General features: G+C 46.8%; 1 long non-coding RNA gene across 1 annotated transcript; it reads left to right on the forward strand.

Moving 5' to 3' along the window:
• Positions 1-3,576: 3,576 nt before the first annotated feature.
• Positions 3,577-64,461, forward strand: LOC309361321. The gene is made up of 3 exons (XR_014164419.1): positions 3,577-3,674; positions 4,536-4,655; positions 64,295-64,461. It is a non-coding gene; the product is annotated as an uncharacterized lncRNA (long non-coding RNA).
• The last annotated feature ends 79,718 nt before the right edge of the window (positions 64,462-144,179 follow it).

Here is a 144,179-nt window from a genome sequence, read left to right on the forward strand (position 1 = left end):
ATTAAGTGGTGGGGGCGGACCATCCAAATTGGTCCCACCTCCCTGCAGAGGGGAAGGGTCGCGGAGAAGTCCAGTTGTACCAGGAAGTGATCTGACCATTGGCACAAAATAAAAGTGTGGTGTAGCTTTTTCTGGGGGTGATGCACTTGCTCACTTAAACTTAATGGAGGGGGAAACACAGGGATTTGGACCAGGGAACAGCAATGTGAAAGGAGGGCAGGGATCTGTGAGTGGACAGAAATCTGTTAATGTTAATACAAAACATAGCATACATTTAATATTGTTTCAGTTGTGTGTCACAAGAACATTAGCTATATAGCTTGCTGGGTTCTAGGTAGACCCATTGAAATATATATCTGCCTAAATTAGTCATGCCCATTAATCTAAATCGGACTTCAGTTCAGAGAACACTAGATACAATCAACTGCATTTTTTAAAAGTTGCACTCATAAGCTGGCTGCAGCAATTATGAAAGTAAGTTTTCTGCATTTAACTCACTTTGTAAATAAGTCTTTCCTTGTGTGAAAAATAAAATTGCCTGCAAGTCCTGCAAGTCCTTTTCTTCCCCTTGCAACCCTAATGTTTCTCTGTCTCTGTCTGTCTGTCTGTTTGTCTGTCTCTCTCTTCCTCTCTCCCTCTCCTTAAAAAGAAACGCCTGAGTTCCTCTTTGCTTTGAAAACAGAGCTCAAATTAACTGTTGCTGTTTAGACTTTCAAGTGGGAGCAGCTGCTTAGTTTTGTTTTGTCCCAGTCACCCTTGGTGTAACTCAAAATCTGAACTGCACGAAGCATGATCTAACTAATTAAGTCTGCTTAAGTGTACTATACAAAAAGCTATTACCAGCTGCAAACTTTGGAGGAGTTTTTTCACCATGCCCAGCTTTTTCCTCTCCTCTGTCTCATTCTTCTGGCATACACATTTTAATACTTATCTAACCCTGAAAAAGAGTTCCGGGGAGTGCCAAGACTTGCTGACTACATTTTGACATTTCAGCTTCTTCTAACAACAAGAAAAAAACTAATTAAAGTTGTAATGAATATAAGAAGAGCCTGATGAATCAAGCCAAACCTAGTCCAACAGCAGACAATATTACAGTTCTGGACAGTGCTATATACATACAGCTTGTAGGCTTTCCAGATACTATTGATGTCTGGCAACTTTAACCTGTTGCAGGATCTTAGCCAGACCCAGTTGAATATAGCAGAGCATATGCAGACTTCCAGAAGCAATCAGTTGCAGGCAGGTAGGATCCTCTTCATGGATCACTGCCTTTCTGTGGCGAAGGGGCTTGAATAACTCAGGGAAGCTATGAGCTATGCCGTGCAAGGCCACCCAAGATGGACAGGTCATAGTGGAGAGGTTTGGCCAAACGTGATCCACCTGGAGCAGGAACCGGCAAGCCACTCCAGTATCCCTGCCAAGAAAACTTCATGGACAAAGACAACAGGCACATAAAAGTTATGATGCTGGAAGATGAGCCCCTCAGGTCGGAAGGCGTCCAACATGCTACTGAGGAAGAGCGGAGGACAAGTACAAGTAGATTCAGAGCTGATGTAGCAGCTGGGCCAAAGCTGAAAGGACGCTCAGTTGCGGATATGCCTGGAAGCGAAAGGAAAGTCCAATGCTTTCTTTTCCAAAGAGAAATATTGCATAGGAACCTGGAATGTAAGAACCATGAACCTGGGTAAGTTGGATGTGGTCAAAAATGAGATGGCAAGAATAAATATTGACATCCTGGGCATCAGTGAACTAAAATGGACAGGAATGGGAGAATTCAGTTCGGATGACCATCATATCTACTACTGTGGGCAAGAAACACGTAAAAGAAATGGAGTGGCCCTCATAGTCAACAAAAGAGTGGCGAAAGCTGTACTGGGATGCAATCTCAAAAATGATAGAATGATCTCGATATGAATCCAAGGCAGACCTTTTAACATCACAGTCATCCAAGTTTATGCACCAACTACTGGTGCTGAAGAATCTGAAATTGAGCAATTCTATGAAGATTTACAACAACTTATAGAATTGACTGTTGGGATTCGCAGGATACTGAGTATGTCTGCAGGCTTCAACAGGATGATGCAATACTCTGTTGAAGTGCTGGGTCAGAGTGACTCAGCAGGAGTGTGATTAATGTGATTGGTTATCACCTGTTTTAAAAAGGAAAGCCTGTTTAACAGTAAGTGTGGTGGTTGTGCTGTGGTGGAGAGTATTCATTTGCCTCAAGGAGTAGGTACTCTGTATGGACTGTTTTTGTAAATACCTGTATATAGCTCACATTAAAAAGACTGCACTGGGAAAAACCTGGGACTCTGAGCGTTTCTGCTAAAAGCGCCGCGAGGAATTCGTGACAGTGACACCAAAGAAGAATGTTCTTCTCATTATAGGGGATTGGAATGCTAAAGTAGGGAATCAAGAGATAAAAGGAACAACTGGCAAGTTTGACCTTGGAGATCAAAACGAAGCAGGGCAAAGGCTAATAGAGTTCTGCCAAGAGAACAAGTTGGTCATCACAAACACGCTTTTCCAACAACACAAGAGACGACTCTACACGTGGACACCACCAGATGGGCAGCATCAAAATCAGATTGATTACATTCTCTGCAGCCAAAGATGGAGAAGCTCTATAGAGTCAGCAAAAACAAGACCTGGAGCTGACTGTGGCTCAGATCATCAGCTTCTTATAGCAAAATTCAAGCTTAAACTGAAGAAAGTAGGAAAAACCACTGGGCCTGTTAAGATACAATCTATGAATACACAGTGGAAGTGAGGAACAGGTTTAAGGATTTAGATTTGGTGGACAGAGTGCCTGAAGAACTATGGATGGAGGCTCGTAACATTATACAGGAGGCAGCAACTAAAACAATCCCAATGAAAAGGAAATGCAAGAAAGCAAAGTGGCTGTCCAACGAGGCCTTACAAATAGCGGGGGAGAGAAGGCAAGCAAAATGAGAGGGAGATAGTGAAAGATACAGGAAATTGAATGCAGATTTCCAAAAAATAGCAAGGAGAGACAAGAAGGCCTTCTTAAACGAGCAATGCAAAGAAATAGAGGAAAACAATAGAATGGGAAGAACCAGAGATCTGTTCAAGAAAATTGGAGATATGAAAGGAACATTTCGTACAAAGATTGCCATAATAAAAGACAAAAGTGGAAAGGACCTAACAGAAGCAGAAGACATCAAGAAGAGGTAGCAAGAATACACAGAGGAATTATACCAGAAAGATATGGATGTCTCGTACACCCCAGGTAGTGTGGTTGCTGACCTTGAGCCAGACATCCTGGAAAGTGAAGTCAAATGGGCCTTAGAAAGCACTGCTAATAACAAGGGCAGTGGAAGTGATGATATTCCAGCTGAACTATTTAAAATTTTAAACAATGATGCTGTTAAGGTGCTACACTCAATATGCCAGCAAATTTTGAAAACTCAGCAGTGGCCAGAGGATTGGAGAAGATCAGTCTACATCCCAATCCCAAAGAAGGGCAGTGCCAAAGAATGCTCCAACTACCGCAAAATTGCACTCATTTCACACGCTAGCAAGGTTATGCTTAAAATTCTTCAAGGAAGGCTTAAACTCTGATACTTATAACCTTGCAACAGTTGAGAAGGGGAATCTTATCTTGTTGCCTCGCCATCTGTATGATACCACCAGTTACAAAAACTACTGGCTAGGTGAGTAGAAGCAAGCTGAGATGTTAGGCATGAACCATTCTATAGAGAGTGGTAGCATTGTAGTACAGCAGAGATGGCTAAACCTTTTTGTCTTTTGGCGCATGGGCAACATTGGCTCATAACAAAACCTCTGAGGGCTTCATGCCAGCACTGTGTGTGCCCCCAAAATGGGCATGGGGTGAGCATGGGTACAACCACCCCACACTCAGTCTGTGTGTCTTCCCCTCCAGTGCATGCGTGCACGCACACACACACACACACACACACGGAAAACTACCTTACACTGAATTTGACCATTGGTCCATATAGCTAAAAGCTTACTAACCTGTGGTCTTAGATGTTGCTGGAATATGTTTCTCATAATCTTGGACTATTAGCTTGCCAGTTGGGGCTGATGGGAATTGTAGTCTAATAGAATTTAGAGGGCTGCAGGCTTGCGCCCTGAGGCTCCTTTTCTCCTGTTCCTTGTAGAATGAAAACTTTCCTTCCTTTACCTGTATCAGACATTTTTTTGTGGCATTTAACTGTTGCATATATCATTTTTAAAAATTACACCATCTCAACTATGTTTGTGCAACCTGTTCAAAGAAATGTGTAATGAAAAACAGGGGAAGCTAACATGATGCCCTCCAGATGTTGTTGGACTCCCAACTCCCATCAGCCCTAGTCAGTATGGTCTGCTGCCAGGGATGATGGGAGTAGTATTCCCAAACTCTAGAGGGCTCCAGAAATTAAAAGTTTGAGTGGCATGCTAGCAGGTGCAATTACAAAAGTAGGTTTTGTTTTGGTTGTGGATTAAGATCGGGAGTTAAGCCAACACCCAGTGATAGCTTCTGAACTTTCTCATTTTCATTGTTGTAGGTATCTGTATGTTGTTGATGGTGCTGGAAGAACAAGCCATGGATTTGTTGTTGTTTGGCCCAGAAAAGCAGATTGACTTCATGCCGTGCATAATGAAGGCCATGAAGAAACCAACGGAGGGTAAGTAAGAGAGCCAGTGTGGTGTAGTGGTTAAGAGTGGTGGACTCGTAATCTGGGGAACCGGGTTCGCATCTCCACTCCTCCACCTGCAGCTGCTGGGTGACCTTGGGCCAGTCACGCTTCTCTGAAGTCTCTCAGCCTCACTCACCCCACAGAGTGTTTGTTGTGGGGGAGGAAGGGAAAGGAGAATGTGAGCCGCTTTGAGACTCCTTCGGGTAGTGATAAAGCAGGATATCAAATCCAAATCCAAACTAATAATCATTGGGGGCAGTGATACAAGCAAATTAAAAACAGTCTGAGTGTCCACTTTCTTAAGGTAAAATTATTCCTTTCACAGAACTTGTACACCAAGTAACTTACTTAATGTGGAAATGTTATAGTATAGGATATGATGGCTGACAGCTAGTTTCTTTTTAAAAAAAACTTTTTTATTTATTCAAAATGAAAAAGTAAAAGAAAAATCATTATTCCATTTTGCATATCATACTTTGGAAAAAAACAAAACCCATATACACAAAAATTAAGAAATACTAAAACTTTCACCCGTGTAGCTTCCCTCCACCACAACTCGACATCCTTTATACTATAAATAGTTTAACATTGTGTCTTGTATTATCCAATATATATCTGTAATGGCATAAGGGGTTGCTTGTGCGTAAGCGCTAAAACGCTCCCAGTTTTGTGGTTAGTTTTAAACTCTCTCTAGCCGGACAGCCATGAGTGCGTGGCTGCCTTAATCACTGGCAGAATCCGTCAGTGGGCGTTTCCTGAATTTCTTCCAACATAAAAGTTCTTTGACAGAAAGTCTCCTCCTTGATTCTCTGCGCGACAGCTTTCTGCGCAGAGTGGGCGTCCCAAGGGGAGGCCCCGAGCTCTCACCACTGGTCTCGCTTGAAGCGTCTCTGTGCCTCACCTCCAACACTGTCTCCTCCTCCCCTCCTTCTTCAGCGGAAACTCTCCCTCTCCTCCTGCTGGTTCTCTCCTCAGCATCCGAGGGTCTCCCAGCATCCGAGAGCCTCTCCACCACCCTGCGCTCCGATGGCAGTTCCCTGACAATATCCATTATTAATTTTACCTTAGTTTGATTCATCTTTACATACTTATTCTACGCATAGCAATATATTATCCTTAGAGCAGTGTTTTTTCATATAGTCCTCAAAACATTGCCATTCCTTCCTTAGATTTTGGTTGGACTGATTTCTTATGGCTGCCGTTAATTTGGCCAATCTTATAAATTCACATAATTTAATTATCCAATCTTATTTAGTGGGAATGATGTCTCCTTTCCAATTTCTAGCAGGTAGCAATCTGGCTGTGACTGTGGCATATAAAAACACCCTTTTCTTATCCTGTGAGATGTCATTTCCTAAAATACCCAATAGGAACGCCTCCAGTTTCTTCTCTCTAGAAATTTCAAACTTTTTTTTCTTTAATTCTTCATGGATACATCCCCAGAAGTTCTTAACTTTCTCACATGCCCACCATACATGGAACATTGTCCCCTCAATTTTATTACATTTCCAACACAGGTTGGATTTTAGTTTATATACCTTGACTAATTTAGAGGGTGTCATATACCACCTATATAACATTTTTACCAGATTTTCCTTAATGGTGTAACAGGCGGTAAATCTGATGTCTGGTCTCCAAAGTTTTTCCCACTGCTCCATCTGCATTGTGTGGCTGATGTCCTGGGCCCATTTTACCATAACATCTTTTACTTGCTCATCTTTCAGGTCCCATTCAAGTAATAGATCTTACATTTTAGATAATAATTTCTTATTGTTCTTTGTAATGGTTATATGGGGTTGCTCGTGCATAAGTTGCCGCCACTCCTGGCTAGGTAGCCTGGTTAAACCTTTTCTGGCTGGACAGCCCTTCACTTCGTGGCTGTTCAGTCGCTAGCAGAATCCGTCAGTGGGCGTTTCTTGAACTTCTTCCAGCAAAGAAGTTCTTTGACGCCAAGTCTACGCCTACTTTCCTTGCTCGGAAGTCTTCTGCGCAGGGTGGGTGTGGGTAGCGGAGGACCCGTGCTCTCCCTGCTGGTCTCCGGCGAGGAGTCCTGGAGCCCCCTCACCGATTCCCCCATCTGCCCCCCTTTATCCCTGGTGTTATGCTGTCCTGGGCTTTGAAGACACTCAAACTCAGGATGCAAGGGAGAAACGTGCTAAGAGGAAGACACGCTTGGCAAATCCACACCATGATCAACTCCTCCCCGGAAATCAATGTCCCCACTGTGGAAGGACGTGTGGGTCCAGAATTGGCCTCCACAGTCACTTACGGACTCATTGTTAAAACCGTGTCTATGGAAGACAATCTTACTCGGCTACGAGTGATCGCCAAAGAAGAAAAAGAAGAAGCCACCCATATCTGTTGTTGTAACTCTCCAAGTCCAGTAAATCTGTCTTCTCTAACAAGATCCAATCCTTAATACACGTCAGGAACGCTGCCTCGTAATACTTTCTTAAATTTAGAAGTGCAAAGCCCCCTCTCTTTTTTACCCATCAGTAATTTGTTATTTATACGAGCCTATTTTGGAGCCATTATATGCTTTATATACATCTGCATTTTAGATTCCCGGTGCCGGCAACTAAATCTTTACATTATTGTCTTAGTGTAATTTAAATGTCATAACGCCAGGGTCAGAGCTGCCCAAAGTCCCAGCTCACAGAGGACCAACGCCAATTCTTGTTATATACAAAAGTCTTTATTAAGGTTCAGTTTCGATTCCAAAGCCGCGGCGCGCAGCTCTACGTCTCAACCCTAGACCGCTGAAGCTCCGTCTGAATCTCCTCCCCCCAGACACCAGTTCAAGACCCTAGCCTTGCTCCACCTCTTCCTTTGCTCCTTTCTCCTCTGGGTCCGTCTGCCCGCTGGGGTGTTGCCCTTTCTGGACTCTTCTGATGCTGAGTCCCCGGATTCTTCCCCCTCCCTCCGGCGTGCTTTAGGACCTGGCTCCCAATCGTCGCTCCCAGCTGTCCCGCGCGCCTGTGCATTTGAACTTGGCGCACGCGCCCAGCCTGTAACTTTCCTCCTGACCATTACGCTGCTTCTGTCACTGCTTCCCCCTTCGGGGGGGCTCGCTGGATCTGACTTCCCCTCTATTTCCTCACTCAGCGACAGGGGCGTGGTCAGCCCTGCCTCATCTTCTCTTTCCCCTGGAGTGGAAACCGGTCCTGACACCTGGGACTCTTCCCCCCCCCCCGCTACGCTCTGGTGGGGAAACTGGTCCCGATCTCCAGCTGCTGCTTTGGGAGTCACCGCTGGTTCCTTGCTCCTGGTGCCTCCCTCCCGGGAACCCCCTTGCTCTGGCTATGGGTGCCCCCTTCTGTGAATCTTCCGACTCACTGGACAGACTCATGGAATCTCTTGCCCCACTGTCTTCCTCACCTACACTGCCCTCGGATTGTTCCCCTTCGCTCTCCGCTTCCTCCTTCTCCTGTGCCTCCACTCCTGAACCCCTGACAGCCAGTAATATCGCTTTGAATCTTGTTTGGTTGCTTGTCTCTAGAATTTTTGTCTTATCCTGCTATGGCTGTATGCTAATGCAATAAAGGTTTGATTGATTGATTGGTTATTTATACGGGATTTCTTACTCAGCCAGATAAACATTGTCAAATCTTTTCTCCACCTATCTAAACATTCAATTTTCCCTATAATCGGGATCATTTTGGGGAGCACATTCATTTTTATTACCAAGATTTTCCCCCAAAATGAAAGTTTTAGTCTGGTCCAAATTTCCAATTTTTAAAAAAATTCTTTCCAAAATTTATTATAATTATCATCAAAAAAGGTTAATATTTTACATTGTTATTTCAATTCTTTCACTAGCATCAAACCCGTTTTATCCTTTTTCTCCTAACCCCTTAAATTTTTAATCATTAGTTTTGTTTTTGATCTGTTGAGTTTAAATCCAGTACAATCCAGAAACCTCACCAAATGCTGATATTTTTTCCAACGCTTTAGGTATACTCGATTCTGGGTCTTCTACTGTAATGATTAAATCATCTGTAAAGGTTTTCACTTTGAAAGCCTTTTGGCCCAGGGTAATTCCTTTAATTTCTTCTTCATTCCTCAATACTCTTCCAATAGATTTATTGCTTTATTGTATGGCGCCCAGCCACGCTCCCCTGTGAGTCTCTGCAGCTTCTGTTTACGCAGTGTGGCTTTGGAGCGGTCGTAAAGCAATTAGCAGAATTACACAGCGTCTGTGTGTGAAAGGGCAGTAAAAAAAAAGTCCAGACGTTTCTTCTATCCTAATACCTCTCTATTGGAAAACAAAATAGCGTATTTACAATCCATAACAGCCATCAGTCTGTAGCTGCATTTTCTCTGCGTCCTTCTCTCTCAACTTGCAGCGACGCAACAAAACTGCTTTCGCTTTCCACTCAGCTCACAGCATTCCAAGCTGCTTTCGTCACATCCTGGCGTACTTCCCTTGTTGTCTCCTCCTCTCAGGCTCGAGGCACAGAAGGTTAACCCTTCACTACACCCAACACCCCCTCTTGTCTCGCGTCTGAGGGGAGAATCGACCCTTGGTTGTCCCAAACCTAGACCTTCGCAAAACTCCCCATTTCTTTGGAAGGAGAGTGGCTTCGTGAACCCATCAGCCAGGTTCTTAGGTTCTTGGCAGAGGGACAATACTTCAGCGCAACTAATCCCTCCTGAACACTCTGGCACACATTCCGAAAGCGAATGTCTAGGTGTTTAGTTCTAGCCTTGAACTGACCTGACTCTGCCAAACGCAGGTATGGTTGATTGTCCTCAAAAACACGTATCGGTTGACAATCCACTTCGCAGAGTTCCTGCACCAAGCAAGCATAGAACTCTACTTCTCTGCACACCTCTGAAAGAGCACTAAACTCAGCCTCAGTGGATGAGAGCGCTATAAGACTTTGCTTCTTGGACCTCCATCCAACCACTGAGTTCCCAAACTTCACCACTAGGCCAGACACAGACTTGCAATTCTCAAGATTAGCCCAATCTGAGTCCACAAAACAAGTCAGTTTGACTTCTCCTTGTGCTGGCAACCTAAGACAAAAGTCTTTGGTTTCCTGCAAATACCTCAGAACTCTCTTGATGCCACTCCAGGCTTGCACACTAGGGTTTGAAGCTTCCCTGCTGAGCAGATTGACAGCAAACGCTATATCAGGTCTGCTCCACTGGGACAAGTACAACAAACTCCCTAGGGCTGACTGAAACACTTCAGTATTTTCGAACGCAGCGCGTTCTACTTGCTGGTTGTCCTTCACAAAACTACAACAACAACAATATTTATTACGGCCATAGGCCCATACAGGTAAAAACAACACATAAATAACAGCTTGTGCACATGGGGAAAAAAAAAACAGTTGCTAAAACACCACAATAACAATAAAATACTATAAAATGGAATGGCATACTTCGCCTTAGTTAGCTTGTAGTGCTCCTTGGCGTCGCTTTTGGGTAAGGACAGCGACCAGGAACCTAGCCACATTCAGGGTCGTATGGGTATCCTTATCCTGCAAAATTTGAGCAAGGTGGAATTTTGGTGGGGTACCCTCTAGTTTCTGTATGATTGATCCCAACAGATTTACCCGTGGCACATTGAACAGGGGGCAAGTGAACATGATGTGCTGGAGCGACTCCGGCGTCTCCTTATCACATTCACACGTGGCGGGGGCTTGGCCCTTTGAGAATCTATGTCTCAGGACGTTGGAGGGAAAAACGTTGAACCTCGCTTTGGTGAAGGCCAGTCTATGGGCAACAGTCGAGAGGGAGGAGAGGTATGATGGAACGCAGTAAGTTAAAGTGATACCAATGTTCTGGGGCGAACAAACACCTCCCCCCAGCATATAATTTCGCTGTAGATCGATGTCATCCAGTCTTTGGCGGATCAGTCTTTGAGCAGTAATTTGGTCTAGTTTTAGGGAATCTGAAGGAGAGATTCCATAGCTCAGGAGTTTGGCATGAATTCTACTAGTCCAAAGGCTAGCGAATTCATCTCGCCATAAGCACTGGACAAGGTAGTGGTTTGGTAATCTATGCCACAATGATAACCAATAATTGAAGACTTGCTTCCACAGGCAAGTTTCTAAGGATGCGATCTTCAGTTCTAGTCGCATGGCTGCGTTGCTTACGCACAGGGGGAGCATTAGGAGCCGCCGCAGGAATTGATTTTGCAGTGTCTCAAGAGGAGCAAGATCTGTCATCACGGCCCAAAGCGGGGCAGCATAAGCTAGCACGGTGACCACTTTTGCCTTGAACACCTTTAGGGCCGAGGGAACATGCAAAGCTCCATCCGAAAAAAAGAATCGGAGGAGCGCATATGACAAAGTTTTGGCCTTGTTAAGTAGGTGTTGAATTTGAGCTTTCCACCCCAAGTTGTGTTGAAAAATAACTCCTAGGTATTGAAATTTTAGGACTTGCTCTATTTTTGCTCCACCAAGCTTCCATTCGTATAATCTCCGGCTTCTGGAGAAAATCAGAATCTTGGATTTAGCATGGTTGATGGTTAATTGGTTGAGTTGACAATACGTGGCAAAGATCTTCAAAGCTCTGGTTAGTCCAACACGTGTATAGGATAGAATTACCGCGTCGTCCGCATATAAAAGGAGTGGGCAGCGATAGTCCGCAAGTCTAGGCGCGTGTGTACTTGGAGATGAGTTAACTAGGGGTGCTCGCATGTCGCTGATGAATAGGTTGAATAGACAGGGAGCCAATATGCATCCTTGGCGCACTCCCTTGTTTATTGGTATCGAATTTGTGAGATCGCCCGCAGGGGTAAGTCTCACTCTAGCAAGGGTGCCTTCATGGAGCTGACTTATAAGCCATAGGAGTCTTCTATCGATGCCCTGTTTCGCAAGTTTCTCCCATAGAATATTTCTAGGAACGCTGTCAAAGGCTGCCTTTAGGTCTATGAAGGCAGCACAGAGGTAGCCCCGGGGGGGAGAGGAGTACTTTCGTGCCAGATGGTAAAGAACTATCGCATGATCGGTTGTAGAGCGTTTAATTCTGAACCCTGCTTGTTCGTGGCCAATCTGATTAGTCTCATCTACCCATCGCAATAGTTTAGTCAGCAAAAAGCTGGCATAAATTTTCCCTATGATCGAAAGGAGGCTGATGTTACGGTAGTTTTCCGGCTCCATTGGAGAACCTTTTTTATGAATTGGTACTATAATGGCCTCCTTCCATATTTTGGGGATGAGGCCAGAAGCGTTGATTGCATCAAAGGTTTTGGCCAAGATGCCAGCCCACCATTTTGGGTGTAGTTTAATGGCTTCAGCAGGGATCAGATCGGGCCCTGGGGCTTTACCCGGTTTCAGCTGCGCTATTAGCTTGGCTATTTCGTCCGGATCGGTGGGAGGCCAAATAGGTAGGTGGGTAAACAGTTGCGTCAGGTGGTCGGAGGGAGCATCTGCCTGTGAGAAGCATTTCTTCAGGAACAATTCCCATGTCGGTGCAGGGATGACTGCCCTTGGGTAATTCCTCACCCTTCTGTTGATCAAAGACCAGAATTCCCTGGATCTGTGTGATTTTGAAGCAGTAATCAAAGCCTGCCAGCGATTGTGTTGCCACTCACGTTTGGCAGTTTTCTGCGTGCGTTTGTAAACTAGCTTGGCTTGTGCATAACTAGCTGGCAGAGTAGCTGCATCGGAGGTCTTATATACATTATATATAGCACGGAGGCGCTGTCTTGCTTGTTTACACTGAGAATTATACCAGGGGGCACCGTAAGTATATTCATTTCGATTTAATATTTTGGGTGGTAACCTGAAGAAGGACGTAAGATCAGTCGTATGATGGTGGAAGCGTTTCAGCACTATGCTATGCTCGTCTGAGGCAGAGCCTATGTTAGGATGGGGCCCGAGGATTACTTTTTGAAAGAATTCTTGGTACCTTTGAGCCTGGGTCTCCGACCATTTGATTCCTCTTACTCGGAGAGATTCGTTGGTTACCATCTGGGTCGCATGTCTATGGGCCTTCGACTGCCAGTTCAGGGAGAGCTTGGCTACAAGGGGAAGATGATCACTAGATTGTATATTCTCGATCTTAAAGGTGGAAATGCACTTAAGTAGATCCCTGGAGACCAACAGGTAATCGAGGACGCTGTTTGATTTAACGCTCAGGTGGGTAAAATCCCCAGGAATGTCAGGGAGACATGTGCCATTTAAGGGGACCAGATTTAAACGGATGGCCATTTGATAGAGGAGTACTCCAGCCTCATTTGCTCTGTGGTCTTTAGAAGTTCTCCTCATGATATGATCCAGATCATAATTATCAAGGTTTGGAGTAACCCACCATTTGGCTTTGGTCAGCGCGTCCCAGTTTGCTGCTGTGCGGGCGTTAAAATCGCCACCTATTATGGCCGGGGTATTAGGAAACTTAACATAGCATGAGAGCAGATGCTCTTCTAGCGAGCCCCATTTAGAGCCAAGTTCGGGGGAAGAACCCCCAGGTGGTAAGTAGACATTTGTAACTAGAAGTGAGATCTTTTCCCCCACAATCAGCCCGGTAAGGGCGTAAGGAGGCAAGGCCTGTACTAGGGTAAGTTTAGAATGTAGGTTGAGGGAGATGCCTATTATTAGGCCCCCTTTAGGGCGGCCTCCTTTCAGGGAGGGGCAGGCAGGGAGTTCTAGAAGCTCAAAGCCATTTAGGACAATTTTCTCTACTTCCCACGATTCTTGAAACAAGATGATATGAAACTGGTTAATATACTCCAAGAATTCTGGATCAAGTTTTTTTCCTCTCCAGCCCGCAATGTTCCAGCTGAGGACTGATAGGGGGGAGTTCCTGTTGTGTCCAATTCGCTGTCATTTCAGGGAGAGATGTGTATCCTTAGGGGGCAGGGCAGACCCCACAAAAAAGTCAGTTATTTTACTTTGCATGGCTGGCACCTGCTGAGGGTACCTAGTCTTGAAGTTGGTAGTGAGGTGTTCTGACTGGTGTAACAGGACGGGTCTCCTGCTGGCTGACCCAAGGGCGGACACTTCAGTGGGAAACTCCACAGGATTTGCTGAGACTGCCCCACCGCGAGGTCTAAAGATCGCCGATGAAACCATTTGATTTATATGTCCAGCTGGGTCTTCAATCAAATCCGGGCCATTTTTGGATGTAGGTGGAACACTCCCCTGGCCTGGTGCTAGCGAGGATACTGGGGATGCTTGGCGTACTGGTACTGTTTGTATGTCGGGTCTATGCCGCTCAGGGGAATATGAGGACTCCAGTTCCGGCATTGATGGATTAGTTGGTAAGGAATTGTTTTGGTGGAAGGAACTCTGGGCTGCACTCTTCAGCGGGATCACAAAACTAGTCTCCATAGGACTTCTCACTCCTGCACAATCACTCACCCTCATTTTCTGAAGCAATTGCTCGATTTTGCCTTTCTGGCTGAGCAAGAAACTTCCATCCTGTGCACGCTCAACACTGACACCTAGATAGGTTTTGACAGCACCAAGCTGTTTAAGCTTGAACCATTTACCTAGCTCTTTGGCAAACTTCTCTGCCTGTTCACCCGTCTCTGAGAAGAATAACAAGTCATCAACCCAAATCTGCAAATACTCTTGTGTTGCACCGGAACCTCTCAAATAAAAGCAACTATCAGCAACACTTCTCCTGAAACCTAGCTCTTCTAAGGCTTCATTCAGGCACATGTTCCAGTTTCTAGCAGATTGACGTAATCCGTAGATGGATTTGTGGAATCTCCACACAACATCCTGCCTGAAGTTCTCAAACCCTGGAGGAGGAATCATGTATAGCTCCTCCTGGAGATCTGAGTTAAGGTAGGCAACATCCACATCAAAGTGGTTTACCTTCCAGCCTCTCTGTTCTGCACAAGCTAAAAGCGTTCTCAGAGTCTCCACTCGTGACGTTGGTGAATACACCTCCGTGAAGTGTATTCCCTTTCTCTGAGTGAATCCTCAAGCAACTAACCTGGCTTTATACTGTGGCTCTCCAGCGTCAGTGGGTTTCAAGTGGTAAACCCACCTGCAACTCACAGCCTGCTTGCCCGGTGGCAACTCTGTGAGTGAGAACACACCTAGATCTTCCTTGGACTTCATCTCTTTGTCCATTGCCCTGTGCCACTTATCTGCTTCTTCCTCAGGTAAACTCTGAATATCCTCGAAGGATTCAGGTTCACATCTGGCTGAACCTACCCAGACGCTTGAAGCGTTGTACCGATCAGGAGGCCTCCTTGTCCTCGCTGAGCTCCTCAGTGTGAATCCTGGTGACCCTGCTGCTTCACTGGGTCCAGCTAAATCTTCCTCAACTTCAGTGTCTTCCCCCTCTGACCTGCTGCGCCTCTTGGGCCTTACAGCTGGTCCAGCAGGTGAAGAAGGCTCACTCTTTGGCTCAAACTTGACACTTGCCTGAGGAGGTGTTCTAGGTTCCCCCCTCTGAGGGATTCTGAGCTGTCCCTGCCTTGGACTCTGTTGCTCTGGACCATGGTCCCCAGCAACAAGTTCCTCTTCCTCCTCAACGTCTGAGTCATAGAACGGCTGTGGAATTACGTCTGGATTAGCGTGCAGACGCTTCCAACCAGCTTGTTCACAGAACTCAGCGCTATTGCTGATAACCAATCTTGACTGGTCTCCACTTGGGTATGCAAACCGCCAGGCCTTTGAGCCAGGCTCATACCCTACAAAGATCATTCTTTTAGATCTTGGCTCACCTTTCTTGATTAGAGCCTTTGGAATAAGCACCCAAGCCTCACAACCAAACACACAAAGGTAGTGTACCTTGGGTTTCTTTCCATGCAACAAGAAATACGGGGTATTTCCTACACTAGAGTTGTACACTCTATTCTGGGTATGGACCACAAATCTTGAAGCTTCAGACTAATATTTCTGGGGTAGCCCTGCGTCCCACAGGATCGCAGACACGGCTTCCTGCACCGTCCTGTTCTTTCTCTCTGCGACCCCATTCTGTTGCGGAGAGTAAGGAGCAGTCAGTCTGTGACTAATCCCCTTCTCCCTAAAGAAATCCTGTAATGCAGAACCAGTGAACTCGGAACCTCTATCACTTTGAAAACCACGAACTTTGGTGGAAAAGGTTACCTCAACTGCGGTGATCCAATCCCTGATCATTTTAGCCGCCTCCCCTTTAGTTTTCAGGGCAAAGGTCCAAGCAGATCTCGAGAAATCATCAATCAGTAGCAGAGAATACTTTGATCCTCCCAGTGACTCAACTGACATGGGGCCACACAGATCTGCATGAATTAATTCAAAGGGTTGTGTGGTCTGCCTCTCTGACTTTGGATAGGAGCATGTCACAATTTTTGCCTGTTTACATGCATTGCAATCTAAAAATTTGTCACAAACATTAAATTTGCACCCTTGTGTCAGCTCTGGTACTTCCTGAAGATATCTCCAATTCAAATGGGCGAAGCGTCGTTGCCAAATATGTGAACAAACATGGTGAGGCGCTACATTCACACATTGGCCCTTCGCTTCTTCGGTGTCATCCTCTCCTGTAGAAAAAGGCACATTTACAGCAAACAAATTGCCTTTAGACTGCACTGTGTACACGTGTTTCCCATCCTTGGAAAACTCACATTTTGTACTTGCAAAAGAGACATGATAACCATCAGTGAGTAAATCATGCACACTTAATAAACATTTGATTAAACCGGGCACTGCATAAGCTTTGACTTCATGCTTAAGAAAGGGACAGAAGAAAAAGCCTGTCTCTATTAGTCTTTTTCTGCTTCCATCTGCAATTGTCACAAATTTCTCAGTTTTTACTGTCCTGCAATTTCTCAAAAGACTGCTAGATCGCACTAGCGTATTTGTCACTCCTGAGTCGATTATTACAGGGAGAAAGTCCTGTTGTTGACATTCCTGGGTCGCCATGGCAACAGTCTTCTCGCTGCCCCCCTCCTTGGGGCCTCTGCATATGTCCTCTCTGGTTGCCACGGCAACAGACTCCCCCTGGCAGGTAGACTTGCCCACGACCTTCACCGCTTCCGTAGATGCAACTCTCTCAGTTGCCTTGGAGACCGGACTTGTCTCAGCGTTCCCACACAACTGCACAGCTCTTATCTCTACTTGCTGCAGGTGGCCGGCCTTGAAGCCTCCAGCACGGCTAGCCTTCAGCTCTTGGCGTAAACAACTCTTGGCAGCTTTTGGAGAAAGTGGTGTCTCTGAGCTTTCACTGCTCACTGCCCCCCCACTACTCACGGGGTCTCCAGGACGTTTTCCTGCACCCCCTCTGGTGGGTAAAGGGCTCCCAACACTTGGCCTCTCTCCAGGCTCCTCACATAGACACGTTGCAGCATCCATACAGCTCCCAGGCTCAGCAAAAGCACCAGCAGCATTGCCAGCAACAGTCCCTTCACCCCCCTGTGGGGGCTCACAGCTCTTCCCAGCTGTGTGTTGACTCTCAAGAATGTGGCCGGCGCCATCTTGCCTTTCCCTTTCGGATGCAGCCACATCTCTGCCCTTGCTTCCCACCCCAGCTCCACAAGCTTCTCGGAGTGCTAGCCAAGCGGCCTCTGGCCTTTTAGCATCCAGGACAACTGGCACTAGATGAACATCCACATTTTCTGCCAAAAAAGCAAGCACCCGCTTCTGCGCTTCACTTTGCTCTGCAGCCCTTTCAGCCTCTGCTTTCCCAGCTGCCTTCTGTGGGGGCTGGACTACGTCCCAGAGCTGCTCCCCCACCAGCAAAAGCTCCACTTGAAATCTCCACTGCAGCCAATTTTGGCTACCCAGTTTCTGACATGGAAGTTTAAACTCAAAGCCATGTTCTTGGGGCTGAGCCATTGCCTCCCTCCTGCTGGCCTTTCCAAAAGTACTCACTATGCAGCCAAACCGGGCACTCCGGACAACGTGGCTCTCAGCTCCCTCTCCGTCAGCCTCCTCCGATCTGCCCTCTGCTCTCTTTGAAGCCTTGGCAGTCTCTCAAACTAACGTTCAGTCTTTTAAAGTCTTCCAAAGCCCTTTCTCGCACGCTTCGCGTCGACCCATAACCTCTTCCGATAGATTTATTGCTTTATTGTTTGGCGCCCAGCCACGCTCCCCTGCGAGTCTCTGCAGCTTCTGTTTACGCAGTGTGGCTTTGGAGCGGTCGTAAAGCAATTAGCAGAATTACACAGCGTCTGTGTGTGAAAGGGCAGTAAAAAAAAAGTCCAGACGTTTCTTCTATCCTAATACCTCTCTATTGGAAAACAAAATAGCGTATTTACAATCCATAACAGCCATCAGTCTGTAGCTGCATTTTCTCTGCGTTCTCTCTCAGCTTGCAGCTATGCAACAAAACTGCTTTCGCTTTCCACTCAGCTCACAGCATTCCAAGCTGCTTTCGTCACATCCTGGCGTACTTCCCTTGTACGCGCCTCCTCTCAGGCTCGAGGCACAGAAGGTTAACCCTTCACTACACCCAACAAATACCGAGTTTAGTATTTCCAAAGTCAATAGGAATAATAAAGGAAAGTGTGGCATGGCTGTCAACTTTTCCCTTTTCTTTCGAGGAATCCTATTCGGAATAAGGGAATTTCCCTTTAAAAAAGGGAAATGTTGACAGGGAGAGAGGGGAAAATAGTGGAAGTGAACAACTGGCTTCGCAAATGGTGTAAACAGGAACGGTTTGGATTCTTAGATCACGGACTGCAGTTTCTTGAAGATGGACTTCTGGCAAGCGATGGGCTGCATCTCACAACGGTTGGGAGGAATGTTTTTGCAAAAAATCCCAGAAACCTCATCAGGAGGGCTTTAAACTGACTAATGTGGGGGAGGGAGACAGTGCTCCTGAAGGTAGGAGTCTATCAATTAATGAAGATGATCATCCAAATGTCATAGACCGAATGGAGCAAACATGCTCTTCTGAAGTTTACTATACAGCGGAAAGGAGCAGCCAAGCATACTAGGACTCAATTTCTTGACTTTAAGAAATCTGACTTCATAAAACTTAGGGAAGTGCTGGGTGAGATCCCATGGACAGTAATACTAAAAGAAAAGGGAGTTCATGATGGCTGGGAGTTTGTTAAGAGGGAGATAGTAAAAGCACAACTTCAGGCAATACCAATGAGACGGAAACATGGAAGATGCCTAAAGAAGCCAGGGTGGCTATCTAAATAAATTTTAACTGAGTTAAGATTAAAAAAGGATGTGTATAAAAAATGGAAAAGGGGGGAAAGCACCAAAGAGGAATTCAAACAAATAGCCAGCACGTGTAGACACAAAGTCAGAAAAGCTAAAGCACAGAATGAACTCAGGCTTGCTAGAGAGGTTAAAAGCAACAAAAAAGGCTTTTATGGGTATGTCCTAGCAAAAGGAAGAACAAAGAAACAGTGGGGTCTGTGATGGCCTGGGATTCCGATTCAGAGGCTGAACCAGAGGAATCCCAGCCTGCACAGGAGTCCCCGCCTCCAGGGCCGGCTGAACTGGGGCAAGGCCTAGATTCTGAGGAGTCTGCACCTGTGTCAGATCCTCAGGAGCAGGCACCAGGTGAAACCATTCTGGCCCCAGATGTGCTTGAGGACTCAGTGTCTACAGGTGAGCCCCCTCCGGGGCCCAGTAACCCTTCGGCCTCTCCTGAACTGCAGAGGCTTAGGGCAGAGAGGCGAAGGGAACTGGTTGCTCCCAGGAGGAGTGCTCGCCTTAAGGCCAAGGGAGGCGGGGCTCCTGGGGGCCGGGACCACCCCTGGCCTTAGAAGAAGATAAAGGTCAGTCAGCCCGGTCCCAGGTTGCGGGAGCAACGTCGTTGTTGGCTTCAGACCTTCCAGTGTTCCTGTTCCCTGCCCGGCCTCCTGCTCCTGACCTTCTAGCGTTCCTGTTCCCTGCCCGGCCTCCTGCTCCTGACCTTCCAGCATTCCTGTTCCCTGCCCGGCCTCCTGCTCCTGACCTTCCAGCGTTCCTGTTCCCTGCCCGGCCTCCTGCTTCTGACCTTCCAGCGTTCCTGTTCCCCGCCCGGCTCCCTGTTTCGGACCTCGCCTCTCATCTTGTGAACTCGGACTACGGTACCGGTACCTTCCCCCCGGGACCAGCACAGGGTCACTCAGAGGAGAAGATGGTGAAATGCAAACAGGGGACACAGAAAGGGCTGAACTCCTCAATGCCTTCTTTGCCTCAGTCTTCTCCGATAAAGAAAACAATGCCCGACCTGAAGAATTTGGAGCAAATGATTCAGCAGAGGAAACACAGCCCAGAATAACTAAGGAGATAGTACAAGAATACTTGGCTAGTTTAGATGTATTCAAGTCTCCAGGGCCAGATGAACTGCATCCAAGAGTATTAAAAGAACTGGCAGATGTGATCTCAGAACCACTGGCAGTCATCTTTGAGAATTCCTGGAGAACAGGCGAAGTCCCGGCAGACTGGAGGAGGGCAAATGTTGTCCCTATTTTCAAAAAGGGGAAAAGAGAGGACCCAAATAATTACCGCCCAGTCAGTCTGACATCAATACCAGGGAAGATTCTGGAGCAGATCATTAAGCAAACAGTCTGTGAGCACCTAGAAAGGAATGCTGTGATCACCAATAGTCAGCATGGATTTCTGAAAAATAAGTCATGTCAGACTAACCTGATCTCGTTTTTTGACAGAATTACAAGCCTGGTAGATGAAGGGAATGCAGTGGATGTAGCCTACCTTGATTTCAGCAAGGCATTTGACAAGGTGCCCCATGATATTCTTGTAAAGAAGCTGATAAAATGCGGTCTTGACTATGCTACCATTCAGTGGATTTGTAACTGGCTGACTGACCGAACCCAAAGGGTGCTCATCAATGATTCCTCTTCAACCTGGAGAAGAGTGACTAGTGGGGTGCCACAGGGTTCTGTCTTGGGCCCGGTCTTATTCAACATCTTTATCAACGACTTGGATGATGGACTCAAGGGCATCCTGATCAAATTTGCAGATGACACCAACCTGGCAGGGGTGGCTAACACCCCAGAGGACAGGATCACACTTCAAAACGACCTTGACAGATTAGAGAACTGGGCCAAAACAAACAAGATGAATTTTAACAGGGAGAAATGTAAAGTATTGCACTTGGGCAAAAAAAATGAGAGGCACAAATACAAGATGGGTGACACCTGGCTTGAGAGCAGTACATGTGAAAAGGATCTAGGAGTCTTGGTTGACCACAAACTTGACATGAGCCAACAGTGTGACGCGGCAGCTAAAAAAGCCAATGCAATTCTGGGCTGCATCAATAGGAGTATAGCATCTAGATCAAGGGAAGTAATAGTGCCACTGTATTCTGCTCTGGTGAGACCTCACCTGGAGTACTGTGTCCAGTTCTGGGCACCACAGTTCAAGAAGGACCCTGACAAACTGGAACGTGTCCAGAGGAGGGCAACCAAAATGGTCAAAGGCCTGGAAACGATGCCTTATGAGGAACGGCTAAGGGAGCTGGGCATGTTTAGCCTGGAGAAGAGGAGGTTAAGGGGTGATATGATAGCCATGTTCAAATATATAAAAGGATGTCACATAGAGGAGGGAGAAAGGTTGTTTTCTGCTGCTCCAGAGAAGCGGACACGGAGCAATGGATCCAAACTACAAGAAAGAAGATTCCACCTAAACATTAGGAAGAACTTCCTGACAGTAAGAGCTGTTCGACAGTGGAATTTGCTGCCAAGGAGTGTGGTGGAGTCTCCTTCTTTGGAGGTCTTTAAGCAGAGGCTTGACAACCATATGTCAGGAGTGCTCTGATGGTGTTTCCTGCTTGGCAGGGGGTTGGACTCCATGGCCCTTGTGGTCTCTTCCAACTCTATGATTCTATGATAGCTATGGAGAGTGGGCAGCCCGGTCCTGTGCCTTTTTCTATTGATATATATTCTGTTTCTGCATTATTGATTATTAGGTTGGCTTTTTGTTTTTCATAAATAGCTTTTATGCCTTTGGTAAATTGTTCTCCCATTATAGCTAGGTCAATAGCTTTCTTTAAAAATTTCCATGATAAATTATTGAAAGCCTTCTTGGCATCCAGTAACATGAAAGCAGCTTTCTTATTTGGCTTTAGGTCTAAATACTCAATTAAAACTATCAGTACTCTCACGTTAGTTTTCATGTGATGGTCTGGGAGGAATTCGGCCTGATCTTGATTAATTACATCCTTTAGTTCCGATTTCAGTCTGTTGGCCAGAATTCCTGCGTACAGTTTGTAATCGTCATTTAAAAGTGAGATAGGCCGATAATTGGTAACAGATTCACAAGGCGATCCTTGTTTATGGATTAGAATTATGTTCGCTTCTTGCCATGAATCTGGGATTTTACCATCTTAGATTATTTTGTTCATAAGTGATTTCATTGGTATGGCTAATGTCTCTTCCAATTTCTTATAATGGATTGCTGGTAGCCTGTCTGGATCAGGTGATTTGCCCAACTTTGAATGCGAAATAATCTGGTGTATCTCCATCATGGTAATTGGTGAATTTAGTTGGTCCATCTTCTCTTCTGGTATTTTGGGAATTTCTTTCCCTTGGAAATACTTTATTATGTCCTGTTCTTCCGCTATTCCTGCCTTATATAAATTTCAAAAGTATCCTAAAAAAGAATTGGTTATTCCTTCTTGGTTGTCAAGGTAAGTGTGGATAAGCCCCAAGGAGCAGAAATCAATTTGGTTGCACCTTCTTCAGATTGCTGTTCTATGAATTAATTTCTGCAACTCTCATTCATTTATCCATAGTACATTTGTTGTAGCTGCTCCATGAGAAAAGCATCCAGTTCAGCAACATTAACCCCCCCCCCATTATAACATTGCCTCATATATATTTACTTCTGCTTAAAATCTTCTGTCAGCACAGTTAATTCTTAAAATCATTAGGTTTTCAGACTTTCTTCATTTCTTACTGTTTGTTAAGCAGTGCTGTTGTATTGCATTCACCACTTGGGAGCACCATAACCATTCAAATGCAGTCATAAAAGTGAAAACTTTCCTATTATCTTTTACTTTGTCAGTTTGCCAGCTCTGTGGGAGGAGGCCGTTACATATTAAAACACAGAGATAAGGAAGCCAGCCAAGCAAAGGCAAGACATATAGCAACATCCAGTTAAGGAGAGTGTTAAAATTGATTGATTGATTATATTTCTATCCTGCTTTTCACTCAAATGAATCCCAAAGCGGCTTACAAACACTAAATAATAACAACACGATAGAACATAAAAGAACATCACAGATGCAGGATAAATCATACAGAATAATTAACAAATTGTCAGTGAAACATCACAATTAAAGCAAAAGTCATATTATATGCTTAACAAATCAATGCAGCATTTATAATAAAAAACACTATTAAGAATAAAAATATCGCAGTCAAAAGATAAACTAAGCACTGTTAAATTCATACAAACACTCTCCCCACCTCCATGACTCATAATCATGACTCAATGCAGCTCACTAAAATACAAGTGCCTTGCACCACCCTCCAGCCCAATAAACCTTCAGAATGGAGGTTTATTGGACACTAGGTGGATGTTCAAGGCAGGTGGAAAAAGCCATTACTTACTGGACAAAATACCATATTGGCCCAAATATAAGCCACACTCCCCCCCCCCCCAATTCTGACAGTGAAAAGTTAAAGTGTGGCTTATATTCACGGCTTTACATCGTCGACAAAGCAGCGTGGTCCCCCCCCCCCAGGAAGCAGCCTGGGTATTGTCTTTTTTTCTCTCCCCCCACCCTTCAATTTTAAAGGTGCAGCTTATTTGTGGGTGCGGCTTATATTCGGGACAATACGGTACAGCTCTGAATCTCAAGTGAGTTCTTTTCAAGCTTTCTACCTTCAACTTTCCCCATTGACCTGGCGCCAGATTCACCCTTCATGTCCTGTTAAATACTGTATGGTCCATTATGGAAAATTCTGTGGCATCTTCTAGAATGCATGTGTGTATGTGTACACACACACACACACACACACACACACACACACATGGCTACCACCCCTTTGCCTTTCCCATACACCTGACCACCACCCCTCCCTTCACCCTCCCTCCCTTATCCCCCTCACAGAGCAGTTTGCTAAACCGCTGTGTGAAATAAATATGGATACTGTTTGGCAGAAATTTGCTGGTGATTAGAAATCCTATCAAGTCAAAAGTTGGATGTGTTTTGGCAGCCTTCACCTTTTCAAAATTAATTAAACCAAAGTTCAGTTCTCCCCAATTTCCAAAACAAGATGGGCATTGTTCTGGAATGAAAACGGCTAACATGAAAAGTAAAGTTGAAAACCACTTAAGAGTGGCACTGCGGCAAAACAATCACTGTAAAAGCATAAGACAAATGGGAAAAAAGCAGAAAGCTGGCGCTGTAAAACATCATCCGGTTAATACTCCTGCTCTACACACCCGGACACTTCTCCTCCACAGGCAGCAAATTTTTGCAGTCAGGCAAAATCACCTGCAGTAGGCAGCATGGAAGACTTGCAGGGGTTACAAGTTGCCCATGAATTCAGCATCAAGTCAGTTCTCCACCCCATTATATGTATTGTAATTACCGTATTTTTCGCACCATAGGACGCACCGGACAATAGGACGCACCTTGTTTTAGAGGGGGGAGAACAAGAAAAAAAATTCTTCCACTCTCTGCCCAGCGCCCCTTCAGCAAAGCGGCAGGAGGCTCTGCGCAGAGAGTGGGAGAATTTTCCCCCTTTTGTTTTCCCATTCTAAAACAAGGTGCCGTTTAAGGTGCGTTCAGGCGGCTACCTTGGAAGCCTGGAGAGCGAGAGGGGTCGGTGCGCACCGACCCCTCTCGCTCTCCAGGCTTCAGGTTCCTTTCGACCTGCTCTTTGGGGCTGGCGGGGGAAGCCCACCACCAGCCCCAAAGAGCAGGTCAGGGAGCAGCGGCCATAGGCGCGCGTCACCTCTCCAGCCGGGAGAGGGTTGCGGGGGGCTGCTTTAGCCCCGTGCGTGCTCTCCCGGCTGGAGAGGTGACGCGCACCTATGGAGGCTCCTGCCATAGGCGCGCGTCACCTCTCCAGCCGGGAGAGCGCGCGCGGGGCTAAAGCAGCCCCCCGCAACCCTCTCCCGGCTGGAGACGCGGGGCTGGGGCGGGGGAAGCCCGAGCTTCCCCCTCCCCCAGAACGGGACCCAGAGCCATGCCAAAGCTGCGCGCAGCTTTGGCATCGCTCTGGGAGCTTTCGGGGCTGGGGGAGGAGGAAGCCCTCCACCAGCCTCCAAACCATGTCGGGAGACAGCGGGAGGGCGCGCTGCGCCTCTCCCGCTGTCTCCCGAGTTTGCGGGGCTGGCGACGGGGAGGAGCAGGCTTCTCCCCCCGCCAGCCTTCTAACCAAGTCGGGGGACAGCGGGATGGCGGCGTTCCGCCTCCCCGCTGTCCCCCGAGCTTGTGGGGCTGGTGGTGGGGCTCTCCTGAAGCCTGGAGAGCGAGAGGGTCGGTGCGCACCGACCCCTCTCGCTCTCCAGCTTCAGCGAAAGCCTGCATTCGCACCATAGGACGCACACACATTTCCCCTTCATTTTTGGAGGGGAAAAAGTGCGTCCTATGGTGCGAAAAATACGGTATATTATACCTTATATGGAAAGGAAATATTTATTACAATTTATCCGTCCAATCTCTGTGATGGTTCAGAATTTATCTGGTTAAATTCCCCTGGTGTGTGTCACCTGCTAACGTCAGCTTACAGCTGGGCGGAGATAGAAGCTTTCGAAGCTGGGGAGGAGCTAAGGAGAGACAATCCCTGTATTGTTCACTTCTCTCTGTGTATCTGAGAGAGAAAGACGTGCCTTTGGACATGGCTGAAAGAAGCCCTGGACTTTAATGCTGTAATGTTTGAATAAAGAGCTGTAAATAGACGAACCTGTCTATGTGTGTGCTTGCCTGGAAACTAGGCTGCTTTACACGCTGTTCAACTCTGCTAAGCCGTGACCTGAAGGGAGCAACAGTGGCGCAGCTGTGAAGAAGTGTGCCGGACCCGTTATAAACTGCTGATTGGGATCGTAAACCTGTCCCCGGTCGCGGCCCCATCGATCAAGGGAAGATCGATATCTCTGCACAGGTTATGGTGGTAGCAGAGGATGGTTCCGATCCATCGACCTCTGGGAAGCAAGCCAATGGGAGCCAAAATCACCACCCCTTGGCCGGCCAGCAGCTGGAGCAGGTGAAGCAAGCTGTGGGGCTGTGTTGGCTGAAGATAGCCAGAGGCTGCAGCAAGAGCTAGAGATGCTCAAAGCATGCGTTGATGCATCACTGAGGCCTCATTTGGAGGGCGTAACGACAGCGTGGGCTGCCTGGAATTTGCTGAAGGGCTTGTGTGAGGCGTCAGCGAAAGGCCAGAGTCCTGGAGGAAGCCCTGGAGAGGCTGAAGGATGCCCAGAAAGCCCAATGGGGGCTGGGACAGTGTTGGGGAGCTGTTGTAATGCTTCTACACGTCTGTGTGATGGACTGAGTCCTGGAGAGGCTGGACTGGCAGGCCCTGTTCCCGATGTCTTAGCCTCTAGGAGTGCTAGTGAGCAGATCGGGGGGGGCGAAGAGTTCCAAAGGCAAGTTTAAAGAGCTTTCCCTTTGTGCTGAAGCAGAGAGGAGCTTCAGGGGGGGCCAGTCTGGTGGGAGGAGCCGTTCCAGAAGGAGGAAGGCCAGGCCAGCTGGGAGGAGCCCCGGGCAGTGTTTTTCCACTGGAGTTCAACGTCGGCGTGGCAGTTGCCCCCACCGGAGCAGAGAGCCGATGCAGGATGTTTTCAAGGACTTTTCCCATGGGAATCAGGCAGGTTTCCATGGCAACAGGCCTGGGAAGACAGGCAGGCGTGGAGCTGAGCCAGGTGGTCGTGGTAAACAACAGGAAGAGTCTTATCAGGTTTCTGCGAATATGGCAGTGTTTGAAGACGGCGGAGTGGAAAATTTCCAGCTCAGCCTTGTAATTGACTCTGCAGCTAACCGCAACATGGTTCCAGAGACCCCTGCAGTCGAGAGGTGGAATTGCACAGCAGTTCCGAAGGGACAAACTATTAAGTTCGCGAATGGACAGAAAACTAGAGTTCGCAAATGCACTAATGTCTATCTTTCTATTTTACAGGAGACGGTGGATTTTTGTATTGTTCCAGAGATTCATCACTGTTTGCTATCTGTGCCTTATTTGTTGAATAAGGGGTTCAAAGTTTGTTTTGAAAATGATGTCTGCACAATCTCCAGAGAGGGGAGGTTACTAGCCAAAGTGCGGAAGGGACAGAATGATCTTTTCATTCTTAAAACGTCTCTTGGAGGTGAGGGGAAGGTTGAGAAAGCACAAGCGTTGCGTGCTACAGTTCCCAACCAACGTGCTACAATTCCCGCTCATAATGTTACATGTGCATGCGTATGGCATCAGAGAACAATTCATGGGTCGGTAGAGGACTTGCAGACTCTGCCCGAGGTTGCCACGGGGTGTAGGATTCAGAATTGTGGAAGTGCCATTGATTGTGACACTTGCAAGCAAGCAAAGGTGAGAGGGTGCAGTTACCCAAAGGTGGAACGTGTGGCCACTAAACCTTTTGAGTTGGTACACATAGATTTGGCCGGTCCTGTCAAGGAACCAAGTCTAGGGGGGGCCAGGTTTCTCCTAACTTTTTTGGATAATTTCTCGCAGAGTTCCTGGGCTCACGGTCTCAAATCCAGGGAGGATGCAGCACAGCTGATCAAGAGCTGGATTGAGGGGGTGGAACAGAGGTTCTCCACCAGGGTTCAAGAGATCATCAGTGACAGAAATGCTGAGTACACTGGTTCGGCGTTGCAGAAGTTCTTGCAGAAGAGAGGGATACGCCACACAGTTACTTCACCCCAGAAAGGGGGGGTGGCAGAGCTGAGGAGTGGAGCTCTGGTTAAGGCTGCACAGGTGATGCTGAAAGAAGCCAGGTTGCCTCCTGAGTTTTGGCTGGAGGCTACTAGGGCTGTGTCATTCACCTGGAATCGTGTCTACAACTCACTGGTAGGTGACACACCGTTCTCTTTGTTAAATGGCCGCAAACCCCAGATTCACTTTCTGCGGACTTTTGGAACTCCTGCGCTTGTCTCTTTGCCTAAGGCTTTGCAAGGGCCAGATGGAGCCAAAGTCCAGAAAATGATCTTCTGTGGGTATGAGCCAGATGCCCGTGCATGGCGTTTTGCTTACCCGTCAGGTGATCAGAGTAAGGTGCTGATCAGTAAACACGCTGAGTTCTTAGAGGAGGAGGTAAAGTCAAAGACTCCTGTCAGGCGTGATGTTCTCTCAGATTGTCTCTCTGACCCAGAAGACAGTTCTGATGAGGCGGAAGCAGAGGCTGAGACTGCTGATGACGACCAGGTCACTGACCAGGGTCAAGAGCAGGATGTGGCATCTTCACAAGCTGTTAAGAGACAGCCCAAAAGTCAGCCTAGTTCTCCTGTGAGTGTAATGGAGAGGATTCGAAGACGCTTTAAGTCAGAGAGTGAATCCCATGATGCAGAGGATACACCTGCTGATCAAAGTGAGTCAGGGGGAACACCTGAGTTTGTGCCTAGGAGGTCCAGTCGCACAACTAAAGGTATCCCACCAGAAAGGTACCAGGCCACAGGTGCGTGGGTAAGTTTCGCACAGTGCGATTCTGAGAGTTGTGAGGTGGTTCCACAAATGCCAAACAGGGACGCCAAGAGAGGGCGCAAGGCATTGGGGAAGGGATCGATCTCACAAGGTGTTACTGAAGATGTTGCACAGGTATCACGCAGGGACACAAGGGGGGGTGTGATGGTTCAGAATTTATCTGGTTAAATTCCCCTGGTGTGTGTCACCTGCTAACGTCAGCTTACAGCTGGGCGGAGATAGAAGCTTTCGAAGCTGGGGAGGAGCTAAGGAGAGACAATCCCTGTATTGTTCACGTCTCTCTGTGTATCTGAGAGAGAAAGACGTGCCTTTGGACATGGCTGAAAGAAGCCCTGGACTTTAATGCTGTAATGTTTGAATAAAGAGCTGTAAATAGACGAACCTGTCTATGTGTGTGCTTGCCTGGAAACTAGGCTGCTTTACACGCTGTTCAACTCTGCTAAGCCGTGACCTGAAGGGAGCAACAGTGGCGCAGCTGTGAAGAAGTGTGCCGGACCCGTTATAAACTGCTGATTGGGATCGTAAACCTGTCCCCGGTCGCGGCCCCATCGATCAAGGGAAGATCGATATCTCTGCACAATCTCCTGTGTGTGGGTTAAGCAGAATATTAAAACCCCGTATTTGGCAGCAAAATGTAGAAGCTTTGGAACTAGGCTGCAAAACCTTATCTCTTCTGAGCAATTCCAGCTTATAAACTGTCTTCCCTTTGGTTTCCCTCTTAAAAAAAGAATAGGGTAACAACTTATAATCTTATAAAGTAAACTTAAAATATAGTGTTTACTTACTTAACAGTCTTGCATTGGATCACAGGAATGAGTGAGTCTTTTTGTTGTTGTTTTTGCTGACTGTATAGAGCTTCTCCATCTTTGGCTGCAGAGAATATAATCAATCTGATTTTGATGCTGCCCATCTGGTGATGTCCATGTGTAGAGTCGTCTCTTGTGTTGTTGGAAAAGAGTGTTTGTGATGACCAGCTTGTTCTCTTGACAGAACTCTATTAGCCTTTGCCCTGCTTCATTTTGATCTCCAAGGCCAAACTTGCCAGTTGTTCCTTTTATCTCTTGATTCCCTACTTTAGCATTCCAATCCCCTATAATGAGAAGAACATCCTTCTTTGGTGTCACTTCTATAAGGTGTTGTAAGTCTTCATAAAGGTAAAGGTAAAGGTACCCCTGCCCGTACGGGCCAGTCTTGACAGACTCTGGGGTTGTGCGCCCATCTCACTTAAGAGGCCAGGGGCCAGCGCTGTCCGGAGACACTTCCGGGTCACATGGCCAGTGTGACATCGCTGCTCTGGCGAGCCAGAGCTGCACACGGAAACGCCGTTTACCTTCCCGCTGGTAAGCGGTCCCTATTTATCTACTTGCACCCAGAGGTGCTTTCGAACTGCTAGGTTGGCAGGCGCTGGGACCAAGCAGCGGGAGCGCACCCCGCAGCAGGGATTCGAACCGCCGACCTTTCGATCAGCAAGTCCTAGGCGCTGAGGCTTTAACCCACAGCGCCACCTGTGTCCCGGTAAGTCTTCATAGAATTGCTCAATTTCAGTTTCTTCAGCACCAGTAAGGTAAAGTAAAGGTACCCCTGCCCGTACGGGCCAGTCGTGTCCGACTCTGGGGTTGCGCGCCCATCTCGCTTAAGAGGCCGGGGGCCAGCGCTGTCCGAAGACACTTCCGGGTCACGTGGCCAGCGTGACAAGCTGCATCTGGCGAGCCAGCGCAGCACACGGAAACGCTGTTTACCTTCCCGCTAGTAAGCGGTCCCTATTTATCTACTTGCACCCGGGGGTGCTTTCGAACTGCTAGGTTGGCCGGCGCTGGGACCGAGCAACGGGAGCGCACCCCGCCGCGGGGATTCGAACCGCCGACCTGACGATCGGCAAGTCCTAGGCGCTTAGGATTTACCCACAGCGCCACCCGCATCCCTCAGCACCAGTAGTTGGATGACTGTGATGTTAAAAGGTCTGCCTTGGATTCATATCGAGATCATTCTATCATTTTTGAGATTGCATCCCAGTACAGCTTTCGCCACTCTTTTGTTGACTATGAGGGCCACTCCATTTCTTTTACGTGTTTCTTGCCCACAGTAGTAGATATGATGGTCATCCGAACTGAATTCTCCCATTCCTGTCCATTTTAGTTCACTGATGCCCAGGATGTCAATATTTATTCTTGCCATCTCATTTTTGACCACATCCAACTTACCCAGGTTCATGGTTCTTACATTCCAGGTTCCTATGCAATATTTTTCTTTACAGCATTGGACTTTCCTTTTGCTTCCAGGCATATCCGCAACTGAGCGTCCTTTCGGCTTTGGCCCAGCTGCTTCATCAGCTCTGAATCTACTTGTACTTGTCCTCCGCTCTTCCTCAGTAGCATGTTGGACGCCTTCCGACCTGAGGGGCTCATCTTCCAGCATCATAACTTTTATGTGCCTGTTGTCTTTGTCCATGAAGTTTTCTTGGCAGGGATACTGGAGTGGCTTGCCGGTTCCTGCTCCAGGTGGATCACGTTTGGTCAAACCTCTCCACTATGACCTGTCCATCTTGGGTGGCCCTGCTCGGCATAGCTCATAGCTTCTCTGAGTTATTCAAGCCCCTTCACCACGGCAAGGCAGTGATCCATGAAGGGAGAAAAAATATATATACACAAATAAAGCTGTATCCGACAGATGAAAGGATATATGATTTCTGACATGACTGAGAATCGCAGAGCCAGGGATAGAGAACTTTAAAGCGTTAAGATCAGAAGGCAGAAAATATGAAAACAACGAGAAGAGGCAGGAACAAAGATTCGGAGACATGCTTCAAAGGTCCAGACTATGGAGAGCCCGGGAAAATTAATAATTACAATTTGGACTATAATCGGTCATTTTTTAAAATTTTAGTTTATTGTTTTTAATTGGATTATGATCCGGATATGTTGATTGGCTGTTTTTATTGGAAAACCAATAAAAATGATTTTTAAAAAACCAAAACCTGCCGCATCAAGTGATACAAGGTTTTATGCTGTCCGAAGCGGCCCGCCAGCGAGCTGTCGTGGCACTGACGTAGAACTTGGCTATAGAAATAAGTTATTTTGAAAGGAACATTGTTGCCAAGGAGCTCCCCTAGAGGAGGCTTGTGATATAACTGGGGACTTTCCATTACAGCCGGCCAGGAAATTTTCCCACCACTAAAGCATCTGAATCGTGAGAGTGACCTTGAGTTGCAAAGATTAAGTAATGGATCAACTTCAACCACAGGAAAAATCCCAGGAAAAATCCTCAAAGATAAAAAGCATGCTGCAGCAACGAAGACAATCAGTAGCAGCCCCACCTGTTTTAGAAAAGGAAGAATTTGGACAGTCTGGAGCAAAAGGTGGGGGCTCTGAAGAGACATTGAATGCATCATTAGACAAAATATTTGGAGCTTTGGAAAAACTGTCAGCTAAAATCGATGTAAACACTACAACTATTAGCTCCAACACACAGGCCATTGACCGTTTGCTGCAGGAATCTAAATTGACAAGAAAAATTGCTGAGGAAGCAAAAGAGAAGGCGCAGGCGGTAGAAGAAAGGATACAGCCAATTAATAAACAACTTGAGGATCATAAGGCGCAATTGTCCTTGATTGAATTGAGACACAAACAGACTAATCTAAGGATCAGGTCGGTACCAGAACAGGGACAAGAAAACTTAAGTGAATTTTTGACACAGGAATTTGAAGAATTCTGGGGACTTGAACAGGATAAAGATTTTAAAATAGAGACTGCCTTCAGACTGGGGAAAGGCAGAGGGGGAAGAAAAAATAGGGCAAGAGACTGCTTGATCACACTTAGATCCAAAGAAGAGGGAGATAAAATATTGGGCCTCCATTATCAGAAATCATTGGAGATAGAAGACGCAAGGATCGAGATTTTTAAAGATATCCCAAAACATCTTTTAGACCTTAGAGCAAAATACAGAGACCTAGTGTATCTGCTAAGAAGAAACAGCATCATTTTTAGGTGGGAGTTTCCACAAGGCGTGTCTTTTACCTACAAAGGGAGAAAGGTGAAGATAAGATCAGAGGAAGATAAAGTGAGATTTTTGAAAGATCAAGAGGAAAACTTACAAAAGGAGGCAGAGGAAAGAGAACCGAAGATACCAAGACCAGGAGTTTTGGACCTAGGGAAGACACCATTGGGACTGGATAAAGCAGAAAAAGTGATACCACCCACAGACCAAGAACAACTGTTGGGAGCAGTTGGAGGGAATACAGAATAACTTTCACAATGTCTCTGCGGGCACTAAGTTGGAACATTTGTGGTTTGAACTCCCCTGATAAAAGGAAAAGAATCTTTCATTTATTAAAAAAGGAAAAATTGGACTTGATTTGTCTGCAAGAAACTCATGTGACCAGAACACACAGGAAGGTATTAATTAATAAAAGATTAGGCCAAGAATTTATTTCATCAGATAAAGTCAAAAAAAGAGGAGTTGTGATCTATGCAAAAGAAAGTTTATCACCAAAATTTATTTTTAAAGATGACCAAGGAAGATTTGTCGCAATTGAGATACAATTTCAAGGAGAGAGACTCTTGATAGTAGGGGTCTATGCACCAAATGAGGGGAAATCAGAATTCTTTAAGAAACTGCACGAGACATTGTTGGACTTTATGGATTATAACATTATCATGCTAGGAGATATGAATGGGGTGGTATCAACAAATATGGATAAGTCAGAAAGACAGGTGGTGACAAAAGATGGAAGACTACCAAAAACTTTCTTTGAAATGACAGACAATATGGACTTGATTGACTCTTGGAGAACTAAGAACCCCCTAGGTAGAGAGGGGACTTTCTTTTCTGAAGCCCAAAAGACTTGGACAAGAATTGACCAAATCTGGATAACCAGAGGAATGGCTCCTAAGATCCGAAAAGTGGAAATCTGCCCAAAGATCTGCTCCGACCATAATCCTGTGAAAATGGAAATGAAATTAACACCATCTGGTTCCTTCAGATGGAGGATGAATGACACCTTGTTTAGAGATTCAGAATTTATTAAAAAGGCCCAAAAAACTATAAAGGACTATTTTGAGATAAATCTGAAGACATCGGTTGAAAAAAGAGTAATCTGGGACACAAGTAAAGCTGTAATGAGAGGGTTTCTGATACAGCAGAATGCAATAAAAAGAAGAGCTCAAGAGGAGAAAAAAGGAAAGATTTTGGAGAAGATAAGAGAAGGAGAGAAGAGACTCAGAGCTAAACCAAAGTCACAAGAGATTCAGAGAGAAATTAAATTATACCAAGTACAATATATGAAAATGATCAATCAAGATATTGAATGGAAAATTAAACAGATGAGACAAAAGACCTTTGAATCAGCTAATAAATGTGGGAAGCTGCTAGCATGGCAGTTGAAGAAGAGACAAAAGTTAAATACAGTTACAAATCTTGAGGTGGAAGGAAAGAACATACAGAACCCACAGGAGATTAGAAGTTGCTTCCAGAGATACTTTAAACAACTTTATACACAAGGGCCACAGATTGAGACAAAAATTGACCAATTTTTGAAAGTTAACGGATTACAAAAAATTTCTCAAGAAAACAAATTGTTACTGAACCAGAAAATAACTGAACAGGAGGTGGAAGGTGCGATTCAGAACATGCAATTGGGCAAATCTCCAGGGCCCGATGGACTAACCTGTAAATATTACAGAATTTTGAAAGATTACTTAATTCAACCATTAAAAGAGGTGTGCAATGACATTATGGAGGGGGAAAAGGCGCCTGAGACGTGGAAAGAAGCTTATATCACACTTATATCGAAAACTGAGTCTGAAAAGACACAACTTAAGAACTACCGCCCCATATCCCTGCTTAACGTGGATTATAAAATTTTTGCTGACATTTTGGCTAAAAGACTGAAAAGAGTATTGGCAGAGGTTATACATAAAGATCAGGCAGGCTTCCTCCCTGGCAGACATTTATCAGACAACATGAGGAATATAATTAATATTCTAGAAAAACTGCAGGTGAATATCAACACTAGAGCAGTGTTGATATTTGTAGATGCAGAGAAAGCCTTTGACAATATTTCTTGGAGTTTTATGAAGAAGAATTTTCAGGGGATGGGGGTCGGACAAAACTTTGAAAATGGTATAGGTGCGATTTATTCTGAACAAAAAGCTAAACTGATAGTTAATAACGTGGTGACAGAGGAATTTAAAATAGAAAAAGGGACACGACAAGGCTGCCCAATTTCCCCACTGCTTTTTATTTCGGTTCTGGAGGTTTTGCTGAATATGATTAGAAGGGACCAGCTGATTCAGGGTATTCAGGTCGGAGCTAAACAATATAAACTTAAGGCCTTTGCAGATGACTTAGTATTGACATTACAAGAGCCAGAAACTAGCACCAAGAGGGCCCTAGAAGTAATCCAGGAATTTGGCCAAGTAGCAGGTTTTAAGTTGAATAAGTCAAAAACTAAGGTTTTGGGGGGGGAAATGACACCAATAGAGAGGGAGAGGTTTCAGAAGGAGACAGATTTAACGTTGGTAAAAAAGGTAAAATACCTGGGGGTGAATATGACTGCTAAGAATGTGAACCTATTTATTTTTTTTAATATAATTTTTTATTAAGTTTATAAAATGCAAAATCCAACTTCAAATTACAAATTTCAATAGATCTAGTGGACTTCCCCCATCTTCCGAACCCTGCATTCTCTGTAAATTCAAAACATCAGCAATTTGTTAACTTATTTCAAACACAATAATGTATCTTTCATTTTATCGTGATGTCTAATCTCTAAAACGTTGTGTGATGGGACGATGAGCTGCTTGTGCGTAAAATGCAAGTCCCTCAGAGTTTGATCAGGTTTTCAAACCTCTGCCTGTGACGGAGCCCCTCCAGCATGGCTGCGTCAATCACTAGTAGAATCCGAAAGTGGCTGCTTTCGGAATCGTTTCCAACATAAAAGCTCTTTAACGGAAACACGTCGTCTGGCCTCTCGGCGTGACAGTTTCCGGCGAGGTGTGGGTGTCCCTATAGGAGGTCCTGAGACCTCCCCACTGTTTTCGCTGGAAGCGTCTCTGAGCCATCCCTCCGACTCACTTTCCCTTGGAGTTCTTGCTCGCCCTCTACTGGTTCCCTCTTCCGCTGCTACTCCTCTCTCAACCTCAGTGAGCCTTTGCGCCCCCGGCGCTTTAGATGGCAGTTCCCTGACATCCACCTCCCCTCCAGGGCCCCCTTCACCCCCTCCCGTCTCCTCCCCTACTGGCGGTGAGGAGGTAAAACCCCTGAAAGAACCTCCTTCGTCTTCCGACGTCGCGAACACTTCCCTCCACTTGTTGCTGTTCCTACTCTCTCGGTAATCTTCGTCATCGGAGTCCACTCCCTCTTCCAACTCCGACTCCGCGAACCCTTCCATTTCCTCTTCCTCATCGGTGGTGCCGAAATACTCCCTCCTAAACCTTGCTATCGGCTGAGGTTTCCTCGGGAACCTTTGGTGGAACGTTTCTGTTAAAACCTCGTCATTGACTTCCTCTGCATTCACCCAGGTGTTTTCTGACTCCGGTTCCCCTTCCCACGCCACCAAATACTCCACCTGATTTCCCTTCCACCTGGAATCGAGGATTTCCGCTACATGGTTGCGGCGTTCCCTCTCTTCCAAGGCTGGTCCCCTGACGTACTCCCCTTCACGTCCCCCCCTGTATGGTGACAGTAACGACCTGTGGAACACTGGGTGCAATTTCATGTGGTTGGGTAATCGGAGTTTGAAAGCTACCGGGTTGACCTGCTGAATGACCTCAAAGGGTCCCAATCTTCTGGGCCTCAATTTCTTACAACCCCCTTTGAACGGCAACCCTTGGGTTGACAACCACACTTGATCCCCCACCCTTATGGTTTCACCTTCCCTTCTGTTCTTGTCTGCCTGCTTCTTATATTGTGCCTTAGCCCTTTCTAAGTTGAGCTGGAGCTGATGATGGATCGCTTCCATCTCTTCTACAAAATGTTCAGCCGCTGGGACGCTCCATCTCTCCCCTCCTTCCCCTGGAAATGCCCTGGGGTGACACCCGTAATTAGCCAAAAAGGGACTCATCCCTGTGGACACATTCTCCGCATTATTGTAGGCAAATTCTGCCAACGCCAACTTTTCGACCCAATCGTTCTCTCTGTCATTGACATAACACCTCAGATATTGTTGAAGAATGCCATTTGCTCTTTCCGCCTGCCCGTTGGTTTCAGGGTGCCGGGCAGTTGAAAAATTGACTTCCACGTGCAGCAAGCTCATGAGCTTCCTCCAGAACCTGGAAGTAAATTGTTTGCCGCGATCTGAGATCACCCTCAAGGGAGCCCCGTGCAACCTAAAGATGTGTTCTACAAACAACTTCGCTGTTTCTTCCGCTGTGACTGCATGCGAGCATGCTACAAAGTGGCACATCTTAGTTAACAGGTCTACTACTACCATGATGGCTGTTTTCCCCTTGGACTTTGGCAGATCCGTCATAAAATCTATTGATATCGCTTCCCAAGGCCGTTCTGGTGTGGGTAATGGTTCTAATAACCCTGCCGGCGCCCTTCTTTCCCCTTTGGCTCGCTGACATTGGTCACACCCTCTTACATACTCCCTTACATCTTCCCTCACCTTAGGCCACCAAAATTCCCTGGTAACCAACCACATGGTCTTGTGTTGTCCAAAATGTCCCGCCGTGGGGCTATCATGCAACTGCTTGAGTACTCTCCCCCTCAATTCACCTTCGGGTATATACAGTGCCCCTTTGTAATACAATGCCCCATTTCTTTCCTCAAAACCTCCGGGGCTCTCGCCCTCCCCCCTGAGACCTCTGAGCTTATCCTGGGCATATTCATCATTTTCCGTTTCCTCTACCAGTTCTCGTTGCCCCACCAGTGCCGCCCCACACACCCAGCGGTCCTCAGGGATGACATGTCTCTCTTCGATCACCCCCTCCCCTTCCCAATACTCTGGTTTGCGTGAGAGCGCGTCCGCCCTGACGTTTTCTGGGCCTGGCACATAACAAATTTCAAAGTTGAATTTGGAGAATTCCTGTGCCCATCTCACTTGTCGTTGGTTGAGCACTCGAGCTGTTCTCCAATACTCTAAATTCTTGTGGTCGGTGCACACTTGCACCTTGTGTTGTGCCCCAATTAATAAATGTCTCCACCTCCGGAATGCTTCGTGAATGGCAAGTAGTTCCCTGTCATACACCGTGTAATTCCTCTCGGATTTATTCAGCTTCCGCGAGAAGAAGGCACACGGTCTCCACTCCGACGCACTCCTCCCCGGTTGAAGAAGGACCGCCCCTACCGCCCGGTCGGATGCATCGGTTTCCACTCTCATGGGTTTTCGTAAATCCACATGCAGAAGTTGTTCTTCCGAGGCGAAAGCCCTTTTCAGTTCTTCAAAGGCTCGATCCGCCTCTACCGTCCAAACAAATTTCTTCTTGCTGCTGAGGCAGTCGGTGATGGGCGCCGTCAAGTGGGCAAAGTTCTTGATGAACTTCCGATAAAAGTTCCCAAACCCCAAGAATCTTTGCACGTCCTTCTTGGTCTTCGGTGTCTTCCATTCCAGTACCGCTTGGACCTTGCCTGGATCCATGGCCAATCCCTTGTCTGACAAGCGGTACCCCAGGAATTCCACCTCCTTGGTATGAAACTGGCACTTCTCCAGTTTCACCCACAGCTGGTTGGCTTGCAGCCTGCCCAACACTTCTCGAACGTCCCTCACATGCTGTTCCTCATCTTCCGAATACACCAACACGTCGTCTAAAAAGGCCACACAATTCTTGTAGAGCAAAGGTCCCAGAACGTGGTTTATAAAAGCTTGAAAACACGCGGAGCCCCCTTGTAGACCGAAGGGCATAACGAGGTATTCAAAGGCTCCCAAAGGGGTAAACATGGTGGTCTTCCATTCATCTCCCTTCCTTATGCGTATCAGATTGTACGCCCCCCGCAGGTCCAGCTTTGTAAAAATCTTTCCCTTCCTTACTCTGGTCAAAATGTCATCAATTCGGGGCATAGGGAAAGCCAGGGGCTCCGACACTGCATTGAGGGCCCTAAAGTCACACACCAGTCTCGGTTTGTCTGTGTTCTTTTTGTCCACAAAAAACACTGGGCTGCCCCCCACCGCTCGGGACTCTCTGATGAAACCTCGCTTCAGGTTTTTGTCAATGAACTCCCTCAGCTCCTGCATCTCCCTGTCTGACATGGCGTACAGCTTGCCTACTGGGAGTTGGGCCCCAGGGAGTAGGTTGATTTGACAGTCAAAGGGTCTATGCGGTGGCAGTTTGTCTGCTTCCCTTTCGCTGAATACGTTGCTCAGATCTGCGTATTGCGGGGGCACCTTCCCTTTGTCCATTACTTCCATCCCGGCTAGGGTGACTCTGTCTCCTCCCGAAACCTTCCCCTCCTTGCAGTGTTCTAGGCAATGCGCTGACCCAAAGGAGACCACCCTCTGATGCCAGCCCACTAGCGGATCGTGTAGCGCCAGCCAGCTCATCCCCAAAATGATGGGCGCTCCTCCCAGGATGGCCACATTAAACGCTATCTGTTCGGTGTGCCTTGCCACCCTCATTATCATCGGGACAGTCTGTTGGCTAACTTCTCCCCCCAACAGCTCTCTGCCGTCAATCGTAGTCACCTGCAAGGGGTTACTTAAAGGGATGGTCTGTATCTGGTGCTCAGCTGCAAACTCCTTACTCATGAAATTACAGGAGCTGCCTGAATCCAAAAGCGCCTTGATCTTTAGTGGGTGTCCGTTTGGCAGTTCTAGTAACACCTCTATCACTAAAGCGGGTCTGGGAGGTTCCGGCATGGGCACTTTCACTGCTCTTTGGCCTGGCTGCTGTGCCCCGACGGTGGCAGCCAGGCGTTGGCTTTTACTTGCTCCTTGCCTTCCTCTTCCTTTCCCCCAACAGCTCCTGCCATCCCTTGCCATTCCTTTCTTTGTGGGCAGACTCTGGCAAAGTGCCCTGGCTGTTGGCAGAGATAACATCTCTTGGCGCTCCTTCCCTCCTTCTTCCGCCCTTCACTGGGATTTGAAACTGCGCGCGCCCGCGCTGTTCCAACTTCCATCGGCTCTGCCGGCGGGAAAGGTGGCTCTGGAATGTCTGGAATGCGGAACTCCCTCCAACGGTCTCCTTTCCCTTCCCGCTTTTCCAAAGCCCTCGCCTCCTGGCGCGCTCCTATGCACAGCGCAGATTTGGTTAACTGATCCATAGACTCCGCCCTGGGCCCCCGGGAAAGCTCATCTTTGACGGTTGAAGAAAGCCCCTCTTCGAAAAGCATTTGGATGGGCTCCGCCGATAGGTCCCACCCCAATTTATGAATCAGCATAGTAAACTCAGTCCAGTACTCACGGACAGATCTGCTTCCTTGCTGGCAAGCCATTAACTGCCTTCGCACCACCCCCTGCTCAATATCGCTGGAAAACATCAGGTCCATGGCACGAAAAAACTTCCTCGTGTCCTTTAGGATCTCATTATTCGCTGCCATCAGGGGTCTAACCCAATCCTTCGCCCCGGATTCGAGATGGCCAATCACAAAAGCCACTCGCGATTCCTCGTCGGGGAAGTCATCAAACTGCAAGTTTAGAGCGTATTGCATCTCTGTTCTAAAGGCATGATAGTTCCTGGGATCCCCCCCGAATTTCTGCACCAATCCTGGCACCTTTCTGGCGAGCGGGGTGGTTTTCTCCTTTCCCTTTTCTGCATCCTGAGCCCTCCTCTCCTCAAGCCTCGCCGTTTGCAGCGCCAACTGGATCTCCAACGCCCTGTACCTTTCTTCCAGGCTTGGACCCCCTCCAGCTGCTCCTGCTCCTCCGGTTCCGGCTGGGTTGCTCATGATGCTTCTCCCTGCACAAGCTGGCTTTCGGTGACTTTCGGATTGCTGTGATGGGACGATGAGCTGCTTGTGCGTAAAATGCAAGTCCCTCAGAGTTTGATCAGGTTTTCAAACCTCTGCCTGTGACGGAGCCCCTCCAGCATGGCTGCGTCAATCACTAGTAGAATCCGAAAGTGGCTGCTTTCGGAATCGTTTCCAACATAAAAGCTCTTTAACGGAAACACGTCGTCTGGCCTCTCGGCGTGACAGTTTCCGGCGAGGTGTGGGTGTCCCTATAGGAGGTCCTGAGACCTCCCCACTGTTTTCGCTGGAAGCGTCTCTGAGCCATCCCTCCGACTCACTTTCCCTTGGAGTTCTTGCTCGCCCTCTACTGGTTCCCTCTTCCGCTGCTACTCCTCTCTCAACCTCAGTGAGCCTTTGCGCCCCCGGCGCTTTAGATGGCAGTTCCCTGACACGTTGTAACCCAAGTCCTTAAGCTTTTAGTTTCAACACAATAAAGTTATTTCATTGCACCACCTCTAGTTTCTTGTACCTTATTTTCCATTTCAATAATTTACAAATGCTGAAGCTATAATTTCCAAAAAAGAGCATTTTTTTAACATTCATACAGCTTATAGTGCTTTTTCAGATAGTCCTTAAATTTTTCCCAGACTTCCTCCGTTGTTTCTTCTCCCAAGTCTCGGATTCTGCCAGTCATTTCGGCCAATTCCATATAGTCCATCAACTGCGTCTGCCATTCTTCCAGCGTGGGTAGATCTTGTGTCTTCCAATACTTTGCAATCAGGATCCTTGCTGCTGTGGTAGCGTACATAAAGAAAATTCTATCTTTCTTGACCACTCTCTGGTCTACCATGCCCAGGAGGAAGGCCTCCGGTTTCTTAGGTAAGGTAAATCTGAGTACCTTTTTTAATTCATTATGTATCATCTCCCAGAAGGCCTTCACTTTCGGGCAGGTCCACCAGAGGTGTAAGAATGTCCCTTCCTCCTCCTTACATTTCCAACATTTGTTGTCCGACAGGTGGTATATCTTTGCAAGCTTGACTGGGGTCATGTACCACCGGTATATCATTTTCATAATATTTTCCTTCAAGGCACTACATGCCGTAAATTTCATTCCGGTGTTCCATAACCTTTCCCAGTCTTCAAACATAATGTTATGCCCCAGATCCTGCGCCCACTTTATCATGGAAGATTTAACTGTCTCATCCTGTGTATTCCATTTAAGCAGCAAGTTGTACATTCTCGAAAGTAACTTAGATTTTGGCTCTAGCAACTCTGTCTCTAATTTCGATTTTTCCACCTGGAAACCCACTTTTTTATCCGCTTTAAAAACTTCCTGAATTTGAGCATAGTGCAACCAATCTCGCACCTTGTTTTTTAACTTTTCCATACTCTGCAACCTCCAATTATCTCCGATTTTTTCAATTATTTCCCAATATTTAGGCCAGTAGGCCTCCATATTAAGTCTTTTACGTGCTTTGGCCTCCATCGGCGAGAGCCACCTCGGAGTCTTACTCTCCAATAAGTCTTTGTATTTTGTCCAGACCATAAAAATTGCTCTTCTGACAATATGGTTTTTGAACGATTTGTGAGCTTTAACCTTGTCGTACCACAAATATGCATGCCACCCAAAAGCGTTACCAAACCCTTCCAGATCAAGGACATCGGTGTCCTCCAATAAAATCCAATCTTTCAACCAGCAGAAGGCTGCAGATTCATAATATAACCTCAAGTCTGGCAGGGCAAACCCCCCTCTTTCTTTCGCATCAGTTAGTATTTTAAACTTTATTCGGGGCTTTTTGCCCTGCCAAACAAATTTAGAGATGTCCCTCTGCCATCTTCCAAAACATTCCACCTTGTCCACGATCTGAAGGGCCTGAAACAAAAATAACATTTTCGGCAATACATTCATCTTTATAGCTGCTATTCTACCCAACAAGGAAAGTTTCAATCTTGACCATTGTCACGGCCACCCAGGTCTGGTCCCAGCTCACAAGAGACCTCACTCCGTTGCAGCTTATTTACAGGAAAAGTTTATTGAAGATTTCTGCTTCTCATACAGTTCAGCATTGTGGCCGTACGTCTGCCACGTTAGACCGCTGAAGTCCCCTCTGACTCCTCCCCTCTTCCGCACCAACTTAATAGCCTGGCTCTAGACCACCTCTTCCTCTCCTTTCTTTTCCGCAGGGTCTTCCTGCCCCCCTGGGTTCCCTCTCTCCGTGACTCGCCTGAGGCTGAATCCTCTGCCGCCTCTTCCCCCCTCTTTCTGGCTTTAGGGCCGGGCTCCTCCCCTGAGCTCTCTCCACTTCCGCGCGCCTCTACGTTTGAACTTGGCGCGCGTACGTTGCTGCTGACCTTTCTTTCGACCGCTACACCACCCTCTGTTCTGCTCTCCACCCTTTCCGGCTGAACACCCTGCTCCAACCCCCTCTCTCTGTTCTCTCCTAATCCTGCTCCCTCCGAGAGGCTGACGACTCCACCCCCTTTACTCCGTTCCGGCTGAGACGTCTCTTGCTTCCTCTGTCTTCCACTGGGCTCCTCTCCGCTTCTCCCTTCTCCTCCCCTTTGCTTGATTAAGGTAACCCCCTTTTGAGAATCCTCTGACTCGCTGCTCAGACTCGTGGATTCCCTCAGAATTCCGTCATCTTCTTCCTCATCCTTCTGCCCCTCCTCCCACTCGCTCTCCGTCTCCTCTGTCATCTCCTCCTCTCTCCCAGAAACCCTGACATCCATCCCCCCCTCGAAGCCCCCCCTTCCCCCCTCCCGCTCGCCGGGGACCGGTTGTGGAAACTGCGGCTCTTCGGGGGTAGGCTCAGGATACAGGTCGTCTACGTCAATGTTCTCTGCTGGCAGTTCTGTGTATGTGTATTCGAAATCGGGTTCTTCCCCCAAATGCTTCTCAGTCTCTGCTTCCATCGCTACTTCCTCCGGTGCTGCCCGCCAAGGACCTATCAGCCACCTCTTACGCCATTCCTCCTCTGGCTGCTCCTCCCACCAATAAGGGGTTTCCGTGTCCACCCCCGAGCACGATCCCCTGGGCGGGCTTGATTCTGGTGTTCTTTCCTCGGGGGAAGAGAAACCCCTGAACGTGCTATCTGACAATGTGGGTGTGAAAAGCCAGTCATCAAAGTACTCAGCTGGCATGGGTCTATGTGGGAAAAGTGCATGGAACTCTTCTTTCAAAAGGGGTTCGTCTAACTCGTAGCCTGGCACCCAACTATTAGCAGCGGCTGGTGTGCCCTCCCTGGCGAGAAAATATTCAACTCCCTCCTCCCCCCATCTCGAGTCCAGTATCTCTGTGACCTCGTTAAGAGGTTCTGGTCTTGGCGATTCCCCCCTCTCAGGCGCCCCCCTACGTGGCTCTGGGGGTGCTCCTGACTCTTGAAACCTGTGTGGGGTTTTGTAGGGAGTGAGCACCGACCTATGAAAGACCGGGTGCACCCTGGAACCTTCCGGAAGGGCTAGACGAAAAGCCACCGGATTGATCTTAGCCTCAACTTGATATGGCCCTAGCTGCCTGTGTCCTAACTTCTTCTTGGCCAATGACCTGGCCGGCATCGCGTGGGCTGCTAACCACACCCAGTCCCCAACCTGGATGTCCTCTCCCGCCCTCCTGTGCTTATCGGCCTGCACCTTATACGCCTGTTTTGCCAGCTCCAAATGTCTCCGCAGCTCCTCGTGCACCTCTTGCAACTCCGCTGCAAACTGGTCGGCATCTTGAGGCCCCCCCCCTCCTGGTGCCGCAAATCTCGGGAAGGTCCTGGGATGACGGCCATTGTTCGCGAAGAAAGGCGTCACCCCGGTGGAAGCGTGTTTCGTGTTGTTGTAGGCGAATTCAGCCATCGGCAGATAGTCCACCCACGCCGCAGGTCGCTGGTTGGCGTAGCACCGCAGGTACTGCTGCATGATCGCGTTGACCCTCTCCGCTTGACCGTTGGTTTGTGGATGCCTCGCCGATGTCAGGTTGATTTTGACGTGCAAGATGCCCAGAAGCTTTCGCCAGAAAGTGGAAACAAACTGGCGCCCCCTGTCGGACAAGACGGACTGCGGAAGTCCATGCACTCTGAAGACGTGATCGATGAAGAGCTTTGCGGTCTGTTCTGCCGTCGCCACCTTGGCACAAGGGATGAAATGCGCCATCTTGGTGAACAAGTCCACCACCACTAACACCGCCGTCTTACCTCTGGAGCTGGGCAGGTCTGTAACAAAGTCCAACGCTACCCTCTCCCATGGTTGCTGCGGTGTCTCCAGCGGTTCTAGCAATCCCGCCTGCTTCTGGTGCACTGGTTTGGACCTCTGGCAGATATCACACCTGGCGACGTAGTCCGCCACCTCTCCTCTCATCTGGGGCCACCAAAAGTCTCTAGCCACCAACTCCATCGTCTTTTCTTTGCCGAAATGGCCTGCACTAGGGGCGTCATGCAACTGTTGCAGAACCTTGGCTCGAAGATCGTCGGTGGGCACGTAAAGGGCACCCTTACGAGTCAAAAGTCCATCTTGTAATTGAAACTCATCGTTGTGTCGCGACCCTCCGCGTAGCTCCTCCATCTTAGACTGTGCAAACTGATCCCTTTGCAACGCGCGTCGCACCGCGTCCAGGTCGACTGCGATGGTAGCGCACGTCCACGCCTGCGGTGCGAAAATGTGCTTTGCTGCGATTGGAGCTGCTTCCTCCAAGTATTGCGGCTTTCGGGACAGCGCGTCTGCAATAACATTGAAGTCTCCTGGGATGTATTCTATTTTGAAGTCGAAGTCCGCAAAGAACTCCGCCCAGCGCATGTGTCGCTGGGTCTGCAACTTAGCCGTCCGCCAATACTCTAAGTTCTTGTGATCCGTGCGGACCTGCACCGTGTGCTTGGCTCCTATTAAGAAGTGTCGCCACGCTTTGAAAGCTGCATGAATGGCCAACAACTCCCTGTCCCATATGGTATAATTGCGCTCCGTCTTGCTGAGCTTCCGGGAGTAGAACGCACCCGGTCGCCAGTTGCCTTGTGAATCCTCTTGCAAAAGAACGGCCCCAACCGCTCTATCTGACGCATCGGTCTCTACCCGCATGGGTCTGCCGGGATTCACGTGGAGCAGCTGCTCTTCGGAGGCGAAAAGACCCTTAAGCGTCCGGAAGGACCGCTCCGCTTGTTCGGTCCAGACGAACTTCTTCTTCTTGGAACTGAGGGTGTCAGTGATCGCCGCCGTCGCGTTCGCAAAACCTTTAATAAACTTGCGGTAAAAATTGGCAAAGCCGATGAACCTCTGGACCTCTTTCCGATTTCGAGGGCTTTTCCAGTCCAACAGCGCTTGAACCTTAGCCCTGTCCATGGCCAGTCCCTCGTCGGACAACTTGTAGCCAAGGAAATCAACCTCTCTGACATCAAACTGGCACTTTTCCAACTTGGCGTACAGCCTGTGTTCCTTCAGCCTCTGCAGGACCTCCCTCACGTCCTTATCGTGATCCTCCGGCGATTCCGAGAAAATCAGGATATCGTCGAGAAAGCAGACACACTTTTTGTAGAGGAGACCTGCTAGCACGTGGTGCATAAATGCTTGAAAAACGTGGCTGCCATTTTGGAGGCCGAAAGGCATGACTCTGTATTCGTATGTGCCCAGAGGGGTGAACATGGCGGTCTTCCACTCATCTCCTTTCCGGATGCGGATGAGATTGTAAGCTCCACGTAGGTCCAGCTTGGTGAAAATCTTGCCCCTCCTGACGGTCGCTAAAAGGTCGTCAATCTTGGGCATGGGGAAAGCTTTGGGCTTAGTCAAGCTGTTGATGAACCTGTAATCCACTATAAGCCTTTTTTGGGGCGTGTCCTTCTTCTTCACAAAGAAAACAGGGCTGCCTCCCGCTGCTTTAGATTCCTGGATGAAACCGCGCTTGAGGTTATGGTCTATGAACTCCCGAAGCTCTTGCATTTCGTCCTCCGACATGGAGTACAGCTTGGCAGCAGGCAATTGCGCCCCTGGCACTAAATCAATCGCGCAGTCGTAAGGTCTATGAGGCGGCAACTTGTCAGCTTCCTTCTCACAGAAAACCTCCAAGAATTCCTGGTACTTGTGAGGCACTGTTTGCACCATACCCAGATGCAATGGCTGCTCAGCTTCTCCTCCCTGATCGGTCTGAAAGCAATGCTGAGCACAATACGATGAACAAAAGTTGATCTGCCTCTGGTACCACGCAACCGCGGGACTGTGCCTCTCCAGCCAACTCATGCCTAACACGATTGGTGTGTCCGATAAGTGGGTGACATTGAAACTAATAAGCTCTCGATGGTTGCCAATCTGCATCATCATGGGAGGGGTTTGCTGCACCACTTGCCCCCCCAGCAACTTCCTGCCGTCCACCGTGACCACGTTCAGAGGCGTCGTTGCAGGCAGGAGCGCCATGTTGTGCTGCTTAACGAACTGCAGTCCCATGAAGTCGGCGTTGCTTCCCGAATCGATCGTTATTGGAACCTCGAGGAGTCTCCCATCAGGCAACTGGAGTGTTGCTGTGAGCAGAACTGCCGGTTTGGGAGGCAAAGGGTCCACGCTCTGCAGTGATGCTGGGGGCTTGTCTACAGATCCGCCTGGCTGAGCCCCAGTAGCTCTGCTTCCAGCCAGGCACTGTCGTTTCCCTGAAGCTGCTCCCCTGGTTGCACCTCTGCTGTTACAGTTGCCAGCGCTGCAGTGTGCTTCTGGAGCCTCTGGGGGCACTCTTTCGCCATATGGTGCGCACTGTCACAGATGTAACACTTCCTGGTTCCTCTAGGAGGCTTCGCTTTGGCTGCACCAGGGACAGGGCTCTGGGATGGCTTCTGAGCCCTAGCACCACCAATCTCCATTGGCTCCTCTCTGTCCTTCCCCATTGGCGAGGGGTGCGCACGGCTGAAGTCCCTGTGCACAAAAGGGAGAGTCCTTGCTTGCGCACGCGCTTGGGGCCCGTCCTCCTCATGCCACGGACGCCCCTCATGTCGAATTCCAAGAGCTAAAGCCCGTTGCACCACGTCTTCTAGGGTCTGGGGTCTGTCCCCCCTAGCGATCTCATCCTTGATGGGGGGGCTCAATCCCTCCCAAAAAAGATCTCTGACCGGTTTACTGTCCTTTGGCCAATCTAAGGCGGTGAGCAATGCAAAAAATTTAGAGTGGTATTGGCGCACAGTCGCTTTCCCCTGCCTCAGCCCGTGCATTTGACGGCGCGCAATGTCCACATCCACAGAGGATTGAAAACAAGAATCCATCGCTTTGATGAATGCAGTTGAATCGCGACGGGCCGGTCCATCTTCGCGCCACAAATTGCGTAGCCAAGCCCTGGCCTCCCCATGCAGGTGCGAAACAATGAACCCCACTCTCTCCTCCTCATCTTTAAAATCGTGACGGAGTAAGTGCAGTGCATATACAACGTCCGCTCTGAAATTGGGATAGTCTTGCAAGTTGCCATTAAAATGCGGAACTAGGGCACCCCCCCTCCGTCCAAGCGCAATGCCCTCCGCTCTGGATCCTGGGGCCCCCGCCTTGTCCGCGCGCTCCCACCTTGCCTGCAAATCCTGGCACGTCTTCTCCAAGTCGTCATTCTTCTTCTGCGAAGCAATGACTGCCGATGTGAGAGCGGTAACCTGATTCCGCAATGCAACCAGCTGCTCCTCAGCGCTCATGGCTGCTCCCGTTCGTGAGCTTCGCAAAAAAAAATTTTTGCTTTGAGAGAGGGGACTTACTGTCACGGCCACCCAGGTCTGGTCCCAGCTCACAAGAGACCTCACTCCGTTGCAGCTTATTTACAGGAAAAGTTTATTGAAGATTTCTGCTTCTCATACAGTTCAGCATTGTGGCCGTACGTCTGCCACGTTAGACCGCTGAAGTCCCCTCTGACTCCTCCCCTCTTCCGCACCAACTTAATAGCCTGGCTCTAGACCACCTCTTCCTCTCCTTTCTTTTCCGCAGGGTCTTCCTGCCCCCCTGGGTTCCCTCTCTCCGTGACTCGCCTGAGGCTGAATCCTCTGCCGCCTCTTCCCCCCTCTTTCTGGCTTTAGGGCCGGGCTCCTCCCCTGAGCTCTCTCCACTTCCGCGCGCCTCTACGTTTGAACTTGGCGCGCGTACGTTGCTGCTGACCTTTCTTTCGACCGCTACACCACCCTCTGTTCTGCTCTCCACCCTTTCCGGCTGAACACCCTGCTCCAACCCCCTCTCTCTGTTCTCTCCTAATCCTGCTCCCTCCGAGAGGCTGACGACTCCACCCCCTTTACTCCGTTCCGGCTGAGACGTCTCTTGCTTCCTCTGTCTTCCACTGGGCTCCTCTCCGCTTCTCCCTTCTCCTCCCCTTTGCTTGATTAAGGTAACCCCCTTTTGAGAATCCTCTGACTCGCTGCTCAGACTCGTGGATTCCCTCAGAATTCCGTCATCTTCTTCCTCATCCTTCTGCCCCTCCTCCCACTCGCTCTCCGTCTCCTCTGTCATCTCCTCCTCTCTCCCAGAAACCCTGACAACCATGTTTCCAAATCTCTTTTAATCTCTGACCAACATTTCTCGTAATTATCTTTAAACAAGTTCAAGTTTTTGGAGGTCAGGTACACCCCTAGGTACTTTACTTTTTAACCACATTTAATTCTGTTTCTTTCATAAACTCCTCTATTTCTGTAGTTGTCAAGTTTTTTGCTAAAACCTTAGTTTTTTGTTTGTTCAACTTAAATCCCGCTACCCGACCAAAGTCAGAAATTAATTCTAACACTCTTTTAGTACTAGGGACTGGCTCCTGTAGTGTTAATACCAAGTCATCTGCAAATGCTTTCAATTTATATTGTTTCTCTCCGACCACAATTCCCTGTGCCAACCGGTCATTTCTAATCATGTTCAATAGCACCTCCAGGACTGAGATAAACAACAGAGGAGACAGAGGGCACCCCTGTCGTGTCCCTTTTTCAATTTTAAACTCCTCTGTCACCACGTTGTTTACTATCAATTTAGCTTTTTGTTCTAAATAAATTGCTTCTATTCCATTTTCAAACCCCCGCCCCACTCCCATCCTTTCCAAATTTTTCTTCATAAACATCCAAGAGATATTGTCAAAGGCTTTCTCCGCATCAATAAAGATCAACACTGCTCTTGTATTTGAGTTTGTTTGTAAAAATTCCAAAATGTCAATGATGTTTCTTGTATTGTCAAACAAATGCCTGCCAGGGAGAAAGCCTGCTTGGTCCTTATGAATCACTTCATTTAATACTTTTTTAAACCTACTTGCCAAAATGTCTGCAAAAATTTTGTAATCCACATTTAGGAGTGAGATGGGACGGTAGTTCTTAAGTTGGGTTTTTTCAGTTTCTAATTTTGGTATCAACGTGATGAAAGCTTCTTTCCACGTTTCCGGTGCCTTCCTCCCCTCCATAATCTGGTTGCAGACCTCCAACAGTGGTTGTATCAAAGAGTCCTTCAACACCTTATAATATTTGGAAGTAAGTCCATCAGGGCCTGGAGACTTGCCTAGTTGAAGGTTCTGAATGGCACATTCAATTTCTTGATGCGTAATGTTACAATTCAAGGTTGTTCTCATTTCCGGGGGTATTTTTTGTAATCCGTTAGTTGTAAGAAATTGATCCACCTCGGAATCTTTTTGCGGCCCTTGAGAATAAAGTTCTTTGAAATATCTCTGGAAACATTTTCTAATTTCCTCGGGTTTCTGAACCATTCTCCCTTTGATCTCTAGATTTGTAACTGTATTAAGTTTTTGTCTCTTTTTCAACTGCCATGCTAGCAGTTTCCCACACTTATTAGCTGATTCAAAAGATCTTTGTTTCATTTGTTTAATTTTCCATTCCACCTCTTGATTTATCAGTTTCGAATATTGTGCCTGGAAAAACTTCACTTCTCTCAACACTTCCTTCGACTTAGGCCTAGATCTCAATTTTTTCTCTCCTTCTCTTATTTTCTCCAAGATCTTCTCCTTCTTTTCATTCCAGAGCCTTTTTTTAATCGTGTTCTGCTGTATTAGAAACCCTCGCATAACTGCTTTACTTGCGTCCCAGATTATTCTTTTTTCCACAGCCGTCTTTAAATTTATTTCAAAATAGTCCTTTAAGGCTTTTTGGGCCTTCTTGACAATCTCCTGATCTCTTAGTAAAGTGTCATTCATTTTCCATCTGAAAGATCCGGTTGTATTTAATCTCAATTCCATTCTCAAAGCGTTGTGGTCGGAGCAAGTTTTTGGGCAGATTTCCACTTTTCTAGTCTTAGGTGCCAGTCCTCTAGTTATCCATATTTGGTCGATTCGCGTCCATGTCATGTGAGCTTCAGAAAAGAAAGTTCCTTCTTTCCCTAGAGGGTTCTTGACCCTCCATATATCAATCAAATCCATATTGTCAGTCATTTCAAAAAAGGTTTTTGGTAGTCTGCCATCTTTCGTTATGTTAGCACTTTGCGACTTGTCCATATTCACAGAGACAACCCCATTCATGTCTCCCAACATAATGATGTTGTTGTAATCCAAATAGTCCAGCATAATCTCATGCAGCTTCCTGAAAAATTCCGATTTTCCTTCATTTGGGGCGTATATTCCTAAAATTAAAAACTTTTCTCCTTGTGTCTGAATTTCAATCGCCAAAATTCTGCCCTGTTCATCTTTAAATAAAAATTTTGGTGACAAGCTCTCCTTTGCATATATCACCACTCCTCTTTTCTTGACTTTGTCCGATGAGATAAATTCTTGGCCTAATCTTTTATTAATTAACACTTTTCTATGAAGCCTTGTCACATGTGTTTCTTGTAAGCAGATAATGTCCAATTGTTCTTTTTTCAAAATATGGAATACTTTTTTCCTTTTTTCTGGAGAATTCCCGCCGTGTATATTCCAGCTAAGAAGCTGCAGAGACATCCTGGTCTAGTTCTTAGATATTACAATTGGGTGTCTAAGTTTCCCTCCGTTCCCAGAGGTAGTGGTGCTGGTCCAGATCCAGGTGGTACACGTCCTGGTGGTAGTCCCGGTGGTGGTGGCCAAGAAGCTGCAGCTCCCTTTTGGAGGTCCTCCTCGTTGTCGTGTAGGAACTTCTGCTGGTCCTCAGGTGCTTTAATTCTTACCTTCCTTCCTTTGTAGGTAAATGATAGTCCTTGAGGAAATTCCCACCTATAAGGAATTGCGTTGTACCTCAGCAATTTGGTCAAGTCTATATATGAGGCCCTAAGGTCCAACAGATATTTAGGGATGTCTCTATAGATTTCTGCCTTTTTGCCTTCTATTTCCAAAGATTTTTTTAAATGTAGGCCTAATATCTTATCTCTTTCCTCTCTTGTTCTCAAGACAACCAAACAGTCTCTGGCCTTGTCTTTCTTAACCGATCTTCCCAGTCTGAAGGCCGTCACAATTTTAAAGTCTTTGTCTTCCTCAACCCCCCAAAATTTAGAGAATAGAAGCGTCAGAAATCCCTCTAGGTTGCCCTGTTCCAGTTCTGGAACGGCCCTCAGCCTGAGATTACTTTCCTTACTTTTCAGTTCCACCAGTGACAGGTAGGCTTGCTGTTCTCCTACCTGTCTTTTCAGAGGTCTTACTTCCCCCTTGATCTCTTCAACCTTTTTACACGCCTGCTCAGCTTTTTGGTTGGCTTCCGCAGCTAATTTATAATTCTCTGCCGTAGCTCCTTGCAGTTTCTCAATGGCCTGAGTATGCTGGGAAACCTGGTCCGATAACTTACTGATAGTGGATGTAGCTCGGTCAATTTTAGATGACTGATCGTCCACCTTCTTGTTCAAAAGTGCCAATTGTTCCAAAATTTGTCTCAGGACTGGGTCAGATCCTCCAGTTGCCATGTCTTCTGTGACAGGCGGTTCAACTTCCACCTCCTGTGCTGTCAGCACAGCTGGGACAGATGATCTGCGTTGGTGGGTTAACGTTGTTTGAACAAGTTGCGCAGATTTCTTTTCTTTTTCTTTGGCTTTAGCTGCTCTTGTTTTCCCTGAGCCACTCATTCCACAGCTGCCTCTGTTTAAGGTCAGATAGTCTTTCAATCCATGAGAAAGGCAGGTCCAGAATGTAAACAATTTAACCACAAAAAATCTCCATATGGTACAGTTCCCAGACCTCTATATCTCCGCAAATCCTCTAGGGGGAGTGTTTCAAAGTTTCATAAGAAGGAAAAGCTCTTTTCCGCCATTGAAGTTCCTATTAAACCTTTGTAATCCTCAAGTTCAAAAAGGAGGCTTCCAGAGGTTTCTGTTTCAAAATAATGCCACAAGATGACAGAAAGGTCCCAGCAAGGATGTTAAAGCGCTAGTGTATCAACCAATGTAACAGTTTATACTCCAAGAAAAGTTTCAGCAGTTTGACAGTTCTCCTTTTGCACACTGGCAGCCCGGCAACTTGGTTATCACCTTTAACTCCGCATAGCTCAAAAGTAGGAAGAAAGTTCCGTAATAAAAAAACCAGAAAGTTTAGCCAATATATCCTTTTGTCTTCTAAATACACAGTCTGTTAATGCCCCTTTGTCCTGCTTTTACAGTCTCTTTTAAGCGCTTCAGCCCACTTCAAATTCTTTGCTTTGATCTAGCTAGCAGGATCGGGAGACGGACTTCCTGTTACTCGCCTCCCGTTTTCAGCCCAATCAATCAGATTAAAGCCAGCCTTTGGTACCTCTTACTCACGGGTAAATTGCAGCCAATTCCGATATTTTCAAGAAGAAAGGTCAGCGCTCATCGGCAGCAGCAGCGCGGCTTCACTTCCGCGAAAAGAGCGATGAACTCACAGCGCCGCTCCCCCTTTCACGTTCCAGAGCCTCTTACGAGGTCCCTTCTTCGTTTCTGGGGGGGCTTCTGGCGCCCGCCGAGTCCCACGGCCGCAGGCTCGCTCTGCCTGCGGTTTTTCTTAATGGGTCTCCACTTTGCCGCAGCGGACGACCCTTTTTCGCGGAGCCCCTCTTCACACAGTAAAGAGGACCGCCATTGCCGTTTTGCGCCGCCTCCGGAAGTCAGAATGTGAACCTATTTAAAGACAATTATGAGAAATGTTGGTCAGAAGTCAAAAAAGATTTAGAAATTTGGTCAAATTTGAAGCTTTCCTTGCTGGGTCGTATTGCTGTTATCAAAATGAATGTATTGCCGAGAATGTTATTTTTATTTCAATCATTGCAAATTATTGACAAGATGGACTGTTTTAAGAAGTGGCAGAGAGATATATCTAGATTTGTCTGGCAGGGCAAAAAGCCCAGAATAAAATATAAGACACTTACTGATGCTAAAGATAGAGGGGGGTTTGCCCTGCCAGACTTGAAACTCTACTATGAATCAGCAGCTTTTTGCTGGTTGAAGGAATGGCTACTTCTTGAAAACACAGACGTTTTAGATCTTGAGGGGTATGATAATCTATTTGGATGGCATGCATATTTGTGGTATGGCAAGGTAAAGGCGCATAAGGCATTCAAAAACCATATTGTCAGGAAAGCATTGTTTAATGTCTGGATTAGATATAAAGACTTTTTGGAGAGTAAAACCCCAAGGTGGCTTTCACCTATGGAAGCGAAAGCTTTGAAAAAACTCAATATGGAGGCCAAGTGGCCAAAATATTGGGAAATTTTACAACAGGAAGGTGACGAATTGAAATTGCAGAGCTATGAGAAGCTTAAAGAGAAGGTGCGAGACCGGTTACACTATTTTCAAATAAGAGGTCTTTAACCAGGATAAAAAAGTGGGTTTCCAGGTGGAAAAATCAAAGTTAGAGATAGAACTGTTAGAACCCAATGCTAAGATTCTATCAAGAATGTATAACTTGCTGCTGAAATGGAACACTGAGGAAGAGACTGTAAAATCGGCAATGATAAAATGGGCACAAGACATAGGTTATAACATTATGTTTGCTGACTGGGAGAAGTTGTGGACCACCGGGATTAAATTTACGGCATGTAATGCCCTAAGAGAGAATATTATGAAAATGATGTACAGGTGGTACATGACCCCAGTCAAGCTTGCAAAAATTTATCATTTGCCCGATAATAAATGATGGAAATGTAAAGAAACTGGAGGTACATTCTTTCACCTTTGGTGGACGTGCCCAAAGATCAAGGCTTTCTGGGAGATGATCTATAATGAATTGAAGAAGGTACTTAAGTACACTTTCCCTAAGAAAGCAGAGGCCTTTCTCCTGGGCATAGTCAGCCAATTGGTGTCAAAGAAAGACAGAACTTTCTTTATGTACGCTACAGCAGCAGCAAGAATACTCATCGCAAAGCATTGGAAGACACAAGACCTACCCACTTTGGAAGAATGGCAGATGCAAGTAATGGACTATATGGAAATGGCGGGAATGACTGGCAGAATCCGAGACCAGGGAGAAGAGTTGGTGGAAGAAGATTGGAGGAAATTTAAAATTTATTTACAGAAACATTGTAAAATTTTTGAACGTTGATGACATTGAAATGAACTGAAGGGGTTCTAGCAACAAGGCAAAAAATAAGATTGGTTTGATAACGGATAAATTAATTGGATATGAATTTGCTGAACAATTTTTTAAAAGGGATACAAAAAATGGAGGCGTGAGGAAGTCAGGAAAATAGGTGAATCAAAGATGTGAATTTAGAAAGAGGGATTTTTGTTTTTTGTTTTTGTGTATTTTTTGTGTTTTTCTTGTGTTTTTTGTTTTTTCTGTATGTTGGTATTCTTAAAACTTAATAAAATATTATATTAAAAAAATAAATAAATAAAATTGGGGGACCATCCTGCCACATTCCATGATTGATTTGATTCCCCAACTTTGTCCACAAACACAGACCCGCCTCCTATCAAAGGGTTAGAGAACTCCTTTTTAGTAGTTAGAATTTGGGTTGTTGATTTCAGGTCAGGGAGAGCTAATTCTTCCAGATTAAGAAATCTTCTTTGGAGCCATTCAACAGAGGTTATAGAATAACTTGAAGGGACAGCATAGTTATACTCTCTGATAGGAGGGTGTTCCTTATCAATTTGATTATCTTTGTTTATTGGGGGGGGGGTTCTCCACCTCTTCCCTTTGTTTACCTCTGTGTTGGTTAGACATTATTTCCATAATTTGATCCGTGATTGTATTAGCTTTCTCTGGAGGCCGAAAGTGAATAAGGGTGTATTGTAAGGAAGTCATTCTGCTAATTATTTCTTCCTGTGACTGGTAAGGGAGGGCTAAAAAAGAGTTTAAGTCTCTTTTTGTCAAAGGCAAGGGAATCGTCAAACTCAATTTTGGAATGGTGTTCTTCTTGGCTTTTAGCAGGTGCTGAAAAGAGTACAGTAATGTTAGTAGGCAGGGAGCCCCAAAGTGTAGGTGCTGCCATGCTAAAAGATTGATTTCCTTCAACGGCAGAACGAGTATTATGTGACACCTGTATCGGTGTCAGTTCTGCAGATTGAAGCAGTCAAATGGGCATATATGGAGTAAGGCCATCTCTCAAATAAACTGGTTGCAAGCTGTTCAGTGTTTTATATACCAAATGGGCAACCAATGCAGGTATGTGAGCATAGGTATTATATGCTGACACGGTCTCATTCCTGTCAGCAACCATGATGCACCATTCTGCACTAACTTCAGCTTCTGGATCAAGCGCAAGGAATGTCACACACATAGAGTGCATTGTAGTAATGCAATCTTGAAGCAACCATCCTTTTGCAGGAAGCGTGTTCTAACAGGCCCATCTATCTACTCCAGTATGGAGGACTTGACCTGGCATGTGTAACCTGACTTGGTTGGATGAAGCAGATGGGCCTGTCCTTGCCGCTGCTTGTCCACCAGGTTTCTCTTACCCACAGCAACCCAGGTCATATGGGTGGGGAGGGGGGGTTGCAGTGATTTTTAGGAAGTCATTAGCTTACACTGAGCGTCCTATTGGGAAGACCCAGTTTACTGAGTGCATGTTCTGGAAGTTGGGAAATAGGGGCAGTACAGGATTTCTTTTGGTGTACCGACTTCCCCGCTGCACCAAGGATTCCCTGCCCAAGCTGCTTCAAGTTGTAGCAGATGTTCTCCTGGAGACACCTAGTTTGGTTATCCTAGGGCAGGCATGTCTATCTTCAAGTAGGCTGTGATCTACGATCCAATATAAAAAACTGGCAGTAATCTAGCACCCTGGGATGGGTTCAGGGTGGGCGGGCAGGCGCTGGCTGCTTCCCCCAAAGGCACAGGGCAAACTTTGATACCATCAACCAAGACATTCTTCTGGGCCGTCTAGAGGGGCTGGGAGCTGGGGGCACTGTCATACAGTGGTTCCGCTCCTTCCTCCTGGGCTGTGTTCAGAAAGTGGTGTTGGGGGATGAGTGTTCAGAAACCTGGGCTCTCACTTGTGGGGTGCCTCAGGGCTCTGTCCTCTCCCCCATGTTTTTTAACATCTATATGACGCCTCTGGGAGAGATCATCAGGGGGTTTGGGCTATGTGTTCATCAGTATGCAAATGTTACCTAGCTCTACCTCTCTCAAATCAGAACCAGTGAAGGCAGTGAAGGTCCTGTGTAAGTGTCTGGAGGCGGTTGAGGGATGGGTGGCGGCTAACAGATTGAGGTTGAATCCTGACAAGACAGAAGTACGGTTTTGTGGGGACTGGGGGTGGGTGGGTGTGGAGGACTCCCTGGTCCTGAATGGGGCAACTGTGCCCCTGCAGGACCAGGGGCACAGCCTGGGAGTCATTTTGGACTCACAGCTGTCCATGGAGGCGCAGGTCATTTCTGTGTCCAGGGCAGCTGCCTACCATCTGGTATGCAGGATGAGACCCTACCTGCCCATGGACTGTCTTGCAAGAGTGATGCATGCTCTAGTTATCTCCTGCTTGGACTACTGCAATATGCTCTATGTGGGGCTACCTTTGATGGTGACCCGGAAACTACAACTAATCCAGAATGCGGCAGCTAGACTGGTGACTGGGAGTGGCCGCCGAGACCATATAACACTGGTCTTGAAAGACCTACATTGGCTCCCAGTACGTTTCCGAGCACAATTCAAAGAGCTGGTGCTGACCTTTAAAGCCCTAAACGGCCTCGGTCCAGTATATCTGAAGGAGCGTCTCCTCCCCTATTGTTCTGCCCGGACACTGAGGTCCAGCTCCGAGGGCCTTCTGGCGGTTCCCTCACTGCGAGAGGCCAAGTTACAGGGAACCAGGCAGAGGGCCTTCTCGGTAGTGGCGCCCACCCTGTGGAACGCCCTCCCATCAGATGTCAAAGCGATAAACATCTACCTGACATTCAGAAGACATCTGAAGGCAGCCCTGTTCAGGGAAGTTTTTAATATGTGACATTTTACTGTATCTTTCATCTTTGTTGGAAGCCGCCCAGAGTGGCTGGGGAAACCCAGCCAGATGGGCAGGGTACAAATAAATTTTTTATTATTATTATTATTATTATTATTATTATTATTATTATTATTATTATTATTATTATTATTATTAATATTATTAATCAGGGTCCAATCCTTCCTTTACTTTGCTGTGATGGCCTGGGAATCCGATTCAGAGGCTGAACCGGAGGAATCCCAGCCTGCACAGGAGTCCCCGCCTCCAGGGCCGGCTGAACTGGGGCAGGGCCTTGATTCTGAAGCGCCTGCACCTGTGCTGGATCTTCAGGTGCAGGCACCAGGTGAATCCACTCTGGCCCCGGAGGTGGTTGAGGACTCAGTGCCTACAGGTGAGTCTCCCCCTGGGTCCAGTAACCCTTCGGCCTCTCCTGAACTGCAGAGGCTCAGGGCAGAGAGGCGGAGGGAACTGGTTTCTCCCAGGAGGAGTGCTTGCCTTAAGGCCAGGAGAGGCGGGTCTCCTGGGGGCCAGGACCGCCCCTGGCCTCAGAGAAGATAAAGGCCAGTCAGTCCGGTCCCAGGTTGTGGGAGCAACATTGTTGAAGAGCTGTTTCGGCCAGCACCCAGTCCGGTTCCCCCAGAGTTCCTGTCCTTGCCCGGCTCCTCACTGTGGACCCCGCTTCGCCCGTGGAGGACTGTCTGCCTGCCCTCGACTCAGGTCCTGGACCTCGCCCCACGGTAACCTCCCCCCTGGACCAGCACATTTGCGAACGCAACAGGAGGGATTTAAGAGGACAAAACAAGAAATGAAGGAAGTGAGGCGAGAGGAAGAGAGGATCAGAGTCGAGATGTGGGAATTAAATAAATCACAAGAAGAGATTAAAGACGTGATTGCCATGAATGAATTGAGACAGAGGGAAGTTAACCTGAGGTTGAGAGCCGTCCCGGAGATACAGAATGAAAATATTAAAGAGAGACTGATTTCGGAATTGGCCCAATGGATAGAAGAGGTAGCTAATCAGTACAAAACACATTTAGGATGAGAGTAAGAACAACTAAAACAAGAAAATTTCCAGGAGATTGTTTAATTGCCTTCAAGGATAGGGAAATGAGAAATTTGATATTACAGAAGAACAGAGAGAAAAGACTTTACATAGATGGAAGTTACATAATCATCTTTAAAGACATACCAATAAGACTATTGAAACGAAGAGCCCCATACAAACCATTGGTGCAGGTCCTTAAGAAAAACAACGTTTTTGCAGACTGACGAGTCCAGAAGAAACAGGGAAGTTTCTGAGGTATAAGGAATTAAAGGTATAAGGAATTAAAAGCAGATGATGGAGATGTTGAAGAGGTTAAAGGAGCAGAAAAAGGAGCAGGAGCCAAGGAAGAATCAGAATCGGGGGAAGAAGAAGAGGAGAATTGGGAAAAGGCAGAAGAAGAAGAGGAAGAAGAAGAGACAGATAAAGTATAAAAAAATAAAAAGAAAACCAAATTTATTTAATTGGAAATCATCATGGCCCTAAAATTATGGAATTGAAATATTAATGGGATGAATGAGGGGGGGGAAACGGAATAAAATCGAACAATTCTTAAAAAAGAAAAATCTGGACATTATATGTTTACAAGAGACACATGTTGCAAGGAAACACAGGAAAATTTTGATTAATAAAAGACTAGGAAATGAATTTGTATCTTCAGACAAAGAGAAAAAAAGAGGGGTAGTTCTATATATTAAAAGTAAAATTGAATCACAACAAATCTTCAAAGATGAAGAAGGAAGGATTATAGCAGTACGGATCAAATGGCAAGGCAAAAGTTTGATAATTGTCGGGATCTAACGGAAATAAGACTAATTTCTATAAAATCCTAGAAGAAAAACTATTTGAATTTATGGACCAGAAAATGATAGTAATGGGAGACATGAACGGCATAGTTTCATTGGAAATGGACAGACTAAGAGACGGACTAAGTAAAGAAGGAAAATTACCTAAGACTTTTTTTCCTATGGTTAAGAATTACAATTTGATCAATATTTGGAGACTTAGATATCCGCTCGAGAAACAATTTACTTTTTTTTCTGAACCGAATCAGTTAATGTCAAGAATAGACCAAATATGGGTCTCGAATGAATTGACTCCAAGAATTTTACAAATTGAGATTCAACCAAGAATAATCTCGGATCACAATCCAATAAAAATGGAACTGAAAGGACTTGAGGAAAGAACTTTTAGATGGAGAATTAATGATTATCTCTTCGATGATCAAAAAATTATAGAAAAAGCACAAAAGAAACTAACTGAGTATTTGGCGGACAACAGTAATAAAGGTACGAAGATGAGCGTAGTATGGGACGCAAGCAAGGCAGTGATGAGAGGTTTCTTCATTCAACAGAATTCATTAAAGAATAAGAACAGAGAAAAAGGGAGAAAAGAAATCTTAAAGCAAATAATGGACAATGAACAAAGATTAATTAAAAACCTAATAATGTAAAAATAAAACAAGAGACTAAGACCCTACAAACACAATTTGCAATGATCATAAATAAAGAAATAGAACTGAATATTAAAAGGTTAAGACAAAAAAACTTTGAATTCGCGAACAAATCAGGTAAATGGCTTGCGTGGCAAATCAAAAAGAGAAAGGAGCAAAATACAATTAACAAAATTACTGTAAATGGAGAAGAGATTGATAATCCGAAAGGAATCAGAAAGGGATTCTTGGACTTTTATAGACAATTATATAAAAACAGAGAAAGAAATAATATGAGGAAAATAGAACGATTTTTGAAAGAAAAAAAGGTGCAGAAGATCCCGGCAGAAAAGAAAGGCCAACTGAATGCCCCAATAGGAAACGAGGAGATAAAAGAGGTTATAAAGGAACTGAAAAGGGGGAAAGCCCCAGGACCTGATGGATTTACATCAGGTTACTATAAAGAACTGAGAAATGTTTTGATGACTCCATTGAAAGAAGTTATGAATAACATTTTAAAAGAAAGAGACATCCCGGAAACATGGAAAGAAGCATTCATTACATTTATCCCTAAACAGGACTCAGACTTAACATAAGTTAAAAATTACAGGCCTATTTCACTGCTCAATACAGACTGCAAAATATTTGCAGGGATTTTAGCGAATAGACCGAAAAAGATATTGCAATAAATTATTCATAAAGATCAAGCGGGTTTCCTTCCAGGCAGGCAGATGAAAGATAATATAAGAAACGTAATTAATATTTTGAAGTATCTGACTGCCAGGAATGAGAAACAAGCTATATTAATGTTTGTAGATGCAGAAAAGGCCTTTGACAATATTGCTTGGGACTTTATGCTAAAGAATCTGGAGTATATGGATGTGGGGATTGAGTTCTTCAGTGGGATAAAGGCAATTTATACAGAGCAGAAAGCAAAGTTGATTGTTAATAATGTGACTACAGAAGACATAAAAATAACAAAAGGAACTAGACAGGGATGTTCACTCTCACCACTGCTATTTATAATGGTCCTAGAGGTTTTTCTAAAGACGATGAGACAAAATGAACAAATAAAAGGGGTGACAGTTGGTCAAAATGAATATAAAGTGAAAGCCTTTGCGGATGATCTGGTAATAATGATTGAAGAACCATTAGAAAGTGTAAAAGAAGTATTGGACGAGATTGAGAAATTTGGAAATGTGGCAGGGTTTAGATTAAATAAGAAAACTAAAATGATTGCAAAAAATATGGATCAAAGTATGATAGAAATAATGCAACAAAGAACAGAGATAGAGGTGGTGAAAAAGGTAAAATATTTAGGAATTTGGTTAACTCCTAAAAATATTGATTTGTTTAAGAATAATTATATACCAGTCTGGAATGGAATAAGGAAAGATCTGGAGGTGTGGGGCAGAATGAAGCTATCTTACTGGGGCAGAATTTCTACGATAAAAATGAGTGTCCTTCCAAAGATGTTATTCTTGTTTCAGACTATCCCCATAATAAAGGGGGTAGTAATCTTTAAAGAGTGGCAAAAAGTGCTCTCAAGGTATATCTGGCAGGGCAAGAAGCCGAGAATTAAATTTAAGTTATTAACGGATGTAAAGGAAAGAGGAGGCTTCGCCCTGCCGGATTTGAAACTATACTATGAAGCACCATGTCTCTGCTGGTTAAAAGAATGGATAAAATTAGAGAATAAGGAGTTACTAGATTTAGAAGGATTTGATAACAGATTTGGATGGCACACGTATTTATGGTGTGAAAAGAAGAAAATTCATAAAGGCTTTGGGAACCACATATTCCGGAGTTCACTAATAGAAATATGGGATAGGTATAAAAACCTACTAGAACCAAGAGTTCCACACTGGTTGTCCCCATTAGAAGTTATGAGTGTAAAGAAATTAAATATGAGAGGTAATTGGATTACATACGGTGAATTGATAACCAAAGAAGGAGGAAAATGGAAACTAAAGCCATACGAACAAGTTAGAGAACATGTTTATGATTGGTTGCATTATTTTCAGGTTAATGAAATTTTTAAAAAAGACATTAAAGAACGTGGTTATGCAAAAAAAGACTCAAAGTTTCAGACAGATGTGATAAATAATGATTGTAAAATTTTGTCAAAAATGTATAAAATATTGTTGGAATGGAATATGAAAGATGAAGAAGTTAAATCGGTAATGGTACAATGGGCCAGAGATTTTGGTTACAATATACAATTTGAGGATTGGGAAAAACTATGGAAGGAAAATCTAAGATTTACGGCTTGTACGGCATTGAAAGAAAATGTTATGAAAATGTTTTACAGATGGTATATTACATCGGTAAAATTAGCAAAAATGTATAAGACATGTAATAAGTGTTGGAAATGTAAGGAAAAAGAAGGAACATTTTATCATATGTGGTGGGATTGTAAGAAAGTGAAGGGTTTCTGGGAGATGATATATGATGAAATGAAAAAGATGTTAAAATATACATTTGTAAAGAAACCAGAGACCTTCCTGTTAGGGATTACAGGAATGGAAATAAAAAGAAAGGACTATAAACTTTTCCAATATGCAGTTACAGCAGCAAGAATTCTACTGGCCCAGAAATGGAAATGAGGAAATACCAACGATAGAAGAATGGAGATTGAAACTGACGGACTATGCAGAATTGGACAGACTAACTGGGAAAATTAGATATCTTCAAGACCAAAAGTTCATTGAGGACTGGGGGAAATTTGTTGAATATCTGAAAAGTATATGTGATGTGCAAACAACGCTAGTGGGGTTTCAAGAAGCACTGTGAAAGTTGAGATATATTGTTAAAAAGAAATAGAAGTGGGAGGGAAGTTTAACGGCAATATAAATAGAAGAAATGCGTAATTGAGAGGTAAATATGGATGATTGTCAGAGAAGCTGAAGGAAGTCCAAACAGAGTCAAATTTGTGGAAATTTCGATAAGACTGTATATTTGCCTTGAAAAATTAATAAAAATTATTTTTTAAAAAAATAAACCTGTCCAAAAAAGTAATATTTTTTTTGTAAAAAAAACCCTTCAAAATCAATTTATTTTATAACCACAAAAAACACCCTCCTTATTTTTACAGCATAATAAGTACAGTGGTGCCCTGCAAGACGAATGCCTCGCAAGACGGAAAACCTGCAAGACGAAAGGGTTTTCCGTTTGCGAGTTGCTTCGCAAGACGAATTTCCCTATGGGCTTGCTTCGAAAGAAGAAAGCCCATAGGGAAATCTCCGGGGACCTCTTTTAAATGCTGGCGGTGGGGAGCAAAGCCTTTCCCCCCCTCCGGCCTTCAGAAGAGGTCCAGGAAGGCCGGCGGGGGCCGAAAGGCTTTGCTCCCCACCGCCAGCATTTTAAAAGCAGTCTGGGGTAGCAGGGAAGCGCTTCCCGCTGTCCCGGACGGCTTTTGAAGGCAGGCGGGGGGCAAAAGTCTTTGCTCCCCCTGCCTGCCTTCCCGGGAGAGCGGAGAAACGCGCTGCGTTTCTCTGCTGTCCCGGACGGCTTTTGAAGGCAGGCAGGGGGGGGGGAGCAAAGACTTTCGCCCCCCGCCCGCCTTCAGAAGAGGTCCAGGACCTCTTTTGAAGGCTGGCGGGGGGCAAAAGTCTTTGTCCCCCCTGCCTGCCTTCCCGGGGGCTTTTAAATCGCCCCGGGACAGCGGAGAAGTCCCGGGGCGATTTAAAAGCCCTTGTCCCCCCCCCCCATCCTTCAGAAGAGGTCGGGGGACAGACTGTCCCCGGACCTGGTCTGAAGGCAGTTTCCATAGGAACGCATTGATTGATTTTCAATGCATTCCTATGGGAAACCATGCTTCGCAAGACGAAAAAACTTGCGGAACGAATTAATTTCGTCTTGCGAGGCACCACTGTACATGGTTAGCCCATTCTACAACAAAAGTATGATACACGTGTTAGTTGTGGTTTGTGCGCTATGGTTTATTGAACATACTGGGAATAAAATGACAAAAATTCACTTTGAATGGTTGGTGACCTTTTTCTGTGGCACCTAATACCATTTTTATACCTTATTTTGAAAGAGACCACAATTAGCTTTATTTTGATACCAAAATAAGCCCAATCGGTTGAAAAATAAGCGAAACAGGAGGTTTTTTCTAAACTGACACAGAAATTGCATTAGCCTAAATTGCACAAAAATTGAAATTTTCAAAAAATTCTCCTGTGCCCAATTTTGGACCAAAAAATCTTTAAAAATTTATTTGAGGTTATCTCATAGTGGTGATGGCTTGTGAATGCTCTTCGCAGTAAGTACCTCTGATCACTCAAGGATCAGATCACTCTGATCACTCAATCGCCACTTCCTGCCCACCTCCCTCTGCCTGTTCCTGCTCCTCTCTGGCATTCTCCGGCAGTACCATGACACACACAAAAAACTGAAGAAAATCTGAGTCGTGAGAGCACGGTCAAATATTAAAATCAGGTGATTTGTGATTTGGCGTGGAATGATCCTCGGTTGAAATTCAACCTGATGGAGCCTTCCAAAGAACTTGTTCACTTATTTTTTGGAAGTTTTGGTTGGTCTGGATAAAAGGTGTTGCCTGATACTGGATTTTTACATTTTTTCTCTTGTACCCAACAAGTTTTTCTTTACTGTTTTTAAATTTACATGTTTTTATTGTCTTCTAAGTGCTATTTCCCATCTAAGCATGTTTTGATTTGTTTTGGTTTTTTTTAGATGAAAGCATCAATCCTTTCTGGCCTGCGCTCAACTGTTTCATGGTGATCCTGGATAAGCTTGGGTCTAAAGTATGGGGACAGGTCATTGATCCAATCCAGGCATTTCAAACTATTGTCAACAATGCGAGCTATCAGAAAGCAAGAGAGACTATTCGCCAAAGTTGCATCAGGTTGGTCCTTTATCCTTTTATTATTATTTTTAAAATACAGCAGTGTGCACATTTTCTTTTCACAGAGGTTAAAAATTCAGGTAAAATCCCAATTAGCTGGAAGTATACAATTGTGGTCCCAATTTACAAGAAAGGACAACCTATAGATCTTGGCAACTATAGGCCAATTAGTTTGCTTTCCATAATGGGGAAATTATATGCCCATTTCCTTTGCTTTAAATTAGCAACATTTCTTGAGGATAATAACATAACCTCTGAAGCCAAGGCTGCTTTCCGTACGAAGTACTCAACATCTGACCACTGTCTTGTGCTGTCACACCTAGCAGAGAAATATACTAGGACCACTCCAAGGCCATTTATATATGGCCTTTATGGACCTAAAATCTGCCTTTGCCTCCATCCCTAGATCCAAATTATGGTCAAAGTTGTATTCAGTGATGGAGGACAAGAGACTCCTATACCTTATAAAAGCCTTATATAGTGATAGCAACATGTAGGTTGCTGGGGCAACTCTCTAACAAAATCACAATGTTAAGAGGGGTCAGATAGGATTGTATTCTGCCCCCCCCCCATTGTTTAATCTTTTTTATTATTATTTTTTTAAAGAATTTTTATTAAAGTTTCAACAAATTTTATCATAACAAAACAAAACAACACAATAACAGACAAAAAACAGTATAAAACATAAAAAACAAAAAGAAATATATAAATTCAAATCTTAATTTCTTGTAGCTTACTTTCCCGACTTCCTCACACCTCCCCTTTCTGTATTCCAATTTCTAATTTATTTTCAGCAAATCCTTCCTCTATTTTGACTAATTTTAATATTGCTTATTTTCTTTTAAATTAACCATTACCGCTACTCGCTACTAACCACTTATCTTCTAATCCCCCATGATTTTAACATTGATTAATTTTGCTATATTTCTTTACTTATTACTCATAAAACATCTTTGCATATTCCTTTCAACTATGTCACTAATGCCGCACTATCTTTATATCCTGCATCACATTTAACATTCAGATAGTTTGCAATGTTTTTGCAGATAGTCTTTAAATTTCTTCCAATCCTCTTCCGTTTGTTCTTCTCCCGTGTCTCGGATTCTGCCAGTCATTTCTGCCAGTTCCATGTAGTCTATCAATTGCATCTGCCATTCTTCCAAGGTGGGCAAATCTTGTGTCTTCCAGTACTTTGCGATGAGTATTCTTGCTGCTGTTGTTGCACACATAAAGAAAGTTCTATCCTTCTTTAACACCATCTGGCCGACAATGCCCAAGAGAAAGGCCTCTGGTTTCTTAAGGAAGGTATACTTAAATACCTTTTTCAGTTCATTATAGATCATTTCCCAGAAAGCCTTAACCTTTGGGCACGTCCACCAGAGGTGAAAGAATGTTCCCTCAGTTTCCTTACATTTCCAACACTTATTGTCAGGCAAATGGTATATTTTTGCAAGCTTGACTGGTGTCATGTACCACCTATAAATCATTTTCATAATATTTTCTTTCAAGGCATTACATGCCGTGAATTTCACACCAGTGGTCCATAACCGTTCCCAGTCAGCAAACATAATATTATAACCAATGTCTTGTGCCCACTTAATCATAGCTGATTTGACCGTTTCATCCTGAGTATTCCACTTTAACAGCAAGTTATACATTCTTGACAGTACCTTGGTTTTAGGTTCTAACAATTCCGTTTCTAATTTCGATTTTTCCACCTGGAAACCTATTTTTTTATCCATATTAAAAACCTCTCTAATTTGGTAATAGTGTAGCCAATCTCGCACTTTATCTTTTAATTTCTCAAAACTCTGCAATCTCCATGTATCTCCATTTTGTTCTAGTATCTCCCAATATTTCGGCCATTTGGCCTCCATATTGTGTCTTTTCAGAGCCTTAGCTTCCATAGGTGACAACCACCTTGGGGTCTTGTTTTCTAATAAATCTTTGTATCTTGTCCAGACATTAAAAACTGCTTTCCTGACAATATGGTTCTTGAATGCTTTATGAGCTCTAACCTTGTCATACCACAAATATGCATGCCACCCAAACGCATTGTTAAACCCTTCCAAATCCAGTATATCGGTGTTTTCAAGAAGTAGCCAGTCTTTCATCCAGCAGAATGCTGCTGATTCATAATATAGCTTCATGTCCGGCAGGGCAAACCCCCCTCTTTCTTTAGCATCAGTCAATATTTTAAATTTTATTCTGGGCTTTTTGCCCTGCCAGACAAACTTAGAAATGTCTCTCTGCCACCTCTTGAAACAGTCCATCTTGTCCACAATCTGCAAGGTTTGAAACAAAAACAACATTTTTGGCAATACATTCATCTTTATAGTAGCAATTCGACCCAACAAGGAGAGCTTCAATTTTGACCAGATTTCTAAATCTTTTTTAACCTCTGACCAACATTTTTCATAATTATCTTTAAATAAATTCAGATTTTTGGCTGTCATATTTATCCCTAGGTATTTCACTTTCTTCACCACATTTAAATCTGTCTCTTTCTGAAGCCTTTCTATTTCCATTAACGTCATATTTTTCTCCAATACCCTAGTTTTTTGCTTATTTAGTTTAAATCCTGCCACCTGACCAAATTCCTGAATCAGTTCTAAAACTCTTTTCGTACTAGATTCTGGCTCCTGTAACGTCAAAACCAGGTCATCTGCGAGGAGAGGGAGGATCCAACATGGCGGCGAAGGTAGTTTCCGGGTAATTTCGCTTACCCTTATCAAAGTTTTAAGTGGTTTTAAGCGGTTTTTATCCTCCCTTGTTTTTATCCGTGAGTTTTAATGATCTGCTGGCTGTGCTGGCTGTCTTTTAGTATCTTTTAGTACCCCGCTACTTGTGTTATCTTTGTTTTCTTTTTATCTGGGTTGCTCCGACGCCCGGACTTGCCGCCGCCTCCCTAACTGGGAAAGATAAGTGAAAGGTTCTCCTGGGCATAAATCCTCTGCCCTGTCGACCAGCTCTTTCCTTTAGCTTTTAGTTTATTGCATTGCGTGGCTATTCCCTCCCCCCCCACAGGAGTAAAGAATAAAGACACAGGACACAAGAATTTAAGTTAATGGGCGAAAATGGCCACAACTTTATTGATTACAGGTAAGAGTGGTATTGGCTTTAGGCATTGGCCCCTAACCGACTATCCGGTCTAACCGGGAAGGGTTAAACACCAACAGGGGGAGCTACCTGAGATGCGTATCCCTAGGCGCTCCCCGAGGGGTTACCGCTCGGGGGCGCGCTTTAGGCCCTAGCCTCCATAGGTTTCGGACGAGGCGTCGCCCCTCGGAGTCCTTTAACGAACTACCCTTCAATCATTGGGGGAGGTGATGGCGCTCCTCCCCCCCGACCCCATTTGCATGACAATACCCCGGCCAATGCCTACCGCTAAAACCGGGAAAGTTGTGACGAATTTGCTACGAGGTAGGCGAAAAACCAAGTGGCTCACGAACCAGCCAATTAGCCAAATGGGAAAAATTCCTACCTGGCCCCAAATGGCAACCGGCCGAAGCCCATAGCAAGGTCGATGGCAGAACCTAAAGGGTGGGTGGGTGGGAATTCGCGCTCGCTGCCAGGGAGAAAAGGGGCGAGCCGGTGGCTGCCCCGACCTTATGTGGCCTCTAGGAAGCCCGCCCCTGCCGCCAGCCGATTGGCTGGCGCGCGGGGGTGTGACTGGGGAATCCCTGACTCGCGCGAGGCTGACCTCAGCCTCGCCGGAACGTGGGGGATGACTGGGGAAACCCTGAAATCCCGCGAGGCTGACCTCAGCCCCGCGGGAGTGTGGGAGGGGTCGTGAGCCCGCAACTCCACCCCCTCCTGAGGATCGGTAGTGGCATTGCGTGGCTATTCCCTCCCCCCCCACAGGAGTAAAGAATAAAGACACAGGACACAAGAATTTAAGTTAATGGGCGAAAATGGCCACAACTTTATTGATTACAGGTAAGAGTGGTATTGGCTTTAGGCATTGGCCCCTAACCGACTATCCGGTCTAACCGGGAAGGGTTAAACACCAACAGGGGGAGCTACCTGAGATGCGTATCCCTAGGCGCTCCCCGAGGGGTTACCGCTCGGGGGCGCGCTTTAGGCCCTAGCCTCCGTAGGTTTCGGACGAGGCGTCGCCCCTCGGAGTCCTTTAACGAACTACCCTTCAATCATTGGGGGAGGTGATGGCGCTCCTCACCCCCGACCCCATTTGCATGACAATACCCCGGCCAATGCCTACCGCCACACGAGCCGCATTGAGCAGGCTCGCCGCCAATACCCTCAGACCTGTAACCAATCCCTAATTCCCCTAAAAATGTCCGCAAGCCAGATATCGTTGCCGGCATCAGATAAATGCACGCCATCCCAGCGATAAAGCGTATCTTTGCAATATTGAATTTCGGGGTGTTTGATAACCCGTCCGCCCAACGCGGCCACCCTGCGCCTGACGTTGCGCTCCACGATTCGCCTGGCTTTATCCACCGCAGCGGGTTTCACCGCATCCCGCCAATGCCGCCTTTCCAGCAAGGAAGACCAAATTAATGTAGTGTTGGCGTGAGACGCCTGTAACCGTTCCAAATCATTTATAATGTTCCACATTAAGTTCACCCCTTTCCTATATGCCAGGTCGTTCTCACCCAGCTGTATGACCAAGGCATCCGGGGCACCTTCATCGGCGATTTTTTGGGATATGACTGGGAAGAATTCTTCCCAACGCATACCCCGCCTAGAGATCCATGAAACTTTAACATAGTTGGGTAGCTTGAGGTCAGCGTCCCAACGCCTAAATTCCGCTCGGCGTTTCGCCCAATGAACGATACTGTGACCGATAATCCACAGTTGCACCAAGGCAGCACCTGGAAGAATAGAATAAGAGAGCCGGGTAAGGGGAGAGTAAAGACTAGCGGGGAATTAAAAGGGCTTACGAATGTAGCCCTTATATGCGTTGGATTTCCAGCGGCCCATTTCCATAATCCTCTCAGCAGGGAAGCCCATATGTACGGCGGTAGTCGCTGCCCCGATGCGAAAGGAGTGCGCGGCGTACTCCTCTTGTGGAAGACCAATGGCTGCCACTGCCTTACGCATGACTCTCGTGAACTGATGTTTGGAAAGAAAGGAGCCATCAGCATGAACGAAGAAAGGGCCATTAAAATTCGGTCTCACGCACAGATATTTTCTAGCATCTTTTACTGGGCAAGGGCCAGCCCTTTGGGTTGCCTGGAGGCGGATCAAGGTTCCCCTACCAAGCTGATCGGTTTTGGAACTGCGGATTTTTAGCAACACGTGCGAGCTGGCAACTGTTACGTCCCCCAACAACAGGCCCCTATTGGCTGTAAGGTGTTCGCAGACCACCTCGCCAATGCGTAACGCCCCGAAAAATGCGAAGGAAAATGCTGCAGAGAATAATCTGGCCTCATACCTAGACCAACAAAGGACCCTAAGCTTCCTGCGTATTTGGGTAAGTATGTCAAGCGTTATGGGCCTTCTACCATCTTGGCCCTGCGGTCTGGCCCTGCGCCAGCCCTCCAGCATTTTGCGAACTACAAAATGTGAACAGGGATCAACAGAGAATAAAGCTTTAGAAAAGAAAGATATCGCTGCCGAATGGATGTTGAGGGTTTTGGGGGCCCGACCCAGATCGCGAAGCTTAACCATATACTCGATGACTTCTGACTTAGATGGCGGCCTGCCAGGCCTAAACCTCTCCTTCTTCCTGCGGAAAGATGTAAAGTCTAGCCATGCCTTATTGTAAGATTTAAGGGTGGAAGGCGCCAGCGCAGACAATACTCCCTTTATTGCTTCTCGTTTCCAATACTCCAGAGGTGCTCCGGAAACGGTTGCGGCTGCTGCTGCGCATCCGGCGCCAATGAGCGAAAGCGTTCCATCTGGAAACGAGATAGAGCATCCGCAATGTTATTGTCTATACCAGGAACGAATTTGGCGGAAGCGTGGAGGTTCAACCGCAGGCATGAAAGAACGAAATACCGCAAAAGCGAAGCAACTCTTGGGGAATGCGCGGATTGCCTATTTAAGACCGAGACCGCCGCCTGGTTGTCCGTCCAGAAACAAACTCTATGGTTTCTAAACTGCTCTTCCCAGATGTGGATTGCGACAACTATTGGGAAGAATTCCAGGAATGTCAAATCGCGCAGTATTGGTTTACCTTGCCACGAGGGAGGCCAGCGCTGGGTGCACCACTGACCCCTGAAGTAAACGCCAAAACCTAGGGACCCGGCTGCATCCGAATGTACCTGAAAGTCCGATTGCAGCACCAAAGTATCCTGCCATAAAGATATGCCATTAAAACCATCTAGGAACTGCAACCAGACTTGCAGGTCAGACTTCACAGCCTTAGAAAGGCGAACCCTATGATGCGGAGACCGTAAACCCGCTGACAGCTTAGCTAGACGGCCGCAAAAGGGGCGGCCAGGGGAAACCACGCGGCAGGCAAAGTTGAGGTGCCCCAAAAGGGATTGAATTTGCCTCAAGGTGACCTTCTTTAAGGGGAGCATTTGGCCAATAAGTTCTTTTAAGGCAGCCAACTTCTCGGATGGTAGCCGCGAAGTTTGGGCCAATGTATCCAGTTCGATCCCCAAATAAGTCATGGTTGTGACTGGGCCCTCTGTTTTTTCGTTCGCCAGGGGGACACCCAATTCACCGGCTAGGGCTTCAAAAGCATGGAGCAGGGTCCCGCACTCACCGGCGCTCCTTGCCACCAGAATAAAATCATCGAGGTAGTGCCCTACCCCTTCGGAGCCAGTCCTGAACTTCAAAGCCCATTCTAAAAATGTACTAAAGGTCTCAAATGAAGCACAGGCAATAGAACAACCCATAGGCATGGCTTTGTCGATGAAGAAATCACCCTGGAACTTGAATCCCAACCAGCGGTAGTCATCTGGGTGAACTGGGAGAAGGCGAAATGCCGACTCAATGTCGCATTTTGCCATAAAGGCGCCCGTACCAAAACTCCTCACCAACCGCACAGCTTGATCGAAAGATGCATACTTCACCGTGCACATTTCTTGGGGGATGGCGTCATTGACTGAGGCACCCTTAGGATAGGACAAGTTATGTATCATTCGAAATTCGCCGGGAGCCTTCTTAGGGACAATACCGAGGGGAGAAATATGCAAACCTTCAATGGGAGGGGAAGAAAAGGGGCCGGCCACCCTTCCAGCCGCGATCTCTTTTTGGATCTTTTTTGCGGCAATGTCGGATCGTTCAAGCACAGACTTCTGGTTAGGAGGACAACTAGCGTTAGGGGTGAAGGTAACTGGGATTCTAAACCCCTTAGAGAACCCTTCATCTAACAAGCAGGCCGCTTGTCTATCAGGGTAAAGCTTTAACAGTGCTCTCAGGGGCTGTAATTTTATCGGGGAGTAAGCCAGGCCAAGGGCAACGCTAGTACCGGGCCCCCGATGATCCTTGGGCGGTACCAGCAGGTCCGGCGGGGGCACCTCGATTACCCCGTGTGAGGTGACCCCTGCCTCCACAAAAGGGCTGCTGCCTCCCTTTGTAGCAGTTGATTGCAGGGTGGCTGCCCAAGCACTTGTCACATTCATGTATGTACTTACAAGCTGTGCGCAGGCAGGTACCCTTGTTGAAGTCCCAACACTGTCTACGGCGTTGCGACTCAACCTTACCGGACTTCGGCTGCTCAGAGGATTTCTTTTCGATGTTCGGTCCCACATGCTCCAACCAGCAGTTGTTGTCCTTTTGGTCCCAGCGCGTCGAGGAGAGCATTGAGGCGTTCCTCCGGAATTCCTCATCATACGCCAAGGCGGCCTCATCGCCTGCCAACTCCCGAGCCCGCCTGACGTGCGCGAGATAAGCAGCGAGGTGCATTCCTCGCTTCGGATAACAACCAGCCACTACTGCCATAAAAACTTGATACCCGTTAAGCCAATTCTCGAACGTTCGTTCAACCCGAGGAGCCCTGTACCTCTTTTTACCGTAATACCTTCTTTTCTCACCCTTACCCTTAACTTGAGCTGGGGGTACCAATGAAAACATATCAACGTAATCGCCGTTCAATATCTTATTCCGCTTCCTCTTAGAGAGGAGATTCCCCAGAATAAAGTCGGTTGCTGCATGGGTTGAGACTTTAACGTCCTGGACTAGAGCGCCATCCTTCCAGTCAAGGGTGCCGTTAAAGGCTTTTCTGTGAGAATTGGCCCTCCTTTCATGCATCCACCGTGGAAGACCTGTGTCTTCGCCCTCCCCCCAATATGTCTCCAAGGGAGCATCACTATCCCCTTCCGAAGAAGAAGTACCTGTCTCATCGTCAGAATCTGAAGTATCTTCCTTCCTGCTCTTCTTCGGCCGATGCTTCCTCTTCGACTTCCGTTTACGGTTCCGTGAGACCCCATCACTATCCCCGTCCGGAGAAGAAGTGCCAGTCTCATCGTCAGAATCTGAAGTCTCTCCCTTCCTGCTCTTCTTCGACCGATGCTTCCTCTTCGACTTCCGTTTACGATTCCGTGAAACCCCATCGCTCGGGGCGGGGTCATTGGTGACCTGGGTCGCCTGCTGTGGCAGTATCTCCTCGTCCGATGACGAACCCTCCGAGGAGCTCTGCCGCACTTGGTTGTCCTGGAAAACACTAGGCACATCCATTATCTCCTGCCTTGGACCTGCAGAGGTGGCAGCCGGGGGTCTTGGCTTAGCCCTAGGCCTGTGAGCAGGTGCCTTGCCTTTTTGCGGGCCAGACTTAGGCTTTTGAGTACGCGCAGTTTGTTGACGTGTACGAGGCCTGCTGGGGGCCTGCTGGGCCGTGGAAGCTGCGCTGGTAGATGGCCCATCCCGATCCTGCTGACTGGGGAGAGTATCCGGGATAATATCCTGCGTCACCTCAACAATGTTTGGAGAGGGAGTAATGGGTGTCCTACACTGGGCATAAAAGGATTGCAGAGCGGAAAGTAGCTGAGCCATGGCCTGCGGATTACAAGGGCCAGATGGCACCAAAACATTACCAGGCTGAGGTGCTTGGGAGTTACCGCAGCCCTCCATAGTAAACAAAGAAGCCAAAATAGTAACCTGCGCGGGGCACTGGGTTAATTGAATATAGCTATTTTAAAAATTCTTATTTTATTTTATTTTTTCAATTTAATATTTTTTTTATTTTCTATTTTTTTTATTATTTTATTATTATTATTATTATTATTATTTATCTAATTTATTTATTTATAAGTCTATTATTTATTTATATTTGCTAATCTTTTTTTTATTATTATTTAATATTTTTAATTGCCTAGCTCTGTTCTTGAAGTAGGATCAGAAGGGAACTAAAGAAAGAAAGGCTGCAAAATTATTTTACTGCCGCTAGATGGCAGTGTTCCCCAAGGCTCCAGTAAAGCGCACTGCAGAAGACAGGAGACTAGAAAAGAGAGGCTGCCAAAATATTTTCAACCGCTAGATGGCAGTGTCCCCAAAGTTCCAGTAAAACACCCTGCAGGAGACAGGAGCCTAAGACTGAATACGCAACAGAAAATATTATTTAAAACGCACCCAACACAATTAAAGGCTGCTGGCAAATGCACAAGCGATGTAATATAATTTGTGCACTGGATTAACGTCAGCTAACGCTTAAGAATGAATAAATTAATAAGGCCGCCCAATCCCAAGTAGCCTCGCTGGCAGGGGGCTCCCGGCCGGGGCTATGGGGCGTACGGCCAGGCAATCACAGTAAATAAACTACAAGTAGCACCAAGAGGAATGTGGTGAAGACCTAAAAACGAAAGGCACGACTATACAACACTTAAATGCAGTTGCCAGGCCCCTCTCCCTTATCCAAAATGGCTGCCGTAGCCTCAGCTGTGACCTCCCAAAATGGCGGCTGGCAGAGAAACCAAGGCAGTGCTCTGCCCTCACTTAAAATGGCCTCCCTGCCTTCAACCACGTGGTTCCACAAGGAGACGCTTCCCTGGAAACCGGCAATGGACGGTAGCCTTCCCCTGAAGCGCGACACCCCCCCGAAGCACCCGCCAACGCTCCCCCACGCCCGGTTGGAAAAAACCTCAATAATTCAGAAGATCCTCGGCGAAGTTCCAGTGGGCAGCGGGACGCGGTGAAGGGGTGCCCGTTTGCCGGCCCTAGAGCTGTGCGGCCGCGCGCGCCTCCGTCCTCAGGGGACCCAATCCGGTTGCGCCGGAAAAGAAAAGTGGACGAAGCGCCTGTTAGCGATCCTTGTACCGCGCGTGCAGCCGACGTTCAGGCGCCGCAATTTGGGTAATTCGGGTGGGCTAGAAGCCGTGAAGGAGCAGATTACAGCGAAGCAAGGCAGCCGAAGACACAAGTCCAACAAAAAACAGCTCCGAGAGCAAGACCAATTCGCGCTCGCTGCCAGGGAGAAAAGGGGCGAGCCGGTGGCTGCCCCGACCTTATGTGGCCTCTAGGAAGCCCGCCCCTGCCGCCAGCCGATTGGCTGGCGCGCGGGGGTGTGACTGGGGAATCCCTGACTCGCGCGAGGCTGACCTCAGCCTCGCCGGAACGTGGGGGATGACTGGGGAAACCCTGAAATCCCGCGAGGCTGACCTCAGCCCCGCGGGAGTGTGGGAGGGGTCGTGAGCCCGCAACTCCACCCCCTCCTGAGGATCGGTAGTGGCATACTACGAAGTGAATTTTGCCCGACTGCTGGAACCGAGCTGTCTCGAAAATCCTAGGAACAAGGAAGAGGGGAAGGAAGAGGCTTGAACTGACTGCCTTACTGTGAGTAATTTTATGGCACCACTCTCCTGGAAGTGGTAGTATTCTTGTGAGGAAGATTAAAGGATTTAAGGAGCTTCCCAGCACAGTGCCCACGACGGTTCTCCTGCAAAATTGATTTATGGGTCATGGAAAACGTCCAAGAGACTCTGACGAGGCATTATCCTCTCCGAGGCCTAAGCAATTAAGAAAGGGTTCACCTAAAGGAGGGAGAGGCCCCGAGGAATGTACCTACTCAATAGCAACTCAAAATCGTTTCGATCCTCTAACTGCCCTTGAAACAACACCAGAAGATGAGGCCCCTGAGACGTTACAAATTGGAAACGCTAATGGTAACACAAATGGGGATGGTCCCTATCTGAAGGAGGAGTTGGTAGCCGAATCGGACTGCACAGGATGCGAGCAACTCCATCTAATAATTAGAACTCTAAACTGTATATTTAAGAGAATTGACTGCCTATCCTCTCAGCTGCATAGCCTTCAGCAAAAACTGGATGACCAGCCGGCACAGACAGCCCAAGATGGGGCAGTAGATGTTCCATTGCGCCGGCAGAAAGCTCCACCAAACACTGATTGTATGAAGAACTGCAAATACAATCTCAACCCTGCACTGAATCACCAATCCCTGATTCTACATCCAAGGAAGATTTTCCTAACCTTCCGGGAAAGGGACCTAAGTTGGACAACGCTACATGGGACTAAAGAGCACCTCAGATGGCTTCTAAAACTCGAGGCATCACAAATAGATCTTTGTGCTGTGCTTCCCTTAGTCCGCCAGAACAGATATCAGAGAATGATGCTGGCTTTCCACTCTGCAAAAATCCCCTCTCTTATTATTAAGCAAAAAGTTTTTTTGAATAATCTTGGTATTTTTCCAATGAGAGTTTTCATGGATTCCAAAATTAGACCCCTCCTATCGGAGGGATTAACCAAGGAGACTGTACAACCCTCCCGCCCTGAACCACAAAAGAGGGCTGAGCTGTACACCCCATGTCTGGGCCAGTCTCATAGTACCCCCACTCCTACAACTAAACACTACGAGTGTGCCAGTAACTCTTTGACACCCCAGGAGGAAAGAGAGCTTATCGCCTCCTTTGGAGAGTTACCAGCGATGGAACAACAAGAAATTATAAATAGGCTGGATTTACTTAAGCTTCAGCTCCTAAGGATCGCCTGCAACGGAGTTCCTACGAATGATACCCACTCTAATTTAGCGGTGCCATGCCCCATGGAGGTGGAAACAACAATTCCCCAATACCCAGCATATAAGGTGCCGTCTGCCGTAGATGGGAAGGTCCCACTGCTGGAGGCAGACTCTTCTCCTCCCCTTCACGCTGGTAACTCACCCCTCCTTTTAATAGACTTATCTGTTCCCTCCGTGATTAACCGATCCAAGAATGGAACTCAGGATAACACCCCCCTGGATAAATCGTTGTCCCTTCACCCCTCCATGCGGGACTTGGAATCAACATACATCGAAGACCATCCACGTCCTGAGACGGCAGTGGCCACCTCAAGTCAGGCTTCTCCACCAAAAATCCAACAATCATGTGAGGAAGACACCACAGTGCCGAGAGTCACCACAGAGTGGACTGAAGACCCAGCAGGACATATAAACCAAATGATCACAAGTGGATCGGTTAGATCCCCAAAGAGGACAGATCCAGCGGACTTGGCAGGAGCCTCTTCAGAGCCTAGTCGGGCCCGACAGCTAAAAACGTCAAATATTATCTCTATTCACAATAGCTCAAGAGGCACACCTGCGCCAAAAGGAGAGAAGCCATCTACCATTAGTCAAAGGAAAATTACTGACTTCTTTAAATTTGACAACCCACCAAGATCAGCGTTCCCCCCTTCTCCATTGTGACTACCCAAACCTCAGTCAAATCTTCCCCCATTGTCCCTTTTAAGCTGGAACATAGCAGGTTGGAAGGGGAAAAAATCTGACCCGGACTTTGTAAAACTAATAAACTCACACCAAGTAATTCTCTTGCAGGAAACATGGGAAGAGGGGAGAGTAGATATTAATGGTTTTGATGTTACATCATTACCGGCATGCCCGTCTACTAAAGGAGGCCGGCCTAGTGGAGGATTAGTTATAGCAATTTCCTTGAAAATACAGGCAAAACTCACGCTTGTAAATGCTTCCACCTTTGCAATTACAGCCCTGGTTACGGGGAAAAACTTTGAACTTGTTATAACAAATGTTTATCTTCCTCCTGGAGGCAACATTGCAGACTTATACAATAAATGGGGAATCTTGGAGGAACATCTTACTCTTTGTCACTCCAAATACCCCAATATACCCAATGTTATAGCAGGGGATTTCAATGCTCGCATTGCAACCAACTGGAAGTCTTTAATCAAAGCCAAATGGTGGATAAGCCCAGAATTCATTAATGATCTCTCCCTCCATAATCAAAGACTTTCCAAAGACAAAAGGGTAAATGAAGCAGGAACCCTTCTTTACCAATTGGTACTACGTCTAAACCTAGTGATTCTAAACGGGAACTGCCCGCCTGACATACCAGGTGAGTTTACACACATAAGCTCCTCTGCAAACAGTGTCCTGGATTATATGTTAGTATCTCATGACATATTCCCCAAATTTTCCCATTTTAAAGTTGAAAATATTCAATTGAGCGACCACCTACCGTTGGTCGCCATAATGACTATAGACTGGACCCCAGATGGAGACAGACACCCAACACATCTGATTACGAACTCAGTATTGCAAATCAAAAGTGTAAAATGGTCCGAACTACAGGCCCAAAAATACTCAGCATATTTCCAACAAGGACTAAAACAAGCATACTCAGGCTTAATCGAGGATTATTATGATTATGACCAAACTCTAAGACTATTCTCGAATTTGTCGGAAGATCTAACGTCTTTTTTCTCTGTCCCGACGCATAAAATAAACCGAACACAAAGGAAGATAGGTGCATTGTGGTTTAACACTGCTTGTAAACAGGCTAGACAACTTCTTGGTAACATCTACAAAGAGTATAAAGCCTCCGGGGCAACGGTTTTGCCAAAAGAATATTTCCAAGCAAAATCGGCCTACAAGCAAATTCAAAAGGAAGCCAGACAGGAATGGCAAGCGAATCAATGGCGGGCAATCATAGAAGCTTCATCATCACGGAACTCCAGACAATTTTGGCTCCTGGTAAATAAAAGAACTAAAAGATACCCTTTGACTATTATTCCTGCCCCGGTTTGGGAATCTTACTTAAAAAATTACTTTGCCACAACTGACTGTATTGCTAACACAAGAGATGAATTCCAAGATCAGCTTCTCCTCTGGCCCCCCACCGATCCGGAAGACATCCATGATTTGATCGTTAAACTCAAAACAGGGAAAGCACCTGGGCCAGACCTGATCCCGGCAGAAGCTATAAAATACCACGCGGACTGGTGGGCCAAAGTCCTGGCGACCATCTTCGATGCCGTTAACAACTCTGGAATGATCCCAGAAGTATGGAAGGACGCTGTTATCGTTCCAATCCACAAAAAGGGCTCACCAGATGACCCGGGGAATTACAGAAATATCAGTCTGCTCTCAATAGTGGGGAAACTGTATGCCCGCTTCCTGCTGAACAGACTTATCCAATGGTCCGAAGAGAAAAAATTAATTGGGCCCGAACAAGCTGGATTCCGCCCAAAACAGTCAACAATTAATCATATTCTAATTTTACAGCATCTTGCCTGGAAATATTCCACCCCAAAGGGTGACCAACTCTGTGTGGCATTCATTGACCTAAGGGCAGCATTCGATAGTATCCCCAGGAGCATCCTCTGGGAAAAACTCACCCGCTGGGGCATCGACAGAAGGCTTCTCTGGCTAATAATCAAACTCCATGAGAACTCAGCAGCTAGAGTGAGATTCACCCCGGAGGGTGATCTCACCAATTCAATTCCCATTAACAGAGGTGTCCGACAGGGTTGTATATTGGCTCCATTCCTGTTCAATTTGTTCATAAGCGACATGAGGACTCCCCTAATAGAGGCTCAAGAAAGGATTCATGCACCCCGCCTAGCACTTTATCGCTGCCCTTTGTTACTATATGCGGATGACGCAGCCATCCTCTCCTTTTCTAGAGTAGGTCTCAGGAGGGCCTTGAAAATTTTTGGATCATATTGTAACGCAAATTCCCTTACAATTAATTATGGAAAATCTAAGATACTAGTTTTCTCAAAGAGCCGGAAACTCCATAATTGGAAAATTGATGGGAGAGCCATCGAACAAGTCTATAAATTCCAATATTTGGGAGTTTGGTTACAACATAACCTTAGATGGAAGGCCCATGTAGCCTATGTTACAAACAGAGCCAAAGCTATCTCCTTGGCGATCTTGTGATTCTTCTTCACCGATGGGGCCCTTCATATCCCATCGGCGTTGAAAGTCTTCAAGGCCAAGGTGATTCCAACAATTGCTTATGCCATCTCAATTTGGGGAACTTTTGTCAATCTATCTCACCTAGAGGTTATTCAAAATCAGTTTTTAAGAGGGATATTGAAACTGCCCAACTGTGTAAGTAATACAGCGTTACGCATGGAACTTAACACTGTATCCCTGGAAAACACTCTGTGGAAGCACATACTTTGTCACTGGTTATCTCTATGGCACAATCTCCCAAACTTGTACTTGATACAATGTATGTGGAGAGATGATTTCCAGAGCCCATGGGTTAAAAATTTACAGCTGAAAATTACAGCAATGGGAATCTCCCCATCCAAATTACTAGAGCAGGACATAGTTCCAGCTAAAAGAACAGTAACCTGTAAACTAGAGGAGATGGACTTGCAGCAGAAAATGGTCTTGGGCAATGGTACCTGCTCACCTCTAAACCTTGGTTTATTACCCCTCTTAAGGCTCCCAAACTATTTGAATTCCTTAACTTCTTCGGCTCATAGATATGCCTTTGTAAAGGCAAGATTCAACACCTTCCCATCGAACGTGCTGAGAAATAGATTCTCCAATGGACAGATATCGCTCTTATGTGATTGTAATTGTGGGGCACCGGAATCGTTGCATCACATAATTCTTGATTGTGCTTTTCACTTATCGGCCAGGAGCAAGTTTCTTGCTCAATATCTTAAGGGAATTGCCGATGATACGACTGAAGCCAAACTGAGATATCTATTAAATGATGATGACCCCCTAAGATCACTCATGGTTGCCAGATTCTTGATCAGCGTCCTATCCCTAAAGAAGAGAAACGGACTCTTGTGTGGCTCGGATAATCCTTTTAAACCATGATCTATGTTTTAGGATGTAATTAGGTGATATCACCATTAATGTCTTCTATTAATTTATGAGCAGAGGGCGATGTTTATGTTACAAATTTATTGTAATGTATGATGTTGGTCTTTTGTTTTTGTTTTGCTTTGGTTCTTGTCTGTTTTTTTCTAAGTTTTGGCGGTTTTAAATTTGGAGGTTCAAGTACATTATGGTGGTATGGGAAACTGTCGTGTGACGGGCCAATGGCCGTAATAAAGATCAATCAATCAATCAGGTCATCTGCGAAGGCTTTAAGTTTATATTGTTTAGCTCCGACCTGAATTCCTTTGATCAACTGGTCCTTCCTAATCATATTCAAGAGCACCTCCAGGACCGAGATAAATAGCAATGGAGAGATAGGGCAACCCTGTCGTGTTCCTTTTTCAATTTTAATCTCTTCTGACACCACATTATTACCTATCAATTTTGCCTTTTGTTCTGAATAGATTGCTTCTAAACTATTTTCAAACCCTCGTCCCACACCCATTCCCTTAAGATTTTTCTTCATAAAACTCCAAGAAATATTATCAAAGGCCTTCTCCCCATCAATAAAAATTAGCACTGCTTTTGTATTAGTGTTCGTTTGCAATAGCTCCAATATGTCAATAATGTTCCTTGTGTTATCAGACAAATGTCTACCTGGGAGAAAGCCTGCCTGATCTTTGTGTATTACTTCATTTAACACTCTTTTCAATCTGTTGGCTAAAATATCTGCAAAAATTTTGTAATCCACATTTAAAAGGGATATGGGACGGTAGTTCTTAAGTTGTGCCTTTTCAGCTTCGGATTTTGGTATAAGTGTGATGAAAGCTTCTTTCCACGACTCCGGCGCCTTCTTCCCCTCCATAATCTCATTGCACACCTCCTTTAATGGTTGAATTAAATAGTCTTTCAAAGTCTTATAATACTTGGAGGTTAACCCATCCGGCCCTGGAGACTTGCCCAATTGCATGTTCTGGATGGCACCTTCAATCTCCTGTTCCATTATCTTATAGTTCAGTATTGTCTTGTTTTCTTGAGATAATTTTTGTAATCCATTGGTTCTTAAAAATTGGTCTATATCAGTTTCTTTCTGCGGCCCCTGTGTATAAAGTTGTTTGAAGTATCTCTGGAAGCACTTTTTAATCTCCACAGGATTCTGGATATTTCTCCCTTCAATCTCAAGGTTAGTAACCGTGTTCAGCTTCTGTCTTTTTTTCAACTGCCATGCCAGCAGTTTTCCACATTTATTTGCCAATTCAAAAGTTTTTTGCCTCATTTGCTTAATTTTCCATTCGACTTCCTGATTTACTAATTTCATATATTGTACTTGATATAGTTTAATTTCTCTCAGGATCTCCTGTGACTTTGGTTTCGATCTTAATTTTTTCTCTCCTTCTTTTATTTTTTCCAAAATTCTGTCTTTTTTCTCATTTTGGGTTCTCTTTTTTATTACATTCTGCTGTATCAGAAACCCCCTCATAACCGCTTTGCTTGCGTCCCAGATTACTCTTTATTCCACTGTGGTTTTCAAGTTTACTTCAAAGTAGTCCTTCAAATTTTTGGGGGCCTTCTTAACAATCTCTTGATCTCTTAATAAGGTGTCATTCATCTTCCATCTGAAGGAACCAGTCATGGTTAGTCTCATTTCCATCTTTACAGCATTATGGTCGGAGCAGGTTTTTGGGCAGATTTCCACTTTTCTAGTCTTTGGTGCCAGTCCTCTAGTTATCCATATTTGGTCAATTCTTGTCCATGTCATTTTAGCTTCAGAAAAGAAGGTCCCTTCTCTTCCTAGGGGTTTTTTTGTTCTCCAGATATCAATCAGATCCATGTTGTCAGTTAGTTCGAAAAAAGTCTTTGGTAGTCTGCCCTCTTTTTTTATACTTTGACTTTGCGCTTTGTCCATGTTCGTAGATACCACCCCATTCATGTCTCCCATCATAATAATATTATTGTAGTCAATATGCTGCAGCATTGTCTCATGCAACTTCTTGTAAAATTCCGACTTCCCCTCGTTTGGTGCATAAATTCCCAAGATCAAAAATTTTTCTCCTTGTACTTGAATTTCAATTGCCAAAATTCTTCCATGTTCATCTTTAAAAAGGAATTTTGGTGATAGGCTTTCTCTTGCGTAGATAACAACTCCTCTCTTCTTCACTCTGTCAGATGAAATAAATTCTTGGCCCAGTCTCTTGTTAATTAAAACTTTCCTGTGAAGCCTAGTCACATGTGTTTCTTGTAGGCAAATTAAGTCTAATTATTCCTTTTTTAATAAATGAAATACCTTCTTCCTTTTCTCCAGGGAGTTACAGCCATGAATATTCCAACTTTGTAGTTGCAGAGACATGTTGAAGTAATTCTATTCTCCCTTTGGCGGTGGTATCACTTTCTCAAGGTCCTCAGAACCCAAAGGTGTAGGTACAGAACTTAGTGGTCCAGGTCCTAAAGGCTCCTAATTCACCTTCAGTCCCTTTCTGAAGGTCTTCTCCGTAGTCACTCAAAAAATTTTCCTTGTCTTCAGCTGTTCTGATTTTGACTTTCTTCCCCCTGAACGTAAAGGATAGTCCTTGGGGGAACTCCCATCTAAAGATGATTCTGTTGCTTCTCAATAGTGTCACCAAATCTCTGTAATTAGATCTAAGTTCCAATAAGTGTTTCGGGATGTCCTTGTAGATTTCCACTTTATAATCCTGAATTTCCAAGGTCTTTTGAAAGTGTGCACTCAGTATCTTATCTCTTTCTACCTTCGTTCTGAGGGAGATCAGGCAGTCTCTAGACTTAACCTTCCTCCCTCCTTTTCCAAGTCTGAATGCACTTACAATTTTGAAGTCTTCATCTTCTTCCAAAGACCAAAATTCTGCAAATTCTTTTGTCAAGTATTCAATTAAATCTCCCTTTTCAAGTTCTGGAACTGACCTCAGTCTCAGGTTATTTTCCTTACTTTTTAAATCTACCATAGACAGGCATGCCTGATGTTCCCCAATCTGTTTGCGCATAGGTTTTATTTCCTGTTCAACGGCCTCTACTTTCTGTTTAGCCTCTTCAGCAATTTTGCGGTTTTCTGTAGTGGTTTCCAAGAGTTCCCAATGGCTTGTGCATTTAAGCCGACTTGTTGAGTCAAGTTGTTTACACTAGCTGTATTTTGGTCTAGTTTAGATGAATGTTCATTCACTTGCTTACACAGATCATCTAATTTTCCAAGAATTTGAGACTTCCGGTTCCGGTCACCGACAGCGAGGAAGCGCCGAGAGCCTCGCCTGGGCTTTCGGAGCATTGTGGAGGCTTGGGGGGGACGCTAAGGCTCAGCACACCCCAAAAACCCCAAGGGGGAGACCCTTGGGGGATAGGTTCCCTGCAGCGTGGGAGCGGTCGCGCCGTTTCCTCCGGCCGCAAGGACGCGAGGACGACGGGGCCGCGAGCGCGAATTGGGGATGCACCAACTCCGCAGTGTTATGCCTCTAGCTTCAGCTGAGAAGTGCGACGGGCTTCCTTAGGGATAAGAATGGAGCTCCCAGTGTTTTCTGTGCTTTTTTAAACTGAGATTTTGGGCTTAAAGCGGGGAGGCTCTTGGATGTCCTCGGATTTTGTTTTGGAGTCCACCCGGTGGCGGAGTTAAAATGGCGCAGTCGTGAAGTCGTAGGAATGAGGAGGCTCCTGCTAGTCTGACTGAGTGAGTACGAACTGAGAACTGAGAATTTACTGGGAATCCGAGGCAGATATTGCTGAGGAAAACTCCATGGATTTTATGGACCTACAAAATTCTAATTAACAACAAGGATGCCAATGGAAAGTTGTTAGTTTGCTAGTTAATCTCACTTACGCTGTACACATTGCTCTCCGTGCCTTACACCCGGCTCTCCTGCGCTCCCCCTCACCTTCCGTTTGAGAAAAAACACAGGCAATAGGTGGCGAGAAACCGACGGAATACTTTAGGACATTTTAGGACAGAAGCTGCAAAAAGGAGGCAGAGGGGACTGGTGTGCAGAGACCTCAAAAGGGTGATTTATCTTTTTTTTTTTTTTGGACGTTTTAACAAGGACGCTAATACAGTCGCAAGCATATTCACCGCCTACCGTCAGCCTTAGTTTTTCTTTCTTCTCCCTTTGCTGTCTTTGGAGTTTATTAACCATTTATATCCGGCATTGATTGATAAGTATATGTCACTCTGCCTCTGACTGTGTTCTGTCGAGTGGAGATTATTGGCGCGGGTTAAAGCGGACATGGGGCTAAGTTGGACAATACGTCGTCAAGATCCTGCTGCGGATTAACAGTTTCCACCACCCCCGCATACCTAGGACTGGCTTGGATAATAGATAGGACTGGCCTTGATAATAAAAGCAGTGAGATTGAAAGTGAGAGTGAACCTTCTGGGGTCTGGTAAAGTCACCCTGCACTTTTCCTCGGATTATTACGGGTTATTGATTCCCGGTGCACTGGGATCGCCCCAGTGTGCTGCTGGGAAGGGACTATCTAAAATTGAGCAGAAAACTAGTTTGAAAATTGGAATTTGTTTTATTTTTATTTGTGACTGGGGTCACACCAGAAAAGAGGTAGGAGATTGTGAACCCGTTAAGGGGAGAGATCTGGCAATGATGGGGAAGGATGGGAGAAGAGGAGGTGGGACCCCAGGGGAAAGGAAGTTATCTCGCCAAGAAGAAATTAAAGATTTAGATAACCTATGGGCGAAGATAAAAGAGGAATTTAAACAAACTGAGTTATACATGGAATGTAAACTGGGAGAAGTGCAGGAGATGATTGATAAAAAGATAGAAGGTGCAGTTGGAGAACTCTCAACTAAGATTCAAGACCTATCGGTAAAATCCAAAATAATTGAGGAATCTAATAAAAAACTGCAGAGAGAGATGAGAGAACAGAAAAAAGAGTCAGTAAAGATGAAGGAAGAGTTAAGAGAGTTAAATAAATCACAAGACAGGATCTGGGATAATTTAGCCATGGCAGAAATGCGGCAAAAACAGCTTTATTTAAAATTTAGGGGAGTAGGGGAGGAAAGGAACGAGGACATAAAAGGGAAAATGATCAAGGAACTCTCTAAGTGGTTAGGTTTAAAAGAAGAGGAAATGGCTCTCGCAATAGAGAACGTATTTAGAATGACGAGACCACAACATTTAAAAACCAATAAATTCTTGGGGGACTGCTTAGTGATTTTCAATTTATTGGAAATGAAAAACCTAATCTTAAAAACGAGCTACCATAATAAATTAAGAATTGATGGCAGGCCCATCATTATCTACAAAGAGATACCAGTAAGATTGTTACGAAAAAGAGATGGGTACAGACAAGTGGTAGCTGTTTTGAAGAGAAACGGTATACAATTTAGATAGGAGTTCCCTGAGGGGATCACCTTTTTTTATAAACACAAAAAATTTAAACTGACGGACATACAGGAGGTGGAGAAGTTTATGAGGAGATATGAAAGAGAACTTGGAAAGGCAGAAAATAGATTAAGAGCCAGAGAGGAGGAGGAGGAGGGAGAGAGTGGGAGAGGGCAGGAGAGAGGGCAGGAGATGGAAGAAAGGGTAGTAGAAGTAGGAGACGACAAGGACGATGCCGTGGTGGGAGAAGAGATGGCAGAGGAGGAGGAGTTCCCAGGAAACAAGGGCTCTAGATTTTGATTTTGGTCTGAGATTTTGGTCAGAGAGACAGTAAAGTTAAAGTTAAAGAATAGCCGCAACATTAAAATTTCTGTCATGGAATGTGAATGGGCTGAATGAGAAAATTAAAAGGAATAAAATTGAGAAGGTTTTGAAAAATAAGAATTATGATGTGATTTGCTTTCAAGAAACCCACATAGCAAAAAAAACATAAGCATATTTTGGTAAATAAAAAATTGGGGGTAGAGTTTATTAATTCGGAGGAAAATAAGAAAAAAGGAGTAGTGGTTTATGTTAAAGAAAAGTGGGAGCCTGTATTAATTTGTAAGGATGATGAAGGAAGAATATTGGGAATCCAATTAAACCATCGGGGGGGAAAAATTAATGTTGTGATGGTATATGCCCCGAATACAAACAGAGCCGAATTTTTTGCGAAACTGGAACAAATTTTGTTGGAGTTGGAAGACCACAAATTAATTCTGCTCGGAGATATGAATGGTGTCCCAGTACCTGACCTGGATAGAAGCGTAAAGAAGGGGAAATTAAATCAGGGGAAATTGCCGAAATCATTCAATAATCTTGAGGAGAATTTAGACTTGATTGATATTTGGAGGCATAAAAACCCTCTTACAAAACAGTTTACTCATTTCTCGGAACCCCACCAAAGTTGGGGCAGAATTGATCAGATCTGGGTGTCAAGGGTATTATTGCCAAGTGTATCGAGATGTGAAATTCAACCCAGGATCCTCTCTGACCACTGCCCTTTAGTTTTGGAAATTAAAAAAGAAGCAAAGGGACAATACAGGTGGAGGATGAACGAATATCTATTCGAAATTGAAGAGGTGAGAGAAAAGGCCAAAAGTACTCTGAAAAATTATTTTGATTTAAATTTGAATAGGGATACCCCCATAGATGTAGTTTGGGACGCCGGAAAGGCAGTCCTAAGGGGCTTTTTAATACAACAAAATAGTCACAGAAGGAAACTGGGGGAACAAAAGAAAGAGGACATCCTTACTCAGTTAAGAGACTGTGAGAGGAAATTGACTATAAACCCCGGAGACGAAAGGATTAACCAATCCCTTAAAGTGCTGCAGTCACAATACTCTGCCTTATTAAATCAAGAGGTAGAACGGAGAATTAAATTTATGAAGCAGAAATATTTTGAGTCGGCAAATAAAACGGGGAGGCTACTCGCGTGGCTGTTAAGAAAAAGGAATAAACAAAATGTGATTAATAAATTAATAATGGAGGATAAGACTATAGAAGACCCAGAAGAAATAGAAAAAAGGTTTATTCAATTTTTTGAGAAGCTGTATGAAAAAGGAGAAGAAGACAGTATAGAAATAGGAAACTATCTGGACCAATGTGGAGGGAAATATCTAACAGAAGAGGATAGTGCACAATTAAATAAGAAGATTACAGCAGATGAGATTAAGGAGGCTATCAAGAGAATGAAGCCTGGAAAGGCCCCCGGACCGGATGGTCTGTCTTCTAAATATTATAAATCGTTAGGGGAATACCTAGCCCCGGTGCTTGCGGACGTTATTAATAATATCTTTCAAGAAGGGAGGATTCCTGATACTTGGAGAAAGGCATATATTACCTTAATACCAAAAACGGAAACTGAAAAAACAGATATTAGAAATTACAGGCCAATCTCTCTGCTTAATAGTGATTATAAGATTTTTGCAGACATCTTGGCAAATAGACTTAAGAAGTATTTAGAGAAATATATCCATAAAGACCAAGTGGGATTCCTCCCTAATAGACAACAGAAAGATAACGTCCGGCACATCCTAAATATCATTGAATATTTAGATATGAGAATAGACATCCCGGCAGCCCTGATTTTTATTGATGCCGAAAAGGCCTTCGATAATGTCTCCTGGAATTTTTTAGTACAATGTATGAGAACGGCAGGAATAGAAGGCCCTTATCTGGAAGGTATAAAGGCAATATATTCAGGGCAACGGGCTAGGTTGATTATTAACAACAATCTCTCCAAATCGTTTACGATCATGAAAGGTACAAGACAGGGATGCCCATTGTCACCACTGTTGTTCATCATGGTTCTGGAAGTAATCGCAAATAAAATAAGGGAAGCATCAAATGTAAGAGGGATAAGAATTGGCGAAAAAGAGTTTAAACTAAAGGCCTACGCCGACGATTTGGTCCTTTCGTTAGAGAATCCAGTGGATAGTGCCAGCAGCGTAATAGAACTTTTGGAGGAATTTGGTAAACTGTCAGGATTTAAATTAAATAGGAAAAAGACTAAAATCTTAATAAAGAACTTGGATGATCATGCTAAAATTCAACTGGAGCGAAAAATAGGTATCAAGGTTGCAAACAAGGTAAAATACCTGGGAATTTGGATATCCCCGAAAAATATAAATTTAGTGGAAGACAACTATTACAAGGTATGGCAAGAAATCAAGAAAGACCTAGATACTTGGCATAGGTTGAAATTATCCTGGACAGGAAGGATGGCCGCGATTAAGATGTGTATCCTTCCGAGAATACTATTTTTATTTCAGAATATCCCAGTAATTAGAGGTGTCACATGTTTTAAGAACTGGCAAAAATCCCTGGCTAAATTCATATGGCAGGGGAAAAAGGCTAGAGTTAAGTTTAAACTCCTCACAGATTCAAAAGAGAGAGGGGGCTTTGCAGTCCCGAATTTAAGGCTTTACTATGAGGCAGCTTGTCTATGTTGGATAAAGGACTGGGCTACCTTAAAGAACACAGATTTATTGGACCTAGAAGGCTTTAATATCAGGTACGGATGGCACGCCTATTTGTGGCAGGAGAAAGGCAAGGTCCACAGAGGCTTCTCTAACCATATTATTAGAGGTTCGCTACTTGAAGTTTGGAATAGGAACAAAAATCTGCTTGAAAAAGGCACCCCCTGGTGGCTCTCCCCAATTGATATTATAAAAATAAAAAAACCAAATATGACAGGTGGAAGATGGACATACGAAGATCTCCTAGTTAAAACAGAAGAGGGGTGGAAGGTTAAACCATATTGTCAGGGGCTCTGGAGCAGAGGCACAGGAGAGGGAGGAAATGGAGAGCGAGGGGGAGGAATCCGAGGGGAGTGTAAGCGATGACAGTGGTCCGAGGAATTCCCTGAGTCTCTCCAGCGAATCGGAAGATTCACAGAAGGGGGTGCCCATGGCCAGAGCAAGGGGGGTGCCTAGGGGGACACCCCAGGAAGAAGGGGCCAGAGGGGACTCAGAGAGCAGCAGTTGGAAATCAGGACCAGCTTCCCCACCAGAGCGCAGTGGGGGGGAGGAGTCCCAAGTATCGGGATCAGGCTGCTCACCACCAGCGAGAGGAGATGAGTCAGGATTGACCACGCCTCCATCGGAGAGCGCGGAAACGGTCGAGAGGAAGGTTGGAGGCTGGGCGCGCGCGCCAAGTTCAAATGTACAGGCGAGCGGCACAGCAGGTAGCCCGGATAGGGAGCCAGGTCCTAAAGCCCGCCGGAAGGAGGGACAAGAGTCAGGGGGGTCAGCGTCAGAAGAGTCCAGAAAGGAGGAGACCCCGGGGGGCAGAAGGACCCAGAGGAGGAAAGAACAACGGAAGAGGTGGAGTAAGGCTAGAGCCTTAAACTGGTGTACAGGGGGCGGAGACTCAGACGGAGCTTCGCCGGTCTAGGTTCTAGACGTAAAGCTGCACGCTGCGGCTTGTAAATGGAAACTGAACTTCAATAAAGACTTTTGTACATTACAACCGGCTAGCGTTGGTCCTCTGTGAGCTGGGACCTGGAGGCAGCTCTGACAGTAAGCTCCGTCTCTTATACACCTCGCAACGTGAGTGGACGCAGCGAGGGGCGAAGATTGGTGCTTCGCGAGCTCACAAAAGCAGGACAGGATGACTACCGAAGAACGAATGGTAGCCCTGCAAAATGCAGTGACGCAACTCAACGCGGAGATACTAGCGTCCAGGAAGAGGGAAGAAGATACTGCTGCTACCTGCAGGGATCTGCAAGCCAGGTTGGAAATGCTGACTAAGCGGGGGCTACCGGGACCCAAACCAGAGGGGATTGGGCTGGGAAAGAGAGGAGGCAGCCTGGTGTCTCATTTCGATGGGAGTCTGCAGCAGTACCCTAACTTCCGAGCAGACGTGGTGTTTGCGCTGCAGTTCCTGGAAAAAGACTTTAGAGATGAGCAGGAGAAGGTGGGGTTTATATTAACTCATCTCCATGGAGAAGCGAAAGCGTGGCTGCGCAATCTGTGGAGAGATAAGGATCCCACGCTCCAAAGTGCGGATGCCTTCATTAAAGCGATGGATGCGTGTTTTTTATCAACAATAGACATAGATATCGCCAGAAAAGAGGTACATGGACTGAAACAAGGGAGAGCCACTGTAAGGCAGTATCATTCCCGCTTTTTTGCATTGGTCAATGCGCTGGGATGGGAGAAAGATTCAGCTGCAGTCAGAGACCTTTTCTGGGAAGGGTTGAATGGAGCTGTGAAAGACGAAATTGCAAGGGGGGAAAGACCCCAGAGCACTCAGGAAGTTGTTCAGAGGGCGCTGACGATTGGGGTGCGGCTGGAAGAACATCCTTGGAGCAAAGACGAAGGGCGTTGGGGACGCACGCCAGCGAGAGCACCTCCCTTCTTTCCCAGGGATGCAACGCGCGCTCAATCCACGCCTCCGCTGGGAGGGGGAGAGGAACCGATGGAGATTGGAGGCGCCAGGGCTCAGTCAGCAACCAGAGCCCTAACACCGGGAGCAGTCAAAGCGAAGCCTCCTAGAGGGAACAGGAAGTGTTACATCTGCGACAGTGCTCAGCACATGGCAAAAGAGTGTCCCCAGAGGCTCCACAAGCACACTGCAGCCTCCGCAACAGTAACAGAAGCAGCTCAGCAGAGAGAACCACAGCAGGGAAACGACGGAGTCTGGCTGGTAGCAGAGGCACTGGGGCCCAGCCAGACGAGTCAGTGAAGCAGTCCCCAGAGATTTTGCAGCCCACAGACCCACTCCCGCCCAAACCAGTGGTGCAACTCACTGCATCGCTCCAGCTACCCAATGGACTTACTGTGGAAGTGCCCATTACCATTGACTCTGGTAGTAATGCAGACTTTATAGGACTGGATTTCATCCAGCAACATCACATAGCGCTCCTGCCAGCCACGATGCCCCTGAAAGTTGTCACGGTAGATGGAAGAGAAATGCTAGGGGGGCAGGTGGTCAAGCAAACGCCGCCAATGGTGATGCAGATTGGAAATCACAGGGAAGTCATCAGCTTCAATGTAACCCAACTATCGGACACGCCTGTAGTATTGGGCATGAGTTGGCTGCACAGGCACAGCCCGGCATTGGCATGGTACCAGCGCCAACTAACTTTCGGCTCCTCCTACTGCGCAGAACACTGCATTCTGCCTAGCCCGGAGGGGGAAGAGGATGACCCGCAGCTAAGATTAGGCACGCTGCAAGCAGTGCCCCACAAGTACGCAGCGTTTTTGGAGGTTTTCTGCGAGAAGGAAGCAGACAAGCTACCTCCCCACAGGTCCTATGACTGCAAGATTGACCTCCTGCCGGGGGCGACGCTGCCGACCGGGAAATTGTATTCCATGTCTGAAGACGAACTGCAGGAACTCAGGGAGTTCATAGATCACAACTTGAAGCACGGTTTCATCCGGGAGTCCAAAGCAGTGGGGGGCAGTCCCGTATTCTTCGTGAAGAAAAAAGACACGCCCCAAAAGAGGCTTGTGGTTGATTATAGAATTTTAAATTCGAAAACCAAGCCCACGGCCTTCCCCATGCCCAAAATCGACGACCTGCTCGCGACGGTGAGAAAAGGACGCATTTTCACCAAGTTGGATCTGCGAGGGGCGTACAACCTTATTCGCATACGGGAGGGCGACGAGTGGAAGACGGCCATGTTCACGCCCCTGGGCACCTATGAATACAGAGTTATGCCGTTTGGATTACAAAATGGCTCCCACTGTTTCCAAGCCTTCATGCATCACGTGTTAGCGGGACTCCTCTACAAGAAGTGTGTCTGCTTCCTGGATGACATCCTGATATTCTCAGACTCGCAGGAGGCTCACGAGAGGGACGTCAAGGAAGTTCTGCAGAGACTACGGGAGCACAGACTTTACGCCAAACTGGAGAAGTGCCAGTTCGACATGACGGAGGTGGATTTCCTGGGCTACAAGTTGTCCGACAAGGGGCTCGCCATGGACAGCGCCAAGCTCCGCTCAGTGTTGGACTGGAAGAGCCCGCGTAATCGGAAGGAGGTCCAGAAGTTCGTCGGCTTCGCCAACTTTTATTGCAAGTTCATCAAGGGGTTCGCTATGCAGACGGCGGCCATTACCGACACTCTCAGCTCCAAGAAGAAGTTCATCTGGCCGTAGCCGGCGGAGCAGTCATTCCAGAAACTCAAGCGTCTCTTCGCGTCCGAAGAGCAGCTACTGCATGTGAACCCCAGCAAACCGATGAGCGTTGAAACGGACGCCTCAGACAGAGCCGTGGGAGCGGTCCTGTTGCAGCAAGATCCGCAAGGGGACTGGAGGCCGTGCGCTTTCTACTCCAGGAAACTCAGCAAGTCGGAGCAGAACTACACCATCTGGGACAGGGAGTTGCTGGCCATTCATGCAGCATTCAAGGCGTGGCGGCACTTCCTCGTCGGAGCCAAACACACAGTGCAGGTCCGCACGGACCATAAGAACCTGGAGTACTGGCGCACGGCAAGGTTCCTGAACCAGAGGCACTTACGCTGGGCGGAGTTCTTTGCGGACTTCGACTTCAGGATAGAGTACATCCCGGGAGGCAACAACGTCATGGCAGATGCACTGTCCAGGAAGCCGCAGTATCTCGAGGAAGCGGCACCGGCGGCGGCCAAGCACATTTTCGCACCGAAAGCGTGGGCGTGCGCTTCGGCCACCGTGGACCTGGACGCCGTACGTCGCACGCTGCAGGCGGACTCCTTCGCACGAGCCAAGATGGAGGAGGTGCGCAGTGGCACAGCGAAGGACGACGAGTTCCAGATACGCGACGGACTGCTCATCCGCAAAGGGGCCCTCTATGTACCGGGAGACAACCTCCGCGCCAAGGTACTGCAGCAGTTGCACGACGCACCCAGCGCCGGGCACTTTGGCAAAGAGAAGACTGTAGAATTAGTAGCCAGAGACTTTTGGTGGCCCAAGATGCGGGGGGAAGTCGCGGATTACGTCACGAGGTGCGACACATGCCAAAGGGCCAAGCCAGTGCACAGACCGCCGGCGGGACTGCTGGAACCGCTGCAGACCCCGCTCGAACCGTGGGAGAGGGTGGCCCTGGACTTTGTCACGGATCTACCCAGCTCGCGGGGCAAAACAGCAGTTCTCGTGGTGGTGGACATGTTCACCAAAATGGCCCACCTCATTCCGTGCGCGAAGGTGGCCACAGCGGAACAGACCGCCAAGCTGTTCATAGACCACGTGTTCAAGGTTCACGGTCTACCACGGTCTATCCTGTCCGACCGGGGGCGCCAGTTCATCTCGAACTTCTGGCAGAAGCTGATGGGCATCCTGAACGTCAAGATCAACCTAGCGTCGGCGAGACACCCGCAGACCAACGGACAAGCGGAGAGGGTCAACGCCATCATGCAGCAGTACCTGAGATGCTACGCGAATCAGCAGCCTGCTACATGGGTGGACTACCTGCCGCTCGCCGAGTTCGCCTACAACAACACGAAGCACGTGTCCACGGGGATGACACCGTTCTTCGCCAACAATGGGAGGCATCCCAGAACCTTCCCGGGATTAGAGAGAGTGGGGGAGGGGGAGCCACAGGCAGCGGACGCCTTCACGTCGGAGTTGCAGGAGGTCCACGAACAGCTCCGAAGGCAGTTAGAACTAGCGAAACACGCATACAAGCTGCAGGCTGACAGACACAGAAGGGTTGGGGAAGACATACAGGTGGGAGACTGGGTTTGGTTAGCAGCCCAGGCAGTGCCGGCCAGATCGTTAGCGAAGAAGAAGCTCGGACATAAGCAGCTAGGGCCTTACCAAGTCGAGGCACGGATCAATCCAGTGGCCTTCCGGTTGACACTTCCGGAGGGATCCAGAATGCACCCGGTCTTTCATAGATCAGTGCTCACGCCCTACAAGGCACCTCACAGGTTTCAGACACCAGGGACGGCACCAGACCCGCTCAGGGAAACGCCCACAGAGGGGGGGTCACCAAGGGGGGAGCCTACCAACGAGGTCACGGAGATTTTAGACTCGAGATGGGGGGAAGAGGGGGTTGAGTATCTCCTCGCCAGGGAAGGTACCCCGGCAAGCGCCAACAGCTGGGTGCCGTACTATGCAGTGGAGGAGCACTACCTCAAGGACGAGTTCCACGCACTCTTCCCACACAGACCTATGCCGGCAGATTATTTCGACGAATATCTTTTCACACCCACACTTTCAGCCAGCACGTTCCAGGGGTTCTCCTCGGACGAGGAACCGGCACTAGACACACGTTCCCCGGAGGGATCACCCTCGGGGTCTGCCACAGACCGCTCTTATTGGTGGGACAATCGACCGGAGGAGCAGTGGCGCAGAAAGTGGCTGGAGGGTCCTTGGCAGGCAACATCCCCCGAGGCGACCGGGGGAGAGACGGACATGGACTTTAACATCAGGTACGGATGGCACGCCTATTTGTGGCAGGAGAAAGGCAAGGTCCACAGAGGCTTCTCTAACCATATTATTAGAGGTTCGCTACTTGAAGTTTGGAATAGGAACAAAAATCTGCTTGAAAAAGGCACCCCCTGGTGGCTCTCCCCAATTGATATTATAAAAATAAAAAAACCAAATATGACAGGTGGAAGATGGACATACGAAGATCTCCTAGTTAAAACAGAAGAGGGGTGGAAGGTTAAACCATATTGTCAGGGGCTCAGGAGCAGAGGCACAGGAGAGGGAGGAAATGGAGAGCGAGGGGGAGGAATCCGAGGGGAGCGTAAGCGATGACAGTGGTCCGAGGAATTCCCTGAGTCTCTCCAGCGAATCGGAAGATTCACAGAAGGGGGCGCCCATGGCCAGAGCAAGGGGGTGCCTAGGGGGACACCCCAGGAAGAAGGGGCCAGAGGGGACTCAGAGAGCAGCAGTTGGAAATCAGGACCAGCTTCCCCACCAGAGCGCAGTGGGGGGGAGGAGTCCCAGGTATCGGGATCAGGCTGCTCACCACCAGCGAGAGGAGATGAGTCAGGATTGACCACGCCTCCATCGGAGAGCGCGGAAACGGTCGAGAGGAAGGTTGGAGGCTGGGTGCGCGCGCCAAGTTCAAATGTACAGGCGAGCGGCACAGCAGGTAGCCCGGATAGGGAGCCAGGTCCTAAAGCCCGCCGGAAGGAGGGACAAGAGTCAGGGGGGTCAGCGTCAGAAGAGTCCAGAAAGGAGGAGACCCCGGGGGGCAGAAGGATCCAGAGGAGGAAAGAACAACGGAAGAGGTGGAGTAAGGCTAGAGCCTTAAACTGGTGTACAGGGGGTGGAGACTCAGACGGAGCTTCGCCGGTCTAGGTTCTAGACGTAAAGCTGCACGCTGCGGCTTGTAAATGGAAACTGAACTTCAATAAAGACTTTTGTACATTACAACCGGCTAGCGTTGGTCCTCTGTGAGCTGGGACCTGGAGGCAGCTCTGACACATATGATGAGTTGAAGGATAAGATCAAGGAATGGATACAATTCCACCAAATTAACGCACTGTCGGGTGAACATAAAAAATTAGGGATGAGCGAAAAAACGTCGAAATACCAGGTGGATATTTTAGAAGGCAACAATAAACTGCTCTCCAAAATGTATAAACAACTACTGGAATGGGACACTAAAGATGAAAAGGTGAAGGGAGTTATGGTTAAATGGGACAGAGATCTAGGTCACAAGGTGGAATACAATAAATGGTCGACACTCTGGAAGAAGGGCATGAAGTTTACAGCATGTGAAAATTTCATGAAAATTTAGAAAAAATGATGTCCCGCTGGTACCTGACCCCGGCAAAACTGGGGAGGATGTATAAGACCGGAGATAACACGTGTTGGAGGTGTAAAGTCAAGGTTGGAAATTTTTTCCATATCTGGTGGACCTGTGATGTGGTGAAAAAATTCTGGGGACAAATTTATGAGGAACTGAAAAAAATATTGAAGCATAACTTCCCTAAAATACCTGAGGCGTTCCTTTTAGGCATGATTGGAGAGGAGATAAAGAATGCGGACCAAATCTTTTTTCAGTATGCCACGGCGGCAGCGAGGATTTTAATAGCGCAAAATTGGAAATCCCCCAATATACCCACGATCAGAGATTGGCAAGTGAGACTGTTTCAATACATAGAATTAGCGAGATTGACGCAAAGAATTAGGCATCACAATAATGTAAAAATAAAAAATGATTGGGATAAATTTATATGTTATATTGAGGTTAATCTAGGAATCAATAACTTAACAGCAGACGATATTTAACACCTACAACGTTTAGATTTATTGTAATGACAACTGCAGACAGAGTATAAGAGGTCATAAGCCTAAACCGAGTTGGACGGAAGTTTATTGTTTGTAAGTTTGTAAGCCCTTTTCTTTTTCCTTTTTCTTTTTTCTTGTCTCTTTTTTTCTGCTTCTTCTTTTGTACTTTGTATTTCTTTTTTTTTTGTATTTTCTGTATTTTTTGTACTCTTTTTTCATGTATATTTTAAAAAATTGCTCAATAAAGATATTATTAAAAAAATAATAATTTTCCAAGAATTTTATCTAATACTGATGTGTCTCCACCTGTGGCCATTCCTTCAGGCCTTGCTTGCTCTAAGTCTTCCTGTTGTGTCACGGAGACAATAGGAACCGATGATCTGCGCAGCTGTGAAGTTATAGTAGCTTGTTGTGTTTTGGCTTTGCCTGATCTTGTCTTCCAACTCATCCCACCACTGTCTATGCGCCAAGGTCAGTCTCATGATTAGCAATTCCCATGGGAATCCACAAGTCCCTGGATGGAAAAATCCCCCAGCAGTTGCAAAGTTTCAGTATTCCACTAGAGGGACACTAACTGTTTCTGAAGTTACTGTTCATACAATTTGCCCAAATTGTTCAAAATCTCTCTAAAATTAATATCAATATCATACAGCCTCAAACTCCCAAAAACCTTCTTAGTCCTTTAATCTTTGCAGAGCCAATCCTTGAGTACTTACAATGTCTCAAAAGGTGCGAGTTTCCAATGTAACAGTTCAATGTAGCAATCCACTGTAGCAATTCCAACAACCTGACAGTTCTAGCAATTTAGTAGCTCTAGTAGTCTGGCAGCCCGGTTACCGGGGTCTCTCAATAATTTTGTAAATCCACAAGAAAAGAAAAGATATATCCACAAGTAAAGGGTAAAATCCACGGGTAGCAAGGATAAGCTAAATTCAATTGATGCTCAGACTGGTGCCCTTTAAAGACGTGGTTTCCAGGGCATTAGAAAGTTAAACGTCTTTGCTTTGAGTCTTTATACAGAGCCGGGAGGCGGACTTCCTGGTTGCGCCTCCTGCTTCAGTGCCAAATTTCCACAAATTTAGTCCCCAAGTCAATAAGCTTCACCTACTCACGGGTAGTTGTTTTGTAGCCGAATTGTCCCAGGAAGAAGGTCAGCGCTCACCGGCAGCAGCTTCGCGGCTTCACCCCACAGAAAGAGCGATCGACTCACAGCACCGCGCCCGCCCTTTCACGCTCCGGAGCCCCTTACGGGGTTCCTTTGACGTTTCAGGGGGTGCAAATTCTTGACCAAGTCTCTTATTCTGAAGACTTTTCTGTGTAATCTAGTAACATGAGTTTCTTGCAAACAAATTATGTCCAAATTCTGTTTTGCTAACACATGGTATACTTTGTTCCTTTTTGGTCGTGAGTTAAAACCATTAACATTCCATGAATATATTCTCAATACCATCTTAAACTATTCAGGAGCTCCTGCGCCTGCCCCTGGTGTCTGCTCACTTTCCAATCCCAGATCCTTGGCATTTTTTTTCCAGGAACCTTGTTTTTTCTTTGACGGTCCTAATTCTTTGTTTCCTTCCTTGAAAATTAAAAGAGAGGCCTTCTGGAAATTCCCACTCTTACTCTCAGTTGATTCTCCCGTTCCTTCATCTGTAAAAAAGCAATTGCATTGAGCGCATCCTGTTGAATCTTCTCCACGTCAGGCACTCTCACTGTTTCCAATTCCCTCAGTCTTGTTTCATGGGCAGCAACTTCCTCCCTGACCTCTTGAATGCCTTTTTTCACATCTACAAATTCTTGTTTCAACTCCTGTACAGTCTGCTGAGTTCCTCTCACACCTGCTCTTATGTCTGTTAACATTTGCATCACCGACTCTTCAAAAGTTGGTGCTTTAGAAGGTCTTCTATCTTTACTTTTACTTTTCTCAGACTTATCTACCCCATTAGCCATAGCTATTCCAAAGTTTCAAGGTCAGCTCACCCAGTCAGAGTCCACCAGATTTTTAGTGCGCAGGCAGCAGCAGGCAGCCCAACAGCTTCCCTCTTTCAAAGTCTTATTCTCTTTCCTTTTTTTTTAAATTTTATTTATTTTATTTTATTTTATTTTATTTTTTTATTTTATTTTATTTTATTTTATTTTATTTTATTTTATTTTATTTTATTTTATTTTATTTTATTTTATTTTATTTTATTTTATTTTATTTTATTTTATTTTATTTTATTTTATTTTATTTTTATTTTATTTTATTGGAACCACAAAATTAGTTCAAACACTTATATCCAGTTCAAGGAGGGTAAAAGAAACTCTGTGTGCTATTTTAACGATCTCAGATAGCAGCAGTTACTTTGTAATCCCCAAAGAGGAAAACGAAAGTTGAATGTATCTGCTCCCTTTGTGACATAATAATGGAGTCTAGCCTTCCCCTGCCGGGAGAACCGCTTCTAAAAAGAGAGAGTCTAATCCACTGTCAAGTCTATCTCAAGCAGGGTCTCAAATCAATCAAATTCTCCCCCCTTCCCCCTGCAGAAAGAGGGGTTTGACATATTTCCTTGGAAGTTTTGACAGGTCTTTTAAAGTTACGGCTTCGGTCAGCGGTAACTGCTTTCACTTTTACTTCAGCGGAAAGGGATCGACCTCCGTAATTTAAATCCCTTTCGTTCCAATTAACTGTCCAAATTACAATCTTTTTTACTCACAATTGTCCAATCCTTGATAATTTGGTCGGAGAAATTGGTCGCTCACAATTGCCGGACTTGGAGCTTCGCGCTATGAAGAAAGTGAGTAAATTCCACAGTACCCGCGTTTCCAACCCCGCTCGCTCTCGGGGCTCTTATTAGAGCTTACCGGGGAGCAGAGGAGTCACTAAGGGTACCTGCCAGAACACCAGGTCCTCAGAAAGCCTGATCTGAGGTTTTGGGGGGGCTCCGCGACACTCTCGCGGTCGCCCCAATCTTCAAAACGCTGGGGCTCTTTCTTCTGAAAGAGCTCCCGTCCGCCATTAATCACGTGGCCAACCAGAAGCCTTTTCTTTTTCCCCCTTATTATTTACTGAAATTTTATTGATGTTAGCTGCCCTGAGCCCGGCTCTGGCCAGGGAGGGCAGGGTATAAATAAAATTTATTACTATTATTATATCATTTGCTATCTGCACTCCTAGCTCTTTACTCCATTTTTGTCTTTCATATTCTAAATCGTATTTCTTCCTGTTAAGTAAAGTTTTATATAGGGCAAGTGTAGGATTTTTTGTTTCTGTTGCAGAGATTAAATCTTGTAACAGCATGGGTGTTTCTGATGCTGCTATAGGATCAGGGCCAAACTGCTTTTCCAACATATGTTTCAATTGGATATATTGCCAGTGTATTTCACTGGTTAATCCATACTTTACCTGCAAAGTCTTATATTCCACAAATTTGTAGTTCTCATCAATTAATTGATTCAGTGTCAAAATACCTTTTTCATCCAGTTTTGCCAAATTATTACAGTGGTACCTTGGGTTAGGAACTTACTTGGTTCTGGAGGTCCGTTCTTAACCTGCAACTGTTCTTTACCTGTGGTACCACTTTAGCTAATGGGGCCTCCCGCTGCCGCCACACGATTTCTGTTCTCATCCTGAAGCAAAGTTCTTAACCTGAAGTACTATTTCTGGGTTAGCGGAGTCTGTAACCTGAAGCGTCTGTAACCCGAGGTACCACTGTACTTGATTTCCAATTTTTAGTTTTGGGTTGGCCCATATTGTTAATTTCTCATGCTGGTACGGGTCATCCTTATTATTTTTATATATGTTCATCCAAATTTTTATGGGTGCTTTAATAGTCTCCAGATTAATGGGATATTTCTTATAGTTGTAGCTGAGATTGGTCCACCCCACAAGAGATTCAATTAAACTATATTTGAGAGTAGCCCAACTGGGATTCCTGCTTGCTCTCCAACAATTTGTCTTGCTCAGCAGGTAGGCCTGGTGATATAATTCCAGATTTGGGAGTCCAAAACCACCTTCCTTAGTTGGAAGTTGCATTTTATGTAATGATATTTTTGGTGGCTTTATACCCCACAGGCACAATCTAAATATTTGATTTATTTTTTGAAAATATAAGTTGGGAATATATATTGGTAATCCTCTAAGAATGTATAAAAGCTTTGGAACAATAGTCATTTTGAGGACATTAACCTTTTCCCCAAAGGGAAAGGTTTGGAGGTCCCCACCTTTCAGTATCAAAATAAATTTCTTTTATAATTTGATTCAAATGTAATTTTACAATTTGGTTAACATCTGATGAAATCATTATGCCCAAATATTTAATAAAGTCTTTGCACATCCAAAATTGATGGTTTTTATACAATGTAGCCCTTGGCCCTATTGGCAAAATCTCTGATTTTGTCCAATTTATGGCCAAAGGTTTTTATTTTCTCCATAATTATTGGAATTGTATCTTCTGGTTTTGTAATAAATAGAAGGATGTCATCTGCAAATAATACAATTTTGTAATGACGGGTATCTTGTGGAGGAGTTCCACAGCCTGTTCCCAGATAAACCAAAACCACTAGCGAGATTCTGGGAGGAACAATTTGGAACCACAGATGATGAAGAGGATTTTGTGGGTTTTCCTGCCTCCGAAGAGGAGGGAGGAGAGGCGTCAGAGGAAGAGGAATCGGACTGGGAGGGCCACCCCGCGGGAACAGATCGGAGCGGGTGGGAAGTGGAGTTTGAATCCTCAGAGGATGGCGACAGCTCCTTCCGGGGATTCCCCGCATCGTCGGCCGAGGAAAGGGACGAAGTTGGGTCAAAAGGTTGGGCCGGGGGTGGAGGGGGTCCTGGGGGGGAGGTGGATGTCAGGGAACTGACATCGGAGCCAGTAGTGGAGGCAAGGCTCCCAAGTGATGCCGGAGAAGGGCCCAGCAGGGAGAGAGGGAACTCATCGACTGGGGAAGGAAATCAGCGTAACACCAGGGATAAAGGGGGACGGATGGGGGAATCGGCGAGGGGGCTTCAGGACTCTTCGCCGGAGACCAGCGGGGAGAGCACAGGTCCTCCGCTACCCACACCCACCCTGCGCAGAAGACTTCTGCGCAGGGAGAGTAGGCGGAGACTTGGCGTCAAAGAACTTCTTTGCTGGAAGAAGTTCAAGAAACGCCCACTGACGGATTCTGCTAGCGACTGAAACAGCCACGAAGTGAAGGGCTGTCCAGCCAGGAAAAGGTTTAACCAGGCAACCTAGCCAGGAGTGGTGGCAACTTACACACGAGCAACCCCATATAACCATTACAATGTCTAAGACAAACATATTGGGAACAGGGAGAAAGACCGACAAAAATTCTATTTTTTTTTTTTAAAGATATTTATTAAGATTTTATAAACAGGAAAAAGTTACAGAATAAAAAAGAGAAAAAATAAAAATAGAAAAAATACAAGAATACAAATGAAAGATACAAAATACATAAAAAATAAATGATAAGTAAAAAAGCACAATTAAAAACAAATCAATCTTTTCATGTCTTAAGTTTCATTTACTTATTTTCCCTGTAATTAAATTTTAAGTATTTCCAATCAAATAATTAGTATTTGAAAATTTTCAAAGAGGGATAGAAAAAAGCAAATAACAAGCAGCAATATCAAATCCAGTGTTAGGCAAATCAGAGAGTAGCCACTCTAAAATCACTATTCTGTCAGCAGTGTCTGGGGGGGAAAGGAGTCCTGTAGGTGAAAACATTGTATTTAAGGAGAATCATGTGTATGAAGTGGCTCCAAAACTCTGCAACTCCTTTAAAGTAAATTCATTAGGAATTTTAAGTTCAGGGAGGAAAGGAGAAAAAAGTCTGCAAATAAGCGATGAAGAATGAGTCTCACTGTCTGAGGTGGAATCAGACCTGTATGCTATGTCTTAATTTTATAAACCACCATAGGGAACTGGAACTGAAAAGTAGCAAGTTCTGCTGACAGTAGATTCAAACCAGCACTGCCCTTAGCGGCAGGGCGCAGATTTGTCACAGGAGACTGTGTGTTAAAAGCAAGTGTGTTAGAAGAGCCAGCTATTGCTTCTAATTTAGCTTCAGTAAAAGACTGACAATCAGCTGGCACAACAGTCTTTGTTCTCCCATTTAGACTCAGGCTGGAAGGCCACCGTCGTGGCATTGCCTGTCTTTAGCAGGATGAGCTGAAGGAGACAAAGCTGCTGCTAGGAGGGCAGATTTGTGAGTCTCGGTGTCAATATTCTGGCAAGGCTTACTCATTTGAGCAATCTCTTTTTCTGACTTCTGGTACATCACTTTAAGAGCAGTCTTGCAATCAGCATTTTCATAAGCCAATTGTTTCATTGAAACTTCAGAGGCTTCAAGGTTTGGAATTAAAGTATTGGCTGCTCTTAGCCCATTGTCAGGGAACTGCCATCGGAGAGTCAGGTGGTGGAAGGACTCAAGGAGGCTAGGAGAGCCTCGGATGCGGAGGAAGGAACCAGTAGGGGGAGAGGGAGAGTTCCTGCAGAAACACTATCGGAGGAAGGGCTCCAAGACGTTTCCAGTGAGAATAGCGGGGAGGGCTCAGGACCTCCGCTGGGGACGCCCACTCTGCGGAGGAAGCTGTCACGGAGAGAATCTAGAAGAAGAGTCTCTGTCAAAGAACTCTTATGTTGGAGTAAATTCCGGAAACGCCCACTGACGGATTCTGCCAGCGACTGAGGTAGCCACGCGTCCATGGCTCCTCGGACTGGGAAAGTTTAGGAACTGATGGTAAAGCTTGGAGGCTTTAAACGCTTACGCACAAGCAGCCCCCTTTTCCCATTACAGCAATCCGTCAGTTCCTGACGCAGCTTGTGCGAAGGAGAGGCATCATGAGCAACCCAACCGGAGCCGGAGGGGCAGGAGGAGCTGGAGCGGGACCAACTCTGGAGGAGAGAAACAGAGCTTTGGAGCACCAGCTGGCACTGCTAACAGCGCGGCTTGAGGAAAGGAGGGCGCAGGATGCACAGGGGAAACCCACTCCCATCGGAAGAAAGGTACCTGGGTTGGTACAGAAATTTGGGGGTGATCCAAGGAACTACCAAGCCTTTAAGACAGAGATGCAATATGCACTAAACCTGCAACACGATGACTTTGCTGATGAGGAATCGAGAGTGGCTTTTGTGATTGGACACCTAGAGGGAGGAGCTAGAGATTGGGTGAGACCCTGATGGCAAACAATAATAGCGCCTTAAAGGACTTGAGGAAATTCTTTGGCGCGATGGACTTGATGTTTTCCAGCCAGATTGAACAGGGCGTGGTACGCAGGCAGTTAATGTCTTGCAAACAGGGAAATCAATCAGTCAGAGAGTATTGGACACAGTTTACCATGCTTATTCATAAATTGGGGTGGGATCTGTCTTCTGACCCTATTCAAATGCTGTTTGAAGAAGGTCTAGCCCCAGCGGTGAAAGATGAACTTTCCCGCGCGCCCCGTCCGGAGTCCATGGATCAGCTGACCAAGGCAGCGCTTGCGATTGGGGCGCGCCAGGAAGCGAGAGCGCTGGAGAAGCGGGAAGGGAGAGGAGAGCGTTGGAATGATTTCCGCATTCCTGAGATGCCGGCACAACCTTCCCCGCCAGTGGAACCGATGGAGATTGGGGGAGCAAGCACGCGCGGAACTGCAAATGTTAACGAAGGGCGGAAGAAGGAAGGAAAGAGTGGCAAGAAATGTTTCCTTTGCCAACAGCCAGGACATTTTGCCAGGGTCTGCCCCGCAAAGGAAGGGATGGCAAGGAATGGTGGGGGCTGTTGGGAGTGAGGAAGAGGGGGCTAAGGAGCAAGTAAAAGCCAACGCCTGGCTGCCAACTACAGGGCACAGCAGTCAGGCCAAGGATCAGTGAACGTGCCCAAGCCTGAACCCCCAAGAGCTGCTCTCGTCGTGGAGGTGCTGCTAGAGCTACCCAACGGACATCCACTGACTATAAAAGCCCTCTTAGACTCAGGCAGCTCCTGCAACTTTATGAGTAAGGAGTTTGCGTCAGAACACCAAATACAAACACTGCCCTTAATTCCTTCCTTGCAGGTGACAACGATTGATGGGAGGGAACTGCTGGGAGGGGAAGTGAACCAACAAACGGTCCCCATGACAATGAGAGTGGGAAGACACACGGAAGTCATTGCTTTTCATGTAGCCACACTAGCGGGACCTCCCATCATCTTGGGAATGAGCTGGCTGGCGCTACATGACCCACTAGTGGGATGGCACCAGCGGACAGTCTCTTTTGGATCAGCGCACTGCCTAGAGCACTGCAAGGGAAAAGAAATGCAGGGGCTGGCTAGAGCCAGTCTTGCAGGGGTGGCGGCGGGAGAAAAGGGAGAAATACCCAGACAATACGCCGACCTGAGTGACGTCTTCAGTGAGAAGGAAGCAGATAGACTGCCCCCGCATAGACCCTTTGACTGTCAAATCAACCTACTCCCGGGAGCCCAGCTACCAGTGGGCAAGCTGTACGCCATGTCAGACAGGGAGATGCAGGAGTTAAGGGAGTTCATAGACAAGAACCTGAAACGAGGTTTCATCAGGGAGTCAAGAGCGGTGGGGGGCAGCCCAGTGTTTTTTGTGGACAAAAAAGACACGAATAAGCCCATGCTTGTAGTGGACTTTAGGGCCGTAAATTCGGTGTCAGAACCAGTAGCCTTCCCCATGCCCAGGATTGACGACATTTTGACCAGGGTGAGGAAAGGAAAGATTTTTACCAAGCTGGACCTGAGGGGGGCGTATAACCTGATACGGGTGAGGAAGGGAGATGAATGGAAAACTACCATGTTCACACCCTTGGGGGCCTTTGAGTATCTCGTTATGCCCTTCGGACTACAGGGGGGTTCAGCCTGTTTCCAATCATTCATGAATCACGTGCTGGGACCTTTGCTCTATAAGAACTGTGTAGCCTTCTTAGACAATGTGTTAGTCTACTCAGAGGACGAAGAGCAGCATGTCCGAGATGTTCGGGAGGTACTCAGCTGACTGCAAGCAAACCAGCTGTGGGTCAAGCTGGAGAAATGCCAGTTCCATACCAGAGAGGTGGAATTCCTGGGGTACCGTTTGTCAGACAAGGGATTGGCCATGGATCCTAGCAAAGTCCAAGCGGTACTGGAATGGAAGACACCCAGAACCAGGAAAGACGTGCAGAGATTCCTGGGGTTTGGAAACTTCTATCAGAAGTTCATCAAAAACTTTGCCCACTTAACGGCTCCCATCACCGATTGTCTCAGTAGTAAGAAGAAATTTGCATGGACCGAAGAGGCGCAGCGAGCGTTTGAAAAGCTAAAGAAAGCATTCGCTTCGGAAGAACAGCTCTTGCACGTGGATCTACAGAAACCGATGAGGGTGGAAACAGATGCATCAGATCGAGCGGTAGGGGCGGTTCTGCTCCAGCCGGGGAAGGATGCGTCGGACTGGAGACCGTGTGCCTTCTTCTCGCGGAAGTTGAATAAATCCGAAAGGAACTACACAGTGTATGACAGAGAACTGCTCGCTATTTATGAAGCGTTTCGACGATGGCGACACCTGCTAATAGGAGCGCAGCACAAGGTTCAGGTGTGCACGGACCACAAGAACCTGGAATATTGGCGAACGGCCCGAGTACTGAACCAGAGACAAGTGCGATGGGCGCAGGAGTTTTCCAAATTTCACTTTGAGATTCGCTACTATCAGGGGCTCAGGAGCAGAGGCACAGGAAAGGGAGGAAACGGAGAGCGAGGGGGAGGAATCCGAAGGAAACGTAAGCGATGACAGTGGTCCGAGGTCTCTGAGTCTTTCCAGCGAATCGGAAGACTCACAGAAAGGGGCTCCCAGGGTCAGAGCAAGGGGGACACCCCAGGAAGAAGGGGCCAGAGGGGACTCAGAGAGCAGCAGCTGGAAATCGGGACCAGCTTCCCCACCAAAGAGCAGTAGGGGGGAGGAGTCCCAGGTATCGGGACCAGGCTGCTCACCGCCAGCGGGAGGAGATGAGTCAGGATTGGCCACGCCTCCATCGGAGAGCGAGGAAACTGTCGAGAGGAAGGTTGGAAGCTGGGCGCGCGCGCCAAGTTCAAATGTACAGGCGAGCGGCACAGTGGGTAGCCCGGATAGGGAGCCAGGTCCTAAAGCCCGCCGAAAGGAGGGACAGGAGTCAGGGGGGTCAGCGTCAGAAGAGTCCAGGAAGGAGGAGACACCAGGGGGCAGAAGGACCCAGAGGAGAAAGGAGCAGCGGAAAAGGTGGAGTAAGGCTAAAGTCTTAAACTGGTGTACAGGGGGTGGAGACTCAGACAGGGCTTCGCCGATCTAGCGTCTAGACGTAGGGCTGCACGCTGCGGCTTGTAAATGGAAACTGAACCTCAATAAAGACTTTTGTACATTACTACCGGCTAGCGTTGGTCCTCTGTGAGGTGGGACCTGGAGGCAGCTCTGACAGCTACGTACCGGGACCAGAAAACGTGAGAGCGGACACTCTCTCTCGAAAACCAGAGTATATGGAGGGGGAAGGAGCGCCAGAAGAGAGACATGTCATCCCCGAGGACCACTGGGTGTGTGGGGCAGCATTGGTAGGGCAACGAGAACTAGTAGAAGGGACAGAGAACAATGAATATCCCCAAGAGAAGCTCAGAGGGCTCAGGAGAGCCGGGGAGATCACAGGGGGTTTTGAAGAAAAGAACGGGGCGTTGTACTACAAGGGGGCCTTGTACATACCAGAAGGGGAATTGAGGGGTAGGGTACTCAAACAACTGCACGACAGCTCCACCGCGGGGCACTTTGGGCAACACAAAACCATGTGGTTAGTTACCAGGCAATTCTGGTGGCCCAAGGTGAGGGAAGATGTACGAGAGTATGTAAGGGGGTGCGACCGCTGCCAGCGAGCAAAGGGGGAGAGGGCGGCACCAGCGGGGTTGCTGGAACCATTACCCACACTGGAACGGCCATGGGAGGCAGTTTCCATAGATTTTATGACGGATTTACCAAGATCCAAAGGGAAAACTGCGGTGATGGTAGTGGTAGACCTGTTAACCAAGATGTGCCACTTTATAGCTTGCTCACATGCGGTAACGGCGGAAGAAACCACCAGGTTGTTTGTAAAACACGTTTTTAGGTTGCATGGTGCCCTCTTGAGGGTGGTCTCAGACAGAGGGAAACAATTTACGTCCAGGTTCTGGAGGAAGCTCATGAGCTTACTGCACGTGGAGGTCAATTTCTCAACCGCCAGACACCCAGAAACAAATGGGCAGGCGGAAAGGGCAAACAGTATTCTGCAACAATATCTGAGGTGTTATGTAAATGACAGGGAGAGAATGATTGGGTAGAGAAATTAGCCCTGGCCGAATTCGCGTACAATAACGCGGAAAATGTGTCCACGGGCATGAGCCCATTTTTGGCTAATTATGGGTGCCACCCCAGGGCCTTTCCAGAGGAAGGGGGGGAAAGATGGAGCGTACCGGCAGCGGAACATTTTGTGGAAGAAATGGAAGCCATACACCAACAGCTCAAAATGAATCTGGATAGGGCCAAGGCAGAATACAAGAATCAGGCAGATAGGAGCAGAAGAGAAGGAGAGACCATAAGGGTAGGGGACCGGGTGTGGTTGTCAACACAAGGGTTACCGTTCAAAGGGGGCTGCAAAAAATTGCGGCCAAAACGACTGGGACCCTTCGAGGTTATACAGCAGGTCAATACGGTGGCCTTTAAACTCAGGCTGCCAGACAACATGAAACTGCATCCAGTATTCCATAGGTCACTACTATCACCATACAGGGAGGGGCAAGAATTTGAGGAGCGCAAAAGTGAGGTTACTGCAGCACCGCAAGTAGAAGAGAGGGAGCGGAGTAGTCACGTAGCAGAAATTCTCGACTATCGGTGGAAGGGGAGACAGGTGGAGTACCTAGTGGCATGGGAAGGGGAACCGGAGTCCGAAAATACCTGGGTGCCGGCAGAAATGGTCAAGGATGAGGTCTTAGTAGGAACATTTCATCGCCGGTTCCCAAGGAAGCCCCAACCCTTGGTTAGGTTCTGGGAGGAACACTTCGGCACCACTGATGAGGAAGAGGAGTTCGAGGGGTTCCCGGAATCAGGACAGGAAGAGGAAGAAGAATCAGATGGGGAAGAGTATGGGCGAAGAAGGGACAGTAGTAGGTGGAGAGAGGTTTTCGAGTCCACCGAAGATGAGGAGGATTCCTTCTGGGGGTTCCCAGCCTCACCACCCAAAGAAGAGGGGAAAACGGGGGGTGAGGGGGGTCCTGGAGGGGAGGTGGATGTCAGGGAACTGCCATCGGAGAGTCAGGTGGTGGAAGGACTCAAGGAGGCTAGGAGAGCCTCGGATGCGGAGGAAGGAACCAGTAGGGGGAGAGGGAGAGTTCCGGCAGAAACACTATCGGAGGAAGGGCTCCAAGACGTTTCCAGTGAGAATAGCGGGGAGGGCTCAGGACCTCCGCTGGGGACGCCCACTCCGCGGAGGAAGCTGTCACAGAGAGAATCTAGAAGAAGAGTCTCTGTCAAAGAACTCTTATGTTGGAGTAAATTCCGGAAACGCCCACTGACGGATTCTGCCAGCAACTGAGGTAGCCACGCGTCCATGGCTCCTCGGACTGGGAAAGTTTAGGAACTGATGGTAAAGCTTGGAGGCTTTAAACGCTTACGCACAAGCAGCCCCCTTTTCCCATTACACCCATCAAGAATGCCATCCAAGCCATTTTCTGTCACACTTCGCTTCAATTTGTTAAAAACTGCGAAGGGCAATGATTCATGGGCTCTCTGTCCCTGTGCATTCTGAGCAACAGGACAGACTGCTAATAATGGCAATGTAACAGCTATTTTTTCTTCTTCACTGCTTCCTTCTGCCATATTTGGAATAGTCAATTTTTGCACTGTAGTCTGAGCCTTTTATGGAGCATTGCCCACTAAATAAGTAGGTGACATGGCATTTACAGTCGACCCAGGCAAATGAAGGTGCCGATGGCAATGGAATTACCTTTGGCATGACCTCAGAGAGAGGCTGAGATGGGAGGAACAATATTACAGCATTTTTAAAGGCAGCTAGGGTGACAGCAGCCACGAAATTAAGAGACGCCTGCTTCTTGGGAGAAAAGCAATGACAAACCTAGACAGCATCTTAAAAAGCAGAGACATCATCTTGCCAACAAAGGTCCGTATAGTTCAAGCTATGGTTTTCCCAGTAGTGATGTATGGAAGTGAGAGCTGGACCATCAAGAAGACTGATCGCCGAAGAATTGATGCTTTTGAATTCTGGTGCTGGAGGAGACTCTTGAGAGTCCCATGGACTGCAAGAAGATCAAAGATCTCCATTCTGAAGGAAATCAGCCCTGAGTGCTCACTGGAAGGACAGATTCTGAAGCTGAGGCTCCAAGACTTTGGCCACCTCATGAGAAGAGAAGACTCCCTGGAAAAGACCCCCTTTCTCAGGCTGTGGAAACTTCGAGCAGTGAGAAATGTGGAGATATCGATCTTGCCCCCTGATCGATAGGGCCGCGATCTCAGACAGCTTTACGATCCCAATCAATCATTTACAGCGGTCCGGCACGCTTCCTCCGAAGCTGCGCAATAACTCCTGCTGTCTCTTCTCAGTCACGGCTTGTAGCAGAGTAGAAGCACAGCGTGTAAAGCAGCCTAGTTTCCAGGCAAGCACACATAGACAGGTGTGTCTATTTACAGCTCTTTATTAAAACATTACAGCATCAAAGTCCGTCACTTTTGGCCGCCATTACTCTCTCTCAGATACACAGAGAGTACGTCTTTCTCCCCTCAGGATCACAGGGGAACTGAACAATACAGGGATTCTCCCGCCAAGCTTCTATCTCCGCCCAGCTTCTGTAAGCTGACGTCAGCAGGTGACACACACCAGGGGAATTTAACCAGATAAATTCTGAACCATAACACCCCCCCTTGTGTCCCTGCGTGATACCTGTGCAACATCTTCAGTAACACCTTGTGAGATCGATCCCTTCCCCAATGCCTTGTGCCCTCCCTTGGCAAATCTGTTTGGCATTTGTGGAACCACCTCACAACTCTCAGAATCGCACTGTGCGAAACTTACCCACGCACCTGTGGCTTGATACCTCTCTGGTGGGATACCTTTAGTAGTGCGACTGGACCTCCTAGGCACAAACTCAGGTGTTTCCTCTGACTCACTTTGATCAGCAGGTGTGTCCTCTGCATCATGGGATTCCCCTTCTGACTTAAAGCGTCTTCGAATCCTCTCCATTACACTCACAGGAGAACTAGGCTCACTTTTGGGCAGTCTCTTAACAGCCTGTGAAGATGCCCTATCTTGCTCCTGACCCCGGTCAGTGACCTGGTCGTCATCAGCAGCCTCAGCCTCTTCTTCCGCCTCATCAGAACTGTCTTCTGGGTCAGAGAGACAATCTGAGAGAACATCACGCCTAACAGGAGTCTTTGACTTTACAACCTCCTCTAAGAACTCAGCGTGTTTACTGATCAGCACCTTACTCTGATCACCTGACGGGTAGGCAAACCGCCATGCACGGGCATCTGGCTCATACCCGCAGAAGATCATTTTCTGGACTTTGGCTCCATCTGGCCCTTGCAAGGCTTTAGGCACAGAGACAAGCGCAGGAGTCCCAAAAGTGCGCAGAAAGTGAACCTGGGGTTTGCGGCCATTTAACAAAGAGAATGGTGTGTCACCTACCAGTGAGTTGTAGACACGATTCCAGGTGAATGACACAGCCCTAGTAGCCTCCAGCCAAAACTCAGGAGGTAACCTGGCTTCTTTCAGCATCACCTGTGCAGCCTTAACCAGAGCTCCACTCCTCAGCTCTGCCACCCCCCCTTGCTGGGGTGAAGTAACTGTGTGGCGTATCCCTCTCTTCTGCAAGAACTTCTGCAAAGCAGAACCAGTGTACTTAGCATTTCTGTCACTGATGATCGCTTGAACCCTGGTGGAGAACCTTTGTTCCACCCCCTCAATCCAGCTCTTGATCAGCTGTGCTGCATCCTCCCTGGATTTGAGACCGTGAGTCCAGGAATTCTGCGAGAAATCATCCAGAAAAGTTAGCAGAAATCTGGCCCCCCCTAGACTTGGTTCCTTGACAGGACCGGCCAAATCTATGTGTACCAACTCAAAAGGTTTAGTGGCCACACGTTCCACCTTTGGGTAACTGCACCCTCTCGCCTTTGCCTGCTTGCAAGTGTCACAATCAATGGCACTTCCACAATTTTTAATTCTGCAACCTGTAACAACCTCAGGTAACGCCTGTAAATCCTCTAAAGGATTGTGAATCGCTCTCTGATGCCATACGCATGCACATGTAACATGATGAGCGGGAATTGTAGCACGCTGGTTGGGAACTGTAGCACGCAACGCTTGTGCTTTCTCAACCTTCCCCTCACCCCCAAGAGACGTTTTAAGAATGAAAAGGTCATTCTGTCCCTTCTGCACTTTGGCCAGTAACTTCCCCTCTCTGGAGATTGTGCAGGCATCATTTTCAAAACAAACTTTGAACCCCTTACTTAACAAATAAGGCACAGATAACAAACAGTGATGAATCTCTGGAACAATACAAAAATCCACCGTCTCCTGTAAAACAGAAAGATAGGCATTAGTACATTTGAGAACTCTAGTTTTCTGTCCATTCGCGAACTTAATAGTTTGTCCCTTCGGAACTGCTGTGCAATTCCACCTCTCGACTGCAGGGGTCTCTGGAACCATGTTGCGGTTAGCTGCAGAGTCTATTACAAAGGCCATCCCGGAATCTTTCACTCCGCCGTCTTCAAACACTGCCATACTTGCAGAAACCTGATAAGACTCTTCTCCCTGCTGTTTACCCCGACCACCTGGCTCAGTTCCACGCCTGCCTGTCTTCCCAGGCCTGTTGCCATGGAAACCTCCCTGGTTCCCATGGGAAAAATCTTTGCAAACATCCTGCCTTGGCTCTCTGCTCCGGTGGGGGCAGCCTTGCCGTAAATGCTCAGTCGAATTGCAGACGTAGCAACGACGAACAGACAAGGCCTGGACCGTGCATTCCGCTGGCCGGGCTCCGCCCTTCGACCCGGAGCTCCCGGTGCCAGCTTTGCACTCTTTCTGGCGTCTCTGTTCTTCGTCCTGAAGACGTCCTGCCACGTAATCCAGAGTCAAATTCATCGGATCCATTGACTCCAGAGTTAGACACAGATTGTCATAACTCTTGTCCAGAGAGCTAAGCAGAATATACACCTTCAGCTCCTCTGAAAAATCAACTTGCAACAGTCTCAGCTGGTTAAACACAGCTATCATATCAGTTACATGCTTCCTGATGCTATCCCCAGGGCGTAACTTCATTTCAAACAAGCGTCTGGTGGTGTGGATCTTTGCCCCAGCAGTGGTTCTGTGGTGCACCCTTTCCAGCGCTTGATAAGCGGCACAAGCATTGTCCAGCCCCTCTACCAAGGGCAGTTGTGAGCCATCCAAGCTAAGCACAATAGCTCCCAGGGCTCTCTCATTCCTCCGCTGCGACGTGCGGGCTTCTTGGATATCGGCCGCTGTGGCCTGGGGTCCCGGCGGGGGTAAAGGGGGCGCCTGCACAGCCTCCCACAACCCCTTCACTACCAGCCATGCCTTCAGCCTCCTGGACCATTCTTGCCAGTTCTGGCCGTTTAACTTTTCGAAAGGCACGTTGTACGAATCATGGCCGTCCGCCATGTTCTCCCGTTCTCCCAAGGGGGCCCAAGCTTACTTACGATCAGTTTCAGCTTCCTCCGGCCTTCCCTTCCGTGGAGAAACGATATTTCAGCTGCGTCTCAGCCTCCAGCTCTTAGCTGCTTTTAGCTCCAGCTCTCTGTGTATCAGAAGCTCTCACTGTCTCACGGAAGCAGGCAATGAATCATCCTTGCTCTCCGGTACCCACGCTGACTTCAAAGCGTTCCTGGAGCTCACACCGACTGCTTTACGAGCGTTTTCTGACCTCCCATAACCTGTGGAGATATCGATCTTGCCCCCTGATCGATAGGGCCGCGATCTCAGACAGCTTTATGATCCCAATCAATCATTTACAGCGGTCCGGCACGCTTCCTCCGAAGCTGCGCAATAACTCCTGCTGTCTCTTCTCAGTCACGGCTTGTAGCAGAGTAGAAGCACAGCGTGTAAAGCAGCCTAGTTTCCAGGCAAGCACACATAGACAGGTGTGTCTATTTACAGCTCTTTATTAAAACATTACAGCATCAAAGTCCGTCACTTTTGGCCGCCATTACTCTCTCTCAGATACACAGAGAGTACGTCTTTCTCCCCTCAGGATCACAGGGGAACTGAACAATACAGGGATTGTCCCGCCCAGCTTCTATCTCCGCCCAGCTTCTGTAAGCTGACGTCAGCAGGTGACACACACCAGGGGAATTTAACCAGATAAATTCTGAACCATAACAAGAAAGAGTGGGTTGACCGAGCAGTGAGAAAAAGTGGGTTGTTGGAAACAGTTGTCTGGAAACATCAAGTAAGATGGGAGCACCACGGGAAGGAGCTAATGAGAACTTTCAAGAATCTCTGAGAATACACTTCCACCCCTGCTACACTGGGAGACAACAGCAACCGTGGAAGAAATTCAAGGATGGGACAGCAGATAAAGGCCAAGGAATCCATAACTGGACCTAATTAGACTGACACATGTAGTGAAAAAGAAAATAATTAGAGCTTATCATTTGAAAGCCTCTGAAAAGTTAAATAATGACATGAAGAGAAATTACGAAGAATGCAGCTGTTATTTAAATCTTTAATATAAGTTATAAGAACATGAATCACAGTAATATAAGAACTGGATAAACACATTGATCGCAGAGCACGGGAAAGCACTAATTAAATTTTCTAAATCTGGAAATAATTGGAATTAATTTGATATTAATTGGTATTTGTATAATTGGGGGAAACTAATAAAAAATTGTTGTTGCTTAAAAAAAAATTTAAAACAGAACTCCACTCTGGACTTGTGTAGGCCTTTTCGTCTCCTGAAGATGTTCTGCAAGGCAGCAGAGGTTTAGGATCAGAGTTTTCCTTCTCCTAGATGGGCTACCTTCCCAGGTTGACGAGCCCCATCTGACCCTCACTTCCCTCTACAGCACATGCAGAAATTGCCTTCTTGACCATTGGACCTACTATTTGTCTTGTCCGCTCAATCTGTTGCAGCCTGTCTTTGCATGCAAGGGAAGTCCCTTACTCACTCTGGGTTTGAGACCCATCAACTACCCTTACCTCATTTAGCTGGCCAGTGAAAGCCAGCTCCGTATTGCTCTCCTTTACTTTGGATCACATCAGCACTTTACATTCTTGGCACAATTTGAATTCCAACAGATATTGGGGAAGTTGAAGTCTCCCATGACTACTATACCTCTCTACCTCTCTTTTAAATTGGAACCAGTGAAGGCAGTGAATGTCCTGTGTGAGTGTCTGGAGGCAGCTGGAGGATGGATGGCGGCTAACAGATTAAGGTTGAATCCTGACAAGACAGAAGTACTGTTTTGGGGAGGCAAGGGGCAGGCGGGTGTGGGGGACTTTCTGGTCTTGAACAGGGTAACCGTGCCCCTGAAGGACTAGGTGCGCAGCCTGGGAGTCTTTTACTTTTTCATCCTTAACCTCCCATTCCAATAATGTTCCATACATTCTTGAGATCACCTTGTTCTTATTTTGTAATAACTCTATCTCGTAATGAGATTTCATTTTTAAAACCGTTTTTCTTGTCTGCCTTAAACACTTCATTTAGTTGGTGATACTGAATGTCAGGGAAGAGTTAGAAGTTTCCAGTTTCTCAGAGGGAGAAAGCATTCCCCAAGGGGGGGAAGGAGAGCAGTGAATCTAATAGAAGAGAGCAAGAGGAACAACAGGGAGGGACCGGCTGTTCCCAGGAAAGGCAAGGGTTAAGTTCTAGCTCAGATTGGGAGGAGGGGAGATACAGGCCAGCTCTAGCCAGGAGGGTAGAAAAAAGAGCAGGAAAGTGAAGGGAAGGGCGCCTTCGCCATTTTGAGAGTGGCTGGTCATGGAGAAGCAGAGCTCAGAAGGTAACTGAAAGAAGTGACTCTGAGGAATGATATTTAAGAACCGTTTATAAGATTGTTTTGTTAATAATCAATAAAAAGTTATAAAAGGACAAGAAGCGCTTGTGTGGTGATCTGAAGAGGACAACGACCAGTCCTGACAGAATACCTTCTGCTCTGCGCCTCTTCACTATATGTAAAGAAGGAGAAGCCAAAATGGAGGGAGCTGTGGCGCCAGTTGGGCAAGGAGAAACCCCAGCGCATTACAGGACATTACAGGACTTATGGCAACAGAACTTACAGTTGAAAAGTCAAGTCGACGTACTATCAGCAGCACTGGGAGAACATAGAACCATGCTGCAAGCGATGTGTGGAGACAGAGTGAGTAAAACATTTACTTTACGTCCACGTAGCATCAAGGGAGAAAGCTCTGAATACATGGCTTTCAAGACAGAAATTTCTTACATAATTGAGATAAAGGATAAAGAATTTCAATCTGAGCAAGAGAAGGTTGCTTATGTGATTAATTTCTTGGAAGGGAGGGCTAAGGACTGTGTTATACCCCTAATATCTCGAAGGGATGCCGCCCTAGGAAATCTACAAATTTTTCTGCAGTATCTAGACATGATTTTCTTAGACCCTGCGCATGAAATAACCACAATTAGGCAGCTGTTGAGAATGAGACAAGGAAAAGACACTGTGGGAGTTTATTGGTCCAACTTTAGTTTGCTGGTGCAGAAATTAAAATGGGATCTGAATTCCCCAACAGTTGCAGCCCTTTTTAGGGAAGGACTGAATAATGAGATTTTAGACCAATTGGCCCAAATGCCAGAACCTAGTTCCTTGGACTCTCTGGTCCGAACGTGCCTGCAATTGAGCCTATGTGTGGAACGGAGGGCTAGTGAAAAGAAGGAACAATGGAGACCACGGTGGTGGGAAAACAATATTATCGAAAGTACAGAGAGCAGACAACGTGCCAGGACAAGAGCGGCCAGAGCCCATGGAATTAGGAGCAGCCAGACCCCTCCCAGTTACTACCTCTTCCATGGTAAGAGGAAATGCAGGGAGAGGAAGAGACATGAGGCGTTGCTTTGTCTGTGGAAAACCAGGGCATCTAGCACGACAATGTCGCAATCGTAAAGGATGGGAGTCTCTATCTGGAGCAGACATGGGAGAAGACAATTGCCCGAAGGAACTGCATCAGGGAAATGAGAGCTTGCAGCCGGGTGGAGAAGCAATAGAAGGCTCTCACGCGGAACCACCTATCCCAGGACTAACAGTGAAGGTGCAACTACAACTACCCAATGGACACAGGGTCCAGGTAGAGGCGCTGTTAGACTCAGGAGCGTCAGCAGATTTCATAGACCAGAAGTTGGTACAGGAACACAAAATCGCTTTGTTACCTTTGAATTTCCCACTGCGAGTGAAAACAATCAACGGCAGACCGCTACTTTCAGGAGAAGTGACTTACGAGATTCCACCAATGAGAATGGATATGGGTAATCACTCAGAGACCAGGGCATTTCATGTGACCAAACTAGCTGGGCACCCGATGGTGCTGGGCATGAGTTGGCTCAATCGTCATAATCCGGTGATTGCCTGGAATCAAAGGTCTTTAGTTTTTGGTTCAATATATTGTATGACACATTGTTTGGGGCAAAAGGGAAAAATCTCGGTGGAAGTAATGGGAACAGAGGTAGCAGGGAAGTTGATGGGGAATGAAAGTGAGATTCCATCGCAATATATTGCTTATCAGGATGTTTTTTGTGAAAAAGAAGCGGATAAACTTCCACCACACCTATGATTGCAAGATAGATCTAGTCCCTGGGGTACAGTTGCCACCAAGCAAGATATATGCCATGTCGGAAGTAGAATCTGCAGCATTGAGGGAGTTCCTGCAAAAGAATTTGCAGAGAGGTTTTATTAGAGAGTCCACGGCCTCGGAGGGTGCTCCCGTCTTTTTTGTCAAAAAGAAAGGGGAGGAAGGGGCACCGAGATTAGTATGTGACTTCAGAATCCTTAATAGCCAAATGAAGCCTCGCATGTGCCCACTGCCACGTATAGATGACCTCTTAGAGAGAGTAAGGTAAGCCAAAGTCTTTACCAAGCTTGATCTACGAGGGTCAGAGAAGGGGATGAGTGGAAAACCAGTTTTTGTACTAAGTATGGTGCATTTGAATTCTTGGTAATGCCTTTTGGCTTGCAAAATGGCTCAGGAGTATTTCAAACCTTCATCAATCACGTCTTGGCAGGTATACTGGATCAGTTCTTTGTCTCTTATTTAGATGACCTCTTAATATATAGTGAAAGTATGGAGGAACATGTAAAACATGTCACACAGGTGTTAGAGAGATTGAGGACCAACAGGTTATATGTGAAGTTAGAAAAGTGTAAGTTCCACACACAAAAGGTGGAGTTCCTGGGATATTGCATTTCCCACGAAGGGGTGCACATGGACCCCAGTAAAGTTCAGGCAGCGGTGGAATTGGAGGCACCTAAAACTAAGAAAGATCTACAGAGGTTTTTCACAATGCCACTGACTGATTGTCTAAGAGGCAAGGGGCCATTCAGATGGTCTGAGGAAGCACAGAAGGCCTTTGATAAATTAAAGGTGGTTGTAATGGTTATAGGGGTTGCTCGTGCGTAAGTTGCCACCACTCCTGGCTAGGTGTGGGCAGCGATTCCCCCACCTGCCCCCCTTTATCCCTGGTGTTACGCCGATTTCCTTCCCCAGCCGATGAGCTGCCTCTCTCCCTGCTGGGCACTTCTCCAGCATCGCTTGGGAGCCTTGCCTCCACTACTGGCTCCGATGTCAGTTCCCTGACATCCACCTCCCCCCCAGGACCCCCTCCACCCCCAGCCCAACCTTTTGACCCAACTTCGTCCCTTTCCTCGGCCGACGATGCGGGGAATCCCCGGAAGGAGCTGTTGCCATCCTCTGACGATTCAAACTCCGCTTCCCACCCGCTCCGATCTCTTCCCGCGGGGTGGCCCTCCCAGTCCGATTCCTCTTCCTCTGACGCCTCTCCTCCCTCCTCTTCGGAGGCAGGAAAACCCACAAAATCCTCTTCATCACCTGTGGTTCCAAATTGCTCCTCCCAGAATCTCGCTAGTGGTTTTGGTTTATCTGGGCACAGGCTGTGGAACTCCTCCACAAGATACCTGTCATTGATTGCCTCCGCGGGAACCCACGTGTTTTCTGACCTGGGTTCTCCCTCCCAAGCTACCAAGTACTCCACCTGGCGCCCTCGCCACCTTGAATGAATGAATGAATAAATTTATTACGGTCATAGACCAGAAAAAACATAAAAAGCAACAATAGTTTACAAAGGGAATAATGGTGTCAATTAAAAATTGTAAAATTATACATAAAAGCAATACACATATGCACACACACCCACACACACACACATATATACACATATATGCACTACAGTATATGTATAGACTTAAAAAATGGGGGGGCTTGTCCAGGGGTCCAGTCTTTTACTTTTTTACAGCTAATGCCCTCCGCTTGATCGCAGCCGCAGAAAATTTGGCCACTTTCAGTGTTACTTCTGGGTTTTTATCTCCTAGTAGGATTTTCAGCCGCTGAGATTCAGATCGACCTGGAAATTTCTGAACGATAGGGGAGATAAACAGTGACCTAATATCCCCGTAAAGGTCGCAGTGTAACAACACATGTGAAGCCGTTTCCACCTCTTTCAGACCACATGGGCAAACTCGTTCAGCATAGGGTGTGCCCTCGTATCTGCCCTTTAGTAAGGCAGATGGCAGTACATCAAATCTGGTAAGGGTAAACGCCCGCCTGTATTTTGCGATTTGTAGATCCAGCAAATATGGTGTTAGATTAAACCCTTTTCCATAATCTTGGATAGCTGGATATTTATCTATCTTGCTCATATGGTCCTGAAGCTCTACATCTCCTATTCGCTGGCTCACCATCCTTTTAGCCTTTTCAAAACCTGAGGCTATAAGTTCTTGTGGGGAAAGCCCCAGGCCCTTCAATTTTTCATAAAGCGACAATCTCCATTTAGACTGGAACGGGTCTAGTAGAGTCAATGGAGCCACTCCCACTGGGAAAAATATGAGTTTTAGCCAGAAGTGAATCTTCAGGATCCATATCCTGGCATTAATAGGGAGTTGACCTACCTCCAGCCTGATGGCTGTGTTGGAGACACAGGTAGGTAACCCTAGTAGGGAGCGGTAAAATTTAGTTTGTACAGATTCCAGGGACTTGAGTTTTTGACAATTAAATATCTGGGTGCCATACATCAATTGTGGAAGTATTTTTGCAACAAAGACCTGGGAGGCAGCAGGAACATATTGACCTCCTTTTCTGTAAAAGAATCTTATGATAGCTCTGGAAGATCTTTGCGCATTTACAATGGAGTTCTTAATCTGATGGCACCAAGATCCCTTCTCATCAAAAATTATTCCAAGATATCTAAAAGATGTTACTTGCTCAATAGGTTGGTTATTAATTTTCCATTTATGTCGGAGTTTTCTCTTGGAGAACACCATAATTTTTGATTTAGTGTAATTTATTATTAGGTGTTCAGCTTCGCAATACTCTGTAAGAGCTCGTAAAAGTTTTCTTAGACCCACACAGGAGAAGGAAATAAGTGCCGCCACCTTGAATCGACTATTTCCGTGGCTTGGTTGTGGTGTTCCCTCTCCTCTACCTGCGGGTGTGTGGTGACTTCTCCCTCTCGCCCCGGGAATTCCCGCCCCTCCCTGTACGGTGAGAGTAGGGACCTATGGAACACCGGATGTATCTTCATGCTGTCAGGCAACTTGAGCTTGAATGCCACGGGGTTCACCTGCTGTGTTACCTCAAAAGGTCCCAGCCGCCTTGGCTGCAACTTCTTGCTCCCTCCCTTAAAGGGTAACCCTTGGGTTGACAACCACACCCGGTCTCCCCTTCCCGACGGTGCTTGTCTGCCTGCCTCTTGTAAATTTCCTTGGCCCGTTCCAAGTTCATCTTAAGTTGCTGGTGCAAGGCCTCCATTTCTTCCACAAACTGCTCTGCTGCAGGTAAGCTCCACCCTTCGTCCACCCTCCCCGGGAAGGCGCTGGGGTGACACCCATAATTGGCCATGAACGGGCTCATTCCCGTGGACACATGTTCAGCGTTATTGTACGCAAATTCAGCCAGCGCTAGTTTCTCTACCCAATCGTTCTGTCTCTCGCTGACGTAGCAGCGTAGGTATTGCTGGAGTATACTGTTCGCTCTTTCTGCTTGCCCGTTGGTTTCCGGGTGTCTCGCCGGCGAGAAGCCCACCTCGACCTGCAGCAAGCTCATGAGCTTCCTCCAGAACCAGGCAGTAAATTGTTTCCCGCGATCTGAGATGACCCTCAAGGGAGCCCCATGCAGCCTGAAGCTGTGATCCACAAACAACCTGGCTGTTTCCTCTGCCGTCACCGCATGTGAGCAAGCTATGAAATGGCACGTTTTTGTCAGTAGATCGACTACTACCATGATTGCTGTCTTCCCCCTTGACTTGGGCTAATCTGTCATAAAATTGATGGACACCACCTCCCAGGGTCTTCCCGGCGTGGGTAAGGGTTCCAGTAACCCTGCGGGGGCAGCCCTCTCCCCCTTTGCCCTCTGGCAGCGGCCGCACCCCCGTACATATTCCCGTACATCTTCCCTTACCCTTGGCCACCAGAACTGCCTGGTGACAAGCAACATGGTTTTGTGTTGACCAAAGTGCCCCGCTGTTGGGTTGTCATGGAGTTCCCCTCAAGGTCTCCCCCGGTACGTACAGCGCCCCCTTATAGTACAGTAGCCCTTCCTTTTCCTCAAACCCTCCACGGTTTTCCCTTCCGTCCCGGAGTTCCCTGATTTTAGTTTGAGCGAATTCATCATTTCTAGTAAGCCCGGCCAGTTCTCGTTTCCCAACCAACACTCCCCCACACACCCATCGGTTCTTGGGGAACACGTGTCGGACTTCCGGCGGTCCCTCTCCTTCCATGTACTCCGGCTTCCGGGAGAGAGCATCTGCTCTTACGTTCTCCTCTCCCAGCACGTACCGGATCTAGAAGAAAAACTCCTGTGCCCATTGAATCTGTCTCTGGTTGAGTACTCGCGCAGTCCTCCAGTATTCCAAGTTCTTGTGATCCATACACACCTGGATCTTGTGCTGCGCCCCTATTAGCAGATGTCTCCATCGTCAAAATGCTGCATAAATTGCAAGCAGTTCGCGGTCATACACTGTGTAGTTTTGCTCCGACTTGCTCAGCTTCCTCGAGAAAAAGGCGCACGGCCTCCAGCTCTGCTGGGCCCCTGGCTGCAACAGTACCGCTCCGATGGCTCGGTCTGACGCGTCGGTCTCCAGCCTCATGGGCTTCTGCAGATCCATGTGCAAGAGCTGCTCTTCCGAAGCGAACGCCTTCTTCAGTCTTTCAAAGGATTGCTGGGTCCTTTCTGTCCAGACGAACTTCTTTTTGCTACTGAGACAATCTGTGATGAGCGCTGTCAAGTGGGCGAAGTTCTTGATGAACTTCCTGTAGAAGTTGCGGAACCCTAGGAACCTCTGCACGTCCTTTCGGGTTTGGGGGGCCTTCCATTCCAGCACCGCCTGCACCTTGCTGGGGTCCATAGCTAGGCCCTTGTCTGACAACTTGTACCCCAGAAACTCGACCTCTCTTGCGTGAAATTGGCATTTTTCCAGCTTGACCCACAACTGGTGCTTCGGCAGTCTCTTTAGCACTTCCCTGACGTCTCTGACATGTTGCTTCTCATTGTCAGAATAGATTAAGAAGTCGTCCAAAAAGGCTATGCAGTTCTTGTACAGCAAGAACGTGGTGCATGAATGCTTGAAAGCAGGCGGAGCCCCACTGTAATCCAAATGGCATAACTAAGTACTTAAAGGCTCCCAGGGGGGTGAACATGGTGGTTTTCCATTCGTGCCCCTCCCTTAACCTAATCAAATTGTACGCTCCCCGGAGGTCCAGCTTAGTAAAGATTTTCCCCTGCCTCACCCGTGTTAAAATGTCGTGAATCCTGGGCATTGGGAAGGTCACGGGTTCTGATACAAGGTTCAAGGCCCTGAAATCTACTGCGGGCAGGGCGCGCAGGAAAGCTCGTCCTTCACAGTTGGGGACAACCCCTCCTCAAACAACATTTGAATGGGTTCAGAGTCCAGATCCCACCCTAGCCAGTGGATCAACATCGCAAAGCGCGACCAGTGGTCTCTAACTGATTGGCTCCCCTGCTTGCACCCCATCAATTCCCGTCGAGTCACCTTTTGCTCCACTTCACTGGAATACATTGCATCCATCGCCTGATAGAATTTCCTAAGGTCTTTCAAGGCAGCATTTTGCGTCGCCATTAGGGGCCTGATCCATTCCCGGGCCCCATCCTGTAGATGCCCGACAATATAGGCCACCCTTTCCCCATCATCAGCAAAGTCATTATGCTGCAGTTCCAAAGCGTACTCTATTTCCGTTCGGAACGCGTTATAGTCCTGGGGCTTCCCCCCAAACTTGTGTACCAGTCCTGGTACCTTCCTTGCGACGGGGGGTGGATCTGACCTGTGCATCCTGAGCCCGCCTTTCGTCCAGCCGCGCCGTCAGGAGAGCCACATGCTGTTCCAAATCTCGGTTCCTCTCCACCAGATTTTGCACTCCAGCTGCTTGCTCCGTTGCACCGGCTTCTCCAGTTTGGCTCATTATGCTGCTTGCCTGTCGCTGCGCACAAGCAACGTCAGAGACTGACGGATTGCTGTAGTGGTTATAGGGGTTGCTCATGCGTAAGTTGCCGCCACTCCTGGCTAGGTTGCCTGGTTAAGCCTTTTCTGTCTGGACAGCCCTTCATTTCGTGGCTGTTTCAGTTGCTAGCAGAATCCGTCAGTGGGCGTTTCTTGAACCTCTTCCAGCAAAGAAGTTATTTGACGCCAAGTCTCCGCCTACTCTCCCTGTGCAGAAGTCTTCTGCGCAGGGTGGGTGTGGGCAGCGGAGGACCCGTGCTCTCCCCGCTGGTCTCCGGCAAGAAGTCCTGGAGCCCCCTCGCCGATTCCCCCACCTCCCCCCCTTTGTCCCTGGTGTTACGCTGATTTCCTTCCCCAGCCGTTCAGCTGCCTCTCTCCCTGCTGGGCCCTTCTCCAGCATCGCTTGGGAGCCTTGCCTCCGCCTCTGGCTCTGATGGCAGTTCCCTGACAGTAGTGTTTGCTTCAGAAAAATATCTTATGCACCTAGATCCAAGTAAACATATAAAGGTAGAAACTGATGCCTCTGACGGCTATTGGGGCCATTCTGCTGCAACAGGACAAGGAAGGGGACTGGAGACCCTGTGCATTCTACTCTAGAAAATTAAATCAATCTGAACAAAACCACACCATAATTGATAAGGAACTTTTAGCTGTGCATGCTGCCTTTAAAGTGTGGAGACATTTTTGGGAAGGGGCGTCACATCAGGTGGTGGTACAAACAGATCATAAGAATTTAGAGTATTGGAGAACTGCTAGACAGCTAAACCAAAGGCAAATCAGGTGGGCGGAGTTTTTTGCTGGGTTTAATTTTAGGATTGAGTACATACCTGGGCATAAAAATGTTCGTGCAGACGCGCTATCGCGCAAACCTGAGTATATGGAAGGGGAAGCACCTCCCAAGTTGTGAGAAATGCTGAGATCGGATCAGTGCGGGTGTGCAGCCGTAGTAGTGGACGGCAGGGAATTCCAGCGATTGACAGTAACAGATGAGTTTGCACAAAAGAAAATGGAGGAACTGAGAAAAGGTAGAGGGGAAGAGGAAGGTTTCAAGGAAAAAGGTGGATTGTTGTACAGGAGAGGGGTGCTGTATGTACCTGCAGGTGAATTAAGAGGTAAAGTGTTGAGGCAACATCATGATAACCTGACTGCAAGACATTTTGGTAGAGAAAAGACCCTGTATCAGATCACACGGCAGTTCTGGTGGCCAAAGTTGAGGGAGGAGGTAACGCAATATGTAAGAGGTTGTGAAGTATGTCAACGAGCCAAGGCACCCAGAGCAGCTCCCGCAGGGTTGTTGCAACCTATGCCCATGCCGGGAAGGCCTTGGGATGCGGTGTCTATGGATTTTATAACGGATCTACCTTCATCGCATAGGCAAACAGTGATCTTTGTGGTGGTTGACATGCTAACCAAGATGGCACATTTCATACCATGTGCCAAAATTCCAACCGCACAGGAAACTGCAAAAATGTTTTTAGATAATATTTTTAGGTTGCATGGTATGCCATCACAAATTATTTCAGATAGAGGGGCCCAATTTACATCACAATTCTGGAGGAGATTAATGCAGTTACTAGATGTGGAGCTAAGCCTCACGTCGGCGAGACACCCGCAAACCAATGGGGAAGCTGAAAGAACGAATGCAACACTACAACAATATCTGAGGTGTTATGCTGGTTATCAGCAGAGTGGGTGGTTAGAGAAGTTGAGTCTAGCAGAGTTTGTGTATAATAATGCAATGCATGTGTCTACGGGCAGAGCCCCATTTGTGGCTGTCAGGGAACTGACATCGGAGCCAGAAGTGGAGGCAGGGCTCCCAAGCGATGCCGGAGAAGGGCCAAGCATGGAGAGAGGGAACTCATCGGCTGGAGAAGGAAATCAGCGTAACACCAGGGATAAAGGGGGGCGGATGGAGGAATCGGAGAGGGGGCTCCAGGACTCTTTGCCGGAGACCAGCGGGGAGAGCACAGGTCCTCCGCTACCCACACCCACCCTGCGCAGAAGACTTCAGCGCAGGGAAAGTAGGCGGAGACTTGGCGTCAAAGAACTTCTTTGCTGGAAGAGGTTCAAGAAACGCCCACTGACGGATTCTGCCAGCGACTGAAACAGCCACGAAATGAAGGGCTGTCCAGACAGAAAAGGCTTAACCAGGCAACCTAGCCAGGAGCGGCAAGTTCCTAGGGTTCAGCAACTTCTACAGGAAGTTCATCAAGAACTTCGCCCACTTGACAGCGCCCATCACAGATTGTCTCAGTAGCAGCCTCCCTCAGGCCTCTTAAGCTGTGGCGGTGTGTGCAGGCTCCGCCCCATAGGCCAGATGGAGTTGGCAGGAAAGGGAGCGGCCCACCCAGCACTCACTAGAACAGCAGCAGTGTCCCGGAGGCCTTGATGGAGGCCCTCAAGCTGTGGCGGTGAGTGCAGGTTCTGCCCCCTAGGCCAGATGGCGTTGGCAGGAAAGGGAGCGGCCCACCCAGCACTCACTAGAGCAGCAGCAGCAGCAGTGTCCCGGAGGCCTCCCTCAGGCCTCTTAAGCTGTGGCGGTGAGTGCAGACTCCGCCCCATAGGCCAGATGGAGTTGGCAGGAAAGGGAGCGGCCCTAACCCTAACCTTAACCCTAACCTTAACCCTAAACCTAGCAAAGCGAAGTGTTATAATCCTAAACAAAGCCAAACAGGTTGTTTTGGGTTCCAGCTACAAAGAAAGAAGAATATTGGATTTTGCTTATTCCAAGTCGTGTTCTTTGGTGTTAATGCACATTGACCCAGAAATCGCAAAGTGTTTGTAATGAGACCAAAATAACACAACACCGTCTTTTCGCTTCCATATGCGTATAAAGACTACGAATAAGCTTTGATTGGACTTATTTCAATTCGCATGGTGTTTTTGGGTGTGCACCAGAATCACCCCCAACCAAAGCAAAAAGATGTTTTGGGTTCCATCTACATAAAAAGAAGATGATAAAGCTCTGATTGGGCTTATTTCAAATTGGAGTTTTTGGGGTTAGAATGCACATTCACCCAAAAATCGATGAGTGAAATGCTTGTTATCAGCCCAAATCAAGCATAGGTGTTTTGGTTCCATATCAATAGAAAGAGGACGAATAAGCTTGGATTGTTCTTTCAGTGTTCATTCACCCTAACCCTAACCCTAACCCTAGGAAAGCGAAGTGTAATAAGCCTAAACAAAACCAAACAGTGTAAACTTCCGGGTTAGCGCCTCTGGTGATGGCAGAATTCCTCTGATCGTGGAAATTCGGGTCTGGCCGCCACGGTGAAGGCGGAGACCCTCTAAAAATCACAGGCGGGTGATGCCTGTGAACCTGGGATTCGGCTGGCACCTTTTGCGCCTCCCCTACTCGCGGGGAAACCCGGTTTCGGGGATCTGGAGCGACGTGGGGTGAGTGGCGCGGTGCTTCGAATTGACTGCTTCTTTCACGGAGCGAAGCCGCATTGCTGTTGCTGGAGAGCGCTGACTTTTTCCTGTGGACAATTTGATCTTAAAACAACTACCCGTGAGTAGAGCGGAGAATTGGATCTTTAAAAGTCTTAATTTGGCACCGAAACGGGGAGGTTCAAAACAGGAAGTCCGCCTTCCCCTTTTGTAAATAGACTGAAGGAAAAGGGGCTGCAAGCTAAAGTCTTGGAAAGCCTTCCGTAAAGGATTAAACTTCCATCGGCTAAAATCATTAAACCCCCCTTGGAAGCAGGAGAAGAGGGGGGAAATTTTGGATTGCGTAAGCCTGCAGGAGAGAGTGAAGAAAGCCAAATTACCACCGCTCTGAACCTGGAAATGGGCTGCTAGTAAGACTGACGTTCTTGGAATGTTCATTGACTGTGAATAGAACGTTCGTTGACAGCTAGTTAAATAAGAGAAATACATTGTTTCCATTGTCTTCTTCTGCGTTTAAAAAGGAGTAAAAGTAACTGAAAATTGAAACTAACTTTATTGTTTGAACTGTGTTTAAAAGGATTAATACAAATAGAAACTGTTTCCCTCTAGAGGAAGCTTTTGAAACTGTTACAAGAGCTGAGCTGGGGGAATTTCCAGCTGCAAGATAAAAAGCCTGGGACTGACCTTGAATTGGTTAAGAATGTCGACAGAAGAAGCCTTAGTGGTTGCATTATGTAAGATAAATGACTCATTGGAACAGCTCCACAAGAAGGTGGATGTGATAACTACCAAAATTGATAATTTGGGACAAAAAGTGACTAATTTGGAACAAAAAGTGAGCATCAATACAGAAACTATTCAGGAATCGACACAGGAATCTACTTTGACATGGCAAATTGTGGAGAAGGCTAGGGAGAAAGTTGTTGTCATTGAACCTAAAGTAACAGAAGTGGAGAGGGAGAGAGGCCCAGCCTTACAGATGCAATTTGATGACTATAAGTTGATGCCTTCCATGATTGAATTTAGAGAAAGTCAGATTTTGAGGATTGGAGCCCTGCTTGGACTGGAGAAGGAAAGGTTGATAGATCCCCTCACGCAGGGATTTGCTGACTTTTGGGGCCTGGACTTGGGTCAGGATGAGATTGGAGTTGTGGGGGCCTTTAGATTTGGAGGAATTTTGAAACACGTCCTGAAATATCTTTTGGATCTCAGTTTTAACTACGGAGATTTGGTTGCCCTGTTGAGAAGGAATAAAAATATTGCTAGGTGGGAGTTTCCCCGAGATCTACTCTTCACCATCAAAGGAAGGAAAATAAGAACAAGATCAGTAGAAGACAAAGTAAAGTGCATGTATAAATACGAAGAAGACTTGCAGAAGGGACTTGCAAAAGAGTTAAGATCCTCGGACAGAAGACAACCAGCTTGATGGACTATATGGAATTGGCGGAAATGACTGGCAGAATCCGAGACCAGGGAGAAGAGACGGTGGAAGAAGATTGGAAAAAGTTTAAAGACTATTTATAGAAATATTGTAAAATTAATGAGTGTTAGAAAAATGTTGGAATGAAGTTATATGGCTTTAGTAGAAATGTTATAAGGAATTAAGCACAAATAAGCATTATAGCATTAATGGAAAATAATGTTAAAATATGTTAAGATAATTATATGATAGAAAATAGAGAAAGATGGAAAGGAATTGCTGAAACAATTAATAGAAGTGGAATACAAAAAGGGAGGTGAGAGGAGGTCGTTGAAACAAAGGAATGAAAGATAGGGTATTGATATGGTAGGATGTGTGTTTTAAACTGTTTTTGTTCTGTTTTGTTTAGTTTATTGTGTTAATGTGTTGTGTGTTCTTTATATATTGTATTGTATTGTTTCTTTCTTCTTTTATCTTTTCTTTTTTCTTTTTTGTAAGGTTTAAAAGTAATAATTTTTATTTTTTTTTAAAGGAAAGCGAAGTGTAATGAGCCTAAACAAAGCCAAACACGTTGTTTTGGGTTCCAGCTACAAAGAAAGAACAATCTTTGATTTCGCTTATTTCAAGTCGTGTTCTTTGGTGTTAATGCACATTGACCCAGAAATCGCAAAGTGTGTGTAATGAGACCAAAATAACACAACACCGTCTTTTCGCTTCCATATGCGTAGAAAGATGACAAATAAGCTTTGATTGGGCTTATTTCAATTCGCATGGTGTTTTTTGGGTGTCCACCAGAATCACCCCCAACCAAAGCAAAAAGGTGTTTTGGGTTCTATCTACATAAAAAGAAGATGATAAAGCTCTGATTGGGCTTTTTTCATATTGGTGTTTTGGGGGTTAGAATGCATGTTCACTCAAAAATCACAGAGTGACGTGTTTGTTATCTGCCCAAATGAAGCATAGGTGTTTTGGTTCCATCTAAATAGAAAGAGGACGAATAAGCTTGGATTGTTCTTTTGGTGTTCATTCACCCTAACCCTAACCCTAGCAAAGCGAAGTGTAATAAGCCTAAACAAAGCGAAACAGGTTGTTTTGGGTTCCAGCTACATAGAAAGAAGAATCTTGGGTTTCGCTTATTTCAAATCGTGTTCTTTGGTGTTAATGCACATTGACCCAGAAATTGCAAAGTGTGTGGATGAGACCAAAATAACACAACACCGTCTTTTCGCTTCCATATGCGTAGAAAGACGACGAATAAGCTTTGATTGGGCTTATTTCAATTCGCATGGTGTTTCTTGGGTGTGCACCAGAATTGCCCCCAACCAAAGCAAAAAGGTGTTTTGGGTTCCATCTACATAAAAAGAAGATGATAAAGCTCTGATTGGGCTTATTTCAAATTGGTGTTTTGGGACGTTAGAATGCACATTCCCCCAAAAATCACAGAGTGACATGTTTGTTATCAGCCCAAATGAAGCATAGGTGTTTTGGTTCCATCTCTTTTTTTTATAATAATAATAATTTTTATTAAGATTTTTATTTACACATTCGCCATCTCAAACATTATTCACAAATTTCACCTTTTTGGACTTCCACCGGCTTTTCCACCAATCATCCATAGTTTCCATTTTTACGCATTCTCTATATTTAGTATTGCCATTTAATATTATCCTTTCAATTCTATTTCTTTTTTACAATACATCTTTAACCTTCACAAAGCCTCTTTAAAACCAACTAGCGTTGTCTGTTCGTCACATATGCTTTTCAGATAATCTGTAAACTTTCCCCAGTCCTCGATGAACTTGTGATCCTGTTGATATCTGATCCTCCCAGTCAATTTGTCCAATTCTGCATAATCCATAAGTTTCATTCTCCACTCTTCAAGGGTCGGTAACTCCTCTTGTTTCCATTTTTGGGCCATTAATATTCTTGCCGCTGTTACTGCATATTGAAAAAGTTTGTGGTCCCTTCTATTTATCTCTCTTCCTATTATTCCTAACAAAAAGGCTTCTGGTTTCTTTACAAATGTGTATTTAAACATCTTCTTCAACCTATTATATATCATTTCAGAGAAACCCTTTACCTTCTTACATTCCCACCACATATGGAAAAATGATCCTTCTTTTTCCTTACATTTCCAGCGCTTATTACAAGTTTTAAACAGTTTTGCTAACTTGACCAGTGTAATATACCATCTATATACCATTTTCATAATATTCTCCTTTAACGCAGTACATGCAGTAAATTTCATATTTTCATTCCATACTTTTTCCCAATCAACCAATTGTATATTATGACCAAAGTCTCTGGCCCAATGTATCATAACCGACTTTGCCTCCTCATCCTTTGTTTGCCATTCAAACAACATTTTATACATTTTTGACATTATCTTATACTCATTATTTATTATCTCTGTTTTAAATTTCGATTCTTTTTCTGTATATCCACTCTCTTTAAAATCCTTTTTAAACATTTCATTTACCTGGAAATAATGTGTAATGGGAATTGGGGTTGCTCATGCGTAAGTTGCCTCTACTCTTGGCAAAGTTGCCTGGTTAAACCTTTCCCTGGCTGCACAGCCCTTACTCCGCGGCTGTGTCAGTCACTGGCAGAATTCGTCAGTGGGCGTTTCCTGAACTTCTTCCAGCATAAAAGTTCTTTGACGCTAAGTCTCCACCTAGCCTCCCTGCGCGGAAGTCTTCTGCGCAGGGTGGGCATGGGCAGCGGAGGACCTGTGCTCTCCCCGCTAGTTTCTGTGGAAGAGTCCTGGAGACATCTCTCCGAAGCCCTCCCCTGCTCCCCTTTCTTCCTGGTGTCATGCTGAATTCCTTCCTCAGTGGATGAGTTCCCTCTCTCCCTGCTGGGCCCTTCTCTGGCATCGCTGGAGAGCCTTCCCTCCACTCCTGGCTCTGATGGCAGTTCCCTGACATCCACCTCCCCCCCAGGACCCGCCCCCCACCTCCGGCCCGTTCCCTTAACCCAATTTCGTCCCTTTCCTCGGCTAATGATGCGGGGAATCCCCGGAAGGAGCTACCCCCATCCTCTGATGATTCAAACATTGCTCCCCACCTGCTCCTATCTCTTCCCATGGGGTAATCTTCCCAGTCCGATTCCTCTCCCTCTGATACCTCTCCTCTCTCCTCTTCGGAGGCCGGAAACCCCACAAAATCCTCTTCATCTTCTGTGGTGCCAAATTGCTCCTCCCAGAATCTCGCTAGTGGTTTGGGTTTCCTTGGGAACCTGCTGTGAAACACCTCCCTGAGATACTCATCCCTGATGGCCTCCGCAGGGACCCACGTGTTTTCTGACTCGGGTTCGCCCTCCCAAGCCACCAAATACTCCACCTGACTCCCTCGCCATCTTGAATCGAGTATTTCCGTGGCTTGACTGCTAAGTTCCCTCTCCTCCACTTGTGCGTGTGTGGGGACTTCTCCCTCTTGCCCTGGAAATTCCCGTCCCTCCCTGTATAGTGAGAGTAGAGACCTATGGAACACCGGGTGTAGTTTCATGCTGGTCGGCAACTTGAGCCTAAAAGCCACGGGGTTCACCTGCTGGGTTACCTTGAAAGGTCCTAGTCGTCTTGGCTGCAACTTCTTGCAACCTCCCTTAAAAGGTAACCCTTGGGTTGACAACCACACCCGGTCCCCAACCCGTATGGTTTCCCCTTCCCTACGGTGCTTGTCTGCCTGCCTCTTGTACATTTCCTTGGCCCATTCCAAGTTCATCTTAAGTTGTTGGTGTAAGGCCTCCATTTCTTCCACAAACTGCTCTGCCACCGGTACGCTCCACCCCTCCTCCCCTTCCCCCGGGAAGGCCCTGGGGTGACACCCATAATTAGCCATGAACGGGCTCATTCCCGTGGACACATGTTCAGCGTTATTGTAGGCAAATTCGGCCAGCGCTAGTTTCTCTACCCAATCGTTCTGTCTCTCGCTGACGCAGCAGCGTAGGTATTGTTGGAGTATACTGTTCGCTCTTTCCGCTTGCCCGTTGGTCTCCGGGTGTCTGGCCGTCGAGAAGCTCACTTCCACTTGCAGCAAGCTCATGAGCTTCCTCCAGAACCGGGAAGTAAATTGCTTCCCCCAGTCGGACAAAACCCTCAAGGGGGCGCCATGCAGCCTGAAGATGTGATCCACAAACAGCCTGGCTGTTTCCTCTGCCGTCACTGCATGCGAGCAAGCGATGAAATGGTACATCTTTGTTAGTAGGTCGACTACCACCATGATGGCCGTTTTCCCCTTTGACTTGGGCAAATCGGTCATAAAATCTATGGATACCACCTCCCATGGTCTTCCCGGCGTGGGTAATGGTTCCAGTAACCCTGCGGGTGCAGCCCTCTCCCCCTTTGCTCGCTGGCAGCGGTCGCACCCCCGTACATATTCCCGTACATCTTCCCTCACTCTTGGCCGGGTGACAAGCAACATGGTTTTGTGTTGACCAAAATGCCCAGCCGTGGGGTTGTCATGGACTTGTTTGAATACTCTTCCCCTCAAGTTCTCCCCTGGTACGTACAGTGCTCCCTTGTAATATAGTACCCCTTCCTTCTCCTCAAAACCCCCATGGTTTTCCCCTGCGTCCCTGAGTTCCCTGATTTTGGTTTGAGCGAACTCGTCGTTTCTCTTCAGTCCGGCTAGTTCTCGTCTCCCGACCAACACTCCCCCCCACACCCATCGGTTCTCGGGGATCACGTGTCGGACTTCCAGTGGTCCCTCTCCTTCCATGTACTCCGGCTTCCGGGAGAGAGTGTCAGCTCTGACATTTTCCTCTCCCGGCATGTACCGAATCTTGAAGAAAAACTTGGAGAACTCCTGTGCCCATCGCACCTGTCTCTGGTTGAGTACCCACGCAGTCCTCCAGTATTCCAGGTTCTTATGGTCCGTGCACACCTGGATCTTGTGTTGCGCCCCATTAACAAATGTCTCCAGCGTCGAAATGCTTCATAAATTGCAAGCAGTTCACGGTCATACACCGTGTAGTTTTGCTCCGACTTGCTCAGCTTCCTTGAGAAAAAGGTGCACGGTCTCCAGCCCGACTGGTCTCCCGGCTGTAGCAGTACTGCTCCGACGGCCCGGTCTGACGCGTCTGTCTCCAGCCTCATTGGCTTCTGCAGATCCACATGCAGGAGCTGCTCTTCCGAAGCGAACGCCTTCTTTAGCCTCTCAAAAGATTGCTGTGCCTCTTCTGTCCAGACGAACTTTCTTTTGCTACTGAGACAATCTGTGATGGGTGCGGTTAAGTGGGCGAAGTTCTTGATGAACTTCCGATAGAAGTTGCCGGACCCCAGGAACCTCTGCACATCCTTCCTGGTTTTGGGGGTCTTCCATTCCAGCACCGCCTGCACCTTGCCGGGGTCCATATCTAGGCCCTTGTCCGACAACCTGTATCCCAGGAACTCGACCTCTCGGGCGTGGAATTGGCACTTCTCCAGTTTGACCCACAACTGGTGCTCCTGTAGCCTCTTTAGCACTTCCCGGACGTCTCTGACATGTTGCTCCTCATCGTCCAAATAGATTAACACGTCTTCCAAAAAGGTGACGCAGTTTTTGTACAGCAGGGATCCCAACATGTGGTGCATGAAGCCTTGAAAACAGGCTGAGCCTGATTGTAATCCAAAAGGCATAACTAAGTACTCAAAGGCCCCCAGAGGGGTGAACATGGTGGTTTTCCATTCATCCCCCTCCCTCATCCTAATCAAATTGTACGCTCCCCGAAGGTCCAGCTTAGTAAAAATTTTCCCTTGCCTTACTCGCGTTGAAATGTTGTCAATCCTCGGCATTGGGAAGGTCACGGGTTCCGATACAAGGTTCAGGGCCCTATAATCTACGACCAACAACAATATTTATTACGGCCGTAGGCCCATACCGGTAAAAACAACACATAAATAACAGCTTGAGCACGTGGGAAAAAAACAGCCGCTAAAACACCACTATAACAATAAAATACTATAAGGTAGAATGGCATACTACGCCTTAGTTAGCTTGTAGTGCTCCTTGGCGTCGCTTTTGGGTAAGGACAGCGACCAGGAACCTAGCCACTTTCTACGACCAATCTGGGCTGATTTGTGTCTTTTTTGTCCACAAAGAACACCGGACTGCCACCCACCGCCCTTGATTCTCTTATGAAACCTCTTTTCAGGTTCTTGTCAATGAATTCCCGCAACTCCTGCATCTCCCTGTCCGACATGGCATACAGTTTACCCACTGGCAGCTGAGCTCCTGGGAGTAGGTTGATTTGGCAGTCAAAGGGCCTATGGGGGGGTAGTCTATCCGCTTCCTTCTCACTGAAGACATCCTGCAGGTCAGTGTATTGTGGTGGTACTTCCCCTTTTTGCCCCACAGCCATCCCAGCCACCCTGGCCACTGCCATCCTCGGGGTTTCCCCCCCGTGACAGTGTTCCAAACAGTGAGCTGACCCAAAAGTGACTGTCCGCTGATGCCATGCCACTACTGGATCATGTAGCGCCAGCCAGCTCATTCCTAGTATGATCGGGGGTCCTGCCAGTGCGGCTACGTGAAAGGCAATGGTTTCTGTGTGTCTGGAAACCCTCATTCTCATGGGGGGAGTCTGTGTGAAGAGAATCAGAACTTACAGGGTTAAGCAGTTCTGAGTGACGTCTCACATTCTGAGGCGTGGCTATATTTCACAGAGGGGAGTGTTTTTCTCTGTGTCTTTGTTCCTTTCGCTTTTGCGGTCAGGTGGCAAGATGTGTGCTCTTTCGCCGGGTGATCTATGAGTTGTTTCTACACGATTAAAGACTGAAAAGAGATAAGCAAGAACGCTTGAGTGTGTCTGATTTATTACACACACGCACAGCAACAGTTTCTACGCTGCGGAAACTCTGCTACAGGGAGTCCACGGAGAGCTATCCCTGGGGGTCCAGTGGGGAGCAGAGCGCCAGGGAAGCGTCTGGTCTCCATCCAAAAAGCACAGGTTATGGAGAGGTCAGCAAAGCTTTGAAGCTGTTGCCAAGTTGTGCCGGTGTGTGTGGAAGCCAGCTGAGAGGAGAAGCTGGGGCCAGCTTGAGTGCTGCCTAACGTTTGAAGGCAGAGGAGCTCGCTGGGAGAAATCGGATCTCCAAGGACCGGGAGCCGGAGGAGCTGCTGTTATGTGAGTAGGCTCAGCCCCGGGGGAGAGATGGCTCAGTCCCAAGAATATGGCTTTGGGCTTAAGCTGCCATGTCAGAAGCTGAGTAGCCAAAGTTGGTTGGAGTGGAGCTTTCAAGCAGAGCTGTGGCTCGTCGGAGCGCAGCTGTGGGACGTAGTCCAGCCCCCACAGAAGGCAGCTGAGAAAGCAGAGGCTCAAAGGGCTGCAGAGCAAAGTGAAGCAGAGAAGCGTGTGCTTGCTTTTTTGGCAGAGAATGTGAATGCTGATCTGAGGCCAGTTGTCCTGGATGCTAAAAGGCCTGAGGCTGCTTGGCTGGCACTCCGTGAGGCTTGTGAAGCGGGAGTGGGAAGCAAGGGCCGAGATGTGGCTGCATCCGAAGGGGAGAGGCAAGATGGTGCTGGGCACATTCTTGAGAGCCGACACACAGCTGGGAGGAGCTGGGAGCCCCCACGGGGGGACGAAGGGACTGTTGCTGCTGGTGAGCCTGGCAGCTGTATGGGTGCTGCAACGTGCCTGTGTGAGGAGCCAGGAGAGAGGCCAAGCGTTGGGGGCCCTTTACCCACCAGAGGGGGTGCAGCAAAACGTCCTGGGAACCCTGTGAGCAGTGGGGGGGGGCAGTGAGTGGTGAAAGCTCAGAAAAGCCTTATTTTCCAAAAGCTACGAAGGGTTGTTTACGTCGTGAGTCGGAGCCTGGGAAGCTGAAAAGAGCTAAAAGCTTCAAGGCCAGCCACCTGCGGAAAGTACAGATAAGAGCTACAGAGCTGTGTGGGAACGCGGAGACAAGTCCGGTCTCCAAGGCAACTGGAAATGTTGCATCTACGGAAGCTGTGAAGGTCGTGGGCAAGTCTTCCTGCTGGGGGGAGTCTGTTGCCAAGACAACCAGAGAGGACATCTGCAGAGGCCCCAAGGACGGGGGCAGCAAGACGTTTGTTGCTATGGCAATAATAAAGGACAACTCCAGTGAGGAGAGAATGATGCGCTGGGTAATCGACAGTGGAGCCAGCCATCACCTGATAACAGCGACACCTAGTGTCGAGATGTGGAACTGCAGAGCTGTTCCAGCTGGGAATACAGTTGTATTTGCTGATGGGTCACAAAAGCCTCTATCTAACGTCGCAAATGTTTATGTCTCTTTCTTGCAGGTGGAGTTGGAAGCTTATGTTGTGCCTGAGATGAAACACTGTCTTTTGTCTGTTCCTTGTCTCTTGAAGCAGGGGTACAAGGTTTGCTTTGAAAATAATGTCTGTTCTATTTCCAGAGGGGGAAGACAACTCATCAGTGTTGAATGCCAGAACAATCTCTTCGTTTTAGAGGCACCTCTGGAGGGTGAGGGGAATGCTGAGGGAGCACAAGCAAAGTGTGCAAACATTCCCACTCATGATTCATGTGCTTGTTTGTGGCACAGGAGAATGTCACATGGCTCTTGGCGAGATATCCAAAGGTTGCAACAGTACACAGTAGGGTGCAGAATAAGACCATGTGGCCAATCCCTAGATTGTAGGGCGTGCAGAAAGGCAAAGGTAAAAGGGTGCAGTTATCCCAGGGTGGAGAGGGTAACCACAAAACCTTTTGAGCTTGTGCACACAGACCTTTTTGGGCCCATGCCAAAGCCAAGTCTGGGCGGGGCCAGGTATGTGCTGACACTGACAGATGATTTTAGCCAGAATGGCTGGTCCTTCTCGCTGAGAACGAAAAGCGAGGCAGCACAACTGATCAAAGATTGGGTTGTGGCAGTGGAACTACGGTTCTCCACCAAAGTGCAGGGGTTCAAGAGTGACCGAGGTGCAGGGTTTACTGGGTCTGCTCTGCACAGTTTCTTCCGTCAGAAGGGGATACGTCACAAGGCGACGGCTCCTCAGGAGAGGGGCGTGGCAGAGCTCTGGCTCAAGCAACAGAGGTTTTACTGTGTGACTCTGGTTTGCCTCAGAGTTTTTGGAGTGAAGCTTGGAGGGCGGCCAATTTCACGATGAACAGGTCCTACAATTCAGTGGTAGGTGACACCCCATTTTTCATGTTCCACGGAGAGAAGCCGAAGCTGCATTTCTTCCGTGTGTTCGGGTCACAGGCCTGGGTGTCTTCTGTGGATATGAACCTATGACAAAGGGGTGGAGGTTTGCATATCCAGAAGGTGATCAGACCAAGCTTCTGATCAGTAAATGTGCTGAGTTCTGTGAGCAGAATGGTTGGTCAGGGATCCATGCAAGTCCTGACGTTCTCTCAGAATGTCTGTCTGATTCTGAGGAGGAAGGAGAGGCAGAAGCTGAACCTGTTGATGAGGACCAAGTCTCTGAACAGGGTCAAGAACAGGGTTGGGCATCTCCACAGGTTGTTAAAAGAGAGCCCAAGAGTGAGCCTTCGTCTCCTGTTAGTATAGGACAGAAAGCCCGAAGATGCACTAGGTCAGAGGGGGAGTCTTCTGATGTAGAGGACACACTTGCTGGCCCCAGTGGGTCAGAAGGAGCACCTGAGTTTGTGCTCAGACAGTCCACTCGCACCACGAAGGGAGTTCCACCTGAGAGGTTTCAGGCCACCAGTGCGTGGATTGGTTTCGCACAGTGCGGACCAGGGAGTTTTGAGGAGGTTCAACAGTTGCCTGAGAAAAATGCCAGAAAGGGACGGGAGGCAATGGTAAGGGAGTTGAACTCTCAGAGATCTGTAAATGTGTGTTCACAGTTTCCCTCTGAATGCGAGACGAGAGGGGGTGTGAAGAGAATCAGAACTTACAGGGTTAAGCAGTTCTGAGTGACATCTCACATTCTGAGGCGTGGCTATGTTTCACAGAGGGGAGTGTTTTTCTCTGTGTCTTTGTTCCTTTCGCTTTTGTGGTGAGGCGGCAAGATGTGTGCTCTTTTGCCGGATGATCTATGAGTTGTTTCTACACGATTAAAGACTGAAAAGAGATAAGCAAGAATGCTTGAGTGTGTCTGATTTATTACACACACGCACAGCAACAGTTTCTACGCTGCGGAAACTCTGCTACAGGGAGTCCACGGAGAGCTATCCCTGGGGGTCCAGTGGGGGAGCAGAGCACCAGGGAAGCGTCTGGACTCCATCCAAAAAGCACATTCCCTCATTCTCATGGGGGGAGTCTGGTGCGTCACTCCCCCCCCCCCCCCGAAGTTCTCTGCCATCAATTGTGGTTACCTGCAAGGGAAAATCTAGGGGGCAGTATGTGGAGCTGGTGCTCTAGCGCGAAGTCTTTGCTGAAAAAATTGCAAAAACTGCCTGAATCCAGCAACGCCTTCACCTTGATTGGGTGCCCGTTAGGGAGTTCTAGTACCACCTCTATGGCTATAGCTGCTTTGGGAGGGTCTGGCTTGGGCACTTCTAGTTCTTGCTGGCCTGGCTGCTGTGCCCGCTGATCGACAGCCAAGCGTTGGCGTTTCCCTGCTCCTTTTGCCCCTCCTCCTCACAGCCAGCAGCTCCCACCATTCCTTGCCATGCCTTTCTTTGAGGGCAGACCCTGGCAAAATGTCCTGGCTGTTGGCAGAGGAAACACTTCTTGGCTGTTTTCCCCTCCCTTCCCTCCTTCTTGCGAACTTCGCTGGAGTTTGAAACCCCGCTTGCGCGCGCGCCACCGATTTCCATTGGCTCCACTGGCTGGGAAGGTTACTCCGGTATTTCAGGAATGCGGTTGTCATGCCAACGCTCTCCCCTCCCTTCCCGCTTCTCTTGAGTGCACACCTCTTGCCGTACTCCTACCGCAAGTACAGCCTTGGTCAGCTGATCCATCGATTGCGGGTGGGGCGCGCGGGAAAGCTCGTCCTTCACCGATGGGGCTAAGCCTTCCTCAAATAGCATTTGCACGGGTTCCGAGCTCAGATCCCACCCAAGTCTGTGGATCAGCATCACAAAACGTGACCAGTACTCTCTAACTGATTGGCCCCCTTGCCTGCAAGCCATCAGCTCCCGGCGAGTCACATTCTGCTCCACTTGACTGGAGAACATGGTATCCACGGCGCCAAAAAATTTCCTAAGGTCTTTCAAGGCAGCATTCTGCGTTGCCATTAAGGGCCTGATCCATTCTCTAGCCCCATCTTGAAGATGCCCTACCACATAAGCCACCCTCTCCCCATCGTCAGCAAAGTCATCATTGTGGCTAGTCTCAGAACTCACAGGGTTAAGGAGTTCTGAGTGACGTCTCTCCATTCCTGAGGCGTGACTAGAAGGAGGGAGTGGCTTTATCTCACTGCCTGTTTTGTTCTGGCTTCTGAAGGAGACAGAAGCAATATGAGCGCTCTGAGCCCAGGAAAGCTCTTTATTGTTTAACTGCATGAATAAAGACTGAGTTATAAACACACTGACGTCTAAGTGTGTTTGATCTGCTTAACACCGGGGAGCAACAGCACGCTGCGGGAAAACTCTGCAACTGTGGCTGACGGAGGACGCAGAGGCGCCAGGCGGAAGTGTGCCGGGCTTCCATTCAAGCGGCTGCGCCTAATTGGGGTCCAATCCAATTAGCTACGCCACATTTTCACAATCATACTGCAGTTCCAACGCGTACTGTACCTCCATTCTGAATGCATTATAATCTCGGGGGTTCCCCCCAAACTTGTGCACCAGTCCTGGTACCTTCCTTGCGATGGGGGTGGGCTTCCCCTGGGCATCCTGAGTCCGCCTTTCGTCTAGCCGCGCCGTCAGCAGAGCGACCTGCCGTTCCAAATCCCGGTTTCTCTCCTCCAGATTTGGCACTGCCGCTGCTCCTTCCCCGGCGCCTGCTCCACCAGTTTGACTCATGGTGCTGCCTGTCCTGTCGTTGTGCACAAGCAACGTCAAGGACTGACGGATTGCTGTAATGGGAATTGGGGTTGCTTGTGCGTAAGTTGCCTCTACTCTTGGCAAAGTTGCCTGGTTAAACCTTTCCCTGGCTGCACAGCCCTTACTCCGCGGCTGTGTCAGTCACTGGCAGAATCCGTCAGTGGGCGTTTCCTGAACTTCTTCCAGCATAAAAGTTCTTTGACGCCAAGTCTCCACCTAACCTCCCTGCGCGGAAGTCTTCTGCGCAGGGTGGGCGTGGCCAGCGGAGGACCTGTGCTCTCCCCGCTAGTTTCTGTGGAAGAGTCCTGGAGACATCTCTCCGAAGCCCTCCCCTGCTCCCCTTTCTTCCTGGTGTCACGCTGATTTCCTTCCTCAGTGGATGAGTTCCCTGTCTCCCTGCTGGGCCCTTCTCCGGCATCGCTGGGGAGCCTTCCCTCCACTCCTGGCTCCGATGGCAGTTCCCTGACATCCTGCAACCAATCAAACACATATTCTTTTACTTGTTCATATGGCTTTTCCATTTCCCCCCTTCTTTAATTCTTAAATCACCGTATGTAATCCAATTCCCTCTCATATTAATTTTCTTTACACTCATAAAGACAACCAGTTTGGGACTTTAGGTTCTAATACATTTTTCCCCCCAATAAATTTTTATTAATTTTCATCCAGTTATACATTTTAACCCGAATACAACAAATTGTGTCTGTTTTGAACTTCCTTCAGCGTCTCTGAGAGTCATCCATTTTTGTATCTTTAATACGCATTCCCTTTTTTATATTGCCATTATTCCTCCTTAATCCCATTATTTTTAATAAACAATACTTATTTGATTTTTTACAGTGCCTCTTGAAATCCCACTAACGTTGTGTGTATACCACATATGTTTTTCAGATAATCCACCAATTTCCCCCAGTCCTCGATGAACTTTTGGTCTTTAGTATATCTGATTTTTCCAGTTAATTTGTCCAATTCCGCATAGTCTATCAGTTTTAGTCTCCATTCTTCTATCGTCGGTATCTCCTCTTGCTTCCACTTCTGGGCCAACAGGATTCTGGCTGCCGTTACAGCATATTGGAAAAGTTTAAAGTCCTTTAAATTCTGTTGCAGCATTCGAGGAACTTCAGTAATAGTTGCTAGGTAGATAGAAGAAATTAGATTTATTGAAAATAAGTTTAATTATGGAAAAAACGTGTATTGGCAATAAGTAATATGAATTTGAAATATGGAACAGACGGGAAGTTGGGTCTTTAGTGTTAAGACCAATAGATGTTTTATTGTTTGCCAAGAAAATTATGTGTCTATGGTTATTTTTGTAATTTGTGTGTAATTTGGTATTTGTGTTTTTTGTGTGTTTTTTTTCCTTGTTGTATAAATAAATAAATTTTTAAAAAAGAAAAAGTTTAAAGTGCTTTCTTCTTATGTCCTTTCCTATCATCCCTAAAAGAAAAGCTTCTGGTTTTTTCACAAAAGTATATCTTAACATTTTTTTCATCTCATTGTATATCATTTCCCAGAAACTTTTTACTTTTTTACATTCCCACCACTGATGAAAGAACGTCCCTTCTTTATTTTTACATTTCCAACATTTGTTATCAACCTTATACATCTTTGCTAATTTTACAGGAGTCATATACCATCTGTAAAACATTTTCATTACATTCTCTTTCAGCAGCGTACATGCCGTAAATTTTATATTCTCTTTCCACAATTTTTCCCATTCCTCAAATTGAATATTATACCCAAAATCCTTTGCCCACTGTATCATTACCGATTTAACCTCTTCATCCTTAGTATGCCACTCCAGCAATATCTTATACATTTTTGACAGACTGAACCGGAATTGGAAAGGAAGATGGCGGCTGTAACAACTTCTCCTCCATGAACCCTCCGGATTACAAACCTTTTGTAGCCTTTTTATAGCCTTTTATAGCCTTTTACAGCCGTTTTTATAGCTGTTTTTATTAGACTTTTAAATTATTTTACCTCTGTTAGAAGTTTTAATCGTTTTATCTCTACTGTTGGCCAGTCGTGGCCAATATACGTATCAACAAGGATATTCAAACCTTCTGCTTAGAAAGAAAAAAACCTTCCGTAGTTACCAAAAGGCAAACAAAAAGATAGGCAATGGAGTCAGAAGCTCTTCTTCCGTTGCGCAGTTTTTTTAAAAAAGTGAAACTGGGATCTATTTCTCTATCTGTTACCCTCACAGCTACAAAAAGGACCTTCAAAGATCCAAATTTAACCCTAACCCTAACCCTAACCCTAGCAAAGTGAAGTCTAATAAGACTAAACAAAGCTAAACAGGTTGTTTTTGTTCCAGCTACATAGAAAGAAGAATCTTGGATTTCACTTATTTCAAGTCGTGTTCTTTGGTGATAATGCACATTGACCCAGAAATCGCAAAGTGTGTGTAATGAGACCAAAATAACACAACACTGTCTTTGGAATTCCATATGCGTAGAAAGACGACGAATAAGCTTTGATTGGGCTTATTTCAATTCGCATGGTGTTTTTTGGGTGTGCATCAGAATCACGCCCAATCAAAGCAAAAAGTTGTTTTGGGTTCCATCTACATAAAAAGAAGATGATAAAGCTCTGATTGGGCTTATTTCAAATTGGTGTTTTTGGGGTTAGAATGCACATTCACCCAAAAAGAAGATGATAAAGCTCTGATTGGGCTTATTTCAAACTGGTGTTTTGGGGGTTAGAATGCACATTCACCCAAAAATCACAGAGTGACATGTTTGTTATAAGCCCAAATCAAGCATAGGTGTTTTGGTTCCATCTCTATAGAAAAAAGACAAATAAGCTTGGATTGTGCTTTCGGTGTTCATTCACCCTAACCCTAACCCTAACCCTAACCCTAACCCTAACCCTAACCCTAACCCTAGCAAAGCAAAGTCTAAGAAGCCTAAACAAAGCCAAACAGGTTGTTTTGGGTTCCAGCGACATAGAAAGAAGAATCTTGGATTTCGCTCATTTCAAGTCGTGTTCTTTGGTGTTAATGCACATTGACCCAGAAGTCGCAAAGTGTTTGTAATGAGACCAAAATAACACAAGGGTCAGGGTCAGGGTCAGGGTCAGGGTGAATGAACACCGAAAGAACAATCCAAGCTTATTCATCCTCTTTCTATTGAGATGGAACGAAAACACCTATGCTTGATTTGAGCTGATAACAAACATGTCACTCTGTGATTTTTGGGTAAATGTGCATTCAAACCCAAAAAACACGAATTTGAAATAAGCCCAATCAGAGCTTTATCATCTTCTTTTTATGTAGATGGAACCCAAAACACCTTTTTGCTTTGGTTGGGGGTGATTCTGGTGGACACCCAAAAAACCCTAACCCTAACCCTAGCAAAGCAAAGTATAATAAGCCTAAACCAAGCCATACAGGTTGTTTTGGGTTCCAGCTACATAGAAAGAAGAATCTTGGATTTCGCTTATTTCAAGTCGTGTTCTTTGGTCTTAATGCACATTGACCCAGAAATCGCAAAATGTGTGTAATGAGACCAAAATAACACAACACCACCTTTTCTCTTCCATATGCGTAGAAAGACGACGAATAAGCTTTCATTGGGCTTATTTCAATTCGCATGGTGTTTTTTGGGTGTGCACCAGAATCACCCCCAATCAAAGCAAAAAGTTGTTTTGGGTGCCATCTACATAAAAAGAAGATGATAAAGCTCTGATTGGGCTTATTTCAAACTGCTGTTTTTGGGGTTAGAATGCACATTCACCCAAAAATCGCAGAGTGACATCCTAAGAGAAATTAAACTTTACCAAGCACAATACTCAAAATTGATAAACCAGGAAGTGGAATGGAAAGTTAAGCTAATTGTCAGGGTTTCAGGGAGAGAAGAGCAGATGGGGGAGGAGACAGAGAGCGAGGGGGAAGAATCCCAGAGAGATGAGGAGGAGGATGACGATGACCAAAGGTCGTCCATGAGTCTGTCCAGTGAGTCAGAGGACTCCCAAAAGGGAGCCCTCCTGGTCAGACCAAGGGGAGGCCAAGGGGGAAGCAGTCAGGAGCAGGGGAGCGAAGGGAGAACCCCCAGTGGGAGTTGGAGATCGGGGCCAGCTTCTCAGTCGGAACGGAGTGAAGGGGGTGGAGTTACCAGTGTGTCAGAGGGAACAGAACAGGAAGCAGAGGGGGGAAGGAGATCGGGGCAAGACGTCCTGGCGGAAGGGGCGGAGAGTAGCACCGGGAGCAGTGTAGCGGTCGAGAGGAAGGTCAGGAGCAACGTACGCGCGCCAAGTTCAAATGTGGAGGCGCGCGGAAGTGAGGGAAGCCCTGGGGAGGAGCCTGGTCCCAAAGCGCGAAGGAGGGGGGAACAGGCGTCAGAGGATTCAGCCTCCGGGGAGTCCCGGCGGGAGGGAACCCAGGGGGGCAGAAGGACC

Source organism: Podarcis melisellensis (assembly GCF_964234715.1).
Source record: "Podarcis melisellensis genome assembly, chromosome: W".
NCBI lineage: Eukaryota > Metazoa > Chordata > Lepidosauria > Squamata > Lacertidae > Podarcis > Podarcis melisellensis.